Source organism: Paramormyrops kingsleyae, chromosome 9 (assembly GCF_048594095.1).
Source record: "Paramormyrops kingsleyae isolate MSU_618 chromosome 9, PKINGS_0.4, whole genome shotgun sequence".
In the NCBI taxonomy this organism is placed as follows: domain Eukaryota; kingdom Metazoa; phylum Chordata; class Actinopteri; order Osteoglossiformes; family Mormyridae; genus Paramormyrops; species Paramormyrops kingsleyae.
Genome location: NC_132805.1, coordinates 6,501,964 through 6,616,898, shown reverse-complemented (window position 1 = coordinate 6,616,898; position 114,935 = coordinate 6,501,964). Strand labels below are relative to the sequence as shown.

The 114,935-nt window shown below is 44.3% G+C and overlaps 7 protein-coding genes and 1 non-coding gene across 22 annotated transcripts in view; 5 read left to right on the top strand and 3 right to left on the bottom strand.

Annotated features, from left to right (window-relative positions):
- The first annotated feature begins 5,186 nt into the window (after positions 1 to 5,186).
- cgna (cingulin a) lies at positions 5,187 to 32,062 on the top strand. Its single transcript, XM_023843227.2, has 21 exons — positions 5,187 to 5,388; positions 12,386 to 13,436; positions 14,530 to 14,627; positions 14,987 to 15,056; positions 15,413 to 15,520; positions 17,213 to 17,337; positions 17,442 to 17,574; positions 17,730 to 17,942; positions 18,572 to 18,720; positions 21,138 to 21,258; positions 21,496 to 21,708; positions 22,954 to 23,175; positions 24,252 to 24,500; positions 24,987 to 25,157; positions 25,355 to 25,516; positions 25,616 to 25,705; positions 25,979 to 26,062; positions 26,411 to 26,529; positions 26,832 to 26,940; positions 28,684 to 28,847; positions 30,341 to 32,062. Exons 2-21 carry the CDS (start codon positions 12,387 to 12,389, stop codon positions 30,483 to 30,485), a joined length of 3,795 nt encoding a protein of 1,264 aa, XP_023698995.1. The 5' UTR covers positions 5,187 to 5,388; position 12,386; the 3' UTR covers positions 30,486 to 32,062.
- trnal-aag (transfer RNA leucine (anticodon AAG)) lies at positions 19,614 to 19,695 on the bottom strand. The gene has a single exon. It is a non-coding gene; the product is annotated as a tRNA-Leu (tRNA).
- A 5,306-nt stretch (positions 32,063 to 37,368) lies between the features above and the next one.
- On the top strand, positions 37,369 to 53,858 carry tuft1a (tuftelin 1a). Its single transcript, XM_072716193.1, has 13 exons — positions 37,369 to 37,453; positions 37,567 to 37,642; positions 47,697 to 47,789; positions 48,378 to 48,479; positions 48,812 to 48,898; positions 49,204 to 49,281; positions 49,401 to 49,490; positions 50,143 to 50,253; positions 50,567 to 50,790; positions 51,197 to 51,302; positions 51,548 to 51,631; positions 51,772 to 51,866; positions 52,328 to 53,858. The coding sequence occupies exons 2-13, from the start codon at positions 37,580 to 37,582 to the stop codon at positions 52,398 to 52,400; spliced, it is 1,206 nt and encodes a 401-aa protein (XP_072572294.1). The 5' UTR covers positions 37,369 to 37,453; positions 37,567 to 37,579; the 3' UTR covers positions 52,401 to 53,858.
- A 340-nt stretch (positions 53,859 to 54,198) lies between these two features.
- On the bottom strand, positions 54,199 to 65,399 carry c9h1orf43 (chromosome 9 C1orf43 homolog). 3 transcript variants are annotated; one of them, XM_023843226.2, is made up of 7 exons: positions 65,111 to 65,390; positions 64,633 to 64,734; positions 63,745 to 63,853; positions 62,304 to 62,357; positions 60,746 to 60,912; positions 60,506 to 60,564; positions 54,199 to 55,585 (listed from the first exon to the last, which is right to left on the bottom strand). In XM_023843226.2, the coding sequence occupies exons 1-7, from the start codon at positions 65,171 to 65,173 to the stop codon at positions 55,381 to 55,383; spliced, it is 759 nt and encodes a 252-aa protein (XP_023698994.1). In that variant the 5' UTR covers positions 65,174 to 65,390; the 3' UTR covers positions 54,199 to 55,380. The 3 variants fall into 3 exon arrangements, with proteins under 3 accessions (XP_023698994.1, XP_023698993.1, XP_072572295.1); XM_023843225.2 differs by lacking the exon at positions 54,199 to 55,585 and adding an exon at positions 59,667 to 60,312 and having other exon boundaries at positions 65,111 to 65,399; XM_072716194.1 differs by lacking the exons at positions 54,199 to 55,585; positions 64,633 to 64,734; positions 65,111 to 65,390 and adding exons at positions 59,667 to 60,312; positions 63,976 to 64,613.
- On the bottom strand, positions 55,659 to 59,515 carry LOC140592576 (uncharacterized). 3 transcript variants are annotated; one of them, XM_072716191.1, is made up of 5 exons: positions 58,571 to 59,515; positions 57,514 to 58,095; positions 57,163 to 57,306; positions 56,821 to 57,070; positions 55,659 to 56,648 (listed from the first exon to the last, which is right to left on the bottom strand). In XM_072716191.1, exons 1-5 carry the CDS (start codon positions 59,306 to 59,308, stop codon positions 55,990 to 55,992), a joined length of 2,373 nt encoding a protein of 790 aa, XP_072572292.1. In that variant the 5' UTR covers positions 59,309 to 59,515; the 3' UTR covers positions 55,659 to 55,989. The 3 variants fall into 3 exon arrangements, 2 of the variants coding, with proteins under 2 accessions (XP_072572292.1, XP_072572293.1); XM_072716192.1 differs by having other exon boundaries at positions 55,663 to 56,648; positions 57,514 to 57,784; XR_011992905.1 differs by lacking the exon at positions 56,821 to 57,070 and having other exon boundaries at positions 55,667 to 56,648.
- Positions 65,400 to 68,475: 3,076 nt separating the features above from the next.
- LOC111859985 (ubiquitin-associated protein 2-like) lies at positions 68,476 to 90,839 on the top strand. 8 transcript variants are annotated; one of them, XM_072716182.1, is made up of 31 exons: positions 68,476 to 68,626; positions 70,303 to 70,435; positions 70,809 to 70,886; positions 71,237 to 71,347; positions 71,679 to 71,853; positions 72,476 to 72,574; positions 72,862 to 72,907; positions 74,450 to 74,494; positions 75,029 to 75,135; positions 75,818 to 75,877; positions 76,077 to 76,129; positions 76,514 to 76,599; positions 76,752 to 76,929; positions 77,131 to 77,332; positions 77,411 to 77,733; positions 78,434 to 78,606; positions 79,316 to 79,517; positions 80,066 to 80,110; positions 81,250 to 81,289; positions 82,082 to 82,280; positions 82,936 to 83,005; positions 83,358 to 83,670; positions 83,756 to 83,844; positions 83,946 to 83,999; positions 84,623 to 84,704; positions 84,933 to 85,150; positions 86,302 to 86,407; positions 87,104 to 87,247; positions 88,121 to 88,188; positions 88,404 to 88,598; positions 88,942 to 90,839. In XM_072716182.1, exons 2-31 carry the CDS (start codon positions 70,346 to 70,348, stop codon positions 89,035 to 89,037), a joined length of 3,747 nt encoding a protein of 1,248 aa, XP_072572283.1. In that variant the 5' UTR covers positions 68,476 to 68,626; positions 70,303 to 70,345; the 3' UTR covers positions 89,038 to 90,839. The 8 variants fall into 8 exon arrangements, with proteins under 8 accessions (XP_072572283.1, XP_072572286.1, XP_072572285.1 ...); XM_072716183.1 differs by having other exon boundaries at positions 68,617 to 68,657; XM_072716185.1 differs by lacking the exon at positions 74,450 to 74,494 and having other exon boundaries at positions 68,477 to 68,626.
- Positions 90,840 to 91,200: 361 nt separating this feature from the next.
- On the top strand, positions 91,201 to 99,801 carry LOC111859976 (pro-interleukin-16). Of its 4 annotated transcripts, XM_023843204.2 has the most exons (8): positions 91,992 to 92,395; positions 93,665 to 94,210; positions 94,485 to 97,473; positions 97,615 to 97,822; positions 98,038 to 98,136; positions 98,330 to 98,576; positions 98,672 to 98,791; positions 98,898 to 99,801. In XM_023843204.2, the coding sequence occupies exons 3-8, from the start codon at positions 94,535 to 94,537 to the stop codon at positions 99,044 to 99,046; spliced, it is 3,762 nt and encodes a 1,253-aa protein (XP_023698972.1). In that variant the 5' UTR covers positions 91,992 to 92,395; positions 93,665 to 94,210; positions 94,485 to 94,534; the 3' UTR covers positions 99,047 to 99,801. The 4 variants fall into 4 exon arrangements, with proteins under 4 accessions (XP_023698971.1, XP_072572282.1, XP_023698972.1 ...); XM_023843203.2 differs by lacking the exon at positions 91,992 to 92,395 and adding an exon at positions 91,201 to 91,340 and having other exon boundaries at positions 93,665 to 97,473; XM_072716179.1 differs by having other exon boundaries at positions 93,665 to 97,473.
- A 10,204-nt stretch (positions 99,802 to 110,005) lies between these two features.
- aqp10a (aquaporin 10a) overlaps positions 110,006 to 114,935 on the top strand; it is a 7,074-nt gene continuing 2,144 nt past the window's right edge. Inside the window, exons 1-5 of the mRNA XM_023843215.2 lie at positions 110,006 to 110,697; positions 111,978 to 112,104; positions 112,600 to 112,737; positions 112,898 to 113,016; positions 114,917 to 114,935. The exon at positions 114,917 to 114,935 is cut by the window's right edge and continues 199 nt beyond it. Coding sequence (XP_023698983.1) covers positions 110,569 to 110,697; positions 111,978 to 112,104; positions 112,600 to 112,737; positions 112,898 to 113,016; positions 114,917 to 114,935 — 532 coding nt within the window. The 5' untranslated portion in view covers positions 110,006 to 110,568. The remainder of the gene's footprint in view (positions 110,698 to 111,977; positions 112,105 to 112,599; positions 112,738 to 112,897; positions 113,017 to 114,916) is intronic.

The following is a 114,935-nucleotide window of genomic DNA, read 5'->3' as shown; positions in this document are numbered from 1 at the left end:
ACAGTATTATTACAATTACAGTTATAGTATTCGACACGTATAATACTATACGTGTATTATCACTATACTACGGAGTGGTTACTCGTTAAATGTCCCTTTCGTAGTAATCAGAAATGCAGGCGTTTTGTAGTACGCCTGAGTTAAGAAGGCGCACACAAAAGAAACGTTTTTAATTTCACCGATAAACTTCCTCTGTCTATTGCCAGATCCTGACACACACTTCGTATTATTCTGTATGTTTTCTGTTTTCAGCCTTGACCACGAGCCATTCGGTGACACACCTCTCTTTAAAGCTTAACTCCCATCATTGTTCTTACTGGTTTACTGGATTGCTTGTCTTACGAGGCAGGAATCGCGGCTCTGTTAAAACTATTTCCTGAGGAAAAATAAAGTTTTCTTGATCTTAATTATTGTCCGAGTTAATCCTTTCTAAGTATTCACCCAATTTAATTAATTAAGCCATTACAGCTCCTTTATTCAAAGTTAATATATTAAACTGTGACATCAATTCACACAAGAAATGCATGCTGTCCAAGGCTGACCTAACCATCTGGCTTACCGTGTATATTCCCAGAAGGACCCCCCCCCCCACTGGCAAAATCCCGGGCCCATTTTTAATTGCAGTCCAACTCTGCTAATATCATCTACCAAAGGTCAACACCAAGGCAGATTCTGATGGACAGTTTTCATTACAAACATGATTTCTAAAAATGCTCACATAGTCAGTTTTTTTTTTAACCACAGACCACTTGCACACAAGTCATACCACAGACACAGTTGACAATCCCTATCATTTAGAACACTGTAATGTCTGAAAAAGAGCAACAAAAAAAATCAGGATGATCTACTGCAAACTGCTGGGAGTTGAATGGTGGAGGGAGCACATGAATGTAGGGATTCATTTAGAAACTGTGGGGGAGCGACCAAAAGTTTTGATGAACACTGTGCAGCAGGCAGTATAGTACATGGTATTTCTCCCAGATAGAAGTTCACTGCATGCCCTAAGGATAAGACACACATATGCAGGTCTTCTTATTTCGACATTCATTAGCTCACTACCTGCAACCATTATGAGTTTGAGGTCAGAACTGAATTCCTCCCCCAGGTTAAGAGGGAGCAGCCGGATGTTAAATAACAAATTACCCAGATGGTGTAACCTGGGGTGCTTGAAGAGAAGTGGAGGAGCAGCAAAGGCCACAGAAGACACCATGTCCTTCCTCCTGCAGTTGGACGGCTGGGGATTACAGTGCAACACTGACGATGCATTTGCTGCTGATGCCGTGGTTAGTTACAGACATAACAATTACAGACAGTTACAGATGTAACATCACTGGGCTATAGAAAAGGAACACAATCACTCCCCAAGTCACTCAAGTAGCTGCACTGGAGTTCTCATTATGAATAACCAGATGGTTTGCCAGTCTGCAGTTACCACTGGAGCAGCATCAGGGTGCAAATTGGTACAGACAACTGGTTGCCTTGTGTGGGGCAGTAGCTGGGTTATTTAGGTTGTTTATGATTTTGGAAATCACAGTTAGCTTATTTCTTGCAGCGTGTGCAGCTGCTTTGCTTGTTGTACCTGTTTAGACACTGCGTTATCACTGGGGACCTGTCTGCAGTGCATTGTCAGAATAAAAGTGCCACTTTGTACCTTTGAGGGTTCAATTACCTGTCTCTGGGGCTGAACCCTCAAGGGTCTGCCAATTGTACTCTAGCTTTAGGTTTAACAAACCATTTAAGGTATAGAAATAGATTCTGAGGAACATTTTTGTACCGTTGAGGGTACTTTAACGTGTTTGTACTTTGGGGAACAAAACTGTACCAGGGCTGTACCCTTTTTTGTGACAGTGGGGACATTTTCTGCACTGTACTTAGTGTTTTGTCATTGCTGATGCCTTTTGCCGGTGCTGCTGTATATGCTGCTGTGCTTCTTCGTCGGTATGTCTTTGCATGTTCTGACCAGCCATGTCCTTCGCGTTCCTGCCCACATATTCGGTGCATCGACAGTGTTCAAGATGGAGCCCAATGGCTGTGTGACATTGTGGATGCGGGTAATGAACTGTGACATCATGGCCACGGTCTACAATATACCAGCTAACACAGACTTGTTTTGAGAACTTGCGTACTGATGGACTTTAACTAAGATAGCAGGTTAGGTTTAAGCAGGGTCATTTTTGTTGTTTCCTATACTGTTATTATGCCCTGGGGGGGGGGGGGGGGGGCAGACAGTTGACCTTGGACTACCAGAGGTTTTTTTCTCCCTACTATGGAGTTACTGGTTCCACTCCCCTGTTATCTTCTGCTATTCTTTCTTTCCTAATTCCCTGTTTCAGGTACACTATTTTGAATAAATCAGTGTTTTTCAACCCAGCCCTCAGGCACCCCTAGACAATCCACAAATTTGTTGTCTCATCGCTCCCAGGCAATTAAGAAAATTAAATATCTGATGCAGGTGATTTGGGAGCTGGGAGGGAGCAAAGATGTGGACCATCTGTGGGCCCCCAAGGACTGAGTTGAGAAACACTCCTATAAATGATGTAGTAATGAACTGCCACACACTCTTGTCAAGTGCCATTGGGTGACTCTGTTGTGAAAGGCACTATATAAAATTAAATTGGATTGAATAATTCTGCTGAACTGTGGTTCCCCCTTGTGGCTCACAAAGGGAATTGCGTACATAAATCCATCCACCCTTATTCTGGTTGTCCAAAACAGAGTAGTGGGTGTGCAACAGAGAACTATAGTAACATATGATTAATAAAGAAAATTAACACAGAACTGGAGTGAACTAGGGACTATGACAAAGCAATAGCAATAAATAAAAACCAGTATGTATAGAGTATTTATGCATCCGTCTTAACTGTTATGTACTATAAAAAAAACAATGGAACCATCTCATCATTCATATTAGATTAACTATAATGTCACTGGTGAGATGGTTCCTTTAACTGGTACAATACATTATCACCTAGTGCTTGTCTTTGACAGATTTAGCTTAAAGCACAGTAGCCAATCCAAAATGGCAGACATGGACATGTGACTTAAATCAGAGCGAGTTTAAAAACACTGATAGACTCCCTGCAGGTGGGGGTGATCACTGATTGGAGTCAGATGGAGGTGGGCATGGCCATGAAGGACGGCCACACCTGCAGCAGGTAACTCATGAACTCTATTGGATGTGACACATTCTTTCTCCATGTCTGGTGTTTTCCCTCAAACCAGTCGGTTGAATGGTTTTCTCTAAATCAAGGTTTCCTCAGTTCTGGTCCTGGAAGGCCAGAATCCAACACAGCCTGCATATTTCCCTGTTTAAACGCATGTTTTACACTGGGTTAGCTGATAAGATGTGTTTGTGTTGGATTCAAATTGTGTTGGATTCTGGTTCCCCAGGACTAGAACTGGGGAACCCTGCTCTAAATTGACTATTGTCATAAATTTTTTTTAAAACATTGGATTTCCCCTTAAACCCATCCATCCGTCCATCTTCCGATCCTATTCAGGGTCAAAGCGGGTCTGGAGTCTATGGGTGCAAGGGGGGGCAACCCAGGATGGGGTGCCGACCCATCGGAGGGAACAACCCAGGATGGGGTGCCGACCCAACGGAGGGAACAACCCAGGATGGGGTGCCGACCCATCGGAGGGAACAACCCAGGATGGGGTGCCGACCCAGGATGACACTGTAGATGCCACAGCAGTCCGTCACAGAGCACACATACGCATGCGCTCACAGGGTTAACACATTAGATACTCTTCGATTGTTGCTGTTGTGGTGTTTTTTATTTTGGATATTTTAATTGATGGGATATCTGTTTTGTGGGCATATAGGTAGGATTAAGTTAAAGAAATGTCTTAATATGAGTGTTTTGTTGTATAGATTGAGGGAGTGGCAATAACTATTTTTATAAGAGCTACAGTAACAGTGTGATATTGCATAACTCAAAATATGACTCTTAATATGTGAAACTGCACAAGGTGGAATGACAATATTAGATATTATATTATAGATGTAATGTTGGCAAAAGTTGAAGAGCATAGAGGAGATGGAGAGGGGAGAGAGCCTTCAGCTTTCTTGGTGTGCACGGTGTTCCTCAGATGATGTCACCTGGACCACACACATCTCCCATCAGTTGGGGAAGGCCCAATATAGGCTTTACTTCCTGAGGAAGTTAACTCACACTCACCTCCCTCATCACCTGCCAGTCGACAAAAGATTGCCTCCTGACCTACTGCCGCATGGTACGGTTCACGGCCTGCAAGGAAGAGAACAGGAAGGACCTGCAATAAGTGGTGAGGGCGACAGAGCGTGTCTTCGGCATTACCCTACCCTCACTGAGAGACATTTACACCGGCCGACATCAAAAGAAAGCCAGCTGTAGTTTAAAGGATCCCACCCACCCTGGACATCACCTGTTCTCCACCTCTGGAAAAAGATACAGAACATTTAGGACCAAAACAGATTAAAACAACAGCTTCTTTCCACAGACAGTCATAACCCCTCCTCCCCCTCCCTCAGACTGACATGTAATGAACCCCTACCCCAAGAAATGGAAGTTTATAAACTCCCTGTCACTCTTATTTTTCCCTTGCACCTTATGTTGTTGTCATTTTGCACCAGAACATCAGTGCATACTACCTCATTGTGTTATGCTATTTATGTTTGTTCATATTTTTGTCTACATTTGTTATGTCATTTTCTATTCTATTCTATTCTATTCTATTCTATTCTATTCTATTATATTATAATGTTTTAAAACTATACACTATAACTGTACATATATTGAAAACAAAGTATAAAACTATAGAGATGTGTACATATATCGGATTAAAACGATTTATTTATATTGTTGAATTGAAAATATACCGTATTTATACTATGTGTTGCATTTCTTTTTGCTTTTAACAAATAATATCTCTCAGACAAGCCTCAAAAACGGAGACTTTCTCAAACATACAACAGTATCGGAAAACAAATAATTAGGAGCCACGAAATTCACCACGGTCTGCCGAATCCGTACTAGGTTTGATTGAAAGCCTAAAAAACTACTGGATTTTCACCCACAGCGTGAATTTTAGGAGATTGACGTCGATCCTCAACCAATATACAAACCGAATGCCTCGCTGAAAGTCCCGCCCATTAAACTGCACTCCGCCAATCGGATGATCCCAAGGGGCGGGAAACTGGGCGGGATAACTATTATCGGTACGAAAGGTAACAGGTTGTTACAAAAGCGAAGTTGTTCTTCTGTGTAGAAGTAATTTTATTTTTGAGGTGCTGGAGTTTTATTATATTTTAAGTAATACAAGGTGTTCTAAAAGTTCATTTAACCGAAGGTACCACAGAGGACCAAACACTGAGAAAGAATACGGATTCTTCTAACTTAACAGCAGGTACAGTAGATGTCTAAGTTTCTCACACTAGCAGTGATAAACTGCTGCTAGTTGTTTGTTTATCTTGTAATAGGTTTACGCCATATGTAATAAGTTGACTTTCTGCTGTAGTAACTCGTCTGTAAATCACTAGCAGTTTTGCTTATTTTATTCAAGAGTATTGTTTATTTTGTTAAATGTCACAGTTGTCAAGTTGTTGTTTAGTTCGTCAGCTTGTTTGCTTATTTGGAGAGCTAGACATCCATGGTGACACATCCTTAAAACAAATACTTGCATAACTGGTGATTATTGTGGCTGTCAGAATGTGGGATAGTCTGTGAGCTATGACTGAGAAGGGCGTAGGGATCGCGGCACCTGTCTACAGTACAGTACGTCACCCTCGCGCGACTTTAGCCAAGTAGAAGGAGGCAAGTTTAGTTTTTGTTAAATATTGGCCGCTTTATTTCGTGTCACCTTGTCAGCTTGCCCGAAGGCGGCTGCTTGCACGCTGGCATCTATCCTACACTTCGACTCGGTAAAGTAACAGATACCAGAGTTTCGCTCGAACTCTCGAGCTTCTCAGTCCCTGGTGTGACGCAAGTGAACGTGCGCGTGTGAAGGAAGGTGCGAGTTTCTGTGCGCTGAGCGGGAACTGGGATGCGCGGCTCCGGCTCGGTATTGTCATGGGGGGCTCGCTTCACATTATCAGGAGTCATGTGCACCTGGACATCGGCTATTACCTACTTAACACTTTATGCCTGGACTATGTCCCTTAAAATTCTTACACAAGGTAGTTTATTTATCATGGTAATAGTTGATGGTTTGTAATATTTGTTACAGTTGCTTTGCCTGGAGTCCAGCGTTATTTTTTCTGTGAAATCCAGCTTGTTAGAATGTTACAAATAGCACGATGTTACAACTATGAATATATCTCACTGCCGGTGATGTTCCTTCAAAAAAATGAGGAATGTCTCGAGCTGCAAGAGTGTATTATTCTTCTCTATATGGTCCACTGGAGATCTTTTTTGTTATGCCAATGAGGCACTTTTCAATCTGTGTGAAATAAATGCTTGATTGTTTTCCCGTGAAACCAAGCAGAAGGGAGAAGTGAGTGAGGGAGATAGAATGGCCTGAGAAGAGCTTTAAAGAAAAATGAATCCATCATGATGACTGTAAATCTGTAAAGATTACTGTATATTTTAGTAAGTACTGTACATTTCATTGCTGAACCTGGGGAATATTACATGTTTTTATGTCTATTAATAAAATCAGATTTAATGTAATTGGTACAGGTAATATATTTAATGATTTAATCTGATGCTTTAAAATAATCGTAAATGTGGTGGGCTTTTGGGATAGATAAATACATTTTGAATAAGTGTAACTACAAAAAGTGCTGAGGTGAATTTTAAGTGTTTAAGAATACTATGAATACCATCAGGAAAATCTGACAGTTGTAATCAATACCTTTAAATGGTAATTGATACCAAATGAATAACTTGAGTATCAATATTGAGGTATCGATGCTCACCCCTGCTACCAGGATACCTACGTTGTAATTTAGAATACTCCCTGGAAACATGATCCTTATTTTGTTTTTTTTTGTGCAATTTCCTTGAAAATGGTACATCAACTATTAGTTAAACTGGTGGAACTTCAGTGTGATAAGATAAGTGTATCATAATTAACATTTTATCTTACAGGCTGCCTGAAATACTCTTACCTTATTTTTAAATTGATTAGGCACAATCTCCATTATTAAGAATACTTGCACAGGACTTGTTTTTTTGAAAATATATACCATTTATATCAGCTAGAGTAGTTTTGTCATGGGAACCAAAACTCTGTAAAATGAGAGTGAATACCAAAGGTTCTGACAAATGAGTAATCTTATGCTGTATATAATGGTAAAAAATAATATCTTATGTGAAGTGACCTTATTATTGGTGGGTGGTGTGTAGCTCAGTGGGCTAAGCCTTTGTGGCTGTGCTGAGAAGGTTGTCGGTTCAAGTCTGGGCTCAGCACGTCATTTGGCCTAAACGCCCGCCAAGCTTGCTCTCACCTACAGGGGACAAGATGGGAGGTAAAAAGAGAATTTCCCCACACGGATCAATAAAAGTGTAATCGTTATCATTTGGTTCACAAACTTACTGAGTGAATAAGTTACAAATGCTGCACCGTGTTCCCATAAGTAGTCAGCATGTAAAATGGTGCCCTTCATGTATTACTCTTCTTCACACAACATGTGATGCAGCGGAGACATAATTATTGTGGCGGCTGTATGGTTTTGCTCCTAGAGACACTTATCTTGTTATTTTAACAACTGTTGTTTGATCTATTCTTGTTTTAAGGCTCCGTTTGTCATTTCAAATCCTGATGTTTTTATGTTTTCAGTTTCAGAGCCAGTGGCTCTTTAGGTAATTGTCTAGATCCAGTAACTACTTGAGTGTAATGGACTGTGAGAATTTTTGAGTCCTCTTCCAGGTCCCTAACCCTAACACCCCTTTGTACTCCAATAATGTAAACATACACTGCACTGGATATCAAGAAGACAGGCAGCCCTGGAAGAGAGAGCTCTTTTGTGTGTGTTACTGATAAGTTCTGGACTGGAATCTTGGAGGCCAGTCCTTTTTCGATCAAGAGTTGTAGCCTGACTGAGAGACCGGCGATTTTAAGGTTCTGTTGATCTCTTGTTTGAGAGTTCCAGGAATTTGGCTGCGTCTTGCATGTGTATGTATAGTTTTTAATAGTCCTTTATCAAATTTAACAATATATTCAATCATAATGTCATGTTTTATGCAGCACAATATTAAGTTATAGATAACAGCTACAAGGACACAGTGCAATGTTCACAGTTTATGGGTCTGACAGGAAGTTATTGGGCAGCAGGACCAGTTAGATTCATTTTTTTAAACTCCATTTATTCATCTTTGTGCTCTTTGCCCTACTCTTCCATGCCGAGTCCAAGACAAAAGCCAGTTCAGCTGCGTGAGACCAAGTGGTACACTGTGGGCGCGATTAGTGCTGAGGTGATGTGGGCTAAATCTGTCCTATACTATCAGAAGTTAAAAGTAACTATAGATTTGTCTCTTATATGGCGCGTTCTCTACTGTATTTGGAAAGTGCTGATTTGAGGTGTCATCTGCGGCGCTTCATTTCCGTCAAATGAATCCAGCTTCCCTACTCTTGATTGCTGATTCACCACACAGTGACTGATGGTCTACAGCAACGTCACTTCGGCATCCTCTTGAGAATAGCAGAATTGTGTGTAGCCGCAGTGGTGATTAGTCAGGTCCAGGTCTTGTAGAAGTACTGCTGCTTGGCTTTTGTTTACGTGTGTTTTTTTTTTTTTCTTTGTCATTCATTCATCTTCTAACTGCCAATCCAGTAGAGGGAAGGCTAGAGCACATAGCACTGAACCCCCTGAATGAGATACTGGTTCACTGCAGGACACATACTTTGAGATTCCAGCTTGTTATCGGATTGTGGCAGGAAACCAAAGTGTTCTGAGGAAATCCATGCAACATGAATGGTGAGACTGAAACTCCTGCCTCTGGAGCTGTGAGGTGACATTGCCAGCCACTGAACCACACAGGTTATATTTATAATTTCTAAAATGTATGTATTCTTAGGCCCTGCAGACTGGCTCAGCCACTGTTTTGTCATTCGGAGGTTACTGTTTACAGTTCAACTGTGTTTTAACTGTTTGATAGATAGTTCAATCTTTCTTGCATAATATTTCAGATTCGGCCTGGTTTCTGTAATGAGTTACATAAGGTTTTTTGTTGCTATATTCGTTATTTGTGATCTAAGCATGTCAGAATGTTGACATAAATCACTGGGACAGACTGGCATGAAAGACCAAGGAATTCCAACTGCATAATTAAAAGGAAACGACCATACAAAGCCCCATGAGCACAAAAGAGAGATGGGTCAGCACGCGGGACAGGTCCAAAGGGAAGAGCTCCAGGCATCACAGCTCTCATTTTCTGCTCCATGTTGTTTGGACAATATGATGGGTCTTGCACTCCCCTTCCTGCCCCGAGGCACACTGAGGGCTGCTGTGTGCCCCAGGCTCCTGCCCTCAGTGACATATTGGCACATGGACACACTGAGGAGGGAGGAGTCTATGTTACATCATGTAGAAGATGTCCGGTTTAGGCTGGGCTAAACTGGACTATTTTAAAGCATTCTTTCCTAGCCTACTCATCTCTGTATAAGTGGATCTGCATATAAAGGCTTGCCCAGGCAGCAAATATGCTTTATTTTACATTCCATAAATACAAATACATCGGAATGCTTCTTTCCACATATTTCTTCTTGCTCTTTTTATAGTTTTATAGGCTTGAATCAACAACCTTCCAATCGCAGGCACAGAGGCCTATCCCAGGCTCTGAGCCACACAGCGCCTGCTTGTCATGTTGTAGTTGTGGAACTTCTGGAGGAAAGTCTGAAGTTGAAGGAAATTTTAGCCCACAGAATTTGTCTGCACCATGTGGGAACACCTGTAATTCCTGCACTGTCCCACACGTGGCTGCAGGGCCGTATATGGGTGTCTCCACGGTGTGCCGTACATGTTTGTCGTACATGTTGCCGGTCCAGCAGAATGTGGAGGCGAGGTTCCCTTCTAATGGGGGAGGCTCCTGGAAGGTGGGGATGGGGATCCAGTGGGAGGGGGAGAACATGGGAGAGACGAAGCGGTGGGACACCAATGAATCTGGGTGGCTCACGGCTTGTAGCATGTGGACATGTTGTGAAACCGTGACAGCTGTCACGCGCTATACAGAAAATGCACCGATTTAATACTTATGTGGCTTTTAAAAGAAGGTAAAAGGGAAATAAGGGCTGATTAACAGTGAGACAGGAATGTGGATGAGTGGGGCCAGTGCAGGGCAATTGCGGCCTTTTGCATGACACAGGAGGAGGTGTGTGCATGAGCAGTCAGTAAGCAGGAACAGCAAGGACAGAGTTTGTCGATTCCTCAAGCTGGTTTCTGTGACTCATTTCCCTGTTAGTCTTGTTGCCCGCAGGTGCCAAGGGAGAATGCGCATGCATGCGTGTGTCAGGGTTAATGATTGACAAAGGTCGCAGGCAAAGTCCTCCTCAGGACTAGTTTCAAGGTAAATGGCACAGGGACTATAAGCTGCAGTCCCCTGGGGCCACTGCCAGCTTCCTCATTCCTCAATTAGTGACTCACTTGGAAGGAGTAGGAGAGGGAGTCAGGGCACGTGAGGCTTCTCTGTCATTGGTGCATCCGCCTTAGCGTGTGAGTATGACATATTCAGCCTGCAGTGCACTCCCAGGGTGACGCGCTGGGCTTAGGAATGCCAGTCTGTCCCTGGGGTTCAGTGGCTCGTGCAAGTGTTGCTTGTTTTTAGCCCGGTGGGCTGTTCAAATTGTTAAACCTGGTGTCATTTGCTAGCCTTGGCTTCCTCAGAGGTAAATACGGCAGCATCGGTGTTCTGGAACATGCTGGCATTGTAACAGGGACACCGCACTGTTGCTGCAGTAAATGGTCATTGACCAGTGCTGCGTCTGACCATGTTTGTGCTGTGTAAATACACGGTAAAGAAATTTCTAATCTGTCAAACAGAATAATAAACTGAAGAAACACAGAGCTGCACCCAAGTGTGTAATTCAGACCAACTACACTGCAGAGACTGAATCCTTTGGGTCTTCTGAATGAAAATTGTGTGTGTGCGTCTCAATGAGTTATTCCCTTCATTTCAAAACCATCACAATCACAACACAGCCCTAAAGTATAAACACTGAAGAGGTGACCCCCCCCTCACCCCGCATGCTTTGGTTAGTTTTAGCTGCATTGATGCCAAACTGTAGCTCTGCCCCATGCAGCATGAATGCTGCTTCTCTCTTCTGCACAGTTATAGAGGCCTTTGTGTGTGCATGCTTGTGCAGTTAGGCTAAATGTATCTCAAGAAATTAAAAATCAGACAGATTGAGATTCCTATGTTGGTTCCCAGAAGTAAATTCAAGGAATCGGTAGATCTCTGAACCTCTAATTTCATTCAGTACCGAGAGGTGAGCATATTTGACTGGGGAAAAGTGTAAAAACTGGCCCAAAAAGCTTCAGGTTCGACTTATCTATTGTCTGTTCAGAAATGTCATGTTTAAATATTGTTTTCACAAAAAGTAAAGGATATTTCTTACTCTTTTTGCCAAATTGTGCATTGTCCTTATTCATTTAAAAAACCACACTGAAATAAGCTATTGAAATGCAATGATTTTCTAGCATTATTCAACTAAAATATTGGCTAATTTCACCCTGTTTATTAATAGAAACCTACTCACTGCTAGACTATGTACCAGAATAAGAAAAATCATAACGAAATCCCACAAAATGAACGTGAGATCTCCTCTCATCAGGACAGGGGTACCCCGAAAGCTTTGTCACAGAAATCTGAATTTTTGTTGTCCATATGGTATTAAAATAAAACATTGTGATGTATTCAATTTAATCTTGGCCAATATTTAATTTTTGTCTGCTGGCAAGTGGTACTTAGTTTTATTCAAATGCATATTCTTATCTTGTGCCTGATATGTTTCCCTGGCTGCTGGGAATAATGCACAAGCCAGGGGGAAAAGCAGCGGAACCTCTAGTTTTTCAGTAATTTTAAGGTGGCTGAGTGAGTAGCATTAACTCACTGCTCTGCGGATATCAGCTTGTATTTAACCTAATACATCTGCTCCCATTGCGTTTGCTTCTAAAGACCTTTCGTTGTCTCTGTACCCCTACAATGCGACTTAATGTTTTCAGCTAACCTTTCCTGGTTTTCAGAAATCGGCTCCCTTCACCAGTAACTACCGCTCTTGTTGATACTGGCTGGTATTACTTGCTTTTTGTGATCATGCTTGTTCTGTCTTCGCAAGATCATAATCAAAGACAGGTATTCATTGTTGTGACAATGAACCCATAATTTTTATCCTTTAGACTTTTTTTAAATATGTGTATGTGGCTCAGGATTCCTGCATTCTAATTACGTATTCTATCCGGCTTTAGGATGAGTGCTGCCTCGTCGGACCAGAAGTCTCAGCTGGACTATGGGGTCCAAATCCGCTTCATCAATGACCTCCACAACACCGGAGGGGGCGCTCCTGTCAGGTCTCGGGGGAGCAGCAGCAAAGGCACCTCCAGCACCACCTCCTCCAAGTATGGTGTGGCGGTCAGGGTGCAGGGGATCGCGGGACAGCCCTATGTGGTCCTTAAGGGAGGCGAGAAGGGGGACTCCTTTGGGGTGCAACTGAGAAGCCAGCCCCGAGACTACAACTTCCCCCCAGCTTATAATAGTCTACCCCGGACTAACGAGGATGGAGAGGCCCCCGGACCATACCACGTGTCCGCTGAGGGGAACAACCTCCGCCGTGCACGTTCCCATGGGTCATTGTTGGAAAGGGAACCCACAGAGGACTATGAGGAACCCCTAAGGAGACCCCCAGGGGATGGGCACTCGGGAAGTTATGGAAATTTGGATGGGGCTGTTGGTGTAAGAGGTGACAGAAGGGAATCCAACCCCATGCTCTCAAATAGAATGGTCCGGGCCAACTGGACTGGATCATGCCAGGCAGGTCTCAATGGGTCTTTAGATGGAGAAGAAGGAAGACCGGTGACCCAGTACAGGTCCAGGGAGGCTTTCCCAGTGCCATCTACAGGTAGTGCTTGGGAGCAGCCCAGTAATGTCGTGGACACAAACTCCTTGGCGCCCATTAACCGACTTATCAACCAGTTTGACGGCAGCAGTTTCGGCAATCAAGCCAGGGGGCGCCCCCGAGCTCTGGAGCGGCTGAGTTCCGAGGAACGCAGGCGTGTACGCAGTCTGGACGCCTACGAGAACGTGTCAGAAAGATCAGTGTCGCCCTCCGTCTCGGCGTCCCCCCCAGACCACCACAGCTCCCCGCTGTCGTCCAGCACCTCCCCCTACAGTAGCCCGGGGCGGAGTGCTGCATCTGTGGCCAAGGTGACAGCCCTGCCGGCTTCGAGGCCAAACTACAACCAATCTGTTGGGATGCCTGTTGCCAGGGAGACCGCTCCACTCACTCAGACAGACACACAGGTTAGTGAATCTGGGTCACTAAAAATGTGTTGGTACTTCTTATGAACTAAATCTATAGGAGCTTGGCCCTAAATTGTAAAAATATAGGGAAGCAGAATGCCAAGTATACAATACAGATACTTTTAAAAAGGCTTTTGACCCAAGAAAAGATTAGAAATATTATATGGAATTCCTCCATTGTCCTCCTCCTGGTCCGCAGACTTGCAGTTTGTCTGTCTGCATTGTTGGCTGTAATGTGCCTTTCCCCTAATGAGCCTGTATGTTTCCCATATGATGGCACCCCATCCTTCAGTAGTGTGCCTTGGGCGCAGTGCATTCTGGGTTTGCACCCTGGCTTAGATTAACCCTGCAGTGGATCAGAGCTTCTGGGAAATTTAATGATTGGGGAAGAAAAAGCATTAAATGGACTGGAAGAGGTGTGATGCTGGATAATTTGAAGAATCAGAAAATATTAATACATTTAAATATTTGTTTTATTTTTGTTAAGTATACCTGAAAATGATTTACTATGGGGTTCATTTTACAAGCCCAGCTCAGACAAGCCCCAGGAACCTGATAGGATTTGTATTTTAGATCTCTGATTTAAAGAAAAGAAGCAAGTAAATAGTTTAACACCTATCCTTAAAAAATACGCAGTGTATGAAGGACACAATGAAAGGGTGGTAAAGATGGTAAGAGCTCATTATAGGATTATTTTGAACTCCAGTAAATCTAGTAGTTCCAGATCAAAGACTTCAGGAAAAAAAAGGAATTCAAAATGAGAGGATATGAACAGAGAGCAGGTTATAAAAGAATGTGAAGTGCTAAAATTTCCTCTCTACTTTGCATTGGCACCATGGCTCTTTGTAATATACCACATGTTACGTAATTGTTAGTACGAGCTTCTTCCTAAAATGGTCACATTTCCAGGTGACACAAGGGTATATGGAGTCGCATTAGAATGGGCAAATAAAGCTTAAGATGACATGAGCAGACACTTGACTGAGCGACTTAAGACGCCTCCCCAGTTTTTTAGTTTTTGTGTGTTTTTCGGATCGGTCTCAGCTGTTGGGGTCTCTGAATTACCTTGGCAATCATGTAATCTGTTTCCAAGGCAACTCCTGACCTGCTGAAGGACAAGGACCAGAGCTTGGAGCCACTGGGGGAAGCAGACAAGGCGAAGCAGATGATCTACACCATTCTGAGAGATGGGTAAGAGCGAGCAGCATGGATGTGATGTTTGGCGTGAGACATGGCTGCAGAGTTCCCTGGCGCCCCACTTTCGGTGAGGTCCGATCTGACTCTGGAATGACAGACGTAACAGAACCCACGCAGGTGGACTGTATCCCCAACTTAAGCTTAATGCAGACCTTCCTGGCCTATCCAGTAACCAGCTAGTGTTACTGGCAAATGCAGCTTCTCGCTTCTGGTCCAGGAATGGCCGTAACTGATAGTGGCGATAAAGCGATGCTGTAGTCAGGTGATGTTGTAGCTTTGGGGGCCGGTGGGGGCTGTATCAATGGTCTCCTTTATAACATCTGTTTTTTCCTGTCTCCTTCTCCATTTCTAAGGAACAATGAAAGTGTTTCAGCCACCAAACGCAAAGTCGACCTAGTCTTTGACAAGATTCAGGGATTGAGGGTACGAGCTTTATTATTGTGGATAAAGTACATAAAGTTGAGACCTTGGTTTAGTTAACCCAGTTAATAATACATGGTGGGTATTAAGCATTATTTTGGATAATTTATGTTCTGTAGGTGAACTTTTGCACAGTGACAGAAATGATATAGTTGTCTGTAGGTGAAGGTACATTTTGTGTGTGTGTGAGAGAGAGAGAGAGAGAGAGAGAGAAGATGATTTACCTGTGTGTAGTGAATATGCCTGTCTGTGGTGACATGTGACCCATGTACGCTCTGTGTTTATAAGAGAAACAACATCTCTGTGTTAGTATGTACATTCTGGTAAAAGTGACCTGTGTGCCCTTCGTATCGTATCAGTCCAGTGGAGCCGCTAGTGAAATTCCCAGCGAGGCTTGGAGGAAGGAGAAGAGGGATCTGGAGAGGAAGCTGGCAGACCTGCAGTCTGCCCTCCAAGAGGAGCGCAGGGTGAGTGCCTGTAGGGGGCGCCACAGTGTGCACCTCACCCAGTCATGTACCATGCCATAGGAGAGACAGGCTAACTCTGATTCAAAATGACATGACCTCCAAGGGATTCTGACCGGCAGGCCTGGGCTTTGACTGTCCGTCACGTATGTCCGTCTTTGGCCATCCCGGCAGCACTTTACTCCTGAGAACAAAGACGCCTTTTTCTGAGGTGGTCCCCAGCTGACTGACTGCCACTGCCTCTGGGGACGCAGTGAATAACAGCAAGCTTCAGTCGCCACCTGCAACCCCGGATGGCGCCACTAGGGGGCTTGGCTGGCGATCAGCTCCAAGCCCGGATGGTTCTTGTCCATGGTAATCGGTGTGTTTTGGTACCATGTGCTTATGGGTTACCTTGGGGTGCTGAGCACAGGTGCAGTGACATCATGGCAAATGAGGCAAACGAATAGCCACACAGAAAAGCATTTGGAGCGGAGAAATGCTCAGGAGGTGAGAGGGAAACTTTCCAGGAGTCCTGCAGATGCCTGTGACTCTACCTCAAACCCAGTCAATCTTAACCCAACCGACTCTTTTTGGTGACCTTAATTAAAACCTAATTAGAGTTCTTAATTAGAGAAATGGGCCATTGGAACCTTGCACTGAGCAGTGTTGGCTGGGCCCCTATGGAATAGGCAGTCATGATTTTTTGATCCAACATAATTGCTCTGGGCATTCGGAACATTAATTAAAAGATGCCAGTAATATCGTTTATCTGAGGTGTTCTGGAAAGACTTTGGGGGGGGAGGGGGCAGCCCATTAAAAGCATTCTAGTTCAGTGATTCCCAACCTGCTCTTTGGGAACCCACAGACGGTCCACATTTTTGCTCCCTCCCAGCTCCCTGCCAGACGGTCCACATTTTTGCTCCCTCCCAGCTCCCTGCCAGACGGTCCACATTTTTGCTCCCTCCCAGCTCCCTGCCAGACGGTCCACATTTTTGCTCCCTCCCAGCTCCCTGCCAGACGGTCCACATTTTTGCTCCCTCTTGGAAAACACTGTCCTAGTTGAAAGGGGATTATGTAGCACCTCAGTAAGTCTGAGTGACTAACAGTATGGCTGGAAGGAGAACAGACAGAGACAGACTTATGTTTAGTTCACTTACTTTGGCTCGAACATCCTGCTTGCACAGCAGGCTGTCAGTCTTTTTTTTTTTTTTTTGGTGTCCTAAAATGACAGGAAGCAAACAGAGCTCTGTTACGTAAGTGTCACACAGCGACCAGACTTTGTCATTATGCCAAGGAGTCGGTGATTTGTTGTGTGTATATATACACCAAATTTAACATCCAGGGGTCTCTCATTGAGTTTGCATGTTCTCCCCATGTCACGCGGGTTTGCTTTGGGTACTCCAGTTTCCTTCCGCAGCCCAAAGACATGCTCTTAGGCCGGTTTGGATCTTCAGATTGCTGGTGTGTGTGGCTGTGTCCTGTAATGGACAGGCATTCTTTCACTTCACGTGAGCTCTTGTGGTCATGAATATTTGCGCATACATCCATTTTCAGGCTGCTTATCCTGGCGAGGATCGCAGTTACAGTTCATGGTTTATTTTGTTTATCATTCGTTGGGTTACACATTTCCACTTCTTCGTGGATGCTGAGGTGGAGGGTTTTGTGTGAGTGCTGCAGTGATCTTCCCTCTGACGAGGCGGTTTCTCGCCGTAGAACACGCAGAAAGCCAGCACAGATCGCAACCTGAAGGCGGAGCTTGAGGACTGTCTGGATGACAACCTGCAGCTGAAGGAACACCTGGACAGGAAGAAGACGGAGCTGGACCAGGCCCAGACTGAGTAAGAGAGGAGGAGTCACCCTTCTGTTTACAGTGTTTTTTTTGTAGCACCTCAATGTGTGCAGGTACATCTCCAGCTTCATGCCCTGGGTCCCTCTCCCTTAGCCTCACACAGCTGAGGATTGAAAGGGAGTCTGCTGAGTCACGGGTTCGAGACCTGGAGGACCAGATGGCTGGCTTTCAGGAGGAGCTGAGGAGGGAGTCAGATGGCAGAGAGCAGCTGGACCTTCTGCACACGGTACCTTTATGGCCCCCTTATGTGTCTGTGCCCTGGTCTATGTATATCAGAGGCCTGATGCTCTTCAAGGCTCCATGTGTGACCCCAATATCCATCTATTCACTTTTCCTTTCTATGCCCACACCGTTTTTCTCCTGTCCTACCCATGTCTTCAGGAGCTGATGTCGGTGAGAGCGGAGCTGGCAGAGGCGGTCATGGTGCGGCAGCGCCAGGAGGAGGCGCTGCGGCAGCGTGAGCGAGAGCTCACTGCCCTGAAGGGAGTGCTGAAGGACGAGGTGTCTTCTCACGACAGCCAGATTGAGGCTCTGAGGGAGCAATACCAGCAAGACATGGAGAAGCTGAGGAGCAGCATGGAGCAGGTTTCAGTGGTGAGAACACTCATGGGGGGCTTCATATAGGTTTTCTGTCTGAGTACTTTGTATATGACAAGCATGGAGGCACATACAGTAAGTGAGTATTATTGAAGTATTCAGCATTCAGCAACCATGCATTATGTGTACTGTCTTTGCTACGTATTTGTTTTGCACTGATGTATGTTCGTCCATGCTATACATACATGCATGCATACAAGTTAATCTAATCTAGTCTAACGTAGGGTTGCAAAGGGCTGGAAAATTTCTGGAAATTTTCCTGAAACTTTCCGTTCCATGGGAAGTTAAGCTGGGGAATTTTGGAAATATTCCACATTAGAAACTTTCCATGCGAATTAACGGGAAAGTATGGGAATTAACAAGAATATTCCTAGAATTTTGCAACCCTAGTCTAACGTACAGTGTAATTGGCGGCTGGTTCTCAGTAAACTTACCTATGTAAATGAAGGCTTATCCAAAAATGGAGAAATTTATGCAGATAAGAACATCTAGATCTCTGAGACATGGTGCAGAAATCAAACTTAGAGGAATAGTTTTCCACCAACCCACTGATTGGCATAGAAATAGCTTCTGGGGCACTCGGCCAAATACCCCAGTGACTGGCTACATTCCCTTCCTTCTTTTAGTCCCAGCTCGGCATTGAGGCGGAGCGCCAGCGCGTCAACTCCACCATGCGTGCACTTCAGCAGCAGCTGGAGGACTGCAGTGAGGAGAGCAGCCACTGGAGGGGGCAGTTCCAGTCCACCCGAGATGAGCTGCGGAGCAACAAGCAGGAGTGAGTTTAGTCACTAACCGATGCTTACATCGATCACTCCTCTCATAAGCATGCACACCATGCACCCTGGTCCTTTGAAATGGTCACAGAGGGAAATAATCTATACAAAACGTCTTAGGAGGAGATTAATGCTCGGTGGTTCAGTAGGTAGCACCATTGCCTCACACTTTTACAGTGGGGTTCGAATCCCACCCTCTTTTAGGGTGGGGTTCGAATCCCATCATCACTATGTGTGGAGCCACAAAAGACACAGAGACATTTCATATGCACCACATTCTCTTTCACACCGGTCCCATACCACTCAGGACACAGAAAATAATCACATTGGACACCCACATGCTTTTTTTTGTCAAGGAAACTTCATGTAGGGCCATACATACATATAGTGGGATTTTAATCCAAGGAGACTGGAGCCTACATCCAGTGCCTTAGACCACTTGGCCACACCACCCCTCCCTTTTCCTTACTCCAGCTCATATGAGCAGCTTTTACATCCATTGGGTATCCTAAGATGCACCGCTTTGTCTTTAGTCATGGTTGAACACAGGAGTAAATCACATTTTATTTTATTTGTTTTATTAAGGATCCTTAATGCATGTAGAGACCCATGCTGGTAACGAGTTAACTGTGGCAGTGGTGGGATTTGAATCCACACCTCCGCAGAGACTGGAGCCCAAATCCAGCCCCTTAGACCGCTCAGCTACACTACCCACGAAACAGGACTTACCATCGTCATGTTGGCAGTTCTTAAACTTGGTACCTTTTCCTTGCAAATTTTATGATCTCTTTCCTAAAAGATGTTTGATGCCAAACCCTCACACTATGCATCATTGTACTTGGTCAGGCCAGACACAGACTCATGCTATTGGACGTATACGTAAAAGCAGGACCTCTGGCAGTGGTGGGATTCGAACCCACGCCTCCGAGGAGACTGGAGCCTTAATCCAGCGCCTTAGACCGCTCGGCCACACTACCCCTCTGTAGATTGAGCAGCTTGCACGTCCTGTATGCCGCTTTTTTCTTTCATGTGGGTCTCGTATCCATCTCCCAATGTTTTGTGAATTTTATATTTCAGTCAAAAGCTTTGGCACGCCACAGGTTTAAACCACTTTTCTATTTATTTCATAAACTTCAGATTTTTTGTCCTTGTTAATCATCGGCAAGTTTAGTGAACAATTATAAATAACAATACAAGTTTCCATTATAACATGGAAAGAGTATATACTGTAACAGTGCATGTCTGACATCCTATTAACTGGTTGTGTGTTGACGGCATAGTCAAATTCTAGGCTGTCCTTTAACTTAGAGACCATCTGGCTTTTATTTTCTTCCAAGTTTGTGGCAATTAAGAATATATTTATTTTGAGTTTCTGATCTGAATAAGTAACTGGAAGAAGGAAAAGTACACAGCAGAGCTGTAGGGTTAGTCACAACATGGGTGTTCCCCCACTCTACTAAAATTTAGCGTGATTATGAATTAAAACTGGAATTAAAATTACCTTCAGAAATTACTGTGCTCTACCCTGGCCAAGTGACGCAGCAGGTTTCACTGTGTACACGCTGCGGACTGAAAAGCAGTTACTGTCTGTGAGCCATGCATCCATGCCCTAACCTCTTATCAAGTACTGAGTTATGGGTGAGCGATCCCAGGGAGCACAGGACAAAAGGCAGGGGAACACCCTGGATGGGAATGCCGCAGGACAGGCACATGCTGCAGCCAATTTAGAGAGGCTGATTCACCTAATGGTGTGTCCTTTGCACTGCGGGAGGATGCAGGTGCACCTGGAAGAAGCCCACGTGATATGGGGTAAATTGGGGCGGGATTCTAACTCCCAGACCTAGATGTATAAGGCTATAGTGCTACTCCTTGAGCAACCATGCTGGGTATCTGTATACTGTAATATAAATGTCTACCACCTTTTGCTGTGTGTATGGGCATGTGTATGTAACTGAAATATACCGAAAATCATTCGTTTTTTTAACGAGGATAAACCTAAGTGCACCTCGAGGTTATGTAGTAAGTATCATCTTGTGAACAAGGACATAGATGGAGTGCTGTGACAGATGATTACAATCCCCTTTCTTAAACTTAGAGAGATGGTTTGGGATGAGTAGGATCAAGAGAAGTAAGAGCAACATAGGCAGCTTGTGTCCAGAACGCCTTTGGGATTGTATTCCAGGTGGCTGCATCCATGCCATGAGTCTGCAGTGCTGTCATCAAAGCAAAAAGGGTGCTGAAGAGTGTAATATTTGAGATTTTTTGAGATGTTGCACACTTCTCCTGGTCATTGCAGTATTTGATATCAATTATTTCATTGCTTCGAGGCCTTTTACTATAAGGTGACATAGCTAAAATGGAGACGGATGCATTAAAATTAGGAGTGTCCAGATTTTTGACTGGTATTTATGTTATGCAGGTTGCTACAGGCTCGTTTGGAGAAGGAGGAATTAGAGGAGGAGACTACGGAGCTACAGGACAGGCTGACTTCAATGAAGGAACAAATGCCTGATCCCAGCCACATCAACACCCTCACACAGGTATACACACACACACACTGCACATGTGTGTGTTCATATCTTTGTGGGGACTCTCCATTCATTTTTATCACACTGTGGGGAGACTTGGTCCCCATCATTTAATGTAAAAATGACCTACACACACACACAAACCTAACAAACATAAGTCAGCGTCCTCTTGACACAATTCAACATGACAAAGCATCGCATAATGTCGTAGTACCTTTCGCTTAGCGACTAAACGTTCTTCGTTTGCAGGACCTGGAAAAATGTCGGGCTGAACTGAAGCAGGCCAGAGTTGACCTGGAGAAGCAAAAGCTGGAGTGTGACAAAAAAAGGATGGAGTTACTTTCACTAAAGAAAACAAATCAGGAGCAAGAAGCAGACCAGAAATACGAGATTGACAGACTGAAGGACCAATCACGGAAAGACAAAGAGGATCTTGCCAAAGCACTGGATAAAGTAAAGCAGGTATAGTTTTACAAATTAAATGTTTCATTTAATATCAAAATGAACTGTATGTATAGTGAGGTGGCACATTGGCTTCAGAGGGTAGCACCATGACCTCACACCCCTACAGGTACATTATACGCACAAAAGTATTGGGACACACCTCTTAGTCATTGAATTCACTTGTTTAATTCAGACCCATTGCCATAGGTGTTTGTGAAAGAATGGGTCGTTCTGCAGAGCTCAGCGAATTCAAGTGTGGTGCTGTCATAGGATGCAACCTTTGAAATATGTTAGTTTGAAATTACTTCCTTGTAGATATTCCACAGTCAACTATAAGTGGTATTATTGCAAAGTGGAAGCATTTAGGATCAACAGAAACTCAGCCGCAATGTGGCAGGCCAATTAGAATAACGGAACAAGGTCGTCGAGTGCTGAGGCATATAGTGTATAAAAGTCAGCAACACTCTGACTCAATAACTGCAGAGTTCCAAACTTCCTAACCCCAGCTCAAACACAGTGGGTCGGGAGCGTCACGGGTTGGGCTCCGCTGGACTCTGGAGCAATGGAAATGCATTCTGAGGACTGACAAAATCACTCTTCTCTGTCAGGTAGTCTGATGGAGGAGTCTAGGTTTACCGCATGCAAGGAGAATGTTACCTGTCTGACTGCATTGTGCCAGCTGTAAAGATTGGTGGAGGCAGGATAATGGTATAGGGTTGTTTTTCAGGGGTTGGGCCAGGCCCCTTAGTTCCAGTAAAGGGAACTCCTAATGCTTCAGCATACTTTGGAATTTTCTAGAACTGTAACCGACACGAGTAAAATTACATCGATTAGAGGTTCTGAGTGTCAGTTTTGATTCATTTTCTTAATTGATTAATTGTCCAGCCCTAGCTGAAGGTTATCCCAAAAACCTGCATACACTGGCCCTCTGCGGATAAGATTGCCCACCCCTTGTGTACAATTTAGATGGCTGCTGCACCTCTGATCTCCCTGTGTATGTTGGGGTTTCCTTTGGTTACTCTGGCTTTATCCCTCAGTCCCAAGCCATACAGATCAGGTGGATGTGGGTCTGCATTGGTGTCACAGTGTGTGATTGTGTGTGTGTTCCTCTGATGGACTGGCGTACCATCCAAAGTGCACCCTGCCTCCACTCGCTTGCTTTGACTATGCATTTAATAAATGATTCTGGAAATGGAATATATGTCATATGTGTTTAATATAGCTGCACCCGTCTTTTTTCTCCTCCCCCGCTTCCTCGCACAGAGGCCGGACCCTTCCGTGGTGGAGGAGCTCCAGAAGGAGCTGCAGGAGTGGCAGTCCAGGGCAGAGAGGCTGCAGGAGAAGGTGGCCGAGGCAGAGCAGCAGCTGCAGGGGCAGTGGCAGCGACTGGCCGCTGCACAGACAGAGCTGCAGACGCTCCGAGACGCTGAGCAGGAGCTGCAGGAGGCCAATGACCGACTCAAGGAGAAGCACGGCCGCCTGGAGGTTAGACATGCCCAGTGTCTCCAGCTGTTATCGGACCAACCCAGTCCAGCTGCGATCTCTACCCTCTCATGGCCCACCTCCAGATTCCCATGTTGCTTCAAACTGCTAACGGCTCGCAGCCTGCTAACAGCCCACTACCCAGTCCCCCCCGCTATAGCAGCCTGCTAACAGCCCACCTCCCAGTCCCCCCGCTATAGCAGTCTGCTAACAGCCCACCTCCCAGTCCCCCCGCTATAGCAGTCTGCTAACAGCCCACCTCCCAGTCCCCCCGCTATAGCAGTCTGCTAACAGCCCACCTCCCAGTCCACCCGCTATCGCAGCCTGCTAACGGCCCACTACCCAGTCCACCCGCTATCGCAGCCTGCTAACGGCCCACTACCCAGTCCACCCGCTATCACAGCCTGCTAACGGCCCACCTCCCAGTCCACCCGCTATCACAGCCTGCTAACAGCCCACCTCCCAGTCCACCCGCTATCGCAGCCTGCTAACGGCCCACCTCCCAGTCCACCCGCTATCACAGCCTGCTAACGACCCACCTCCAAGTCCACCCGCTATCGCAGCCTGCCAAAAACACTAAAAGTTTCATGCTTGCTAGCTTGGTGGGAATTTGATCTGCGATCTCTCAAGGTAAAACTGACATGGACACAAAACTTCTGTTAGACTATGTAGGACTTGTGTCAGTGGAATCGACAATATGGTTGTGATTGATGGGAAGAACAAATTTAAATGTCAGAAAAATTGCTAGCTAAAAAACAACTAAATCCTTTAATTATCTCAGTGTATACTGCCCCCCTGTGGCCATCAAATGCAAAATACGACACATGCACGCAAAATGCAGTTATGAAAATACTTTTAAAAAGCAATAATAATACATTAAAACACACACAAAAAACAGTTTTACATTTTCAGTTTTTTGTGTGTGTGTTTTGCACTTCAGGGCCACCATGCTAAGTAAATGCTATATACATAATTGTTACTGTGCATATTTTGACTTCTGTAACCTTAGTGTATAAAGACTATTAGTCATGTCCGTATGAAGCCAGTGGCCTGTACTCTGTCCCCCGCCTGTCCATCAGGTACAATTGCAAACAAGCGCATCCCAAAGCTCTGAGACTGAGCAGGTTTTGGAGGAGCAGATTCGGAGTTTGCGAATGCAGCTGGAGGATTCCCGGCGTATGGGGACTCGGCTGAGCCAGGAGAAGGAGGAGCTGAGCCAATATCAGCGGGAGCGGGAGCGACAGAGGGAGGCGCAGCGCAAGGAGGCTACGGAGTTGGAGGAGCAGAAGAGAGCACTGGAGCGCGCACTGGACAAAATTAACAAGGAGGTAAATGTCGCAGCTGCTGTTCGTCTCAGTATGCGTGGAGGTGTGTGTCACTACACATGCTGTGAATGAGATGTGTGGAACAAACCCGTTAACACGAAAACATCAACATAACTACAGTAGGAAAGGTATGTCTCCTGTCCACTGCTGTTCTGAAGCAGATTTAGTTCACATCCTTTGTGTGAAAGGTTTAGAAACAGTCACCAATGCACAGCTTGACGTTGCAATCAGAACAGTAGAAGCATGTTTGTGCAAGTTTTCTTTCATTTCATCCACTAAATGGCAGCAGAACACTGGTCCAAGTGTTATATGGGCTTACAGCTGTACATAAGGTCAGATTTGACCTAAAATTCAGAGCCCCTGGGCGTTAACCAAGGAGGTTAATACACTTGTATTTAACTGTCTGTTGCTATTTGGTCTGAAACATCTCAATGTTATTATTATTATTTTTTTTTTTACTTCGCAAACAATCCGTGCTGTGGCCCCCAGATGGAGCAGCTGAGCTTGGAATCACAGCAGCAGGTGCGGTTACTGGAAGGCCAACTGGAAGAATATAAGGAGCGCTGCAGAAAGGAGGTGCAGGACACCCAGAGGCAGGGCAGGGAGCGGCAGGCGGAGCTGGAGAAGGCGCAGGGTAACCTGAGATCCCTGCAGGAGGAGGTGAGGGAGAAAAGGAAGAAAGGCCCAATAAGATGGAGCAGCAAGAGAGTGTTTGTGCTTCTCTAAGCCCATTATGTTCGCTTTTCCCCCGTGGTTTATAATCGGAGAACAGGCTCCAACTTGTCAGCTGTGAGGCCTCTACAGGTCATAGTCTGTGAGTGATTCAGAGAAAACACTCTGTGTGGCGATCGCTGCAGGTGTCCCGTCTGAAGAAGGAGCTGTCACTCTCCACGGAGGAGAGGGAGACCCTCCAGCTGGACAAGGAGCTGCTCGGCAGTCGTCTCAAAAACATGGAGGCGGAGATGGAGTCTCAGCGTGGCTCTCAGACGGACCGGAGCAGGGAAGTGCGGAGCTTGGAGGTAAGGCGTTTCAGGCTCTTCGCGTATCGCGTGAAGGGCTGAGGAGGTTCCAGTTGCCCCATGTATGTCATGGTGTCCTTTCAATCTTCTCTATGTCAGGATAAGGTGAAACACCTCCAGATGGAGGTAGATGAGGAGAGACACACCGTGGAGCTGCTCACGGATCGTGTTTCACGCAGCCGTGACCAGGTATGACTACCCAGACTTTAAAAAATGATTATGGACCTTGCCAGAGTGAGAACTGGCCATGCCCCTGGAAGCGGAATCCCTCCTTTTAGTCAAATCAGAGTCATGTCAGAAACTTCCCATCCAATAGTTATCCTAAGACCCACAGGCAGTTCATATAAACTGCTTCGTTTTCAACAATGGCTGAACACCACAGGAATGTCACAGTGGACACTCAAGTGCTTTTTGCTCTCAGTTTTTTTAAAGCAGTTGTCCTCACCCTCCCTTTTCGCTCAGAATGAGCAGCTGCGTGCTGAGCTTATGCAGGAGAGGTCATCCAAACAGGATTTGGAGCTGGACAAGAACTCCCTGGAACGACAGGTACGTAACTGCAACTGGAACTCTCCTTTGGTTGGAAACATAGTCACTTAAAGTTATAGTGGGATGCAAAAGTCAGTTCTGTCCTTACATTTACTTTAAAATATTTAGCAGATGCAAGTATTCTGTGCTTAAAACAGGGTTAGCCAGTCCCTGGAACAGCTGGGGTTTATCATCCTGCTGAAAGGCTCACAGGAACTGAACCAGAAATCTTTCGATTATGGGCCTGCTGAGCCACACACCTCCTTGTGTCCTTCCTGGGGGGTGTGGTCACTATGGTGTCCCTTTCCCTTCCTTTTTGGGGATGTGGTTATTTTTCTTTGGTATTTGTCTCACTCCCATTTTGTTCAGATTAAGGATCTGAAATCCCGCCTAACAGACATGGAGGGACAGTCCCGCTCTTCAGCTGGATACTCCCAACTGGAAAGCAAGGTTCAGGAGCTGGAGGACCGGCTGCACAGTGAGGAGAGGTAAGGAGAGTTATGGGCCACAGTGTTTGTATGATGGTGGTAAACCCTCAAAACAGGCATGCTAGCACTGCATTACTGTGTTAGTCAAGTGGGCAAGTAACTTAAGAATGCCTTTTCGACTAGAAACCAGAACTTTCACTTTGTGCCACTTTTACACTACTTTTCTGGCATTTAGTGTACACACACACTCCAGTCATAAAGGCTCTAAGATGGACAGCGGAAGAAATGTCCTCTGTCTGCATCTGGCAAGGCCAGTGGCCCCTGGAACGGTTTGTTGTTACAGTGCTGGCTTTGTGTTTCAGAGAGAAGAACACCCTGCTGGCCTCACAGCGTCGTCTGGAGAGGAAGCTGAAGGAGCTCAGTATCGCTCTGGATGAGGAGAGGCAGCAGCACACTGACCAGAGAGACCAGGTACCTGAGCCCATACACGGCACACTGACCAGCGAGACCAGGTACCTGAGCCCATACACGGCACACTGACCAGCGAGACCAGGTACCTGAGCCCATACACGGCACACTGACCAGCGAGACCAGGTACCTGAGCCCATACACGGCACACTGACCAGCGAGACCAGGTACCTGAGCCCATACACGGCACACTGACCAGCGAGACCAGGTACCTGAGCCCATACACGGCACACTGACCAGCGAGACCAGGTACCTGAGCCCATACACGGCACACTGACCAGCGAGATCAGGTACCTGAGCCCATACACGGCACACTGACCAGCGAGACCAGGTACCTGAGCCCATACACGGCACACTGACCAGCGAGACCAGGTACCTGAGCCCATACACGGCACACTGACCAGCGAGACCAGGTACCTGAGCCCATACACGGCACACTGACCAGCGAGACCAGGTACCTGAGCCCATACACGGCACACTGACCAGCGAGACCAGGTACCTGAGCCCATACACGGCACACTGACCAGCGAGACCAGGTACCTGACCCCATACACAGTACACTTACCAGAGAGACCAGGTACCTGAGCCCATACACAGTACACTTACCAGCGAGACCAGGTACCTGAGCCCATACACGGCACACTGACCAGCGAGACCAGGTACCTGAGCCCATACACGGCACACTGACCAGCGAGACCAGGTACCTGAGCCCATACACGGCACACTGACCAGCGAGACCAGGTACCTGAGCCCATACACGGCACACTGACCAGCGAGACCAGGTACCTGAGCCCTAACACGGCACACTGACCAGAGAGACCAGGTACCTGAGCCCATACACGGCACACTCAGTTTCCATGTTTTTATTTTTGCTCAGACAAAAAAAATTCTTAGTTTAGTGTCTATATCTCTCGTTGTTTGAAACGACACAAAAATTCCCTTTTTTTTTTCCCTGTTGCCATAAAGAAAGCAAATGTACATACACAGAAAAGGGGATAATGTACATACACAGAAAAGGGGATAATGTACATACACAGAAAAGGGGATAATGTACATACACAGAAAAGGGGATAATGTACATACACAGAAAAGGGGATAATGTACATACACAGAAAACGGGATATGGCGAAACGGATATAATGTCCACATTGGCCATAAACAAATTTATAAAGGTATTTTCTGCGGTTAGCTACACCGGATCGGTTCTGCATCTGTCCCAAGTTCTATTGAAAAATAAATGTATAAACATCCACTGACTGTTGAACAGAGAACAGTGTACACAAATTCTGGCACATGAAAGCAGGGCATCAGACACAAAGAACAGGAACTCACACACCCCAAAGCAATGGCCTCTCTGTTTGTGGGGGGAGGGTTGCTGTCAGAAACCGCATTTATGACCAGACTTTCATCTGCAAATGTTTTTACCTCTTTTAAAGTTGCAATGAGCCATTTAATTCAATGCAATTCAACTTTATTGTCACTATAGTACGCAGATGTACACATATAATGAGAAGTGTCTTATGACTCCTACAGCTGGTGCAACGAGTTTAAAGTAGAATTACAGAATACAGTCCTACAATAGAAGAATAACAAGTAACAAGATAAAAATTTATAGAAACTTGGGATGTTACATATGCAATAAAACAAAATAAACCAGGATGCAGATTTAGCAGTGGTGCTTAGCTAATCCTGCCCCGAGCACACTGCAGCACAGTGATGGCCCTAACCCCCCCCCCTCCCCCCCAGCTGACCCTGCGCATGAAGGCTCTGAAGAGGCAGGTAGATGAGGGCGAGGAGGAGGTGGAGCGACTGGAGGGGCTGCGCAAAAAGGCAGCCAGGGACCTGGAGGAGCAGCTGGAGATGAAGGAAGCGCTGCAGAGCCGGGTCACGGCGCTGGAGTCCGAACTCAAGTGAGCAAAGCCTTCTGAACACTTTATGGAGGAACCAAACCCCCCCCCGCATCACTCCCCAAATGTTGAATACATTGTGCTCTGTCTGAATCACAGAGGGCAGATTACAGCACATACAGAAGGAAGACAGTAGGCCTCCTTCCTGCCAGTTCAGCTCAAAGTGTTTATTGGCAAAATCTGTCAGGCTCACTGTCCAAAGCTGTGGCACAGAGCACTGCATGCACACACTGGATTTTACTGCGCGCTGAGATCGGGAGGGAGTCGTCTTGTACCCTACAGGCATCCAGTTCCCCGGTGTGTGTAGGACAAGGGCAATTCTTAGCAAACATGGAAACCAGCTGTGAGTGCTAATATACTTCAAAGTAGGAGATATAGTTATCACAGTAACAGATAATATACTGTCACCTCTTCACAGTGGTGAATTTTGATGATCCCACTTTTGACTATTTGCGAGTTGGCCGTGGACAAGGCATCTGCCAAAACTATATAAACAATACTGAAAATGCTTTGGATCACTTAAAATCTTATCTTATATAAATATTACTGTGATTTCATATTTAATAGTGTAAGTGCATACTATACCCTCAATATTAAAAGTCTTTGCTTGGGACCGACACGCATCTTTGTCTCAGCAGCCAGCCTCACTCACGTTTTAGCCGAATCTCCTGTTTCTCACAATAACTTAAACTTTTGTGGCGTTGATTTTTCATTACAATAATGGATACAAGTATTATCACATTCACAGGGATCTTCTACCTCTAACCTTCACGAATGGGAAGAGGCAACTGTAAAAAGTATTCTCTTAATGAAGATTTGATTCCTAGATGAGACTTTTATACACATTAAGACCAGCAGGGGGCACCATGTTATTGGTTTGTAGTTTTTTATATGATGATTAACTCTGAAGAGTTTGTCTTCCCAGTGTCGCAGTTGCTAATAGCATCAAATATTGTATATCCAAAACTAGTTTTCAAGTATTTTATACTTATTCTTCTTTTCTGAAAATAGTCAGTTTGGAGTGTTGAAATGCATCATTGTGTTGGAGTCGTAACTGAAGAATTGTAGTTCCAGAATTGTTTAATTTAACTAGTTTAATTTAAGTATAAAAAGCTTTCTTGCAATTACATTCAAGTTGGAACAGCAAAAGTTTTTGTTGAAAGGATCCACGACACTTTAATCATTTTATATTTATTCTCAATAACATGCAGTATACTATCATACAATATAGGGACCAGAGGTGGAGATTCCAGGTCCAGAGAGTACAAATCCAGACCAAGATTTTGTTTCAACCAACCGGTTGTGTATAAAGAGTCACAGTCACAGAGTACTCAACTGGTTGGTTGAAACAAAATCTTGGTCTGGATTTGTACTCTCTGGACCTGAAATCTTCACCTCTGATAGTTCTGTTTATTTCACATGGTACCTATGTGCTTTATATAAGATGCATGAAATGTGTGTATTCAGTCATATTATGGTGACTGATTGTTTTTCAGGCGGAAAGCACAGCAGTCACACCGGGCAGCACTGGACCACAGCACCCTAAGCTCTGATGATGATGACGACGATGATGGACTCTATGATCATTCCAGCATAACCTCCATATTAACTGAGAGCAACCTGCAGACCAGCTCTTGCTAGAGGAAAGGAGGGAACACATATATTGGACAAAGCATGTAACAATCACAATGGTCATTACACAGTCACAGTGGTGACACTGGACATATGACATTACACTAGACACTGCATCTTCAGACAAAATAGTGAACCTGGTAAGACATGAACAGGGAGGATTAGTTGCTAGTGGAAAAAACACAAACCTAGTAAACACTATAATAAACTGACATTGTACTTGGTAAAGGAATCGAGGTAAATAGAAATATAATCTACCGAATGGGTAGGAGAAGGCAAGATATTTTAGGTTAAATACAGGACACTAACAATAGGGGGAGCTGTTCCCTCTTCACATACTTTAATCGAAGGTGGAGTTGGCGTTTAAGTGGGAAATATGAGTTTACTGTTTACTGTACAGAAGATGGTTTGGCTTGGACTCCTCTCATAGATCGTTCTCCACTAGTACTGCCGTGCTAACCCTCCAAAGCAGATGACCCTGGAGATCCTTAGATTTAAGGTGCTCCACAAAGTGAGCCCTCAGACATCTTCGTGTCCTGCTGCCCGACTCTGTCTTGTGTGGGAACCCAGCTGCACCTATTGTCTGTACAGAAATAGTCTCCATTGGTCTCACATTGGTACGCTGTACAAATCTGACCGTGGTTTTGATATGGTTACTTTTTGCAAGCAATTTTTTTCCATGTTTTTGCACAGACGGTACGATATATTGTACTTTAAGTTCGGTACGAGTGAGTATTGAGTGACATAATGTATTCAGAATTTGCCAAATGAACACAAACGCAGTCTAAGTACAGACCTTTACATGGTTTACTTCTGTTGAACCCTGCAACCCTGTTTAACCAAATTTGAGTCAACCTGCACTTAGCACTGGATTCCCACTATATTACTTGTACTGGCAACATATTTTACCGAATATACATTTGGGTGTTTTTCCCCATTTCATTATCTCTGTTTTCTTTATTTTAAAATCAAGCACCTTTATGAATTTTGTGTAATCTCAGTTGACTCTTCATTAGCAGTCAAGTCTTAACAATATTGTTCATAATGCAGCCATACTTTTTCAATGTTTTGAAATTATTAAAATTATACATGATTATTGTAACTATTTATTAGCATGCTGAAAACTGAACAGCAGTTTAGATATTTAATGAGAAGTCACTACACTACAATCAGTATAATCCATTTCTGCAATGATTTTATAATGGTTGATTTTACTTGAAAGTTTGTTTACTGATAAATGTTTTTTATCTTTTAGTTCAGTGGTTGTCAACTGGTCGATCGTCAAGAGATTTAGATATTTTTAGCTGATCGCATAATCCCCCCCTCCAACTATCTGTGAAAATGTACTGAATGGATACCATTGCGATTTGGCAGCTTGCCAGAGTGTTTTCTTTATAATAATGTCTCTCACTGTAAAAAGGTTGGAGACCGTTGTTTTACTTTTTTAATGTGGTGTAACCGTCTTCTGGAATTGGCCCAAAATTATTATGCAAATCATTTTAAACTGTGAAATTGTTTACAGCATTTATCTTACCTTTTCAGTTATTATTTTTTTGAAAATAAAATAAAATGCTATAAATGAGGAATCTGTTTCCTGCTTGTGGATTGTCCATTTTTTTTAGTCCCAACAAACATATCGGGGGAAAAAAACAATGTGTTTCTCCTCCATATTTTTCCTCTTGTTTTCAAATTTCACGCATAAGCATCTGATCATGCTAACACATACAGTACAATGGGCTCTGTCTATTGATTGTCAGTTGCACAGGAAATGAAGAGACCACCAGTGTGATGTTGCTGAGCCTGTAACAGCTATCGATCAGTGCTGATGAATGCCATGGGATTGGCCCTGGCTAAGGTGCTCAAGCCATCATTCTGTTTACAGATCTGCTGAACTGAAGCACCACCTCTTTCTAGAACTCGATCCACCTCGCCCTGCTCTGTGTGTGTGAAGCTTGCGTGTTCTCGCTTCCTCCAAGGCCGTCTGACTTCCTGCTAAACTGAGCGGCACATTTCTGGTAAGTTGGGAACACTAAATTGCTGTTGTTTCATGAGCGTGCCATGCGGAACTCGGTCCAATCAAGGGTGTGGCCCAGTAGCCCCGGGCTTCCTGCGGTACTGTCGGGACCAATGTCGCCTTGTTTGGACAAGCGCTTAATCAAAATGGATGGAACACAGGTGTCACAAAACTATTTGGCAAATTAATAATTCCAGCCTCACCCATTTATTGTTTATGCTTTGTTACATTTTTCTTCTGTGGAAAAATTTTACTGCAAAAACAAAATGGCATAGAGTTACTTTTATAAATAGTAAAAGCAACATTTGATAGACATGACAGAAGTCACATAAGATTCATTTCTGCAGACCCTTTTTTTTCCCCAGAGCAACTTACATTTTGGGACAAAGACATTTTAGCTGGTACTTACAGCAATGGGTGTTTGAGGGCCTTGCTTATGGGCCCAATGGTGAAATAACTCTGCTGACCACAGAATTTGAACCAGTAACCTTCTGGTTGGGGGGCCATGCGGTGGTGCAGTGGTTAGCAGTGCTTAGCACTGTTGCCTCACACCTCTGGAACCAGGGTTTGAGTGTCTGCCATGGCTCCATGTGTGTGGAGTTTGCATGCTCTCCTCATGTCATCATGGAGTTTTCTCTTGGTACTCTGCTTCCCCCCCCCCCAAACACACATAGTCCAAAAATATGCTGAGGCTGATTAGCGTTACCATATTGCCCACGTGTGTGTGTGAGTGTGTGCGAGCAGGTTTACCTATCCTTATGGGGACACAATGTCCCCATAACGTGATAAATATCCATTTTTTTCCCTTATGGAGACCAGTTTCCTATTTTATAAAAATCGGTGACTGCTATGAAAAAACTAAAAATGCAAAAACTCTTGTATTTTGTTTGGTTACTTATGGTTATGGTAAGGGCAGGGTAGGGGTTAAGGTTGTCATAGTTAGCGTTAGCATTTTTCCCATTGAAATGAATGAGCAGACCCCATAAGGATATGTATACCCTACATGTGCGTGTGTGTGTGTGCGTGCGTGCGTGTGTGCGTGCGTGTTGTCACCCCATGCTGTGCTGTTCCCTGCCTGTAGCCTTCAAGATAGACTCCAAATCCCCCCTGACCCTGAATAGGACAACTGGGTACAGAAAATGGATGCAGACAACGCTTAAACTATTATTTATTATATACTTTTATTCTGCAATGAAGGTTGCGTGACTTATTTAATGGTTAATAATGTACCTTAAGAACTTAAATGCAAGAGCTTCAATGTGTATTGCATGTGTATTTGGAGAGGGAGTAGTTTATTTAATTGTTATATCCCTTATTTTTTATTTTTTATTTTCCTTTATGAAGTCTTGCACTTCACGCCCACTATGTCACTACTTGCTAATGGACGATCCCTTTTTCTATATTCCTCCCTCTCCCGTCATTCTTCACCTTGCAGCCGTGCATGAGGAGGGACACGGCAAGAATAATCTCCCTCCTTATCCAGATGATTCTCCTTTATATCCTACGTCAAACACCTGCACTCTGTTTTGCTACCTCTCTAAAGACCCAGCAGTATTAAGTGGCCAATAAGACTACAGTTGTAGAGCAGGCATTCATGCGGGAACTGATAATAAAGCACTGAACAAAGAATGCGTGTCAGTTGCAATGTCATTCTAAATTTCCAGTTTTATTTAAGTCTGTTGACTGATCTGTTTTAGGCAGAGTACTCTCGGTGGATATTTAGAAAATAAGGGAAGAAGTGTCTAGTGCATTCAAAAACAGGACAATAGCATTTTTTCCTTTGTCTTTTTTTCATCAGAACAGATTAGTGTGCTTTATGGTGTGTTGAAATGTGGAGCGTGGATAATACCCATGCAAATTAAGCTCTTTCCAGTACACTGTCAACACAGATGCTCTTTAAACCAGAAGGCAGTGTCTGGAGGTCATGCAAAACAGGGATTGCGTTATTGTGTTAGTCATAATAACAGTGTGCGATCAGATGCTAGAGCATTTGTATGAATTACCTGCAGTTACCTGACTAAAGTCTCTTATTAATTACTGTACATGACTGTCTACAATACTGACTCTACATGACCGCATACAATACTGAATGCGGCAGTATTATTGAAACAGCACGTCATTAAGGCGTGGCAGGTATACTTCTGGGTCTGTCAGTTTTGGTCGACTCCAAAAGCTTTTTTAAGTCAATTTTAAAGTTGTTTTACATATGAAATCAGCTTTGAAGACCCCCTAGATGTGAAATACTCAGTATTGGACACTGTTGGTTTGAAGATAGTTAGCTTATGCAAACCATATTCCACAGAATTAAACAGATTAACGCAAAATTAGGCTTTCTATGTCCTGCAGAAATATTCCGCAATCTGCTACAAAAATAAATGCTCTCATATGATATTACGAAATGTGATTGCAGCTGCATGTGTCAGTTCTTGGTTAAGTGATGCCAGAGGTATGCAATTAGATGCTGGCTTGGAACCCAACAGTTACGAAAATGGAAAATATCCTCTGTGTGGTTTTACATGTGAAGGCTTCTCTGTTTTGAACCGTCATTTATTCCTGTAGACACAAAAATGTGACTTAATGATACAAATCTTGAAAAAAAACTAAAATCTTGAACAGTGAGCTGAATGTGGACTGAATGATGGAGCTAATGGATCTTTCTGTAAGGATATTTTTCTCCATTTATCCATCCATCCATCCATCCATGTATTCAGTAAATGCATGACCTGTTGAGGCTACAGGAAATAGACAATTCCTAGTAAACAGGATGTAAGGTGTGGTTCATTTTGAATCACACTTGTTTTATATCAATGATAAGAGTGATATAGTGTATTAAACAGGAAAAACCCAAGGATTACCCCTACCTTGTCTGGGTGCCAGTGTATTAAATGCCTAACTTTTTGCACACATTTTTACTGCATGTAATTTTTGACCGCAACAGCAGTTCTCTTCATGCAGGTAATGCTAAGATGCACAATGTGAAAGTGTCAATATTTACAACATGGAATTTAAAAGGTATGCATTACATTTTATTGGGTTTACCTCACTGTAAAAGGAATGCATGACACTGTATTTGCGTTTTGCAATAGGTGAAACACACCCTGACCGAAAAGGCTCCTTAATTTTGTGAGAAGCGTCACTGCAGGATCCTAGAAGATCTAATATCATTCCGGTAGCTTCCTCATTATTTCATCTTCCTGTAATGGCCAAGAGCAAATATTAAGGTTCAGCAGTCAGCCTCAATCTTCCATAACAACAAAATTATGGTAAAATAACTTATAATCTGTGGGATATATGCCTTTTATAACTGTTTGATAAATACCCATAACATGACTTCTTCATGTGAACCATGTAGAAGAAATTCATGAGCCTTTGTAACAAAGCATTCAAATATTTTTTCATTAAGGAAATGGTTTCTAAAGAAACAAATTAAATATCTGAATCAGAATCTGAATCAGATTTATTTGGCCAAGTATGTTCACACATACAGTACCAGTCAAACGTTTGGACACACCTACCATAGAAAGGTTTATTTGTACTCTATATTGCAGAATAATTACAAAGGCGTTAAAATGATCAAATAATGTTTATAGATTATAAACTGACCAAAAAAGTATTAAACAAAAAATAATTTTTGTGGGTTGGGATCAGAAGGTTTCCAGTTTAAATGCCTGGGTCGGCAGAGTGATTCCAGGATTGGACTGTTGAACAAGGCCTTTAACCTCAACTGCTCCAGGGACTGGCTGTTCCTACCTTCTCCTCTATGTCAGTTCCATGAGGTGGCCTCCTGGGATGCTTTTCCAGCTGTCCTGCAGGAGGTCCCACATATGCTGTGCTGCTTCTCCTTCCCTTTCTCCTCACACTCCTCCAAAAACCATTTCTACTGTGTTTAGGTCAGGTGGCCAAGTCATGTGACTCTAACACTCTCCTTTGTTGGTGGCTTTGTGTGTCCAAATTTTTGACTGGTACTGTACATGAAATTTGTCTCCGTTTGTCAATGACTCACATGCATACAGTGGGTACAGACACAGTTAAGACAAGACGAAACAATGATCTCATATTTGATCTTAAAGTTTCCGTTGAAGGTTTTATATTACAGTCTATAACTAATTTTGTTATTGGTAATAAAAATCAGAGAGGTCCCAGCAAATAAGATCTAGTCTTCTCATTATTTCTTTTAAGTACCATTAAGTACCATTAAGCTTCTGTCCAATTCGCAACCACTAAACTAATTCCCTGATAAGCCTTAAGTTCCCAGGTAGGCTGTTGTTCTATTTTTGTTACTGAACTTTTCCTCGAGCTGAAAGTCAAAAGGAATCTGTGTGAGGGAGGAAGTGAAAGAAACTAAGACAAAGTGAAACAATGATATCAGTACATACTAGTATAATACCAACAAACATGACGTATTTGTAAATGTTCATAATCCCTTGTAATTAATTTCAGAATCAATAAAGTAGGTTGGAGTGGCTCAGAGGGTAACATTGTGCCCCCCCCCCCCTTTGATCCCGTACAGGATAGGTGGCTGGAAGATGGACAAATTGGGAAAATAACGCGTAGCCTATAAATTAAACTTTATGAGTAATTGTTTATCTATTCATTAAAGCTCAGAAATGAAACTTCGGCGGGGTTTGCTTAATAATAATAGCGGCTTTGAAATCATTTTGAAAAACAGGTTATTCGCTATACAGGCATCTCCGAAACTATTTTTGTGCCCGGGGCAAATTACGACCTCATCAAAGCTTCTTGTGTAATTCCGTTGGAGCTTTTTTAACACTCCTCGGGTGTGACAGCCGAAAGGTAACGAGCGCCGTGTTAGCAGTGAGGTCACGAGGAAAGTGTCCTCTGATTGGCTGGCGGCGCGCTGAGGCCAGATAGCGAACTGCGTGCAGACCGCTTATCGCTCCGCGCTCAGAGTCAGGGTCCAGCTGAGGCGAAGCGGCGTGTGATGTTCAAGAGCGGACTGCAAGTAAAAACTAATTATTAAAGCGCAGTACTTCCCTTCAGCAAGGAAAATAAAACGGTTTCTTTGTGGAATCAGCCGAAATTAACAGTACTGTATTCATTCATTGAACTTTTCAGCAGTCGCATAAAAATGAACGGGATCTCCCGGAGTCTCTGTACCTTTAGCAAAAGTATACCGGATGGCAGAGCAAAGGTGAGCCGGACCTTTCCTATATAGCAACTTACTGCGCCCTAAATATCTGCTTTGTCTTTAGCCTCCTGTCACTGCGCCGGTCTGTATCTAACCAGCTACTTGTTACAGTGTTTAATTTATAAGTATAATTCTTTTCATTAATCATAGCTAATGTAGATTCGAATGAGTTGCAAAAAGTTACCTGATATATCTTGCGAGGGCGTAGGAACCAGGTGTGACGGGGGGCACGAACCTCCCAATATTTAATTTGGCATCATTCGTCCTCCCCACAAAAACAGACCATTGCATTTACATTATTAAGTTGTGTCCCCCACCCAATATCAAACTCTCTTCTACGTCCTTGACATAGTGTGATATGATATGGCGATATGATTGCTATTTCTATTTGTATAATTATTTGTAATGTGATGGCCTTTTGATATTCGTTTTCATTTTAAGCACTATTGGCTTTCTTCTTGTGTTTACTAACTTTGATCTGCCAACACTAGAGACCCTGATTAATAATAAATCCTTTTATTTACTTTTGGTTACATGCCAGGGTTAAAACATTAAGCTTTTTGGACGTCAGCGTCTAATTTGAGCGCCCAAGTCACCATGAATTAATTAATGTCTGAATTTGACGTAATGTTACAGTGCGATGCGGTATAATGCAGGTATCTTCCAGCCGCTTGTCCTGCATGGTAAGGGTAGCAGAGATCACACACACACACACACACACACACACACATATAAATATGTATAATATGTGTGTGTGTTTAAGTCTGTTTATAGAGCTCAGTGTATAACCTACGTTATTGTGACACAAGCGAGGAATGCGCCAGTGGATTGTTTGTGAGATTCTGGGAGCTGTTTAGACTGATGGTATCCTTTTAGAAACACACCTATCAAATACATTAGTCCAAGATGAATCCTTATATGCATGTTATTTATTTCTAACTTGGACTCTGATTTAGCCCTGGTGTAAAACAAATTCCAAATGACAGTGTTTTAGTCAAAGTTTTAATATCTCATCACGCAACATTTTGTACAGTAATTTTAAGTGTGGCCTGTCTGTGTTAAGTCATTGACATTAATGTAAAGCTGTACTAATTAATACGATCTTTTCACAGTATGCTTTTTTTTAAATCAAACTTAACTGAACTAGTGTTTATCGAGGGGCTGTTTAATGTAGTACAGTTTTGTAACCATAATTCTACTTTGGAATATTCTACGAGACTATGCCGTTGTGGATGAAGCTCTAAATGACTTTCTCATGACCGTTAAGCTGGATTTGCCTTGACCATCAGTTGCATGATAATGAGGGGTAGTGTGTGGCTCAGGGTCTTAGGGCCACTACACCTGTGATTAGAGGGCCACCAGTGTGGGTGCCCCAGGGGTCCTGGATGGACCATGTACTCACAACCCAAGCTTTCTTGGAGTACAGCGTCTGTGTGTATATATGTCTTTAAAAGCATGACAGCAAGATGGGATACGCAGAAAACACATTCCGCTGTTCTTGTTCTTAGATTAGATTAGATTGATTTTATTAATCCCACAATGGGGAAATTCCTTAGAAACAGCAGCAATAATAAAAAAAGACAGTATAACAAAATTGTACAATTAGGGAATAAAAAAGCTGCAAGATTCATAATTAGGTATTGCAGGGTTTGCTGGGTTTTGCTTTAGAGCTCACAAATCTGGTGCTGCCCTTTGTGGATCATTCTTTCTCTGCACCGCACTGTCAGTAGGCTGGATCATTCACTGCTGCTGAATTATGAAGAGGTTCTCTGTCCATCTTTCGCAAACATTCATTGGTTTAAGTTTGGAAATTGCAAGCTATATTAACACATTTGTGAGCTGGGAAATGTAACTGCTGTTAAAGTGGAAGACCCATTGGCAGAATGTAACTGCAGCTTGTTTCCTTTTTTTTTTGTGTTTTCATCATTATATTAAACAGCACATGTTCTAAAACGAGTCTATATAACAATATACGGGCACGCAGTCTCAAAAAATCGTGTGAAAATAACAATCATATCAATAAATGCAATATTATTTTTATCTGTCTGTTGGGATGGTCAGTTTATGATAATGGTCTTCACATCAGGCAGAGGCGCTGCCACTTTTATCACAATACTAAGTCTATGAGCGATATGTATCATATAGATTCTATAGATTTTATCTGCAGAAGATTTGTTCTACTGGAAAAACCGCTCGCTCTCGTTGTTGAGTCGGTATTATTCGGCATGTTATTGGTGTAGATCGTTGTCATTCATGAGTTACTCGGTGCTTATTTATATAAACATTCACGCCCTTTTCGGCACTTGAAACTTCGGCGGAGGAGCTTCTGTCTGTGTGGCTTCTTGTAGCGAACGAAAACGTGTAGTTCTGTAATTATTTAATTCGACTTGTGACTTTGCGAGATTGTGTGCGTGCAGCTAACAGTAAGTTCAGTCTAACTATATAAATAATGTCCTTTAACTATTCATCGTAGTTTTCGTTAGCTGCTTTGTTAGCACCATATAATGATACCGCTGTAAATTAGCTGTAATATTACATCTGAAATACAGTAACCCAGTTATAATTCGGTTCGGTTCTGCTTCTGCTGTTACTAACACATTGTGTACAGCCCCCCTGTTCGTTTGTATCAATGTTAATCGAAGTCGTTGCTTGTTTTTTCATTAATAAATCGTAGCTAGTGTTGGGATAGCCGATGTTAAAAGTAGGTACTGTCAAGTGAAAATGGAATATTGGTCCAGATTTGATTTAACAAGTTAGAATGTTTCATTTTGATAGAAAATAAAAACGAATGAATTTCTAGTCATTAACTTTGAGACAGTGATGAGTCGGGACCTCGGTTTCGTTTTAAGGGCGTTTTTCCACCGCTGAATGTGGGGTTTTCGCAATGAATCTCGTGAAAAGGTTTTTTTTCAAGCTTTTTTTAGGGTCTAGGCTTCTGTTAGGAAACTGAGTACGAAATTGAGTAGTATTTTATCTGAAGGATGCTGAAATATCGTTGCATTTCAGTGGGTAAGTTCAGTGCGGTTTTTGAAAGAAATGGGTTGGCAAAACAGAGTATGAAATGTTCTTTATTTTCTTGAGGAACACAAATTAAACGTGAAATGTATGAACAGAGAAGTGAGGTAAATCTGAAGTGTTTGGGGCCAGTTTATATGTTTTTCAGCAGTCGGTGCTCTTACCTACTAAGAGTATTATTTGTGATTTGTGGTATGCTTTATAGTGTGTGTTTGTGTGCGTGCGTGTGTGTGTTTACACATACTCATCTTGCATTTCTGGAAGGTCATGTGTCCAAATTCCTCGGTTGCCGAATAATCGTATTGCTTGTGGGCCCTTGAGCAAGGCCCTTATGCCTATACCCATTTGCTCCAGGGATGCTGGCTGTCCTCTTCTAGAAATGTATGTTGCTTTTGGACTAACTGAGTAGAGGTGCATGAGATATCATTGTGGCCTGAGTATCTGTTAAAAATCAAAATATTGACATCCGTCCAATGTGTCAACCTTGATATAAAGATATTGCTGGCTGACATTTAACCTTTGTCAAAATTCAAAGTGAGCACCACCAGAGCTTCGTACGGCCCTTTGACATGTTTTTAAATCGTTATTAAATCGAGCCGGCGGATTGATCTTTCCTTATCCACAGAACAAAAAAAATGATGTAATGTCTAATCTGTGCTGATGGCAACCTCAGCAAGTACACCACCGGAATCCCCGCCCCCCCACCCTTACTCAGCGAATTAATCAGAAGTTAGCCAGTTATCATTTTTCAGGTATTACATGGTTATCAACAGGGGTGTGCAGTAAGGGCATGGCAGATTCAGGGGGCCCAGCACTTTACAGGAATACATAAAATATGTAAAAGTGGGTGGGGGGGGTGTGATAACATTTCATAATGGAGCCCAGAATTCCTAGCCACACCCCTGGTTATTGGTATCGGTCAAATTTTCACATCAGTGCCCCGTTTGTTTGTCTGATTATTTGTTTGTTTCGTCACTTTGAAATATGTAATTGAGGCTTTACTTAGTCAGTGTGTATCAGTAGCTTAAGCACCAAGTTCCAGAGTCGTTGGTGGAATTAAAGGTCGTCACTGCACAGCGCAGACGGAGTGGAATGTTCTCGCAGTCGAAGTGGGCTTGGCCTGCCGTCATGTTTATTGCATAAAGTGGGCGGAAACGGCGTTTCGCCAGCTGTGCATCTAAGGTGAAGGAAGGCATGTAAAGCCTTCACTATGACTCTGCTGGGAGTAATCCTAGTGGGTATGTCCATAGATGGGCAGGTGCTTGCTCAGGAATTTCCTCATCTGCACTCCTCTGTCTGCCCTCCTACTTGGGAGGTGGCATGTCATGCTATCACGCCATGCACTGCTGTTTATTTCTTCTTGCTTTTCCACTCCAAACAGAGGCAGAGAGCTTGACAGGGGGGGGGGGATGTTTGATGACAGAGGACAGAAGATGCTGCAGTGTGCCAAAGCACCCATACTAACAACAACCTGTCCTCAAGTGAACTGCTTTTTGGCTAAATAACACCTTGTGTGTGCGTGTCACGAGTGGCCCGTAGGTCTGTCAAAAGTAAACACTGCAAGCACTGCATGCATTGTCACCTGGGATCCTTGTCAACAATGGAACGTTGAACTTTTAATTTGAGAGTACAGCTTTTATTTCAGATATGGAGTGCAGTGACATTTCAGTGCGGGCTCTGACATTGTGTTGTATTTGTCTTTGGGTTCGCACGGATTAATGAATTCTTGTTTCGAGCATTTATTTTTTCCTGAATTCAAGCCTCGCTCCACAAAAGACAAAGTGTTGCGGTTTAGTTATTTTGGAGCGGCACTGAGGATGGTGGTGGTGATGATTTTAAGGGTGTGACCTGTGCCTTCATTACATTAGCATTATCCCTGTTCAGCCAGTGGGACATTTTGTCTTCCAGTTCCAAGTCACTCCCTTCATGTGTCAGGGCTTGGGAGAGGTGAGACTGTCGGCAGGCCTTGCCTCTTCAAGCCTTTCCAACCTTTGACTGCGAGAGGAGATGAAACGCAGCACGTAAAGTCTGACGGAGAAGGGGCAGCTTTCTCTGGCTACCCTACATGCTAATCCCCCCCCCCCCCCCCATCTGCGCCAATCACGCAGACGCAAAGAATCGCTTCCCTTGACTCACTTATGCAAACACTCTTTCATGTATACACTGCATACAGTGCAAACCACAGTATGCATAACTTAAGCGTTCTCACACACGCTAACCAAATCCACACTGGGTGAAGCTGCGCCGCACTCCAAGGCTTCATCGCCCTACGGGCCAAGCAGCCCTCTGTCCCCCCCCCCCCCCCCCCCATTTTCCCACAGTCCTGCTGCGCGTGTTGACACGCCTGCCTGGACAGGTAATTAATAATTAAGCTTGGTTTGCTCGCTGTCAGCATTTTACGTAAGCACTCTTACGCAACACAATATTTTTCATACTAATCCCCCTCACCCTGGATTGTTGAAGCAAGTGTCTCTGCCAGCTCCATTGTTCACCTTTCATTTTAGTACAATTGAACATGCTTTTTGTTTACTTGTAAAAACTTTGTGTTTACCTACCCATTCCTGTTCTTGTCACTGGCCAAATGTTTCAGTTCTGAGTAATATATGCCATGGTATGTTTATTATTATTATTATTTTTAATTGTGTGGTTAAATTATAAGTGTTGCCATTCAGATACAATTAAAAAGCACTTTTCAAAGCATTCATACACTATGTGGATTTCTAGAACATGCCCTTACCAAAGGATTTAACTGCAATAAAATGCAGCCACATCATGAATCCACAGTGAACTCTGTGCCCTACCCATAATGCCTTGGCATCCTGATAGTGTTTCATTTTGTTGGTATGGTGGCTCATCAGGTAGCACTGTTGCCTTGTACCTCCATGGTTAAGGGCTCAGATCCTGTCTGTGCTGGGTATGGAGTTGAATGTTCTGTGTGTGTTATGTGGGTTTCCTCCTGTAGTTGACAGTTAGGCTCTTTGGTGCTGGTGGGTAGGGACTCGGATTGGAAGGTAGCTGGTTCAAATCCCAGCACCAACAGAGTGATTTTACTGTTGAGCTCCAGGGACTGTCTGACTCTGCTTTATCAAAACAGTTTTTGTCATTTTAGATGAAAGTGTCTGCTAAATAAGTAAAATGTTATGTGCTTTTGTCTCTCTGACACAAAGATACACACAATGCACCTATCGGTGGACAAAAAAAATTGAAGTAACTGAAGCTGAAAGCCTTGTGTTGTCTGTCCAGATTTTTTTCATAGCCCTGACAGAACAACCCCCATTCCTGTCATGATGTTTGTTTTTTTTTACTTATGTAACCCAATCAACATTCTCTACATTGCATGAGAGAGACTGATTTATGTCACACTGTCACACTTGTTTTCCTGCCTGGGGCCTCAGTCTGTGTCACAGAGCCCCCAAGGGACAAGGTGTGTCCCTGCAGGTCTTTCCATCGGGGCTTTGCTTTGGTGTCACGACGTATACATGCACATGGAAAAATGTCAAGACAACAGCACTGTCCATGTCTGACTCAGATTTCAGAGCTACATAGACTGACAGCTGCCTGGCACAGGAGGTCAACTGAAATTTTTTCCAGCTCAGGAGTGGAGGAGGTCATGCTGTACAGGCAAATAGGATGACCTCACCAGCAGTAAGCAGAGTCATGCCTGTGCAAATGCTGTATGGCCCATGTACTGCCAGCAGTCGGAGTCTGTGCTCAAATTGACAGTCTATTATGTTGCGGCATAAAGCATTTTAATCATTAATTAGCAATGTCGCCACTGTGGTGCTGACATTGGAGCTAAAATGGCTTCCTGCTCTGAACAGTGTGTTGGTGCTTCATGAGAGTGTGAAACTGGGGGGAGGGGGGGGGGTGGGTCTCCTGTCCATTGTCTCCAATTATGTTTAGTTGACATGCACCTGGGTCTCAGTGTTTGCTGAAGTTATTCGGTCAAACCAGCACTTGCTACAGGAAAAAAATAATTATAATTCCACAAAGGCTTGTAATTTCCTGTCCTTCCTAATCCAGATTGAGTCTAACATATATTATTTCATATAAGGATTATGCAAGTCACACGCGTGCAGACTGAAACCGCCATTTGCCCTGTCGTCATGTGCTCTCCTGTCGTATTAAGAAGAAATGATTAGGAGAGTTTGCCTGCTCTGCTGTTTGTGTGGCCTTAAGTGTCCCGTGGTAGCGGCCCCCCATACACTGTGGGGGGGGGGGGGGGGGGCGGTAGCAGGGTGCATCCTCACACAACAAGGAAACATTGTTTTAAGGATGTGTGTATTTATAGATGATGTACATAAAAATAGACTAATTTAAAGAGTAAAAGAGGCAGGGCTGGTGGAGATTATGTAGATACCATCTAAAGTCTGTGCTATAGGAATGGGGCAATGTTTCTCAAGAATGATGCCGTTGATGTTTTTGTGCCTTTGACATTTGACAGTTATGGGGATCCCATTACAGTGGGTGTGTGGGCTATTGTGGTTTAGAATAGCATGCATTAACAGGAATTACAGTGTACGCACGTTCACCATCTTGGAACAAGCTGGCGGAGAGACAAAAAAGTCATGCTTGTCGAAACGGTGCCCTTATGTCAATATGCTGCCACAGCCGTGGGCGTAGGGCTGCCTTAGAGATCCAACTGAAGTACCCTTCAAGGGTACGTAACCGAAACTGCCCCACAGCGTATCGAGCAGCTTGTGGATAAAAGTCACTCGACCAAAACATGGTGGTTTTGTTAAACTTTCAGAAAAGAGTTCCACTTTGTACCTTTGCTGTCATTGGGGATGTACCCTGAAGGATCTGTCAATTGTACCTTTTTAAGGTACAGAAATGGACTCTGAGGAACATCCCCAAGGTGCAAACAACATTTAATGTTTTGTACAATCAATGGTACAAAAATGTTCCTCATATACAAGGTACCATTACCTACAACTAAGGGTACAATTGGCAGACCCTTGAGGGTATAGGCCCGCTGACAAGCAAAGGTACACATAGGAACATCCCCTGTGTTTTCCCACCACCCACTGCAGCTGGGTGCACAGACCTTCTCAGGGAGCTGTCTTGACGTTTGTCCCGTGTGTGTGCGTGTGTGTGTGTGTGTGTGCACGCGTCTGTGTGTTTCCATCTTCATTTGTCCTTCGTCCATGTCTCATGGCCACCTGAGGCAGATAACGAGAACAGCGACCAATCGATGCCGGTCAAAACATTAGTCAAGGACAGCTAAAATATGTCAGGAATGTCCCCCCCTTCCCTTGGTGTTTGTGCTCAGTGGGAGGGCACAGCCGTCCGTCCCTCAATCTGGTTTACGTTAATGCCTCGTATCGTATTTATTCCTGCTGGGTAAGTTGCTGAGTATCACCTGCTCAGCCAGCTATTCTAAACAAATGAGAGCTGCCCTGGTTACAGGCATGCAAATGCCGCTGCCCAATACTAAGCTGAGACGGTTTTGCTTGTTTTTTTATGAGCTTTTTTAACTAACGAAATATACCTGAGAAGCTACACAGATGCTTCCAGGAATGCTGCTATTTCAAGCTGGACTTATGGCGGCACACCTCATTTCCACACAATGGGGATGGAAACCAAGGTGGAGGAGATTTGCGTACATATGTAGGAGTAACATATCCCAGTATGAGTTATTTTGGGGTTGCGAAGTGATGCAAGTTTTGGTTATGCAGACGTTCGTTACACAATGAGGCTCGCAGCAATGAGTAAATAAACACAAACAAACTCTGCCAAATTAAGTAACCCAGGCGTTATATCGAAGCTGGTCAGTGTTGCGTAACCACAGCCGGGCTTGTCCTCTGGCACGCTTACACTCAGCCGCCGAGTGAATGATGTTGGCTACAAATAGGAGTATTCAGGAGTATAGGAATATGGGTACTTCTTTCTAGGTCCTCTGCGAGAGTCACTCCATCCCATGATTTCCCCCCTCACAGTGGTTTTCCCTTCTACACAGACATGACTCATGGAAAGTGTGTCTGTATCTGTGTCTGTGTGCGTAGGGGGAGACCGTCAGCTAGCTTTTCGTAGGGTGGAGCTGCAAGCGTAAATGGGAAATGTGCTATAGCAACCCTTTACCCAGTTCCAACACACCCCAGTCTGCTGAAACGCCGCAGGTTTGATGCGCAGCAGCTTTCAATGAGGTCATTCACCATAATTGACCATGGTGAAAGTCCACATGGTTATCTTTGCGAGTAATAAAATGAGCACGGCCAGAATGCATTCCCGGCCCTGCCTCTGCCGTTCCCGCAGTTCTGAGCAAACATCTTTTTCGAATTTAAAGTGCAAGGGTCTGTGGGAAAATTTAAGAGTATGAAACATTACGGAAAAGCAATCATCGAGCTATAGGGTTGTAGGTTACATGAGTCTGAGGCATTGATGTGACGGAAGAAATGTTTATACGGTTATCTGGAGAATATTGGAGAGCACAAGTTGTGCGAGATAAACCCAGGAACAAACGATGGAGTGATGGAGGCTTGTTGCTTTTCCCATGAAGTACATGGCCGATTCTCTGCTTGTAGTGACTTGTGATGTTGTGTCTGAGCTGACAGATGCCTGCCCATGTTTCCTGTGTTTATCTGTTCTCTTCCTGAGTGGCTCAGAGGTTAATCCCCTTACAATGAGTCATTCTCCAGCCCTTATTCCAGCTGCCGTGGAAACGGGTCCGGTTTAATTATTTTTTCCATCTCTTCTGTTTCAAAATTGAAATTTTAAGTACAAACTCGCATAGCTACAGGCCAATCTGTTTAAAAGAATACAGTTCAAAAACGGAACACTTATTTGCGTCACAAATGCCGCCTTTTCCAGCAATTTCTCTCTCTCTCTGGCCTTTTATTGCCCACTGGGACCAGCTCAGGTTTTCCTCTCTCCCAGTCCTTCTTAACTCTCCCCCTCCCTGTGGTCATCTGTCTCCTCCCTTTGGTTTTTCCCTCCTTTGGTTCTTCCCCAGCCCCCTTTTCCCCCCTCTATGTTCTTCTCTCTCTGCTCTTGTTCCAGTTGTCCCTTTTCTACTCACACTCATCTTTCTCTCGCCGCGAAGGACCAGTGCCCTCGGCTGAGACTCACTCTACAGGACCATATCCCACCGGCCCAGAAGCAGCCTGACCACGACCCGGACCTTTTCATAAGCAAGGTAAAGAGCTCGTCTAAGTGCCTATGTAACGGAATGACGGAGACCGTAGCGTGAACTGCGCTCAGGAATGATGGCTGAAATGTGGATCCTCTTTTTGTCCCAGACTCTGTAACATCTCGGGGTAAAACACTTCCGCTGGTCGTGTTGTCAGACACATTACAGATGCCCGTCAGATTAGCATAGCATTGAGGTGATCTGGTATTTGAACGTGACTGCCAGACTAGACTGCTCTACAGATCCTAATAATCCCAGACGCTAGTCTGTCAAGATAAGAGATTAGCCATGTGGGTGGTGTAGCCCTCGGATACAACCGCAAAACAGCCCGTTGTGTTCAGACTAGCCGCTTCCCGCATCTTCCGCTGTTTTTACTAGAACGTTCTGTGGCGCGGGACGGAATCCACTCCCCCACAAAGTCATATCATGGGCTGTGCTCTAGGGCTACATGGCATCCTCATCTGTCAATGCGTTATTAGATAAGAACGGGTTCCGGAGCTCTTCCGGGCTTGTTCATATGATACCACGCATTGTTTGCAAGCTTTCTTTCTGTATGGGTTTAATTAGGTTTTTTCTTTCCTCCCATTTGTCCAGCCGGCCGGACTTTCTTTTGCCCTGGTTCAGCCATCCAACGGCAAGCGAACGTTGCTGCTAGAGAAGGTCAAACCCACTCAAGAGAAAGTAGAAGTGATCAAGGTAAATCCAATGGCAAAGAAGACATGGAGGATATACTGTGTTTTGTACACTGGGGTGTCATGGTTTGTGTGGCTGTACCACTCTGTGTGCCAGCAGCTAGCCGCTGTTTTGATGTGTGGGTGTGTGACTGCCCCAGACTCATAGCCAGAAATGAATTTCACGGAGAGGGGAGGGTTGGCAAATTTCGAAGGGGGATTCAAGCTCACTATTTGTCTACCTGGCTATGTGCCTGGTTTGGAGCAAACACACGGGGGGGGGGGGTTTCAAACGAGCCTGGCGTTTCCTGCCATGGTGACCCGTCACGCGCGTGACCACGTGCCTGTGGCCTGCAGGTGTATCTGGAAGGCAGTGCAGAGAAGGAGACCGAGCAGCGCGAGAGTCTCAAGATGCTGTCAGACGAGGTGTCGCAGATCCAGGAGGTCGGTCTCACTGAGGGTGGCGTCCCTCCGCCCTGCCCTCCGCCAATTAACCCATCAATCAGTCACTTAGTTATTTGTCACATACACAGTCATGCTCAGGACAATAGTTAGTGAAATGCTTAAATGTGAGATTGACAGAAGACATAAAGAGACAAAACACTAAACAATAATGATAAATAGCCATGAATAGTGTGTAATTAGCAGTATTGTAACGGGTACTCAATAAATAAGTATTTACAGCATAGTGGGAGTACTTTTTGGGCTGGACGTATGTGTTGTGTAACTCCTGTGTTCTTTCTCCTTAGGTGAGGTTCTGTCTCAAAACCCTGAGGGAACAGATGGCAGCCAGGAACAAGGCTAACAATAACCAAGCAGATCACAAGGTTAAGAGCCTATCGGCCTCTGTGCCTTTGCACACACCTCTAACATTGTGTTCCCTTTACGTCCTGTATTGTGTATGTTTTCTGTTCGTAATCACTCACTCCTGTGGTCCGTCCTCTAGCCTCTAACCAATGGGCATGGAGTTCATCTACCCAATGGCCAATCAGCTGTCTCTAAAAACAGTGAGGGCGGGGCCATCCAAGAGATTCAGGTGAGGCTGTGCTCTCATTACACCCCCCCCCCCCCCCCATTTAATTGATGCATAATTTGCAGAATGATGGAGCAGGTTACCCCCACACAGCAAGGGGGGGAAAATCACAGTAGCACTGACCACACTTTCACACGTGTATCGCCTTTCTGTAACATTTCAGGCTGCGGCAAGTGTAACGCTTCATAATGTGATGTAAGAAGATACTTACGCTTTCAAGAAAGTGAGCTGAAAAAAAATATCTGCTGCCAGAGAATGACCTCACACTCTGAGAAAGGATTGGCATGCTCTTCAAAACCGTTAAAAATCTAACTGGATAAACCTGTGCCCCCATTAAAACCTCAGGAATCCACTTACAGAAGTCACTATTCCAGGCCGTGCCCCTTTCCTTGCCGTCGCCGTCGTCGTCGTCGTCGGTGTTTATGGTTGCCGTGTGCCGCGGCTCCTCTGTGGGATGAACGTTAATGTGTCCGGCAGAATGAGCTGAAAAGGAAGGGAAAGGCGGGAGAAATGAGCGGCTGGAAAGATCGAATTACAGCCCTTACAAAGGAAGGGTTGGCAGTCACACCCCCTGTCCCACCGGTGACTCCATCACTCTCATTTTGCCCCCTCCCCCCCCCCCCCCCATTTTTCTCTTTCTTCTCTCCTCTGTCAGGATTGGGAGGATGAGCAGGAGAGCGCTAAAATCCGGGAAGTGAGCAGACGCCTGTATGCCCGGTTGCAGGAGGCAGAGCGGAAACACCAGGAGGAGAAGGAGAATCTGCAGGTTTATACCCCCCCCTCCTTCTCCTCGCTTCTCCTTCATCCTTTTTTTTAAATGGTTTACTTTTTTCTTCCCAGAGGGTGATGATTATCAAAACAAGATTGTAGTTTTATTAATGCTTTGTGTCAGTATTAAGATGACACGTATTTACATGTCTTAAACAAAGAGATAAAATAAACAAGGGCTGGGAACTGTTAGATAACATCTCCATTCGGTCGGGGCTGAGGCCGTATGCCTGCGCATGTGCTGCTTTAGGTGTGCGTGTGCGTGTGCGTGTGCGCTGCCGCTCACGGCAATGCCGCTCCCTGCCCGCTAGGACGAGAGCCTCCGGTACCAGCAGCAGCTGGGCCAGCAGACGGAGCGCCTGTGCCGGGCCGAGCGGGGTCTCGAGGAGAGGGACCGGCAAGTCGAGGACCTGCAGCGGCTGTTGCGCGGCATGGAGGCCGAGAGCGCCGCCCTGCAGGAGAAGATGAAGGCCAGCGAGGAACAGCTGCTGCAGATGCGTTCTTACAAGGAGGGCCAGTGCGGCAAGAATAAGAGGTCAGGCCGCCCTCTACGAGTGTTAGGGTTAGGGTGGGGCATTCAGAATCTGGGGTCCAGATGTTGTACCTTTTGAAAAAAGGTGTTTCATATTGTCAGATTTTCCATTTGTATGAACTGGTTAATCTTTAGGTCCATATTCATTACAATTACAATTTTTATCATGTTACTTGTAATACTGTTTATAATACTTTATGAATGCCTTATAATGCATTATGAAGGTATCTATAATACATTATACATGACTGCTTTAAGTATTACCGCATTATCTAAGAAAATACTAATTTATAATGATAATCTATATAACGTTTGGTAATAAACCTGCCATGTAAGTGAATCTTACCCCAGTGGAGGTTAAAAGTGTCAGGAGGAGGACTGGGACTAAGAGCTTGGGTCTGTACTTCAGGTCTGAGGAGCTGGAGAAGGAGGTGGCCATTCTCAAGGAGAAGAACCACCACCTGGACGACATGCTGAAGTGCCAGCAGAGGAAAGTGCGGCACATGATCGAGCAGGTGAGGGCAGGGCGACCGGTTCCCGCCGCCGCTGTGCCAGCGCTGCCCATTCTAAAGGCTGTCATTACAGTCATTGTGTCCCACACAATGGGGTTACGATACTGAATTCCCAGACTAATGCATTCGCAGATAATATGGAGTACACGGTATATAAAAGTAGTGAAACTATTAAAGAAATGAATTCTGCGGATATGTAAACAGTGAGAAAGCAGGATCTCTGTGAGCGTGCATGTGGCTATCCGCAGCTGCAGAACTCGCGCACGGTGATCCAGGAACGGGACCGCGTGATCCGGGACCTGGAGGAGAAGGTGGCCTATCTGGAGGCGGAGGTCAGCCCCCTGCCCTTGTGTGTCTCTCTTACCTGCATTTGTTTGCTTTTTCATGCTTTTCCATTGTCAGCTTCTCGTTTATTTTTCCATTCCGTTTTGCACAATGTCAGGGAACTCTGTCGATCCTTTCTATCCTGCAGAACAAAGAAATGCGGGACCAGATGGATTACTTCCTGGGGGGCCAGGGGCCCGCCTCCTACCTACCACCGGAGCACAACTCACAGATAGTCTACAGGTGAGTTGCGGGTCCCTGATCTTGCCAAGCAAGTGCAGCGTCGGCCTTGAAAACTCCGTCAGCGGGTGTCTCTCTGTCGTTTATCCGCACGGACACATGATACCGGTACCTGCAGGTGTGTCCAACGGATGCGATTTGGGCGAGACGCACAGTCGGGTGTATGTGGGTGGCCAGGCGACATAGGAGTGGCGGAGAATGACTTTTGCTGCATTGAAAGTGTATCTCTGTGACATATGTATCGCTTTAGCTTGTTCGCTTAATAACTGCCATTAACTTACAATACAGAAGGATTACTGTTCGTAGAAAATGGCTAAAGTGACTAAATCGGGTGAGCAAAGGAGCTGTTGAAAAGGTGGCTGCGGTCCTAAGGAAGGCATTCCATGGACCCAGCCCTTACCCAAGGTGTGTGGGGCCCCCAGTTCTCCATTGTCATACTCATGCGATCCGAATTCTGTCCGCAGCAAGCAATTCCAGCCCTCGACGCAAAGCAGCAAGACCCTACCTTTCATCAAAGTCATCGAGATCAAGTCGTGAGCAGCTATCAGGAGGGACAAACACCACATTGTCACCACAAACACAAGTTACGCAAGCCAGCGGTGCTGGTGGCCAGCTGGTTTCAGAGCTACACACTCGATACAGCTACACAAGTTGCCGTGCACACCTTCTGCTACTAATTTATAAATCTTGGTAGAATGTCACATCAGATATGATCCCATTTCCTGTCAGAGTTCAGTGTTTCTAGACATGGGTCAGTTTAGACTCAGTTAAATTTTATATTTAATGTTTTGGATCCAAATTGGCGACAGGAGAAAATTAACTACGATAATTTCCTCCAGTCAATGGACATCATTTATATACTCACTGTAATAGTAGAAGAGAACAGAAAGAGATGCTTTGAAATCCATTGAACTGAAAGAATGAAGGAGATTTATCGTTTGTTTTGATCTCAGATACTGGCTGTCTTCCGGGACCAGGGGTTATTCTTGTACTTGTGGTCAAAGAGTATGGGCTAGATTTGTTTAAAATGTGGGGAAACTGACGTGAGCATTCGGGTACGTTTGAAGGAACAAGATGTTTTGCATGCTTGACACAAAGGCAGCGCTATTTGAAACTGGTTCGCATGTATCGGATTCAGTTTAATCAGGTCATCTAGTCTGTGCCGGAACCAATAGCAGATGTGTCATGTGACATTATCATTGTGTACACCCTGCTCTGTAAGCCGGGAATGCCAGCCATACGGTGCCTTGGCTTGGTAGTCACACTCGAAAAAGATATGCATTTAACAAGGTTAACACTCTCCCTTATTGGCTGAACATTTTATCCAGTAACCCACAATCCTTTGATCTGTTTAAATCACCAATGAAAACAGTTTTCTGGTTCTGCAAGGGTTTCCTCTGCACGAAGGTGATAATGGTGGCTTAGCCTCAGTTGTAAATCTGTTAATATTGACTGTGAGTCCTGGGTTTGTGTCCTTGCATTTCTATTTATTATGTAATGTTAATTGTGAGTCTTTGGGTAGAAGGAGGTATTTGTGTTTGGCACAACACCATTATATAGGGGATATCGTTCAGCGATCACACAAGCTAAACTCAAAATGAGTCCAGTTCACTGAACACTGTGAAGTCACTGACCGGACATACCACGATTATGAAGAATGACCGTTTTGAACACATATTTATACGAAGATCCTCAAGTGTGTGTGCACTCCAGTCCTGTGAGCTATATGTTGTATTTTGCTTGTACATGTTATTTTCATTCCAGGGTCTTGCCTCACTGTTTCATATATAGCTCTGTTTCTCTGGTTTACACAGAAACATGCTTTGGGTAGAAATTAGCTATCTGGCAGACTTGAGCTTACCTAAAAGCACTTCTTTGGCATATACACAGATTAATATATAATGTGAAAGTAAGTATATTAGAAACAGTTCCGTTCCGTGTGCATATAATCATGCTTTGTGTACTAATTTTTAAATAAAGTTAATGTAAAATGTTTTTCACTAATTACTTTCACTTAATGGAAACAATTAGTAATGTTTTATTTTTATATCCTGAACCAAACAGGTCATGGTAGCAGCCTTGTTTTCAGCAAGAGAAGCATTAGCAAGTATCAAATCATAATGTGTTTGGCTCTTTAATGGTAAATAGCACATCAGATGCATACAATCATTTGGAACACTGGGTGGTTTCCATCTAGTGGTCAATTCCTGCATAGCATCTAAAATTGGTTTAATGGTGTCATCTGCGTAGCCGTTAGAGCCTGAAATCGTGATTCTTTTTCAGTGAATGCGTTCCTTCGAGTCCATTAAAGTAAGTTTCATTCAAATGCATTAACTTCCAAAGTATTCTACTTTAATGTCTTTGCTCCAGCAGAAGGGATCCCCAATTGCAGTGAGGTTCCATTCATGTTTCATAAAACTATTTTATTGCTGGGTAAATTTATATATACACATTTCATCACATATTGTGCTTAGTTACATAAAATTACATTGGCCATTCAGGCTTGGGCAACCTCATTTGTGCAGGGCTCCTTGATTCACTGATTTGTGAATGAACAGAATGACATCATGAGACTTCAATCGCTTTTTGAAAACATTACATTTCTTTGAGTTTGTTAAATTAAGCCAGAAAGGAAACAAGTTTAAGATTTCTTACAGCACGCACATGGAAACTCTACCGGTTTATTACAGACGTTCACAAAGCCATTAACCAGCGTGACCCCAGGGTAACGGATCTGATCCAACAACTAATAGTTGTTCTTTTTTCCTCTGTAAAAAACAACTCTTCCAAAAAATCTGTACATCTTTAATCTGGCATTAATTTAAAAAAAAAGCATGGAACCTGGTGTTCTGCTGTATACGCACTTTTAATTTTGCCAAAGGAAAAAAAAAAGTACGTAGCACTTTTAACATCAAAACACCTTTTTTGCCCAGGTCTCTACCACACACACTCACTCACAAGCAGCTTCATAAAAAATTAAAAATACATTCTTGCATGTATGTACAGAGGTCCCAAGGTTTTTCAAGAAGTGCACTTATCCGAGATCATCCATATCTACTGGTGCCAATACGATGATCTACGGCTTACGGGTCAGTGCCGTGTTGTGCTACGTTAGACAGTCGATGCAGACCACAACACAGACACTGGCATTTAACCTCCGCTCTCCTCTATGTTTCCAATATCACACAGTGTTTGAAACATCCCATCTGAGTTGGGGGGGGGGGGGGGGATATCGAAAAGGCAGGTAGCGATGCTCCATAAAAGTGCTTAGACTCTTCACTGCTTGCCACTGGCTAGGCTCCGTACCACCTGGGACGTCGAATTCTATGGGACGTTCCTCGTTTAGCCCAGGAGACTCAACATCTACCCTAATTGACCTCACGCCACTGTGCCGTCTCCAAACACCCACCACGTGCTCAGTGAATTTCAGATCCATGCCTTCCGTGTCTCTGCTGGTCCCCGCAAGGCATTAGCAACTAGCGGCGTGGCATCTGTTGATCCTTGCGCCCTCGTCTTCTCACAGCGTGCTCTCCAGCGTGTTGTAGTTGTCCTTGAAGTTCTTGAGCTCCAGGAAGTGCTTGGGCCTCTTGCTGCGCTGGCCAGAAGGCAGGTAGGTCACCTGGATGGTGGAGGGGCCAGTCAGGCTGGGAGAGCTGGTCAGGTCCTTGGCTGCCGACTGATGCTGCTGATTCAGACTGGTTGAGCTGGAATGAGTTTTAACACTGGGGGGGGGGGGGTGAAAAGTAGGAGTAGGTGATATGGTCTTTATCAATTTTATCAATGGATAATGATAATTATCACAATACAATGCGTCATTATGTCTTTACAGGGTATCTGCAGGTTTCTACGAGTTATATTTAAGACTTTTTAAGACCTTTTTAATACCGTACAGAATGAAATTTAAGACCAATTTTGTAGTAACAAATTTGCAAACACCACACAACACAACCAATTACCTTAAACTCTTTATTGATTTACAGAAAGAGTGAAACAAAATTGCAAAACATAGTCTTTGCACTGACTAATCATTAGGAAGAATATTGACAGCCATGGGCTTATGAAGATTTCAAACAAACACTGCACAGCAGTAAGTACACTGCATGCCATTAACCTGAACATTTGTTTTTTACTGTATTGATCTCAGTTCTTTGCCCTTTGCCTCCAACTCGGTCTCAATTTGCTGTAATTCACTTGTTTTTTCTTTATATCTCTTCCTCAGTGTGTTTGATTTTGTAATGAGCTGTGCCATCAAGGTGCCAGCTTTTCCTTCAGCTTCTTCTGCAAGCTGATCTGCATCCCTCTGCAGGCTCATAGATACCTGGACCAGAATTTTCTTTTTCTTTTTCAGGTGCTCGATGTTTTCTTCTAAAGATTTCCGTTTCTGTGCCTGGACATCTGTAATTTTCTTAGCCTTCTGCTGATCAAGGTGCATTCTATATCTAGACCTGGCAGATGCAGCTGAGGCCAGTAACTCTTTAGAAATAGGCACATTGAGGAGCCCCCCACAGATGTTGACATAATCGCATACCAGTCGATGCGTGACCATTGTCTCCTCCTGCATATTGCAGGTCTCCACTTCTTTGTTAATGGAGAATCCCCTCTCCACTGTAGCCTGCCCATGGGACAGGAGAAGCAGTTTCTTGCAAAAGCCCCACAACTCATCATAGCGCTCGGCAAGTACACCATGCAAGAACGTATCTAGCCTGGTCTCTGTGGATCGGTATGAGACAAGGGTCTCATTTTCAGCAGATAACATGTCACTAAACTGCTGGATTATCACATCACCTACAGAAAACAACAGTAAGGAAAAAATACTATTAATTTTATTTTTTTAAAAAAGTATGCATATAAAGTATTAATACAATGTTTACACAAGCCATTTTTTACATTTAGAATAATGGCATATTTCACAACTTGATTTACTACACTTCGATAGAACTGAACTATTCTTTCCTACCAGCAGACACCCCTCCTGACAACTGTTGGGCTTGCAAAAACTTCTGCACCAGTTTTGTCATGTTGCTCTTGCACCAGTCAGGGTCAGACAACATCATGCTGGGATCCAAACAGGCCACCTGCCTCACTACAGGATACTTTAATGGGCTCTTTTCCTGTACTTTCTGGATGATGGTAGACATCATTTTAAGACAGTCTTTCCTAAACTCCAGAACTGTGAGTTCCCCTATCTTTTTCTGTTTCTGTAGTTCCTGATGGGAGGATGCAAAAACCTATTATAACCTATTATGACCTTTTATGAAATCAAGCTTTTAGCCGAATCAAAATAACTTGAAAACAATACCTTAAGAAGAGATTCTGCACCCAAGCCTATGTTTACTTCCTTTGGGTTGACCCAGCTCTGATTGTCACTGACATCCAATCTGACCAGCTGAAGTGGACTGATATCCTTGAGTACTTCTTTCTTGACAAAACGCCTCAGCATACTCTGCCAAAACACACAAAAAAGTTACATTTACTTGAGTTCAATTTTAGTATACTACTGTAACAACTATTGTTAGTGTTTGCTTCATCTCCTAGTTCCATAAACTATGTATGCCATTAAATGGAAAACTTCCAAACAAGATTTAAAATTAAATAAAATTATTAGATTAATTATTATCAATATGAGAGTGCTGTACTGGAAATACAATACCTTCAACAGCTCAGCCAAGTCTTTGGCAAAGAACGGAATCACAGGCACATCTGTTTGATAGAAGGTAAGGAAAGGACTGAAGGTCCTTGTGATAGCCATGTAGAAATGTAGCTTTGCCAGAATAAGAGGATCTTTTTCAGCAGCTTCAAGAGTGTCATAAGATGCCGTTCCTGGATTTGGTATCTTCTTTTTCCTGACTGCATCCATGTACATGGTCACTGATGGCCAAACCTCCAAAGCTCTCTCCACGACTGGTAGATTTTCGAGCCACCTGTGTCCACAGAACGGAAGTGGAAATTTTGTGCATTTGGTTAGAGCTGTGAAATCCTCTCTCCTAGCTGGCGCATTGTGGAAGAGTATGTGCAAGGCCCTTAGAACCTTCTCCATGTGCCAAATGGAGAAGCCACGTTTGCAGGCATTGTGGAGGGTGTGGAGGCCACAGCTCCCCACCACAATTAGCTGTGTGCCACCAAACTGCTCATGATGCTCCTGTTGCAGGAGATCTAAAAACCTCCAATTAACATTTGGTCCATCCATAGAAACAGATAGAAGGTTTTTCAAGTCCAACTGCAATGCACATTCCTAGGGAAAAGGTAAATAAATAAAAATATAAAAGTATATATATACACACACACACACACATATATATATATATATATATATATACATATACACATACATATACATGTGTGTATATATATATATATATATATATATAAAAAACTTATACATAAAACATGTTCTATTAAAACCATAATAGATTGATTGTTAATGAAACAAAATTAAACACACACACATATACATACATATCTATATATATATACATATCTATATATATATATATATATATATATATATATATATATATACACATATATATATATATATATATATATATATATATATATATAGAGAGAGAGAGAGAGAGAGAGAGAGAGAGAGAGAGAGAGAGAGAGAGAGAGAGAGAGAGAGAGAGAGAGAGACTCCATATCATATAAGAATAATTATTGCTTCCAATGATACATAAAAATTTGATTTGTGATGGGTTGGTACTTACTTTGAAATGGTGAAGCAAATCCTGAGCTGTTCCATGTCCCATGAATTGTGACCCTAGGTATCTTGACTGGACGCGATCCTGCCCCCAAAATCGAACATGCAAGTCCAACTGCTTACTTTTGGACGTTTCATTAAGGCTCTCATCAAACATTAAAACAAACATTTCCTTGTTAACATCCGCAACGAGGAGCTTGGTTATGTAAGGAGCCAGTCCAAATCTGGCAATGTATGCGGTTTTGTCTTTGCCACACTTAAATGTACGAGCGATTTCAGAGTCTGGAAACATAGTTCGGAAAACGTCACCGACAGCTTCGTTAGCAGTATAGGACTGATGCTTCGTTATCGTATGCAGACACCAGAGTACCTCGGCTCTGAGTGTTGTGGTAGAGGCAAACGTTGCTCTGATGTCTGCTGGAGCGGAAATCGCAGTGCTTGAAGTTGAAGCTGATGCAGTCGCCGATGTTTGGGATGCAGCAGCGCTCTGTGGTAGGCCGACTGTTGTGGGCTCGACGGAGCAGAACTGGTAAATGCCAGGTGTTTTCCGACAGGTTTCCGCAGCCACTTTGTGTTTTTTACACTGCATGTGCGTCTCCAAAGCTTTCACTCCCATTGTTCCGAGTTTTAAGTTTTTTTTGCATAGTATGCACCGGACCTCGAACACACTGCCACTAACTGGTCTTAACCACGGCGCAAAATTAGGGTTATGTAACCAATTTTCACTAAATTTACATTTCCCCATGGCTAAACAAGGCTAAAGCTCAAACTTTACCATGGTTCACGCAGCGTTACCGTAAAGCCTGTGTCACGCGAACTCCCCGCGAACGCGTATTTTAATTGGTTCCGCCCATTATGTGATACGTGACAAATAGACGAAAAGATTTCAAATTGAATAAATAAAATCTTATTTACAGGGTCGGTTAGATTTCATTTTTAAGACCTTTGAAACGCGAATTTAAGACATTTTAATGCTAATTAAGGCCTTATTTTTAAATTATCGAATTTAAGACTTTTTAAGACTTTTTAAGGATCCGCGGATACCCTGCTTTACTTCAATGCCCATAAACAGATGCCGAAAAAAGTTGACAATTTGAACAGACTGAAAACTGAAATTAATTTTAATAAAACATGAAAATAAACTTTGTCTTATGGTGTAACACTACAATGTGTGGACAGTACATTTTGTCGCTATGTACTTTCCTCTAAGTGCCGCATTGTTTATTTGTTTATTTCAGGGATCAAGTTTGACTAGGGCTGGATGATATTCCCTAAGACTGAAATCACAATATTTTTAAAGTGTTTCACAACTGTGATATAGTACTTATGGAGCATGTGACAGGTATAATGATGAATGACATCAACAGGCTCATATCTTGATGGAATTTGTGTAAAAATAGTGCATAAGTTCATTATGCAAGGAAACGTGTTTAGGGTATACCACAATATGCATGATATTCAGACTGATGATAATATGAATGTTTATAATCATAATACTATGTCAATAAAACATCACCCAGTAGTACTGCATAGAAAGAAATGCATTGGGTAATAGAATAATAGAATGTAGAATGGAATTGTGATACTTGATTCCCATTTTGCTCTGCATAAGACACACAGATACATGTACAAGACCAAGCTTGGGGGTCACAGCACAGGGTCAGGGTCTTGCTCAGGGGACTCAATGGTGGCATCAAAACTGCCAGCCCTGGGATTCGATCCTTTGGATCACAGGCATAGAGTCCTAACCTGCTGAGTTATACAACACCCTCAGTTGTTTTTGTTAAAAATAGTAATACTTTCAACACATATTTCTCAATTTTTATATGTAAAAGTTAGTAAGTTTCTAGAGGCACTGAGACTGGTTACCAAACTTTGTCGCCAGTCATGAGGGGCTGAGGATGCAACCCAGTGCATTACGGGCAGCAGCAGGAATACTTACACTTCAGACAGTTCGTTTAGAGACTCCTGGTATTTCAAAAACTCAGCCTCTCCAAACACCTGCAAAAGGCAGAGACAGGTCACAACACACCCGCACACACCCATACACATATGCACACACACCCATACACACGCACATACACATAGACCCACACACATGCACAAACACCCACACACAGACTCCAGCAATCTATGGGGGCTTGACGCAGAGCCATAGCCTCCCCCAAACTGGGAAACAGACCCCTGTCCCATGGCGCGCACTCTCATATCCCTCCAGCAGCCTGTCGATGAGAGCACTGCGGCCGTTCTTGAATGCTGAGTGGGAGCTGCGCAGCTCCAGCAGCCAGCTGCGGAAACTGCAGCCTGTGACTGCACTGTGGCTGCGACCCATCTCCTGGAATGGGATGTCTGCAAGAGGAGCAGAGAAGGATACTGCAGGTAGACTAAGAGTGCATCTGAAACTGCATACTTACACAGTACAAACTGAGTTTTGAGTTTTGTTAAAAGCTAACTACTTGAACATTAATGCAGTATGTACTGTAGGCATGCATGCCAGCAGTATACATGCACTCAGACATACAGCCCTGGGGGGAAGAAATTAGACCACTTCATACAAAAAAAAAAAATCTGCATTTTTAAATCATAATTTAATTGTGGTTCTGCTAGCAGAGGCTACATTGAGCAGCAGGCTACTTCCAGGCTCAAAATTTCTAAGACAGCAGTACAGAAGAACAAAGTGAAACAGGAGACCGTGGGAACAACCAGAAACCAGTCAGGTAGAGGGCAACTTTCTAATGGCAAAGATGACCATCCGATTATCCGACAGTTTCTCATGAACTGGAGGATGACATCAAGTGACCTTCAAAAGGAACGGGACACATTAAGTGCAGGTGTGAAGTGCACTGCTAGGACAGGATCGTATCAGGTTCCTAGAAGCAGGACTGAAGTCCCATAAAGCGAGGAAGAAGCCCTTCAGTAATGAGAAACAGAGAAGGACCAAGATACAGTTTATTGACAGATGCACACCCATAAATTGAGAAATGAGTGAAACAAAAAAAATTGTGCTGTGGTCTTAATTTTTTCCAGAGCTGTACTGCAGTCACCATTTTGCATACTGCCTGACCCAGACATGCACCAATAACATAGCTTGACCCACACGAAAGTTAAAAACATTCATTCATTCGAGTCAAAAAATGTATCTGTGTATTGCTATCTACTTAAATTTGTACAGAGATTTGCACTTCCTCCACCATATTAACACAAATTTCAGAGCAAGTGACTTTCCTTGTTGTTCCAGTGGTCTTATGGGATAGCGTAGCATTGGCCTTACACTTCATAATTTTACAGAATGTAGTATGTCACCTGGGTACTGTTCACCTATTATTTAATCCATACTGAGGATTCAGACATACTGCTCATGTCGCATACTATATATCACCTACCACCTAGCAAACAAGTATGTAATTTCAGGTGCACCCTAAGAATCTCTGATTACAAAAAAAAAAACACTGCAGTATTTTCCAATGGTTTCTTTAAACCATTAAAGTCTATAGGGCTTTGAGAGAATGTATTCATCGCGTGACTAAAATGCAGAAGTCTAATTATAGAGAAGTCCTCAAAAGCCAACCAATCTAAAACTAGCAGAACAGAAAAGTATACAAAAAAATGTGCCAGAAGGAAAATAGGTACAAAACTGGCTATTACTTCATTCTTGGGAACTTTCTGACAATGATGTGATTTGAAACACAAGCACTTATGTGATGAATAGGCAGACATTTAACAAAGGCAGTAAATCTTACCCGAGTCTCTGATAGCATCAAGGGTCATCATTCTGTACAGATAGTTATAACAACCTGCAGACACATAACACATAAGCATAACTGAGCAGGTATATAAAACACTTTAATGTGTAACATGATCAGTATAGTTACGCAACAGATCATGCATGGGCTATAAACCTTCACTAAAGTCATTACTGCAGCACAGATTTTGAAACATCCCTCTCAATAATCTTGAATAATCTTGCACTTTATTTACACACAGTGCAAACAAGTAAACATAGTGCAAACTAATTTAAAGAGTACACAGTATACAGTACAGTACACAAAACATTCCTGCACATTCCAATGAAGCATTACGATGTAATAAAGATGTCACTCGGGAAGCTGGTGTTGGTGACTTTGGCAGGAATTACAATCCATTCTCATAAAAACTCAAGCACAACATGTAATTATATCTCTGTGTATGCTATTCACCTCAGGACATTCTCCCTCAACCTAACAGATCTTTACACCAGAAAACGACTAGTTGTAAAATCCAAGCTGTCGGCTCACTGCAAGTTAGCAACAATGGTGAGCAAATATGTACAGAATGTATATTTATGTCCAGTACTATGTAAAAGCCTTAGGCAGTCAAAAAAAAAAATCATCTTCATGTTGGTTTAAAAATGTATTACAACTGCCAAGGTGTGTCAACTTAAACATATGAAAACCTCCCCTAAAGTCACCCCAGTATTTGCAGCGATCATCCAGTACACCCATGCATTATTTTTTAACCGTGTTTGGCTAATCAATACCTTATTGAGTTATTTAACTGATTAAGATCATTATGTGACGCGGCAGTGAAATTTAACTAATATATGGAATAGCTAGGGTAGCTCTGAGGTAAGGTTTGGAAACTAAAGAGGAGTTCTTCTAGACAACAGGATGTCAGTAATTGTTTTTAGAGTATATTAGAAATTCCTGTTTATTTGTTATTGCGTTACTGCTAATCTGCATATATTCAAATATTAGTATTGCGACAGCAGAGAGACAAGGAGACTTGCTTACCGGAGAAAACACGCTCTTTATTAGAAGTCCTGAAAAAGGACTACATCCGGCAACCAACGAGCACCGAACCAATTACCAATACGAAACACAAGGTTGCCAGACGCCGAACTGTAAGACGCATACACGGTGGGGGATTTACAGACGCTAATTACACATGTGGATCAGACCGGGTACACACAAGACACAAGTAAACACACGTGCAACAATAAGGAATTAACCATTAACAATAACAGCAACAACACAAGGACTATTTACAACTGCACGCGGGGCATGCTGGGACATGCGCCCCGCCGGTGCTACAGTATTTTTTCCTGAGCAAATGTACACATACTACCAAGACAAACAGCTTTAAACATTTTCTTTGCCTAAGACTTCATCCTGTAGGAATTTGTTTGCCACTAAGGTCACTCACCATTCTGAGCTCTGTTCCTCAGCCGGTCGTCCTGTTCGGAGAGCAGCCGAGGCTCGTAACGGATGGCATGCACTTTGGACAGGCGTGATTCAATCTCTTCTTTCATGTCCTGGGGGTGAGCACAGAGCAATCATCAGTCTGCATTCGCAACAGAGTACTGATGATATGCTTGCAAATGATTCAATCAGTTTCAATGGCTCTTTGGTACGAACAAAATGAACCGAGTCGTACTTCAGAGTCGTTCTTTTTTATCGTCGTACCCTAATTTCATTGCCTGCCCTAAATCCACTCCACTCCCCTTTAAGTGAACAACGAGCCAGTCAGCTGACGCGGGTGCAGCGGAGCCGTGTCTCCCGATTGCTTGGACATTGTCTCATTACATTCCTTAAGGACTGTTAATCAAGAGCCTGATTTCCCTGGCAAGCAAGTCTTCACTCTCTCTCCGCTCCCGCGATGCCTCGGTCCGCCCGTCGCCACATTATATTGTGTTTTTCTTTAAAGTTTTTACTATAAAAACCAGAAAATGAATGAACAAAAAATATTATTTGGTAGGCTTGTGAACGAATTGATCGAATTTCAATGCTTTTTTAGGGGGGAAATTGCCTTGGTTCGCGTACAAATTGGTTCATGACCACTTTCCTGGAACGGATTGTGTTCGTGAACCGCAGGCACCACTGTATATTGGATGGACGTCCAAGACTGAATCTTATCCAAATCTTACTCTATCATTATCCTAGTGATTATTTCGCAGACAAACCTAGTAACCCCCTAAGAAAAAAGTTATGTCTCGAAAAGTAACGGAGCCATAGGCTGGAGCTCCCTTCAAGGAGCCGCGATTCCCATCCCTGGAAGAGGGGCACTGAGGTGACATGGGCATATCAAACCCACCTTGGGGGCGTTATGTCCAAGCGGTACGTGGGGTCCTCGTCGAGATTTCATGGCGAACCTCACGATTTGTCTTTTCACAAAGATGAACAGTAACACAAATACCTGCATTCAGGGATAAAGAAGCTTGAGTCCGTGACATTAACCCTATGGTCCCAGCATTAGATGCACCAGCAAAGTCTGTCTTTACCACGAATCATCGCAGTACTTTGCCTTCCTGACTAAAACATTTATTATACGATTAGTGACCCGAGAAAAACCGGCTGCGAACTTAAATAAGACGTTAGGTTATGTAATAAATTACATTTATATTGGCTTTAAAAGCGCAATGCTGTATTCAATCCTAAGCTGCACCATTACGCGCAACTTTAAAATATTTTCACTGACGGCTTGCAATTAGCCAAATAATTACACAAACAAATTTCCAAACAAAATATGAATACTTGCTAAGCCTTTTAGATGAAACAATTTTAAAACATACCAGACTTCCGTAGGCCATTACCAGCACTACGTTCACTCCTGAGAGCGGCGGACCCGAAACCATGTTTGAAAACCTAAAGTAATATAAAACGTCTTTTGCATTCGTTCTCCCCCTTCGGCCTGCGCAATATTCACCCTAAATCACAAAGAAACGTTTACTTATTAAAAACAGCAACCGCTACTGTAAAGCGGTTGTTTTCTTCCGTAGCTAAGAGCTCTCACGTGACCTGGCCGGATTTCCAGTTCCTTCTTCTTCTGCGCTGTCGAAGGGCAGCTTGAATACCCGGAAGCGCGTTTCTGCCATCTACAGTACGGCGCAGTACATTACAGTAAGTGTGACTTCCTGCAAGCAGGGTCGCGTGGTTGATTGGTCTTCCTGAAAGGGCAGCAGACAATAGTTGTTATTGATTTTCTGTTCTAGTGAAGAACGGGTAATATAATTGTGAAGGGAAATTCAGATTGTGTATGTGGAACAATGGAGTGGAAAGCGTGTCTGTGGAGGTTAATGTTTGAAGCACATCTCTCCGTATTTCATTACTATATTGAACCAGTGACTGCAGCTATGTCTAGTGTACTTGTTCTTTTGCTATGTCGTAGATGCCTTGTGGTGACTGTGTTGGGAAATGCACTATATTAAGATAAAAGTAGTCGGCAGATAAAAGTAGAGGACAGCGAAACCTCTGGAGGGTTTATTCCAGGAAGTTGAATTATTAGATGCCCAGCGGTTGCTGAGTGAAGCAGTCTGGCTGCGGTTGATAATGCTTTGTAAATATTACAGCTCAGACTGACTTGCTTCTTAGTATTAAAAATCAACATCTTGAACTTGATTGATTGCTTGAGTAACAGGTCAGGAATTGGATGACAACAGCTAAATGCATGTTTAGTGTTCTTGGAATTGAATCCAAATTCCTTGTGTGTGCCACACACACACTTAACCAATAAACCTGATTCTGAATCTGATCAGTTGAAGCGCCAAACGTAACTGATAATATTGATAACCAGAAAACCTACTCAGAGGTCCATGGAAAAACATCACCAAAGTAACTCAAAGACTTGAATGACTTAATGGCAGTTCCATAAATGTGCAAGGTATATTTTTTTCTTATGTGGCCTATTTCAGCCATTTATAGTATAAAGGACTGATAAGATGCTACCAAGCTGTGATAATGATGCCAATAATATATGAGGAAGTTCTTCCAGAAAGATTACATTGCAAGCTACAGGCCACTAGTATCAATGTTTCAAATATACAATACACTGCATACAGAATTATTAGGCAAGTGTGTATTGTACTTGCATCTTTTCTTCAGATCAATATTTTCAGTCGAGATGAATCTCCAGTTAAGAACGGACTGTTTAAAAATAGACCATGCTTACTATTTGGTCTGAGTACTTTCTGTTATTCTGTTAATTAGGAGACCATGGATTCCATAATGTGCTGAAGTATTAGGCAAATGATTATCACTGCAAAAATGGGCTAAGACATGACCTCCATTCAATAAGACACACAAGCAAAAATTTCATGGGCATGAATGGGCATGGACACGTTTGAAGACTGATGTTACAAAGGTTTTGTGCACAGGTGAGATTAAAGTGACTCTTGATGGAGCAGATAGATGCCCCATGGATGGACGCCTGCTTCAAGCACCAGCAAAGCAGTAAAGGAGTGATGGTTTGGGCTGCAGTTAACAGTGATGAACTTGTAACAACAACAACAAATTTATTTTTGTATAGCGCATTAATCACAACATTACATTGTCCCAAAGCGCTTTACAGCATCCCCACCCAAAGCCCCCAGAGAGTAAGCCAGAGGCGACAGTGGCAAGGAAAATCTCCCGAGAAGGAAGAAACCTTGGGAGGGACCAGACTCAAAGGGGGAGCCCATCCTCCAGGGGCCGGCAAGACCTTTCCGTCTTGCGGATGGCGTAAAAATTAACTCCAAGATCTACGTCGAATTTCTAGAATGTACAAACACTGGTAAAAAAGAAGTCAGCAGCTTTGAAAAAGGTTATGATATTCATGCAGGACAATGCCTCTTTCCCATACATCAAAGAATTTCATAGATTGGCCAAGAAAAACTTGAAAAATTACTGAATTAAGACCTGGTTCCCTTCATCACCTGACTTAAATGCCATTGAGAAACATTGGGATTTACTAAAGCATGAGATTAACTAAAGTGGCAAGCAGAATACTTTTTACACCAACATCATCTGAGCTAATATAGGATATGACCAGACCAAAAATCTGATGGGTTCAATGGACAACAGGCTCATGACGGTCATTGACAAGAAATGTGGCTATACAGGACGTTAATTAAACTTGGTAAAGTGGACTGTATAGAATGGCCAATAGTTTGTTATTCCTTATATAGACTGAATAACTTGAAACTGTTATTATTATGTTGATGGTGAAGAGAGAAAAATCCAGTTTCTGATTGCCTGATAGTTTTGTAAACTTTTATTAAATTTTTGTTTGTGACAGGCTGTCTTCTCTCTAAATAAATTGACTTAGAGTAAAAGAAAACTACTGAATTCACTTTTATAACTGCCTAGGTTTTGTAGAAAATGATCTGCAAGAATAGTTCTTGCCTAATAACTCTGCACACCGTGTGGAATAGTGTACTCATCCATCTGGGGAAATTGGGCTCTCCACGAGACACACAGAAATACACATGAGAGCAAGTTTTTGAGGTCAGAGTACAGGATCAGTTAGCACCCCTGAAATAAAGTACAGGGGGTACAAGGGGTATGTAATGGAATAGAATTTTATTGTCATCGTACAGCGTACAACAACAAAATCTGGTATGCCACACCAGTGACAATGCAGAAGAAAAACAAAGAAATAAAATAATCAATAAAAAGATTAAATACAAGCAAAATATAGCTATAAATATATTTGCATTAAGTATTTTACAAGGATAAAAGGTAATATTGCAATGAGTCACAACAGGAAAGAGAATATGACAGTTGCATAAAACACGTGGCAGCATGGTACGGTAGGTACAGCAATCAAGATTGATTAGGTTTCAAGATAATGGTACCCGTGTTTTATACCTCTCCCACTCTCCAAAATTATTAAAACACATAATTGTATTGCAGACTAGATAGCAACTTCCGCCAACAGGTTTTGCTTTCATTTTTGCTGTATTCTTATATGTTTGTGGGTGTACAACTGTAATGACAAATATGACGGCAGCTCTAAATAAGTTAAATGTCCGTTAGAAAAACTAGGTCTTTGAAGTAGTTTACGGAAATCGCCTACGTTTCCGTTTGTGGCTGACTGAAAAAACATTTTACCGTTTTTACAGTCAGCGCTTTTCTGAAGAAGGAAGTGTGTTGTGTATATCACAAAAAAGCCTTCAGTAGTCAACGACCACAGAACAGGAAGACACCACAGAGACGGCGCGGTTCTACCCGGAGGTCGATCACATGACCTAGGAGACGCCACTGAAGCCGCCATGTGTTCTCATAACCACGTGACGAGGCTGTGTCGGGGTGTCAGTGTGGAAGAGAAACAGGTAAACTCCGGGCTTGTCGCTTATTGTCTGCGTGAGTCGGTATTGTCTGTTTTTAATAAGGTTTTACGTGGTTCGGTAATATTAAAACACGATTAGGATATGTATATTAAGACTACTTAACACGATTAAATGATGATTTCTTTCGTTCCACCGGTTTTTTGGTTTCTTTATCGTCTGGTATTTATTGTACTTATTCTGGGCCTGCTGGCCTACTAAGGGCCTCGGTGTAGAGTATGTCCCTCTGCGCCGGTTGAGCTTACTGGTGCCTGGGGATGCTGATCGTATTATATGGATGCTAATGCATTTATGGGAAGAGTCGATATGCTACGGAGTCATGGGAATTATTTGACAATAGAATGCGATTTTAACCGGCGGATTATACATTTTGTGTATATTTTCTTTGAAAACGGGTAAAATATTTGACTGACTAAGTTGCCGGGATGGATCTGTTTGCTTTAACCAACCGGCCATGAGGTCGCTTCCTACGTGCTTTGATGGCAGTGGCGATTTGGTGAAGCGAATAACGTGGTATACCAATGCATATGTGTATCATCTGTTGTGGTAATTTTAACAGAAGCACAGAATCGTGTAGAGAGGCGTGTTTAAGGGGAAAGGGAACTATGAGAAATCGGTCGTGTATGTCGTACCACAGAATGGTGAATAGGAGAAAGAGTTGCTAATTACTTAAGGGGATGTCTGTCTGCTGAACGTATGGTCCCAAAGGCGTGTGTAATTACATATTTAAACGAAATTAAACGTTTCCTTGTTAGCGCTTGCCCAAGTTGTTTTTTTTACGTTTATGCAATCGGGGTTTACGGAAATTGATATTAACGTGGTTAGTCAGCTAGTGACCTGAGTTCGGTTGATCACTTTTTCAGGCGATTTGCCACAGCAGCGATATTAATTCAGCCGTGCCGCCGGCGGAGTGTTTAACTTAATAACGCTGTAGGAGGGCCGCTAAAAGCTCCCCGTATTTTATTTTTAGTGTGGCGCTTAATGGCTCCAGTTAGCAAAAATAGGTTTCGAGGCGTTTACAAGGTTTTTCGCTAGCGCAGTACAAAGAGTGCCCGCGTTGAGGGTGACAAACGCGGGTGCAGCGGAGCCGTGTCTCCCCACGGCTTTAGCCGTAACCCTGAAGCGTCGCGGGGGGGGGGCGGGGGGCGGTCAGAAAAGAGCCCGCCGCCGGCGAGTAACCGGGCTGCTCTGGGTCCGGGTCACTGCCCTGTCTGCGCGGGTTTACCACACACGACTCTGTGTAAAATGTTAACTTTGCTTTGCTGCTCCTGTACTTACTAGTGACGCAGAGGAAGGTTTTCTTTTCCTCACGTACTTTAAATGTTGGTGTAATAAATCTGCAGTGTTCCAGCTTCCTGACCCTCGTTGTGTAATGGGGATACAGGTGGGGTATGGGTGAGGCAGATGTGAAAATGCGAGGGTATATTTTCAGTCTCTTCTCTCCATTGATTCCTGTAGAAATTCAGAAAGCGTATAGATTCTGATAAAGGAACCGTTAAACAACTTATAAAGATGCGTTTAACAAAGTAAATTTTTGTATTGTACCTGTGAAAGTGGTTGCCTGTCTAGCGCACTTGTATTTAGTGTCATTGAGGTGAATTGTACCTGACTGTACAGTGAGCAGTGCTGCAGTAACTGATGCCCGGTTCTGTTTGTTTCAGGTGTTTTTTCCTTTGTAAATACTTGTATTTGTATATACTGTAAATGATGACGTCAGTGGGCAGCAGCCGAGCTCGCGGCAGCTGGGAGCAGACGCAGACGCAGAACCAGACACAGCACAAGCAGAGGCCACAGGTAATCCCAGAGTGCCAGTCACATGACTCACACATGGGCATCCCCTCCGGGGCCCAGTGCACATCCATCCGGAGTAAATTGACCTTTTGTACTTTTATCTATTCCTTGAATCTGACCTGCGTTTTATAGGTCAGTTATCAACACTCTGCAAAAGTGAAAGACACAGCATCCCACTGAACACTGATACTTTTATGTTTAAGCACGGGAAGATGTTACTGTCAGTATCGCTTTCATTTCGGCTCCCTGGCCTTGCCAGCTGAATCTGCCCAGGATGGGGTTTCTGTGAAACACCTCCTGAACTAGCGGTGGCTATTTGCGCTTTGAATGCCAGGTCTGGGAATCCCGGTTTGGACTCGGCTCTCTGTCTCCGCAGGCCACGGCAGAGCAGATCCGACTCGCACAGATGATCTCAGACCACAATGATGCAGACTTTGAAGAGAAGGTCAAACAGGTGGGGGATGTCTCTTCTGGTCTTTAGTGCTCTTCTTCACGGCAGCTATCATACAATCTCTGTATGTTACAGGGCTGTTTGATGTATCGCTACATAATAGTGTAGACCTTGCATCCGTAAGTCTTGCTTCCTTGAGTTCGCATTTCCAGGGGGTGCCTGCACATGTGTTTGAGTTGGGAAGGTGTAAGTCGTGTGCCCAGACAGACACGGGGTTGTTTATCCCTGTCTCAGGGACAGTGATGCCCTCTCCATGTTCCTTCCTGCATACTGTTAACTCCCCCCCTTTAAAGTTTTGCACCTATCATCCGGTAGTGTCCTAATTCCAGTATTTCCACCTCCCATTACATCAGCTGATTGACATCACAGGCAAGGACCAGGACGAGTCCATGATTGCGCTCCATGACTGCAATGGCGACGTCAACAGAGCCATCAACGTGCTGCTGGAGGGCAGCCCGGACACGGTGAGTGTCACCGTGACCGCGGTCATCTGGATTTCAGCGAGTCGCGGTGAAAGGCGAAGCCGTTCAGCTTCTATGGGGACCGACGTCGTAGTAGCAAATGGTGGATCCAGAACGACGAGCGTACAAGATGGTTGTTGTGTTGTGTGCCTGTAGATGGCCAGTACTGTTTGGGGAAATGGGTGTTGTGTGAATGGAGCTTTACGTTAAGTAGTAAGTGGGGTTGATCTGCTGCTGTGGTGGCTGCTCTATTTGCTTGCTGCATTTCCTCTGTTATGAATTGTTTTTACGTATCGTGATTCAATCCGATCTCCGATTCCCCCTCTTGTGTCAGGACTCATGGGAGATGGTGGGAAAGAAGAAAGGCGTGTCTGGGCAGAAGGAGAATGCGCATATGGACGTGGGAGAAGAAGGGAAGGAGAATAGGGAGCGAGGAGGAGAGAGGGATGTGGCACGGCGCAGAGGAGGAGCTCCGCGCAGGGGCCGCGGTGCCAGCAGGGGGCGTGAGTGTGAGTGTTCGAACCTCCTCGGCGCATATGCTCAGCCGCAGTATCCTGGAGTGTAGTGGCCAATCAGAAGCCCCGTAGTTTGTTGGACTCTGGGAACTCATCTTGTCGTCTGTTCTGCAGACCTCATTAACGTTCAGCTGCATTTAGTTTTTGCTCTGCAATACATATTTTATTGTGTTTATGAGGAAAAGTAGATTTCCCAAGGTCCCACAAGTGTCCAAACCCACTGGTATCTTGCATGTTTAAATAATTAAATTGCCAGCAGTTTTTCCATAGTTGCCCATATTGGCTGCACACTTGTCGACTTTTCGTTGCTTCTGTGGTAGCTCTGAAGGAGGTACAGCGTGTGCCATAGCCAAATCAGAGCCGGTACCAGATGCTCTGTCAGCTTCGTTCAGGCTGTCGGGCAACACTGAGCTCTCACAATTCCATCCAGACCCATGACTGGCGTGGAGCGTTTTTCTGACTAAAGGTTTAATATAACGTTGTTTTTGCTGTGTCTCCCACGTTTCCTAATTCTGCAATTGAATTCTCTCTCCTTTTTAGTTTAATTGTATTTACCCCTCGTTTCCTCTTGATGAATCATTGCATCTTCTGCCCCCCACCCCCCCCCCCTTACTAGTTCGAGGTCAGGAGAATGGCCTAGATGGGAGTAAGGTGGGAGGAGCTTCTGGCCGGGGCACAGAGCGCGGTCGCCGAGGAAGAGGCAGAGGAGGCAGAGGTACCTTTTTAACCGGCATGACTCGTCTGAAATGTCATCCATCTTTTGATGTTCCCTTTGAAGCCTGGTGCCAGAGTTGTAAGTTCAGCTGTTGCGAGGTCCACCTTGAATTGTGTGTATACATTTCTGCACAATTAGCTTTTTTTTATAAAATTGGTCCAGTGTTCAGATGTGTGTACAGTTCTCGTGTTTTTGCAGGTAGTATTGATGCGTTCTTTGCTTGAAACAATTATGTAAAGGAGGGTGCAGTGGTGGAGGCTGCTTGGTCATGTTGTTTTCTCCTTTAGGGGGCTCTGGAAGACGAGGGGGCAGGTTTTCAGCCCAGGGCATGGGGTAAGTCTTTACCTGCTGCACTCCTGTGAGGGGCCAAGCCCACCAGTGAGACTAAGGCAGGGATGCCAGTGATAATTCTAGATACATCTGTTGTGTTACAGAGTAGCGTACTGTTTAGCTTTGTTAGAAGCTGGTGTGTGTGGGCTTGTCTGCTTTGAGGTTTTGTGTGTGTGTGTGTGTTTGCATTTGTCAGTGTGTTTATGCATGTAGCTATTGCATATCTTGAGCAGCAGTCTTTCATTGCTGCCTGATACATCTGGATTCTTGGCCGCATTCTTTGGATTTCCTTAGACCATGTGCTTGAAACGGTAGGATGGCAGGGGTCTGGCGAAAAGTGGATTTCACTGACTGCTTGGAACACAAACTCCTACTTCACGCTTGATTCTTTAATTTCTTCGAAAGCGGATTTTACAGACATTTTACAGAGTGCGGGCGAATCTAGGCAGTTAAGAGCACTCAGTTTTGTGTGGGATTCCTGAAATGCAGCCAATGATGTGGTTTGGATTTGGTAAAGTATGTTCGCTCTTTATTTACCGGGAAACAAACTTTTGTTCAGAAGGATAAATTGATTTGTTTTTTCGTTTGAGCATTGAAACTGACTGTATAATATCCTTACTTTTCTTCAAGGCAAAATACCACCAAAGATAATGGTGAATCTTCAGGTTACTTCTAGTGAAACGTGCAGCAAATTTAAACTGATGTTAATTGCAGTGGATTCTTTTGATTGGTTTACCTGACAAGCGACTCAAAATTTCTCTTAAGATGAGTGGTGTTGGTTGAGTAGGTTGGGTTTGCAGTGTTGTCCGTTATTACAAAAGGGCGTTTGGTGTGTGTTATTTTTTTTGTGGTGGTTTTGTGATGCACAAACCTCTGAGCGTGTTTTGCTGCACAGGCGGCCCCCGCTGGACGTGTGTCGTGTTTCTCAATGGGCTTTTTCGTACAGTCGTGCGTGAGCCAAACCTGCATTTGGTATCACTTCTGCATGCGTGTGCCCTGCCAGCCCCTCCGAATCTACAATGCTTTTTTTCTTCTTCTTCTTCTTCTTCTTCTTCTGTGATCAGTTTCTCCAAACAACCACATGCTATGTGAGGACCTATCGCATAAAACTTTAACTGAATTTGTCTGAACTTTTTTCATTTGGAACGGACTCCGCAGAAAATATTGCACTAATAGGAGAGGTTTCCCCTAAGCTGCCCTGCTTTAAATGTTCTATGTAGTCCCTCTTGCACTAAATTTAACCCAGTATTTATTTAAGATGGATGCAGTTTTACTAACACGCATAAAGAAGCGCCGTTGACTGGATTTACCCACCGCTTTCTAACTGAATGTAAATGAAGATGTTGTGTAGTGCAGAACCCCTGGACGAGCATCGCCTTCCGTTTGTGCTGCCTGCGTGTGCACGGTGGCGCAGGGGTCCCGGCATGTGCGTCGGTTTGATGCCCTCTTTCTCCCCCCTGCCGGTGCCGCCTCGCGCACGCTCCGCCTCCGCCCTCCTCCATTTTGGGCCGCTGTAACGTTTGCTGTTGTCTTTCTCCTCTAAAGCCAGATTGATAAGGGGGCAGGATTTGATTTTTCGGGAGATGAGAGGTGAGTGGTGCTTCGCCCCGTTTGTCAAGTTTAATAGTTTGGAAGGGGGGGGGAGGGGGCGGTGTCTGTTTTGCGTTAGCGATTAGGAGCTTGGGGGAGGGACCAGAGGAGGGAAACGGGGGTCCAACCGGCAGGATAAATGAAAGTGTAGAGTTTGTCACGCGTCCAGGTGGCTTCAGGTGACATTTTGGCTTTAGGATACCGTCGTAATGCACAGTGTTCCCAGCGATTGACGTCAGGTTTGGTGCTCGCTGAAAAGTACTCCCTTGTCTGTTAAAAGGCAGGTCAGATTGGGGGGGGGGTTATTCTCGTTGTCACTGTGAGTGAGGCGATGTATGTGCTGTAGAAGCCCAGCTGCCAGCAGTCATGGCACGAGAAAAAGGCCGCGGGTTTGGTGGTGGCTCACGTTGGCATTTTTCTTGTGAATTGAACGTTAAGTGTAACCCAATAGTGTCCTGTTACAGGCAGAGCGGCGCCCTCTGTGAGTCACCTTGAGACTAACCGGACCCATTTCATTGTCTCTCTCCCCACCAGGACCTTTAACCCCGCCGACTACGCCGAGCCGGTCCAGGCTGAGGAGAGCTATGCTGGTGGCAGCACCTGGAACAACACCGGCAGCCTGGAGCCCGACGACAGTGCCAGTCAGTGTCCTTTGACCTGTGTGTGTGTGTGTGTGTGTGTGTGTGTGTGTGTGTGTGTCTGTGTGTCTGTGTGTGGCTTTGAATCTACCATATGGTAGGGACCAAATGTTTTGCGGGGACATTTTTCAATTTTATAAATATGCAATCAAAGAAATAAAAATGCCAAAAGTCTTGTATTTTCTTTGGTTACTTATAGTTAAGGGTGGGGCTTGGTCTGAGGGTTAGGGTTGTCATATTTAGGATTTGTGTTTTGACCGCTGGAATGAATTGACTCCCCACAATAATATGAGTGTAAGAGTTGTGTGTGTGTGTGTGTGTGAGATCCATTACTTCACTTTGCCACTAGGAGGTGTTGCCATAGTCAAATGAATAGCTGTTAAAGCTTCTGAAAGCATCCATATTGTTCCCACCTGGGTGAGGGTTGCTTCTCAGAAACCCCTTTGCCTCCCTGCTGCTCTTGTGCTGCTTTGCCCCGTATGAGTGACTGACCGCGTAGGTCAGGCTGCCAGAACACACCCCTGCGCTTCAGGCGATGGGTACCGGCATCAGTTTCGGCATCTGTGTCCGTCACGGCGTGCCTGCATTGCCCTGCGGTTCACATGCGGCTGGGGAGGCCTCGCCTGTTATCCGAGCGACCCCGTGGGACAGTGTGTGTGCTGATCTCATACTCCTCTCTCTGCAGGGCTGGAGTTCTCCGGCGTCGAGGGAACAAATTATCCTGGAAAATTTGACTCTGCTCCTGGTATGATTATTCATTTTTATTTGACTCTTTCTGCAAAAGTTCTTTTTTTTAATGAATCTCGATTATCTCGTTCATTTTGGTCTGTCCAAGCCTGCCTGTGTGGAGTTTAGATGACGACAGAGGGGATGGCAGCATGCCACACAGCCAGTTTGGGGGGGTTGGGTTCTGGTTTAATGGGGTCGCTTTGTTCTGTCTCCAGGAGCATGGAGGACGGCACCTGAGGAGTGGGGGACAGAGGACTGGAATGAGGATGTAGGTACCCAGGCGTGTCACGCTGATGGGTGTCTGATAGGGTGTGATGTCGTCAAAAGTAAATAAAACTAGGGGTTTTTGGGTATTCCCCAGCGGGGAGTGCTGTGTGACTCTGGTTTAAGACTGTTGGCTCCATGAGAAGCCCCCCAATTTCTCCAGGAACAAGCTAGTCCTGCTTTTTAGTTGTACATTGCTTTGGATAAAAGCATCTGCTAACTATTGTTTTGGAAAAGTAAATATCTCCAGTGATTTTAATGTTCAAGCGCAGTTGGCAGCCTGACAGCTGGTTTAAAAAAAAAAAACATGTTAATGTCACCATGCTCTGCTTCGTTCTGTGTTTGGGATGGTACTTGTTACTCACTTTGATCTGATGTCTGCTCCAAGCTGTCAGAGACCAAGATCTTCACGGCCTCGAGTGTTGCAGCCATGTCCGTGCCCCAGGAGAACGTCACCATCACTGCTGGGCAGAGGTAGGTCATTGTTAATTTCCCGTGATGATTATAGTTAAATTCTTATGTGGTTGCTCTATCAGACTGCCTCCATGTTTGTGCAGAGATACCTTAGTGCTGTTGTTGTTGTTGTTGTTGTTTTTTTTTTAAATTTGTGGTGCTGCCCCCTACAGGATTGACCTGGCAGTGTTGCTGGGGAAGACTCCTCCCTCGACATCTGAGCCAGAACTGGCCCCCCTGGAGGCATCTCAGCCCCCTTCCCTGTCCCAGGCACTGGTCTTCAGCAACTCCAAGCAGGGTGGAACGGGGTCACAGCCCCCCACTAGCGCCCCCTATAGCCAGCACAGCATGGTTAGTATTCCCAGCCCCCCACTAGCACTCCCTCCAAATAAAGCAAATCATTAAACATGAAGCCAAGCAAAACTCACCTCGTGCCCCCGTCCCGTTCTCTCCCGCTCTTTTGGGGGCTTTTGGGGGTAGGTGTGGGCATGTTGTCTCAGACCTCGAGAGCTGGGTTTAATGATCCCCCCCCCCCTTGTTCTCGTCATGCAGGCCAACATGTTGAGCAAGAGCTTTGGCGACGTGGTGGATCCCAAGGCAGGAACCAGCAGCTCTACCAGTGGTTCGCAGTTCCTGGAGCAGTTCAAGACGGCCCAGGCGCTCGCGCAGCTGGCTGCCCAGCACAGCCAGGCGGGGCCGGCCAGTGTGCCCTCCTCCGCCTGGGACACCAGCCCCAGCTCCCTCGGACAGTACGGTGAGGTTCGCAGCAGCTTTCACTCTACTGGGTTCATTTCGGGTGGAGTGTTTGATCCCAACCGCTTCCTGTTTCCAGACATGAAGCCTCAGCCGGAAGCTTCCGTTCATGCCCCGTTCCAAAAGCGGCAGCCCTTTCAGCCGGCCCCTTCCGCCGCCTCCTCCATTATGGATGCCTTCCTCCAAGACAAAGTGCCCCCCTCTTCAGTGTCCTCCACCCTGCATCCGCCGGTGGCTTCCAGCCCCGCGGCACCCCCTCCGTCGCCCCTCTCCAAGCCCCTTGCCACAGGCACCGGCCCTCAGATGTCCCCCGGCTCCTCCGACAACCACTCGTCCAGCCCCCAGCCCCTGCAGCAGCATAAGTTGAAGCAGCAGAAGAAGAGGACCTCCATCAGCACCAAGGTACCAGGGCAGCCTCCCGCTCGGCACCGAGATGGACCTGGAACCTGGAACCATGGCTGCTCTCTCGTCAGTCACCTTTAGGACCTGTCCGATTCCCACGTCTGGGTGTTTTATCCATGCACAGCAAAAGCTCTCATAAGCTGTGTCTCCAAGTACTCGGCACAATTGTAAAATACCACCACTATTAGGGCTGCAGGAAATCCCATCGCAAGGTGTGAAGTATCCTCAAGTGATACTGCGATATTTATGAACTGAAATATAGAGATGAAATTACCCAAAATAAATTCCGTTTGGCTGTGTCTACCTGTAGGTTGTGTCAAATAAGTGTGTGGTGTAACCATGAGTTGTGAACAGACAAATAGTTTGTACGTCACATGCGCACATCGTGAAAACGTGCAGCCGTGATCAGTAAACTACAAATAAAGTAATATTGCGCAATACATGTCAGTTCCCATGCATTCGTGCACTTTGGTAGCCTTTTTGTTTATTCCACCATTGTTTATCTTAGGGCCTCTGTTGTTCTATGGAGAGTGTGTGTTTGTGTGTGTGTGTGTGTAAAAGGTTTAATGTAAGTGTACCTCCATCCCAACATTACCTCATAGAACTTTTTCCCTGTAGCTCTCCTTTCTGTCCAGGTTTAAGGTGCCCTGTAGCTACATGGTGGCAGCAGTGACAGAACTTGCTTCCCCCCCCCCCCTAGATCCCGTCTCTCGCAGTGGAGATGCCAGGCTCTGCAGACATCTCCGGGTTGAACCTGCAGTTCGGGGCATTGCAGTTTGGGTCCGAACCAGTGCTGTCCGAGTACGATTCTGCCCCAGCAACGAGCGCTTCTGTCAGTCAGGCCCCAAGCAGCCTATACACCAGTGCGAGCAGGTAGGTGATGGGGGGGTTACCTTGCCTTTGTCATCCTCCCTTTAAACCTCCTGCTTGTTTGTGAGGAGCGAGGTGGTCATCCATAACTGATGACTTGCATGGTTGTATTTCTCAAATGGAATAGATATTGTTTTGGGAGCAGTATAGGCATATAAGATCGTCCAAATGAAAATAAAATGATGGTGTAGACCTGATTTCTAGACAAATCGCACCAAAATTGAACCAGTAGCACTAGGAAAGGATGGTTACAGAAGACACTTAATCTTGTGTGCAGTAACTCTAAAAGTATCACATGGATTTTTTTTCAAACTTCCCTGGAACATTGTATATCTGGGGCTTTGGAGACAAATTGCACCAAAACAGAGGCAGGGTCACTTAGTGGTGACGCACGGAAGGACAGCCACAGACACATATCTGGTGGACCTGATTACACTGAGACAAGTCACTCTCATTTGGGGGTGTGGGGGCAGTAGGGGTTAGATGGGGGTGGGGAGTTGATGGGGCTGTCTGGGGAATACATGGTTGTTATGCTGACAGCACGTAGTTAGTTGTATTTGCTTTTATTTGAGCTCTTTCTTTAGGTCATGTGACTGTTTCTACTTTTCATGATGCCCCAAATGTCTGTCTGTTTGTGTTTGGCTGTTCTGGCCACCTTCCCTGAATGTGAGTTTCTTGCTTTCCTTCCTTTTCCCCCTCCTCACCCCCCCAGTGAGCCTGCCCCGGCCCTCCCCAGTCCAGACCAGGGGTACCAGGGCGGCTCTCTCCCCGGCAGCGCTCCCTCGTATCCCTCCCAGACGGTAACGGCAGCCGGACCAGGCCAGCCCGCGCTCTACGAGCAGAGGTCCACACAGACCCGCCGGTACCCGCCCTCCGTCTCCACATCTCCGCAGAAGGACGTCCAGCCCGGCAAGGTGGGTAGCACCACACCCCATGTGTCCGCTAGGTGCAGCCCTTCCCTGCGTGACGCCGTGCTCAGCTTCATCTCCCTTGACGACAGAGCAGCGGCCTAAAGCCCGCGTGACATACATGTCATCTGTTCTGTGACTAAAGTTCATCAGTAGACCTGCGACCTTAAGGTCTGAGGTCTCTGCTGCCCTCTAGTGGCGACTCTGTAGAATACTGTAGCGCCTCTGCTCCTTCAGCAGTGGCGGAGTGAGTCTCCAAGCTGCTTAGACTGCCGTGCCTTGCAGCTCACTGAACTGCGCTGCTCTGTCTCTTGGTGTCCATCCTGTATCCTCCTGTTCTTCCTCTTCCGGCATCCCCCCCCCCCCCCCCATCTTCCATTTCTTACCTTGCCAATCTGCTGTTGCTGTCTCCCAACCAACTCATTCATTCTGTCAGACATGTGTGACAACAGAACTAGTTGGCAACTCTGACCTATAAATATCTAGGCGTTTTATTCTTTTTGTTTTGTTTCTACCCCCAACCCCCCACCCCCCAAAATGTTATCTTAAATCAGTGGAGCAGCAGTGGTCTGAGTGGAGATGCTTTGGGAATCCATTGTGTGAGTACAGGAGGAATTTATTCTGTTTCCCGGCCTCGGAGGAGCGAACCCCAGCTACGGAGCTGCCGACTCGCCTGTGGTGACCTCATCGTAGCGATGGGGGGGGGGGGCACGAAAGCCCGTTTCTCTAGGGCCCTACCAATGCTGGTTAGCCTGGGTTAGTCTGGTTGCCATTTTACTCCCATAGTACTCATTTTTGGTTAGGTTAGGTTTCCTTAAGTAGGTCCAAGCTTAATGCCCCCCCCCCCTTTTCTCCCCATCATTCTGCCAGATTTGAAATTTGCCACCCTTTTCAGTCAGGTTTTATTTTGGGCCGCCCTTTGCCTCTGAGATCAGGGATCTCTGTCCTGATTCTGCCACCCATCTGCTTCCATAGCACTGCCAGGTGTCCCCCCCTTTCTGTCCCCCACCTTCCTGTTCCCTCTGTAGTCAATAAGGGATTTTTTTTCCCATATGATTAAATTGACTTTTTTTATGGCTCTTTTAATATAGGACAGCATACAAGTCAAGTAGTGGACTTGTCCTCCACTAGGGGGAGCTATACTAAAAGGGATGGGAATGCATGGCCGCTTAGAATCATGGCAGTCAGCCTGAACACCGATAGTGGCGTTTGCCTTAATGTATGACTTACTGAATGGCTCCTCAGTAGTGAAAGTAGCAAAAGGCCCATGAAGCGTGGTGGAAAATGAGCATTATCTGCATTAGCTTGATGTCTAGTTTTCAAAATGAATGGGGGAAAGTTTGTTTTAACTCTGATTCTTTCTCTGCTTATAATATGATGTTAAGCCTATTTTAAAAGCCTGACTTTTATTCAAGATGGCAACAAATGCTCAGTCATATCACTGACCTGCAAGACCACAAGGCATTCCTGACTGTCCTGTCTAATCTGGTTTTTGATTACCTGGTTTCAGTAATGTATTTAATCTTTGCCCCCCCCCCCCCAGCTGTTTATGACATTTTAAATCGATATGGATTTTTTATTTTTTAACTTCCGTATTAGTTGCTCTTTGCATTAAAATATCTGTTAAATTAAATTTTGTTTTGCATTTGCTGACCACAATGAAGCAATGCAGTGCAGCAGTTTTAATGTGCGTGTGTGTACTGTCCCTGCTGGACCAACTGCCTGTTGTGTTTTACAGAATGGATTCAGTTCAATACAGACGACACAGTCCATGGAAGGTGAGTGAGATACTATTTTTATGACCAGCTTTGGTAAAGCCCCTGTTTGCTAGCTTTGACTACCTATGAAGCAGTGTTTCCCTGTTTGCTAGCTTTGACTACCTACGAAGCAGTGTTTCCCTGTTGGCTAGCTTTGACTACCTACGAAGCAGTGTTTCCCTGTTTGCTAGCTTTGACTACCTACGAAGCAGTGTTTCCCTGTTTGCTAGCTTTGACTACCTACGAAGCAGTGTTTCCCTGTTGGCTAGCTTTGACTACCTACGAAGCAGTGTTTCCCTGTTGGCTAGCTTTGACTACCTACGAAGCAGTGTTTCCCTGTTTGCTAGCTTTGACTACCTACGAAGCAGTGTTTCCCTGTTTGCTAGCTTTGACTACCTACGAAGCAGTGTTTCCCTGTTTGCTAGCTTTGACTACCTACGAAGCAGTGTTTCCCTGTTTGCTAGCTTTGACTACCTACGAAGCAGTGTTTCCCTGTTTGCTAGCTTTGACTACCTACGAAGCAGTGTTTCCCTGTTGGCTAGCTTTGACTACCTACGAAGCAGTGTTTCACTGTTTGCTAGCTTTGATTACCTACGAAGCAGTGTTTCCCTGTTTGCTAGCTTTGACTACCTACGAAGCAGTGTTTCCCTGTTTGCTCATCGGGGACCTGCAGGCACTCCACGTTTTTGCTCAGGGAGCTAGGAGGGAGCAAAAATGTGGATTATCTGTGGGTTCTCAAGAATCGTACTGGGATAACAAGGGAAAACAAATTTGCAGACATGGTCGCGAAATGTCTCTCTCTGGCACCCTCAGCTGTTTCAGGTGCTGCGGTACCAACAAAGCCTGCCTCTGAAGCAGAGGGCACCGTCTCCGTATCCAGCATGGCCTCTCTGACTGACGGTACCACGGTTCCTGTCTCCTTGCTGGCGACACCCAACCAGACGTCACTGGGCAGCCTGGGACACGGCGAGGATCTGGCCCCTAGCGCCGCTTCCCAGCCCCAGCACAGCAGGTGAGGCTGCTGGTGGGGGTCTCCGTGTTTGTTTTTCAGTTGTGTAACGGGGTCAGAAAATGCGTTGTGGTCAAGTTGACGGGTTAGATTTGGGGGATGGTTTGTGGCTGAATAGGGAAGGCATTTGTGCTTGTGATCGGAAGGTGGATGGTTCGAATCCCATCCTCTGCAGACTAGTTACATCTCCATTGGGTCCTTGAGCAAGGCCCCAAACCACCTGAAAGGTTTCAGTTATGCCAGATAGATGGCTAACCCTGCGCGCAACTGTACATTTATGTGTGTGTTTTTTGAGGAGCGCATCATGGGATATGACAACCAAAGCATTTCAGTAAATTCATACTTGTGCAAATGGAAAAAAAATAAAGCATTTCATTTTCCTTTTAATTTATCATTTGAGTTACACTATTGTGACGGATTGCGTTTAGCTCCATGCAGTATGAAATTGATGAGATGGTTTACAACAGTGTTTCTCAACCCAGTCTTCGGGGACCCCCAGACAGTCCACATTTTTGCTTCCCCTCCATGCCCCCTCAGGAGCTGGGTGGGAGCAAAAATGTGGGCTTTCTGGGGTTCCAAGGACCTGGCTGACAAATGCTGGTATAGAAACTCAGCTGACTGCCACTATCCCCGCCCCCCCCCCCCCCCCCCACCCCAGCTCTCTGTCTACCCAGCAGAACAGTCTGGCTCCTTCCTCCACGGCACGTACCCCCAACTCCAGCTTATTGGTGAGTGTTACCAGGGCTTTCCCTATCTAGTCCAGTGGGAAGCAGAACCAGTGATAACCATTGGCCTTTCAGCTGTGTGACACGGTGTTAAACTCACTGCAGGGGCTGCAGAAGTGGCAGGATATTAACGCAGGATATTAACGCAAGCAGAACACAGGGATGCTCAAAGGCTGGCATACACCTGTCATATTAGCCGTCCAGCTGCGGACCAGCTAATGTGCTAGTACTGGTATTATAGAGTAGCGTTAGTGAATCACAAATTTAGAAAATGTAGAGGTTTATTTTGAAGAAGGCCTTCGCAGCCGCAAGCTTTGCTGAAATCTGACCCCTGTTCTCCCGGTCCCTCCTTCAGCACTCGAGTGTGGACGGCGCTGAGTCCAGCCTGCACTCGTCCTCCTTCCCCTCCGCGGCCACGGCGGCAGCGTCAGTCTCCTCGGCACCCCCTGCCCCTTCCTCCGCATCAGTGTCCGCCGTACTCAACGCCCCGCCGCCCTCCGTCAGCACTGTGTCAGCTCAGCCCTGCCTGGGCCCCGTCAGCGGCCTCAGCATGGGCCTGAACAGCGCCGGCACAGCGGTGCCCCCGGTGGTGGCTGCGGTGGCCTCGTCCTCTGCGACGGTGACCGTGGCCTCCACTTCGGCGTCGGCTCGCAGCTCTGTGGCTTCAGGTTAGCGCTGCCCCAGTGTATGATGTCGCCCCCTTCAGAAGGGGAGTAGCATTGCTCCATAAACAATATGCTCTTTCATCTCTAGGGAAAGCACCTCCTAATCTGCCCCCAGGAGTGCCTCCCCTGTTACCCAACCCCTACATCATGGCCCCTGGGCTGCTCCACCCCTACCCAGTGAGTACTGCCTTTGGCTGGTTTGTACCCAGTGCCGCCTGTGGTATCCAGACTGACGCTCCCCCATGTTATATGGTGATTGACACCTGTCTCTGCTGCAGCCCCAAGTGTACGGCTATGACGACCTTCAGATGCTCCAGACCAGAATCCCGCTGGTACGTTTTCGCCTTACCAGCTTCTCTTTCTGTATGGTGGGGATTTGCTGACATTTTCTCCCCATCATTGCTTTTTAAATGTGGGTAGAGACTAATTGTGTAAGGCTGTTTTGGTAATAAACTGGCTGTCTCAGCTATGCAACGCAGTGGTTAAGACACTGATTTTAATTTCATCCAGGTCGTGATTCCCAAAAAGAATCTCATCTCTGGCCTTTTTTGTGAGGTTAATCTATTTATATTTATCAGTAGGGCCTGCTTATGGAAGCATCGCTTGCACGGATGTGCGTTTTACAGTAACCTCTTTCGGCGATCCATGACACGTTCTGTGTCAGTAGATCTGCCTTATGTAAAATGTGGAAAGTTAAGGTGCTGTGAATGGTAGCCATATTGAATTTAGCTAAACGGTTAGCCATGTCGGTTTGTGGACCCTGATCACAAGGTGTTGTACAGGTACCAGTGAAGTACCTTTTGATCAGTCACGGGCTTTTCACAGCCCTGCTTCCCCTCTTCATCCTGCCACATGTCACTGCTCTGTTAATACCTGAGGATGGGGGTGGGGGGGGGTCACCACCCTTCATATTCACAATACAGGGAAGCGCTAATCGAGTTCTGCTCCTTGCCAGGATTACTACAGCATTCCCTTCGCGACCCCGACCACGGCGCTGACGGGCCGCGAGGGCAGCCTGACCAACAACCCGTACTCCGGTAAGACTGCACGCCCATTCCGCAGCCTGCCCCCTCCCACCTGGGGCTCTCGATTGGCCATCGGCCTCCAAAACGCCTGTTTACTCCGTTTCAGGATAAATATCTCCTGGGTTGTCTGGCTTAATATGCTAATGGTGTGAATTAGCCCAGCTGGGGGACAGACATCTATCCTAACATCATACTGCTCAAACGCCTTTCCTAACGCTCTCTCCCTCCTTCACCCCCCAGCGGCGGAGCTCACCAAGTTCGGGCGCGGCGAGGCCCCGTCCCCGGCGCCAGCCACCACGCTGTCACAGCCGCAGCAGAGCCAGCCACAGACGCACCACACCACTCAGCAGCCCTTCCTGAACCCGGCGCTGCCCCCGGGCTACAGCTATACCAGCCTGCCCTACTACACGGGTGTGCCCGGCATGCCCAACCCCTTCCAATACGGCCCGGTCTTCCCGGTACGGTCGCCCTGCCCTTCCCCACTCTGGGATCCATTCTAAATTTTCAGACCGACGGACAGTCAGACACTCGGAGGACGCGTTTAAGGCAATTTGTCTTGTAGGAAGCATGTGTGCACAGAAAAAAAAACAATTAAACACCACTGGAAATATATTCTTATGTTAGGGTGACCAGATAATCCATGTCAGGGAGGACACTCTGAGCTAGGACAGGAATTGTAAATTACCATTTCAATTAAACGGACCTGGATTTCACTTGAGCACTGAGTTCTTGCTGTGTGCTGATTGGTCAGTCTCCTATAATCATGCATGTGTCACTAATGTTAATGTGAAACAGCTGGATGAGTCTTTCAGTCAAGGAAATAAACCAGTCAAAGCACAAGAAGAGCTGAACTAATTAGCCGAGCACAGGAGCCTTTCAATTTGAAAGTAGTTTGTAAAACCTGAAGTAGCTCAAAGTGTTCTCCCTGACATGGATTATCTGGTCACCCTATCTTATGTTAGAGTCAGCCTTAGTTGTCTGTCTGTAAGACGGTAAAAACTAAGAATTTCTTAATTTCTCCAAAAATTTCCTAATAACCTTGTTGGTTAGGTAGGACTCCGCTTCAGATTCTCTGCAAACTTCTCCTCAGAGCCACCTCAGCCATTCCATGTATTTTCACCACCAACTCAATTAAGTAACTTGATTGATAATTAAATGAGCTGAACAAAATGTGTGCTAGTGGTCAAATGCATGGGTGTATTGGATGGTTACTACAAATACTGGGGTGATTTTAGGAGAGGATATGAAATGGTTAAGCTGACAGATTGACAGACATAATTTTACACCAAGATGTTTTAAAATTTCTTTTACTGCCTAAGACTTGCACAGCGCTGTAGATTGGGGGGGGGGGGGGGTGGTTCCGAAGCCTTCCTATGTATGATGCATTTGTATGTCCCAATGCTCTCTGAGTCCACCTTAGTTGATTCTGTCTTGAATCTGATTCAATTTGTTCAAGATTACAGACAGGGGGCAAGTCTGACTTCCTGTAGTTGTGTAGCAGTGTTAGTCCATAAATGGTTCAATTCTAGACCATGACTCTTAATTCAAATTCAGTCTGAACAATTGCTGACTTGGCGGGCATGATGAGATTACCGCCCTGTTTGTCTAGGTGGCTCCAACATCATCCAAACAGCACGGCGTCAACGTCGGCGTAAACGCCTCGGCCACCGCCTTCCAGCAGGCCAGCGGCTACGGCTCCCATGGATATAGCACTGGTGAGTGGCACTGTGATAGGCTCCCCCCCCCCGCCCTCTTAACAGCCCCCCAACCAACCCCCATGCATGTGTTGCATCTAGCGCAAGTGAGATTGAGTCGAACGCAATTCAGACAAGCGGGTGGGTTTCTGTAAAGGAAACCACCAGAGATGAAAGGAAGGCGTGTTTTTCTTTTAAGAGCTTTTTTTGGTTTTTGTTCTGTCGCTGTCTGCTGCCCCCATATCTGGTCTGTCTGTTTCGTTCATGTGCACATGGACTCTTGTGTGAAGGCAGTCCTGGTGTCTGTGTGAGTCCACCACTAACCTCTAAGGGCTCAGCATTTCTGATCATTCTCGCCCACCGTCTTGCGCTTATACTCCCCCGAATAAGCAGCTCTGTGCCGTCTCTGTCAGGGCTTCTGTTTTTCTCCTTCCGAAAATGGGCCACCATCTGCACAGGCTTAATTTCTGCGTTTGTCCCCCCCCCCTCGATTGACTTGCCCTGCTCGTTTTCACCCGCTGACCTCTCCGCCAGCCGTTGCTGTCCTCGCCGCAGAGCCCCTCTCTTTCCGTCCCTAGTGCCCCCGGGACTCTCTTTGTCTCAGCCCTCTTGGACGTCGGTGCCGTGTCCGCAGTGGAGCAGCCCATTCCTAGCCCCTGCTCCCGTCTTCCTGGCTGGTGTCTAACGCTGAGGGCTGTGGCTGTCTGACTGTTGCAGGCTATGAGGAAATGGGCCAGGCTTCGGGGAGTGGGGATTTCTGTAAGGGTGGATATAGCACTGCTGTCGCTGCCGCCGCCGCCGCCGCTGCTGCCGCTTCCGCGCAAAACAAGCCGGCCAGCTCCGTCACCGGGCCCGGAGTTGGTGAGTCTCTCACCCCCCCTTCCTCTTCCTCTTCCTCTTCCTCTCGGTCTTCTGCACCTGTCAGTGGCCCATACTCCTCTTCGTGTCCTCTCTGTGTACAGCTTTAAATTGCTCCACCCCCCCCCCCCCCACTTTCCCCTTTTTTTTGCCCCCCTCCCCCCGCCACCTGCTTCTGTTGTGCTTCTGCCTCAGTTAAACTGCGTTCTTCACTTCCTGTCTGCCTCTCATTTGCCCCTAGTTGCAGAAATTTTCCGTGCATTTCTTCTGACGCTTTTGTATGGAGACGGAGCACCAGGAAGTGTCTTGTCTACCCTCGGATGGTGTGATTTAAAAGCATGCAAAGCCAGATGGGGTGATTGTGGATGAGTGTAATCGGAGGTTTCATGTTTGACGTCAAACTGCAGAACTTTTTTTTTTTTTTTTTTTTTTTTTGCTGTTCACCGATTTTGCATCTTCTGTCTTCCTGTCGGTTCATCTGCCCTTTACAGCGTCTCTCTTCCCTCTCACGCGTGCAGATGTTACTGGCTGTCACAGGGCTTGAGCACTGTTTCCCAACCCAGTCCTTGGGGACCCCCAGACAGTCCCCATTTTTGCTGCCCCCCAGCTCCCAGCCAATAAAGAACACTGAATACCTGGTATGGGTTTGTTCGGAGCTGGGAGGAAACGATGCTATTGACTGTCCGTGCTGGGAAATACTGATCTTGACAGCTGGTTACTTCTGTGGCTGCATCTACAACTGGCCAAGTCTGCTCTGCTGGCTGTGCAGAAACTCGCTCTGCGACCCCCCCCATCCCCCCCCCCCCCCCCCATGCCTATCCCTGTGGTTCTCATTCCATACCCTGTCCTCAAGCCTCTTCTCCTGTCTCTGTTTAGGAGTTTCTGTGACGTCGAGCAACACTGGGGTTCCTGACATCTCAGGGTCTGTTTACACAAAGACACAGGTGAGGACGCTAACAGAGCATGTGGTGAATCTGCAGCATCCGGCGACACGTTAACGAACCTGTCGTCAGTCTCGTTAATTAAGGTTTCGAAACGTCAGTTGAGCCCTTGATTTGCGAGACTTCCTCTGATTCAGCTTGTATGTTAACAGTCGAGTGCTCTTTTTGACTTTGTTGAATCCCTATCCCTGGGTAACGGTCTGTCTCCGTCTCTGCAGTCATTCGACAAGCAGGGTTTCCATGCGGCGACGCCAGCGGCCTCCTTCAGCCTGCCCTCGGCCCTGGCTAGCGGGGGACCCATCAACCCCCCAGCTGCGGCCGGCTACGCCCCTGCCCCCTTCATGCACATCTTGGCTCCCCATCAACAGCCGCACTCCCAGATCCTGCATCACCACCTGCAGCAGGACGGACAGGTACAGCCTCTCATTTCGGTTGTTGGGTGCATAGTAGTAGAAGCCATACATCTACAAACCTGTATCTCAAGAAGTAGAGCATCGCACTAACTATATTTACTATAAACGATTTTGTCTCATCCTGTATCTCGTATGAAAATGTATCTTAAACTCAATATATCACCCAGCCCCCACATCAAATGTACATTTGAAGGTGATCCATTACATAGCTCTCTGGAGCTGCTTGTAGTCTGTTCTGTTGCTACTGGTTTGTCCCTTTTTTTTGTGCAGCATGAACCACAGTTAGGTGAGAAGGTGCCAGAGATTCAGTGGTACTGATTAGTCCGTTTCCCCTCCTCCACAGAGTGGCACTGGACAACGTAGCCAGAACTCCTCCATTCAACAGAAGTCCCAGGTCAACAAGTCTGCTTACAACAGCTACAACTGGGGGGCCAATTAACCGGCCTGCCCCCCCCCCCCCATCCATTTCCTGATGTCCCAAAGTCTGACAGAAGCCTGTCCACTCCTGACCCCACCCCCACCCCCCTCCCTGCCTGTGCAGTGCTCTTTTGCCAAACCCTTGCAACTCCCTCCCTACAGCACACCTGCAGTACCCACACACCACCACAGGTGTCACTGTATCGAGTGAGCAAGCACTTTGGGGTGGGGGGGGAGTTGTGAGTGTTGGGGGGGGGGTAGAAGGGACTGGAGGGTAAACTACAGACCAGAATGAAAGCCAGTAGTCAGAATAGAGCTCTGAGTTTGTATTGTATCCTGCCTCCGTTCTGTTGTATGTAACACATAGTTGTATTCTAAGATGGCTTTTTCAGGTTTTTTTTCCCCTACTGGGAGGGAATGGAGTCTGTAGAAGGAGTATTACAGGTGTTATTTCACCTCCCCTCCCTCCCCCCCCCCCCCGCCCCAATCTGCTTGATTAAAATCTCTTCCTCCCACTGAAGTTGGGTTTTATTTTCCCCGTCTTTCCCATGGGTGTTACCAGATTCATTTTAAGAACTTCTCTACATGAACTCGGCAAGGCAGGTGAAGTTTTATTGTTTTTTTTTTTTATTTTTTAACCAAATGTACACACAGGCGTGCTAGCATAGCCAGGTGCTGTGTGTTTGTGTAGGGGGGTGTGCTTTGGCGGGGGTGTGCTTTGGCGGGGGCTGACCGGGTGGACTGGCCCTCTGGTGTCACTACTGCATGGAGATGTGAAATGGACAGGTATGGGAGCCCTCCCCTCGGTCACCCGGAGGTCCTTCCTGTTGCGATGCGATACTCCTTGCCCCTCTTCCCCTGTTCCCCCCCCCTTGATATTTTGTCTCCTTGCAAGCTGTTCTTCCTGCTCGACACTGAATAGTATGAATCTGAAAAGTACCCAAATCACGTTTTACCATGGAGCTCTTTAAAAGAGAGAAGTATGTGCTGAGCTGCCCCCACCCCCCGTCCCCCCCCCCCCCCCCCCCCAAGTGGGCAGGCCACATGTCCAGAGCGGAGTGGGATGGGACTGGCCAGTGCACCCCTCAGCCTCCCTGTGTTTAGGACTGTTTGTGTGTGTTTCCATTCCTTCTCTCCCCCCCCCCCCCCCCCCAATATTATATTATAATTATTATTAGGAGACTTAAAGCCGTGATTAATGATGGACAGAATTGTACTTTTTTTGTTTTGTTTTTTGTCGGTGACTTTTTTGTACTGTGCGTTTAAAAAGAATTTAAATGGATAAACTTGTCTTGTATATATAAAAAAACAAAGTACTGTAGTCCTGGTATGTGTGATGGCTTCATATTTTTTTTATTTGTATTTTCCAAGTTCTCACCCTCAGACCTGTTAGTTTTGGTTTCCTATTTTTTATTTTGTAAACTATATATATATATAAATATTAAGGAAATAAACAGGAAGACATTTTCATCCTTTGGATGCAAATGTTTTTAATGTATTTTTGGAGCTTGCATCGCTTGTAATTACAGCAGACCTTTTTTGTTTTTTTAAATACTCAGCAGGTTTTTTTTTTTTTTGTAACTTTCATTGTTCATTTCATACAGTGAAATCGTCAGGGAGGGAGGCGTAGGGGGGTGGGTTTAAAAAGTGGTTCATCCTCAGATAAAGACTAATAAAACTCTCAACGTTACCTGTGATTTAGTTTTTTTCCCCAAAACTGGTTCTGTTACCCTTTTGTAATCATTTCAATCTTTTGTTTCCTCATGCACTGTTTCCATTGCTTGTTTTTTTCTTATTTCTTTCAAAAGAAGAGTTCTGGATCAATGGGTCGGCTCTGCTTCATTACTGATTTTGTGTACTTGTGGAGTAAAACCACAAGCTTTATTTCCTGTCTCTTGGTATCAGACAGTCTTGGTTCGTAATGGTTGAATTGAAAGCTAAACGGATCTTTTGCAACACACTTTTTACATGAAGACTATTGCTTGATATCAGAGACTTTCTTTGCAATTAATTTAAAAAGTTCCTCTAGCATTTGTCAGGTACATCAAACGTAAAAGTGCAGCCATTGCTTAGGAAGTAGAAAAGAATTGATGTCTGAACTCGTCAGAGTTTGGGTTCACTGTTGCAGAAAGGGTCCTCTTGCAGTCCACATCCGGCTGCTGAAGCGGGCCCTTAGCTCGAGCTGTTCGAGGAGGCGGTTACATCAGTTCACACGTTACCATATACTGGCAACACGGCCCTTTGCAACGGCAGGAAGTCAGATGCCTGCTTTCGCTTTTCTATGAAGGGGCACTAAAGAGAAGACCCAGGCTCTAATGCGGAGAGGTACGGAACTTTTCTCTGTTTACCATGGTGTTACTACATCATTGTAACATTCGAGGGACATGGATAAGCTGCCAGTGGTTTTATGTTAATGAGTCTAACAACCCAGTACATTGAGGAATCTCAATTTTAGCTTGTACAGTGTTTTGGAAACCTTTCTGCTGGTGCATTTTACACAGATTGGCCCCCTTAAGTAAAACTCAAGTATAGCTTGGCATGCATCATTTATATATACATAAAAATTAAATATATGCTGAGTCACATTACACAGTGTGGATGGTTAGACTGCGGCTTCATTTTTTTTTCCTTTTGCGAAATGAACTTAGAATTAATCTCTGCCATGTTTAGTATAATGATAGATGGCAGCCCTTCTGAGGGAACAACCCATTGCCTTCTAACTTTGTTTTCTCTGCGGGAGAATGCACACATTCCTCTAACACGGTGCCAAATTAAAGTGCAACACGCGTGTCGACAATGAAAATTCATTGCAAGTGTCGCTGGGTGTTCCTCTGTCCAGCACCTGCCTCTGGCATCCCCCCCCCTCCTCGCTGGCTTCTGACCATCATCGCGGCCGTCCCCATGTGGGCGCGCAGTGCACAGCCTGCCACGGCTCTCGCGTGTCATCATAAATACTTCTGTGCGTAGGAAATAGCACGTTACCCACCGCGAAGCCGAGGCACAAAGGCGCTTGTGTCAGGAATGCTGTCCCATGAGAATAAGGAGAGGGCGGGAGACAATGAGAGAGAGGGGAAGCGGAAAAACCAGCTGTGCGAGTTTGCGTTCCTCTGAAGATGCATCATGCAGCACTGACAAAAGGTCTCCGAGAAACAGTTCTGAAAACGGTCTCCAAAAAAAATATATCATTAATAATGAAGTAAGGGGGAAGGATGGAGTACAAAGTACCGTGGCTTTCTGTTTGGTTATGAGAAACTTGTCTACTGGCTGCTGTGGGATGGAAGCTATTGTCTTTTTAAGAGCAGCGCTAACAGGTGTTTCTGTAAGATGACACTTCTGCACATGGATCCTAGAAAGACTAGCCAGCTTTCTACCCTTTCAAAGTAAGCTTTTCGTAGTTATTACATTTTATATTTTAAAATAACATCTAAGCTTGTTAATAAGGTTTGTTTTTCAAGTTAATTGTGCTCCTCTGATGTTTCGGTCATGTGATCTCAGTATTTGTTTTGACCCCGTGTCGCGGTGATCTCTTCATGGTGTGCTTTATGCATTGAATGTACACATCTGCCTGGTGCAGGGCAGTCACAAATCACCCGTTACTGGCGATAAGCAAAAACTGTGTAATAGATTAAAAAAAAAGATAGAAAGACAAAAAGATGCGATCAAACACTGAAATGCTTATACCTTTTTTTGCTATGAATGTGTCATTTGGATCAAAATGTATGCTGTCACAAGCCCAATATTTATGCTCTGCGGAGATTGAATGAAATGCTTGTTAAACAGCATTAATGGTGCATTTGTTTTGCTGAGGAGAACAGTGCACGTTTGACTCATTGCAGTCGTATGTGGCGTGGCACGGGACTTCGGTTTCAGCAGAACTGCGACGCTTTTCTGGATTGCTGTTCCTCCAGTTAACCGCATACCTTGATTCATATGAAGCACCAGTGGCCTGTACTACGAAGCAGGGTTACTGGCTTATTGGGCTAACTTGTCGGATTTAAGGTACCACAGTTTAAATGGACTTCATATTCGTTCAGTTACATTTTGCCCAGACTACCTTAAATCCGACAAGTTACCCCGATAAGCCAGTAACCCCGCTTCCTAGAACAGGCCACTGGTCGCCATGTTTTTATTAATTATTATTATTGTCTTGTGTGATTGAGTGTCATGTCTCTCATTTTTGGTCTGCATTTTTAACATTGTGTGTTTTTTGCTTGCATGGATACATACAGTATGTATTCCATATTTATATGTACATTTTAATGAACTGCTTTTCATGTGGTATCTTTTATTTTCATGTGAATATACTAAATATTATATGGAGGAAAGGGATAGATAAACAAGCCCTGCACTTATGTTCCCAGATTCTAGAAAAATCACAGAGATTTGTAATGGAATATTCTCTTCAGCCCTAAAATTTCTCTCCCTCCACCCTTCACGCTTCCTCCTGCACACACTCTCTTCCCAATCTTCCTCCCTCTCATTTAGATCACTTGGACTAAGTGGCTTTTTTCCTATAAAAGTTTTGGCTGCAGAACTGCATACTAACTAGGTTTAGCAATTTCTAGCAGGGTCACTTGAATGTCCTGGCCATACTTGCTACAGCATTCCTGTGTCAAGGAAAAGTTCTAAAGAAGAGAACTGTTTTACAGGGTACAGGACAACCGGCGAGCTCATGACTAAAATGGAAACGTAACCCGAAAGAGGACCCAGGAAATGCAACGACGACAGCTGGCACCAAGAGGAACCACGGCTGTAGCGATGCAGCTTCTGCGAGGTTAGCAGAGCGGAGTGGCAACCGCCCACCCGAAAACGAAAGGAGGAAAAAGTTGAGCTGTGTGGAGAAAATCAACTTCCTCAAAAAATAAAATAAATGTAAAAACTTTCCTGTGAGGGTAAAGGTAACCTAATACAAGTGGATGCGTTTTCACTGGGCTGTGCCAGATCCCACCAAGAAGAAGAAAAACATACGTCTTGTTTCCATGGACTTCTCTCTAGAGGGTTCTGATCTCGACAGCTGTAGTTCTGACAGCCAGCTGCCTGGACACGACGTGAGTGGATGAATGGGGAGCGGCCGTCCTCACACATGGAATAAAGCGAGCCTGGTTATGATTGTACAAACGTGAATAAATGACACAGCTTTTCTATGGAAAAACACAGTCTGAATTACAGTGCTGCTCTTGTTCTCCCTTCAAACTGTACGTATCTTTTTTTTAAAAATGGAAGTCTTGTTTGTGGAAGCATGATTATGAAACGTCAATTGCTTAGCACTTTTTTTCCTTCTGCAACTGCGAGTTTCTGCCAACCTTGTGGACCATATCTTAACCTTGTGCATAAATGATGCCTGGACTTTACAAATGGAATATATTCTTTTTTTAACTCAAAACTTCATTTTGTACATATGAGCAGTAACTGAAATTACAATACTCACAAATATGTTGAATGCTTTTTCATTATTGTGTTTTTTTCCAGTGGTTGTCACTCTGAACTCATCCCTAGCCAATGCAAGATTTTAAAAAAGGATGGAACTATCTGAAGATCTATTACCCAAATGTAGCACGCCTCCCGGTGCTTTGTCTAAGCCAGGTTCCGCAGACATTACAGCTGAATGCAAAGCCCAGGGCTTGGAATCCACCACAAACACACCACTTCCAGCAGTGCCACAAGGTCACAACCGTCGTTTCATAATCCGCTCCGCTACTGAGCTCGCTCCATCCAAAGAAACAAATAGGCCTCAGAAGGACCTTGGTAGAATTCGGAGTGTCTATGAGGGGAAAGGCAACAACTTACTGCCTGAGGAATGCGGGAGCAAGGACACAGACAGACAACCAGAAAATGACATCCGCCGGCTTTCAACGACTGTCACCGGGGATGATACAGAAGACCAGATCAGAACTTCATCTGATCTAGAGTCCAATCAGCTCAAGGCCCAGAACTGGGAAAAATATACAAAAGACCTGAAAGAAAAAGTAAGACTGAATACTCAAGGGAATCGAGAGGTAGGAAAACCTGAAAGATGTCATAGTGAAGATTATATGAAACCAGACATGTTGAGAGGGAGGGCAGAACTGCAAAAGGGCAACGGGCCAAGTAGGAGCAGGAGCGTGGACCTGGGTGGGCAGTCAAGTAATGATGGAGGGAATGCTTGGGAGCAAAACTTCTGGAAAAACAACATGCAGCGGGCAGAGAGTTTAGACAGAGGAACAACATCCAACACAAAGGATCTTGGTGTGCTACCCAGGACTGATTTGTACCAGTCAGTCGTAAAAACAGAGGGAAAAAAGCCCTTGGGAGGCTCACCAGTAACAGGCAGCACTCATGGACTTTTGTATTCAAAAATGGGCAACGACTGTCAGTCACTGCCATCTCGGAGAAAGCTGAATCGGAGTGATTCTGGGGAGGGAAAAGATTTGGGGGATCCAAGTCAGGATGGTCCTTGCCTGGGTAAGCTACAATTCAGTCCTCTCTCTGGACCTGTAGACTCTGAAGCTAACAGCAGGAAAGTTGAAGAGGTATCTGCAAACCAGTCTATTCGGAATCGGATTGAGAAATTGTTTGGGTCAAATAACATGGGTATGGCTACAAAATACCACCAGGAACCTTTGGGGGATTACACGCAGCATACTAAACAGGGCCTTGAAGACCACAATAATCTTAGGCCTTCTTTGTCTGATACCCATTGGAAAGGTATTCCATACAAAGGCCCCAAGGGTGGCACATTCCCCAGGATTCATTCTGTGGAGGAGAAACTTACTGGTCATGGAAACTTGTGCACTGACAAAAAAAGCGTGTGCAATTTGAATCGAGAGATGCCTCCAGTATGCTCTGCTGCAGGTGACCAAACTTCATTAACAGAACTCACAGTTAGTGACTGCAAACACCAATTTAGGTTATTTGACAGCCCTCAGAAGAACCCTTCTGTTCTAATGCCACCCCGATTATTTAGGCCTAATCCTGGGGATATGTTACTGTCTGGAAAGAATCCTCCACTGCAGAGACAAACCAAGCTTGTAATGGACAAGGGGGAAAGATGGAGAGAGTTTGAAATAGAGAAGGATATGATGCAGGAAGAGCATGAAATAGGTAGATCAAAGAAGAAGAAAGAGGCTGATGTGATGCGAGACCAAGTACATAATGTTGACCAACAAAAAGTGGCAGAGGGAAATTCAGCAGGTAAATTGGTAAAGGAAAGTGGGGAAGACAGCAATATGCAATCAAAATCAATGAGAGTCGTGTCCGTTGTCCAGAGAAGTCCTACAGTGAAAATCTGCACGACACTGGACTGGCCCCTGCAGGCATCACAGGCAGAATCACAGTCAGCATCGCAAGAGGCAGTCTCAGCTCCAAGAAGGTTGAATAAAGAAGCAAAGAAAGACACCCTTGATAATCCATGTGGCAAAATAAAGGATCAGAAGGGGAAACCAGACCCTGTAAAATTTAGGGTTGACTTTCCAGATAGTGTACGCAATAAAATCCGCAAGTTTGAAACTCTGGCCCAAAACAGCCAGCCATCCCCACTGCCCTCATCACGATCTCAGAGAGCATACTCTGTACAGGACCCGCCCAGAGAATTATGGGGAGGATGGGAAAAGAAGGGCGTACCAAACAAAGCTTCGGCTGGGAAGGGAGATTGTGGGCTTCAAGTTTTCAATGACAACCTTTGGTCTAAGGGAGAAGGGAAAAGTAATGTAGAGGTAGATGGAAGGCCAAGTGGCTATGTAATAAGATCTATTTCAATAGATGAGGCGGGGCAGAGGAGATGTGACAGGAGAATGGTTTGCGGAAATAAATGTGATGGCTCTAAGGCTGGAGCTGGATTACACGGGGCTTCAGTTGAGCCACATTCCTCAAAGGTTCGTCACACAGACACCAAAGGGGAAGTAAAATCACAAGAAGAAATCTCTCAACACCTCGATGCAAAACAACTTAATACTCTTCAGAAAACTGATGGGAACAACAAAAACAGTATTAGTGGTCATAATGTTTACGATTCAATGAATGCATCAAGTGTAGAATACAAGGCACCCAATTTCCCAAAGAGGTCGCCTCTTATTCATGTCAGCAATATAACTTCCAGCTGCCCAAATCAGGTTTGTATTTCAAAGATGGAATCCCCAGCTTCAATGAATATGCTAAAAAACATCAAAAGCACACCTTCACCTCCTCCACCCAACCTACCTACAAGTGTCCCTACTCCACCTGCCTCAAAGCCTCAGTCATCCAATATCATCTCCTCCAATGACTCCCTACTTCACATTGGGAAGACTCCCCTGGAAAGAGACAGTGCGTGTTCTAGTGTCCACAAGGCCAGGTGGAGTTCAGACGAAGAAGAGTCTGACAAAGATGATGACAGTGGCACAGAGAAAGAAGAGAACTCCGTTTATGATTCGGACTCTGCAGAATCGTCAGTTACCATCACTAGTAATATGAGCCAGTCTGATCACAGGAGCTTTTCAATCACGTGAGTCTTATAAATTTTTGTCATCAAATTTCCTACCACTTGGGAAATTTTAAATTGACAGATAACATGCATTTAAAACATATGTGGGCAAGAGTATTTATCAACCATTCAATGCTAATTTTCTGCCCTATCCATGCTCAGTCTAGCTGATCTGTGTCATGTTGGTGGTGTGGACTACGTGTTCAATGATGAGGGCAGCCTGGACCCAGACTCCTTGGACTACACATCACATCGGACAGCTTCTCTAAGTTCGGAAGCTTCTGCCCTCTCGTGTGTGTCAATACTTAGTGCCGATGAGTTGGATCGCCTGCTCAGTGATGTCAGGAGCCTGGGCGATGAAACGTTGCAGGTGAACCCTTGAGTAACACGTGGTCAAGAATGTATATTCTCATATTTTCCTGAGCCAAATAAATATTTCCAGCTTACAGCTCAACATTCATACTCTTTTAAAAAGACTTGGGCCAAATACACTCTCCCTCTGGTTCTCCTTAGAAGTCCAGCACAATACAGATTTCATACACATCTCACTTAACTGTTTCTTCATATTCTTCTCATTGCTTTCAGAACTATGAAGATGTGCAGGTTGTCGTTCTGCACAAAGAGGTGGGGTCTGGGCTGGGCTTCACATTAGCTGGTGGTGTTGATCAGAACAAGCCCATTACGGTAAGTGTTAGAGTCCTTTGCATGTTCCAGGATCTTAATGTCTGACCTTACATAACTTTGCTTTTAGTCTACTGTCCAGCTAACAATTTAAGTTGAGTGATATCTTATATTGTAGTAATTAGTAACCCTATAATTAGCACTGTTACATCAGTATTCTTGTGTGACCTTTCAACTGTTTGTTTATCTAATCTAGGTCCACAAGGTGTTCTCTGGCAGTGTTGCCTCCCAGGAGGGCTCAGTTTGTGAGGGTGACCGGGTCTTGTCAATCAACGGCACTAAACTGCAGAACTCGACCCACTGCGAGGCACTGCGCACCCTCAGGAGGGCTCGGTCGAGAGGCATGGCAGTCGTGGTGCTTCAGAAGGACAGCCTCACAAAGCCACAAAAAGCCCAGAACAATCTGAGTCAACGGCAGCTAGACCCGGTCACCGTGAATACAAGTGAAGTATAAAGTCGAACGGCAAAAGGGCACTAAGGGTGACAGCTATCTCTGCAATAGTCAGCATATGTTGTCCCTCTGCTGTTCTTCCCTCAGGAGGCAGGACACTGACAGTGGTGTTGAATAAAAGCAGCACAGACTTAGGCTTCAGTCTAGAGGGGGGACTGGGCTCCAGCCAGGGTGACGGGCCAATTGTCATCAAGAAGGTCTTCCAGGGTAAAATGACAATGGTTTCACTCATACTGAAATGACTAGTCCCTTGTCATACTAAGAAATAAACCTTGTGACGACAAATGACCAGCCCCCTGTTGTTCTCTTCCAGGTGGCCCAGTGAATGAGGTGCTGCCAGGGGATGTGCTGTTGAAAATCAATGGACACAGCCTGCAGGGTTTACACAGACTGGAGGCCTGGAACTTGATTAAGAAGCTGCCCCCTGGGCCCGTGGAAGTGTTGCTTAATCGTCCTCTTTAATATATGCCCAATGACATTGGGACAGCACAACAACTGGTATGGATTTCACAACCCAAGCTCTACAGATGTCAGAAAGAGATAAAACGTCTTTGTGTCAGGCAGAAACAAGAACCCGGAAGAGAATGAAGACAAGAAGCATCACGTGGAATAACAAGCACTTATACGATATGTTCAAAAAAAGTGTGTGGTCTTGATATATAACAATATATATTAACTGTAAGAAAAGGATGCAGATTACAGGATTCGCTTTTTGACCTTTAAAAAAATGAACTGCATATCTACAAAACTGCATTTCAAAAACTCCTTTTTATAACAACTGTAAATTGGCTTATTCCATACAGGGCTGCGAAGTTGCTTAAAATATTGTTTGTAAATAAATGACATCTGGTATTAACTATATTTAAAGTCTGTAAAGATGTAATGTTATTATCGCACAGAGCCGCACTGCATTACTGAAGCTCTAATTGTAATCTATCCTTGACAAATTGACTCAAACCTGTAGTATATAAACTTTACATAACTTAAGTCTTTGCTATGTGCCATAGTCAGCCATTTATTTCAGACGAATTGTCTAGCCGAGAAAAAATATGTACATAGTTATGTAATATATTAGCATGAAGCATGAAGCATTCCTTTTATTCGGCAGTGTGGCTTTCTGCGACTACAATACCCAAAATGCAGTGCTTTCCTTTTACCGGTAAATACAAAGTTAAATACAAACGCTATTTTAATAAAAGCCAAGTACTTATACTTAACGTATGCTTAATTTATTATGTCAGAGTTAAGCTTCTGTCAACTTTATCTACATATCTGCGAACGGGAGAGGATATTCGGGGTTGTCCACTGTGGTCAGGTGGCTGCACACAGATACACACGCAATAACACTGACGTATGTAACAGTTTTATTACCTCGTAAATAGTCTGTAGGGTTTGCAAACTACCACAATGCTTTTGATGTATCTAATCTGAGATTTATAATGGAATAATATAGATTTGCCGTAAGAATTCTTGCCAGGTGCGTGAGAGCGGGCAGCCCTGGCGTTTTTGCCGAGTCCAAACCGGTCAGAACTGTCCAGAAACGCCGCCTGACTTCCCTCCAGGCGAAGCCTACAGACTGCGTGCTGACGCTAAAGCATTTATAGTCTAAACGGGGAAAACACTCTTCTTCATTCGTTTCGCGCAAATTATTTTTTATGTTATTAAGTAATTTGTCAGTATCTGCACCTCTTTCCGTGTGACAGCGGGACTCTCCCGCCGTTGGCTCACTGTAAATGGCCTGATACTGACCGACGGGCGGCCGACGTGCCCTTCGTGGAGAGTGTCTCACCGCGGGGATGGACGTGCTCGCTTTATTCCCAGTGCTTTTTCCGGTGGTCACCATAGCAGAGACAAGCGAGGGCGAGACACGTGAAATTCCTCACCACCCAAAGCGTGCTGCAGGCAGTTCAACACAATCGGAGTTAAATACTGTACGTCAGACGTGGGTATCGTCAATATAAGCGACAGCATTTCTGTATGTTGCGTGTTGTATGACTGTACAACTTCACTAAGATGTGCACATGAAAAACAGCATAGTACAAGATTTATTTGACATGACACGCATTATTTCTTTGTCTGGTTGTTTGCATGACCGAGAATCATAATGAACAAAACTAGAATAAACACGACCATCTATTTATACAGATTTGTAATCCACTAATGATGAAGAGTTTCGAAACTACAAAGCTTACGTTAGCTTAATTTGTTAATTTTGTGTGGTGTCTGAATTTGGGTTTACCGGGAAGCCTCTTTTGATTGTGTAACACATGATGACACTGGAGATGGTGATGATGATGATGACTGCGCGTCCTAAGACCAGAGGCCCTTTGATGATGGAGATGTGGGATCAAATTCAGGGAGCTGTAGGTGGTGCCTCTGAGGTCTGGATACAATTTCAGGGCGATGGAGGAAATCCTTTCCTCACAAAGCCATTGGAAAGTACTTCTAAAATGAAATTCTTCACTGTCATTGCTCTGTCTTGATCTTTTTGTGCTTTCCTTTCTGCTGTGATTCTGTCCTTACTACGTTCTGTGGTAATTGGTCTTCCTCCTCGGCCTTCTTCGTCTGCCCGTTACCTTTTTCCGTTGAATGCTCATCATCGTATTAACCTTACACAAACCATAGGCTTTCTGAAATAACCTTATAATCTTTTTGTGCTCTTTTCAAATTCCATTCCACATATTGATGCACCTTCTACCTTGGATGACTCAGGCCAAAGTGAAAGAGCAGTCTGATCACAGAAGCAAGCAAGAAGCCCCTGGGAAACCCAGAGAGGTGGGTGACCTTTCCCACAGGCCTTGGGCTGTTGGATACACTGTCACTCACTCCCAGAGGTGGGTAATTCAGGTCCAGAGAGGAAAAATCCAGACCAAGGTTTTGTTTCAACCAGCCAGTTCAGTACTCCGTGGCTGTGACTCTTTATACTCAATTGGCTGGTTGAAACAAAACCTTGGTCTGGATTTTTCCTCTCTGGACCTGAATATCTCACCTCTGCCCAACCTGCTGGCACCATCACTCACCTATCTTTGTTATGACTCACCTCTGTATTTTGTTTTTTCCTGCCTTCCTCTCCTGTCTGTTTACCCATATACATATTATTTAATGTGCTCTTGCCCCAGTGCCTTGTTGGGCAGCTTGATGATTTCTGGGTATGTGCACTGAGTACAAAGTAGGAGTCTATGGAAATTGTGAAGGAGGGTGCGTGTAAAACATGAGAGGTTAAGAACATGGTTAGTTCTAGTACAGCTCCTATTGGCGTACGCTTGAGCTATGTCATTATCCTGAAATGTTCCAGTCAAATGTCCAGCTGTATATATTGGAAACGGGTAGGCCTAAAAGCTAATGTGGATGAACATGTCAGCTAATCAGATAAATATGTTGTTATTATTTATATATCAGGTATTAATTAACGAAAGCCACATTGATTAACTCCTCTAATCAGCAGTAAACTAATCAGGAACAGCTTAATAAAGTTTATAAACAGTCTCTGTATGAGCTTTATTCTATCATCTGATTTTATGCACTTACATATGGTTTAAAAGTCCTTCTCAGAGAACCTGGCATGGATGAAGAAACCAGATGTTGAACCCAATAACAAGACATTTCTTTAGGTCGGTGACTGTTAGCCCAAAAGGGTGGATAACAGCCGAATTCAGAAACATTCTGACAAAGGTGAATAATAGGGTTGTTGTAAACCTTTTAAACATGTCACTCTCCATTTTAAGGTTACAGCAAATGTTCATGTGGACACCTTGGATTTCATTTAATTAAAATCAAATATGCATCTATAATTTATCTTCATGAACAGTGGCTGAAGTTTATGTAGATTAAGTAATAATTAGAAAATACAGCTGTCCCTTTAGCACTCACGTGCTGTGCATACTTGTCCTGTGCAGGGTCGCAGTGGTCCAGAGCCTATCCTGGAAGTTATGGACACAAGGCAAGGAATAACCCAGGATAGGGCGCACACACCAGTCATACCAGTCACACCAGTACCATCATGCCACCCCTATTTAACATAATTTAGCTTCATTACCAAACCAATGCAGCATTAGCGGGCACTTATTTTACATTTTTAGATTGCTTGATACATTTCTTGGTGTTTGTTGTTATAATAACAATGTGTTTGTGTTACCTTTTCAGACAGTGATGGAGAGGGACACAGTGAGAGTTGATCAAAAGTATGAGGACACCATGGACACTCGCTCCATGAGCCCTGGGGAGAATACAGAGCCCCAGGACCAGCCATGGAGATCAAAGAGCCTCGAGGAGAGCACGGAGCGTCAGGACCAGCCAGGGAGAGCATGGATCCTCAAGATATCCGGGTAGATCACGGAGCCCTGGGGAGAGCATGGAGCCCCAGGACCAGCCGGGGAGAGCATGGAGCCCCAGGACCAGCCAGGGAGAGCATGGAGCGTCAGGACCAGCCAGGAAGAGCATGGAGCGTCAGGACCAGCCAGGGAGAGCATGGAGCCCCAGGACCAGCCAGGGAGAGCATGGAGCCCCAGGACCAGCCACAGAGAGCATGGAGCCCCAGGACCAGCCAGGGAGAGCATAACCCCAGGACCATCTGGAGATAGCACTAAGCCCGAGTACCAGCCGGGGTGCGAGTACCTGCTCAGTGACCCTTGCTCATCACATTGGCAGGCCTTCACTCTCTGAATACTTTCAACTTTAATTAGGTACAAATAACAGGTTATAGTAGACCTTTTTGCTTAATTAATTTTGAAATTTCAATGTTTTTGCAGTACTATTATATTGCTAAAACACACAACTGAGTCTGTTGTTTGATTGTCTGGTTGTCTGAGAAATAAATGGTAAAGGTAGGACACATGTCCCATGATGCTAAAACAGGCACATACTCTAAGTGCATTTCATTAAGTCTCTGCGTGACTGTATTTCGAACACTCCTCTTATCCACTTAGCCAGCATTTGTGTTGAAGTTTTTGTTGCGTGATGCTGCTAAGTTATTTATAATCTAAACAGGGAAGACACTCATCTGAATTTGATTTGCACGAATAAGTAATTTTTATGTCAAAGTAATTTGTCTATATCGATTGTTCCTAACCATCCCAGCACTGATTCAGTTTAAGTGGCCTGATACAGACAGACTGGCTTATATTACACGAATACAGAAACTGAGGTTTTACCTGTCAACATGCACTATGTTCATATGATTATGCGATTGCTTAATGGTCTTTGGAATGACATTCAGAACATTATGTAGCTGCCAATTAGTAAGTTTTCACTTCTGTTTATAGCGAACATGTGTCATTTAAAGATAATAAAAAGCACTGCTGCCTTTTATACCTGTGCTATTGAAATGAATTATTGTATTCACTGTCATAAACCATGATACAGTCGGATTGTTCGGTATCGTTTTAGGAATTGACTGCAGAAAATGCAGTTTCTGTGGAAACTTGTAATCATGGAACACCTCTACCTTTCTGTTCCATTAAAACAGTCGTCCTGCTGAAGAGAAACAGCCAGAACCAAGGCCACACACTCTGTTGACATAACTGTATTTTGCTAATAATTCACTAATAATACTCCAGTGTTCTAGTGCTGAGGGAGAGCTGGGGGCTGACATTAATGTGACCTGAATTGTTCCGCAGGTGCTAACCTTATCTGTGCCACCACCCTATGACATCAAACTATTGTAACCCAAAGAATGCAATCGCTTTTTCTGTTTACACAGTGCAGCGCAGGATTCCCAGCTCGTATGGCCGAGCTTCTAGTCAAAAGAGTTATTTCAAAGTAGGGCGATGCTGCTGCTGCTGTTGTTGTTTCTGCTCAGACTGCGTGTAAAGATGACGCGCCAACAACATTTACATTCATCAGTGTCTTGTATGTTAACACGGGGCATGGTTTTGCCTGATTCAAGACACGTACATCGTTTACCTGAAGATTAACTATGGGCATTGCTTGGTATTCTATACTAAGAACAATGTGACATTTACAGCTTGGGACTGGTTGTCACGTCCTGCCCGTCATGTCTCCCTGACCCCCCTGTCTCCTCCCTAACATACCTGTAGCACTGATAAGCCACGCCTGTTGCTTGTTACCCATCATTAGCCTTTATATTTAAGTACATGTTTGTCTCCTCTGCCCCAGTTCAGTCATTGACGTCATTCCTGTCTATCTCATGTCCTTCATCATACTCGCCTTCTTGTTTTGACCCCTTGTGATCCCATTTGTTTCACTTGCTCCTGTTTTGTTCAATAATCCCCTTTTGTTCACCCAAACGCCTGCCTTCGAGTCCTTCGTCTTGTATCTTGTGACACTGATCTATTGATTTTCCATGTTATGATTGTATTGTACTTGTAATAGCTCATAAATGACTATTCCACACAGCATGCTATAGAAATTAAATTCGAATTATTTTTATACAGCTTTCACTTCCCTACATTATCATCTATGCATCACTAATGTTGAAAATAGATGTAATAATGAGATTGGCAAGGGCGATGCAAGCATGATTTATTAATTACTGCTTGTAGGTGCTTCATTTTTTTCCGATCCTCTTTTCTCCACTTAGAAAAAAGCTTCTCCGTTCTGTCTGCAAGCATAAGAAGGGATCGGTTTCACAGACAAAGATTAAGCTTACTCCTAGATTAAAATGGTCTTTCAACACAGATTAACTGGAAATCATGACATTCTCAGTCATGGTTTGAAATAGACCTATACATAGCATAGTCCTCAGTTAACTAAGCCACTTCCTGAAGGAGGATTAGAACTATTAAAGGAATAAATGAAGGCCAAGAAGGGAAATTTAACTTCAAATTAATGCAGTCTGTCATTGCAGATACATGGATTACGTGGACCATTTCATTGAAGACCAACAAGCATCACTTGCCAGATAAGTACTAATTGACAGGAGTGAGGGATTTCCCTACTTAATTTAGTTATTTTCATTTAGTTCACTCATTTATAGCTATATTTCCTCCTATTATATTTCTTTGTTCTTTCCTCACCACTTGCTTTCATCACCCATGTGTTCCTCACATCATGTTCTTTGCCTCATGCAACTCACTCTCACCAAGGTCGTCTGACCCCGTGGCTCCAGGAGTCCGTATGAAGACCAAAGATAAAGGTCCTGCTTCCCTCAGTGGGAGCAGACAGATGCAGACCAACACTGAACCGGCCGTTTGTCTTAATAAACTGCTTAAGCTTAAGGAACCTGCCTCATCATTCCTCTCTGAAAGAACCTGTGGTTCCACAAAGAAATCTATCAGGAGTAATCCACTCAATAATTTTGATCAAACCATTTAGAGTTTTTGCATGTACAGACAAAATGGTGCTCCCTGCTGGAGCCCAGTCTGGCATTGCTGTCACAAAGAGGAAAGCCGATATCTGCTTCTCTCCAAGTACCAATCACTTTAACTGTTTCACTGTGAAACTGGAGATTCAGGTGGTGTTAGTGAACCAACAGTGTGCAAAGTAGTTCATAAATTCTGCAGGGCCATTTACAAACTGAAGGCCCATTACATCAAGCCCCCAAAATCCCAGGTCAAGCAAATTATACAAATTATAAGTCTATGAATATGGGAACTTCCCAGGAGTGACAGGCTGTATGGGTAGATGCCATATTCCCATCAAGTGTCCTTCAACATCTCATGCTGAGGAGTACAGGAAACTGTCTTTTTGAATGTTCAGGGCAGTGGTGGGTGCAGCTGTCTGAAAAGTTAGCTTCCATAACTGCTATGCTACTAACTCCAAAGTTTAATTCGATAACACGAAAACCAAAAAAACACTAAAAAATGTAATGGAAACTAACGATAACCGCTAACGTGTTATACAAATTTAGCTTCCTATAGCTGAAATTCTAACCCATTTAGCTATTTAGTTCTGTAGGGCTGATGTGATTACCTGAGAACTTAACCAGCTGAGGATTATTGGATTCTATAGAGTATCTGGAATAAATTTTCTTTCAGTGATGCTCCATCTGTGAGATTCAAGCATTTTTGTTGGAGGAGCAGTGGTGGACTCAGCTAACCGAAAAGTTAGCTTCAATAACCACTAATCTGCTAACTCCAAAGTTTAATTAGATAATGCTGAACTGATAAACCACTTAATTTTGATTTTTAGAAAACGATAACAGCTAACTTTTATTATATGAATTTAGCTTTGGTTAGGTTTTTGGCTCTTGAAACCTCTAAAAACATACCTACAGACATGAGTGTTAATTACAGGGGGAATCAAAACCATCTAATACAAACTCCCTAATGATCATGTCTCCCTGTAAATGGGAGGAGACCTCAACCCCATTGTCTAGAGAGCTAAAATTTAACAGTGAAGTCCCATCTCTCGGACTAGAGTGAATACCAGGGGATATTTAGGGCTTGACCAGTAGTTGTAAGGTACCATCGAATTCTTTAGAGTATCTGGAATAAATCTCTGTTGAAAATTTCTTTGTATGGTATTCTGTTTGTGAGATATAAGTGTTTGTGTTGGAGAAGCCCTGTTTCACAACCAGCTCATGCAGATATTTTGCCCTCAGTGAAGCCACTTGGGGACTACAAACATGGCGTTGATTACCCAGAACTAGGAAGGAGGATCTCCGCTCTTTACTGGTCTATAGTTCTGTCAAGCAGAACCCGGAAAATACAACCGTTGGCCTGTATCACAAAGCAGGATTTCTTGCTTAGCTGGATAATTTGTCGGATTTAAGGTAATCTGGGCTAACTTTAACTGAACATAGAAAAAGTACATTTAAATTTGGGTACATTAAATCCAGCAATAAATCCAGCTTCATGATACAGTCTGCTTAGTTTAGGGTACCCCAGTTTAAATGGACTTTGTCTCTGTTTGAATCCCACCACTGCCATATCGGAAATCCATTTTCAATTCAATCTGGAGTATTTTCATTTTCACGTTCTTCCTTTAGGTATTTAAACTTGTGTTTTAAGTTCTAAAGCCAGCTTTTCATGCATGATGTTTTGTGGTTTTTTTTTGTTCTCCGCTGACTGCAAATAGTGACGATTTCCCCCACAGCAGAGGTGGAAGGTAGACAATCCTGTATCTCTTCAGACCTGTTCATGTTACTTCCCTATAAGTGGCATCAGCATAAATACAGTTTTTCTCAGTCGCTTTGGTACATTTCTCAAATCATCCTTATCGTTTGCAAAACACTAAGTGCATTACTCGAAACAATGCGTACAAACAGCAACACATGATGGATTTCCTGCAAAAGCTTTCTCTAAACCCTTATTTTATCTCTCAAAAGTAAATTTTTATGTCAGTGAACAAAAATACATTTTGATATGCACACATTGAGTATGCACACATAATACATACTGTATGTGTGCTACAGAATATGTATAGTTACTGTAATGTTACTGTATGAAATATATCTTCTGTACACTATAAAATGCATTGGGAATATTGTAACATGAAGCACTAGAGTAGGTATTACAGGACAGTGCACATTGTTGGATTACATGCCTGTTGTTTCTATGAAACCTTTGAATGACTGAGGACACGGTTGTTCTCCCAACATGGCAAGGCCATGACTGAGGATATGGTCCACTATTGTGGCCCTTATTCCAAGAACAGGAACGTGCCTCTGTTCTTGGCCTCTTCTACCTCTTCCTCTGTTTTGCCTCCCTACCCTTCCGCCATGCAGCCTTTCTCCTCTTCATCTTACTGGCTGGTTACCATGTTCATTTCCTTGTTGTTCATCCATTGCCAAATTATACCATTGTGTTGTGCTCTGTCACTATACACTTGCCGACTGAAGGTTCATGAGATGCACCTCTGAGCTATTTTAGAGATCTGACAGATCATTGGCTGATCTAACACTTCAAACATTCCCTTCTATTGGTGAAAATCAAGATTCAACTGAGAGAAATTCATCAATTCAGGACACATTTACAGAAAAACTGTTATAGAGGGTTATGGAAAATATGCTTGACAGATTATGACAACTGGTTCAACATTTTGCATATAATGACTTAGACAATGAACTAATGTCTAATGTTTTGGGTGGTAAGACTATTCAACAGAGTACCAGTGTAATACATTTTGAGCAGCATAACAATTGAAAATGCAGGAATCAGCAGATGATTGTAAATACTGTAATCGTTTACATGACTATGCCAAAGCATTTGCAACTAGACCAAAAGAATGAGACATTGCATTTATGATGTGTACAAATGTCTTGATGATGTAGAGGTTGTACAAGTAGCTATGAAAATTTCAGCCTTGATATGAGAAATATGCCAAAGCAACTCGGAAAACTGTAAAAGTACTTTTTAAAGAAGTTGTCAAATTATTGTGTTTAAATGAAGGGTGAGAGTTTCTCAGCACAGGAAACTGGTACAGGAAGATACTGGCAATGTGAAACATACATACCCAAAGTAGATATGCTAAATCTCTCATCTGCACTGTCCCAGTGGTCACCATCTGGTATACCCTACAAAGGTTGCTGGTTCTCTGTTATTGTCATTTAACTGGTCGGAGTCTCCTTTCTTGAGGGGCCACCATAGTTTTAACCCTCTCCCTTCGTCACTGCAGTGTTCATTTACCAGGTTATTTTCATATATTTTTCCATAGAACGAGACATCATTGTGATGTAATCTAATCATTGTCATAAAAGAATGAAGTAATGACGATAATAAGGAAACTTACCTGCTGTTTTGTCCTTTTAGTGCAATTTCCATCTGCATTGTATTCATTGTCCAGGTATTTTTTTTATATCCAGCTGTAGATGTGTGTTATTTGTCTTCTGTAATTGGATGTCTTGACCGTATTTGCTTCAATAGTGCTTTTTCATACTCACTAAAGTGTTTTGATCGTGTTTTTTTTATAGTCCTTCCGTTGATTTCTTTGTTTTCACTCCTCCGATTCCACAAAATGATGGACTTCTTGTGATCCATTCCAGCGTTTAGGAGCACCCTCAGGCCCGTGTCTGGTCTCCACCCCTCACTCATGACTATTAACAGGGGTGGTTACATTTTCATTTTTAATTTAACTTGGTCAAGGACTCCAAAGTCGAGTAACTAATCCCATATTAAGCTGTATTTCAGAAAGATGACAATGATTAGCTATTCTAGAAGAAATTATGCATTATTTGTCATTGGCGCAAGTATATTGAAATGTTTTCTTTCACATGTTCCATCTTCTATGCTTTGAGACACACACACATACACAGAGAGTGAAGCTTGGGGACTAAACACAAGATAACACCATTTTTCCAGCCATAAATGCCTTATGGGGGGGGGGTGTATATGGTTTTTCTGAAGGGCCCAACAGAGATGTAATTATCCTGCCTAAGCTCAAACCAGCAACCTACTGATCACAGGCACAGAGGTCTAACCTGCTGAGCCACACAGCACCTGCTCTTGGCCTTATTCAAACCCTGTTTGGGAAACCAGCCCAAGGTTTTCTGTTACTTGGCTGTCATAATAATCCTAATATTAATATGCATTTAACACTGGCCAGATTCAGAGATACCTGGGGTAGATAGTAGCAGGCTGTTCATTGTCTTTTACATATCAGTTTTTTACAAGCAGATGTTTATTACCGGTCAAAGTCTCAATTTCCTGAATACTACATAAATGGAAAGAATCAGATCAATGTTAGCAGGCTATGGTTTGCGCCTGAAGTCAGATGGACAAAAGAAGAACTTGATGGAGAGATTTTTCTGAAGAGTGAAGGATAGGCAAGGGATGAATGAGCTGAATCAAGGGAGTAATCAAGCTGGCCATGACTGAAGACATTCATAAAGCACAAACAGCTCATATTTAATCGTGAATTTATTGGCTGTTATTTAAGCTTTAAAAGTTGGTTGGAGTAATTATTTATTTGGCACTCCTTGACCTCTCCTACTAAAACTGACATTAAAAATGCAGCAGAACTGAAAAAGTTAGACAAAGTGAGGACTTTCAGGACACATCTAGACAACCGGGAGGTGTTGAAGACCACTCTGGAGGAAGCGGACAGTTGAATATAAAACCAAGAGCAGAGTTTTGTGTGATGAGGCAATGGAGCCTTCTGGATCATTGGCGATACACAACAAGGGGAAGATGTACAAGGTGAAGAGGGCACTCGTGGTGAGGAACACATTGGCTCGAGAATGCTTGGGTGAGATCCTGGGCACCTTCGTTCTTATGGTGAGTCCAGCAAAGACACCTGCACAAACTCACATCCTGCACTCATCCAGAACTCTTTGAAAGCAAGGGCACCTGGTCATTGTTTTATATCCATGACTATAGTTTGATCTCCTCCGTGTGCTTGTGCCTTGTGTTCATCCATCTAACTTATGATTTACTTGAGCATTACCTTTAAACTTCATCAATTGAAGATTAAGAAAATAAAATACAGCCTCCAACCTTTGACCCTGAGATCTCTTTGTCCATCTCTATTGACCATTTAGAAAAAGTAGCTCGATGTTCCAGAGACATAGTATTTCCAGTGCTGGCTTGAGAGACATTTTCCAAGCATTACATAATACTGGGTGTGACTTAAGCAGACTTTGGAAAGTAATTTAATTCCTGTAAAATGCACGTTATGCACTTACAGCACTAGTCTTACATCACTAGTCAGGAATGGCGCTGCAGTTTCAATATGAACTTACTGTTATGTGAGTGCGAGTCTTACGCTCGCACTTAGTGGGGGTTTTTATGGTCAGCCAGGGCAGAACAGTTTGTTATTCATCGTTATTTGAAGGAATGTGTTACGTGTGTACAGTGTGCGTCTTTCTGTGATGTTGGATCACAAAACTAGTGAATATCATCAAATGTTTGTGGAACCAGACAGGCTTTTAGGTTATTTGGACCAACATTGCCAGCATGTAACATTTCACCCTAGATCCTCTACAACCTGACATCTCAAACATTCACTAGTATTCTTTGAACAAGGGCAACCTTGCAAAGATAACTCTCAATTTATCCCTTCGTTTGACTTGCTGTTACATTTCTGTGGTTAGGAGACACCTTTTGGTCAAATCTGGCAAAGACATACTTTTTTAGATTTTTTTTTTTTTGCTGGTGAATATTGACTCAAGCAGGTTAAGAACTTTCACTGAGGAGTGTCTTTCTGTTTCATTTCAGTAAGTAGTGTCGGGGGGGACATTTAGGATGATTCCAAGGGCCCCCGAATAAGAGGGGACCTAGAAAGTTTGGAACATAATTGGATTGGCCTTGGTCTGATATGATATGCTTTCATGGAGCCTAAAATATTAGTGGCACCCCTGAGTAGTGTTCTGGAATTTGTGGAAGATCTGCTCCTTCATCTTCTGCACATTTTTACATAAATGCTGCTGCTAAACTTGCTCTATTCTTCAGATGCTTCTCCCATCCCCTTCTGCCTCCACTTCTCCTCTCGTTCCCGCATCATTATTCACCCGTTCACTCCCTCATTCATCTCCATCATTTCTCTCCTCCCCCTGCAGTTGTTTGGCTGCGCTGCTGCGGCTCAGGTAAAAACAAGCAGGGAGACGAAGGGCCAATATCTTTCCGCCAACATGGGCTTCTCCGTGGGCGTCATGTCTGCCATGTACCTCTGCAGAGGAGTCTCAGGTAACCACGGCGAACGACTTCACTCACCACCATCACCACCAACCCCCCCGAAGCTTATGTTTCAGTTCCATATGTCTGTCTTTCATTTTGCAGTATCAGATAATACTCTGTACTGTATATACCAAGCATTTGTTGGCATTTATTATAGGTAATATAGGGAGCCTTGTTTGGGCTGGTTTCGGAGGGGGGGGGGGGGGTTAAAATCTACACTAATTAGTTTCATTAAGCAAACAAACAAATAGATTAGACAGACAAACAGACAGGCAGAGAGATAGATAGATAGATAGATAGATAGATAGATAGATAGATAGATAGATAGATAGATTCATTGATTGATGATTTTCATTAAAATCAGAGCCCCTAGTAAAGGCTTACAAATTCAGTGCTGATGCAGATAGTAACCATCTGCAGACACAATGACACTGACCATGGTTCAGTCTGAGTCTTTCGCGAAGGTCTCTGTTTCACGAAAGCTGCCCTCTCCTCTGCCTGCAGGGGCTCACCTGAACCCTGCAGTCTCTTTCAGCTTTTGTTTCCTGGGCCGGCTGCCCTGGAGGAAGCTGCTGCCGTTCAGCCTCTCGCAGGTGCTGGGCGCTTATCTGGCTTCTGCTGTTGTTTTCATCATTTACTACGGTGAGGCTCACTGACGCGGTGCTGACCTAGCGCGCTAACGGCTACAGCGTTAGCTTTTCTTTGTCTGTTCGAGACACAGAATCACGCTTCCAGAAGAATGTATATCATCACTGCATGCTTTTCATACCTTTTCTTTATATTTTCCCTCTGTTGTGTTTAGATGCCATAATGGCGTACAGCGGGGGGGTGCTGACCGTCACTGGGCCCAATGAAACTGCATCCATCTTTGCAACCTACCCCTCAGACATTCTGTCTTTGTGGAGAAGTTTCTTTGACCAGGTACGGTTGATAAAGGTCTTCTAGATATTTGTGGTATAGACAGGGTTGATTAATGAGCACTGAGACGATTCCAGTGTGAGTCGTCTGGTATGGTCATGCACACCTGTTACTCTATCAGCAGAAAACTGTAAATTAAACCAAATGAAACCAAAAGAGAGGGAACTATCACCTTATTAAGGGGTTCCATATCACCTTCCAGCACTGATAGGCAGGACCCGGAGAACGGGATCTCTGGAAAGTGAATTATTATCAAGAGGCAGCACAGTGGGTTACATCCAGGGTTGATGATTTGAATTTACAAAAGTTCACTTCAGGTATTCTGGCTTCCTTCCAGGTTAAATGTACAGCACTATGAAAAAGTCTTAGGCAGCCGAAAAATTATGTTTAAATGATCTTCCTCTTGGTGTCAAACTATCATATTATGTCTCTCAATGTGTGTCAGCTTAGCCAAACCTCTCCTAAAGTTGCCCCAGTATTTGCAGCAACCATCCAATACACCCATGCAATTTTTTGACTGGAGCACTTGGCTAATTAACACCATAATGTGTTATATAACTAATTAAGTTAATTAAGTGAACTGGTGGTGAAATTTAACAAATACATGGAATGGCTGCCCACAGATGTATGATTCTGTGTGTGAGGGTGTGTCCTGTGATAGACTGGCATGCAATGCAGGGCTTCCTCTGCCCTAAGCTGACCTTGGATAGGCTCCTGCATCACTGTGACCCTGAGCATAATAATTGGTTATGAAAGATGGAATGATAAACAGATGGATGTCATTCAAACATTTATGTTAGTAGGTCAGCTGTAGCGCATATGAGATGCTTGTTTAGAAATCAGTTACTTTGCATAAAGGAGACCTGTCTTCTGCTCTGCACTTCAAAATGCTGCTGGCTGTTTGGACGTATATTTTAAACAAGCTGCTCACTATAATACACAACCTGATCCCCCAGAAGAAATGTAAATGAGTTACGTTATGCAGAGTTAAACATGCGTTAGTTATGTTTACTGGGCCAGAGCATAAACATCTTCAACTGATCAACTGGGGGTTGGATTAGGATGCTGTGCTGGTGCTCGGATGGTCACCAGTTCGTATCCCAGGGTCACAGTGTTTTAGCTCTCAATTGCTCCAGAGTCTATTTAACTTTGCTTCATAAACAATAAGCAAACAAACAAACAAATGCATAAATAAGCAAACAAACAAACAAATAAAAAATGACTTTGAATAAAAGCATTGGCTAAAGAACTATAAATGTCAACTGTTATAAATGAAACTATTATAAAATTACTTTCCAAGTTTATGTAATATTTGTTTGTGTAAAACATGACAGCAGAAGTGTGAATATTTAAGTTACCGAAGCAGATACATATTATTATTTCTGCATAATTCCATACCCGTTCTCTATTTATATAATGCATCCATCAGTGTTTCAGCCTCTCATTCAGATGAGGGTCACAGTGAGCCAATCCCAGGAAGCACAGGGCAAGACAAATATGTCACACACTATATCAGTGTTTCCCAATCCGGTCCTCGGTGGACACACAGACAGTCCACATTTTTGCTCCCTCCAAGGTCCTGCAAGGGTAAGGACTTGGGTGGGAGCAAAAACGTGGACTGTCTGTGGTTCCCCGAGGACCGGATTGGGAAACACCACACTATATCACCTAACTGAGTGGAGTACTCACAACACAGGGATAATGCCAGAAACCCATGATGCATAGTGAGATCATACAAACTCCACAGACACACACACACACGCACGCACACACACACACAGTGTGGGAGCGGGTTTCAAACTTCCCTTCCTGGAAATTATATTACCAACTGAGCTACCATTAAAATGATTATGTAAGTGAAGCGCCATAATGTGAGGTATAACAGAAATCGTATTGTATGAAGGTGGTTGGCACGGCGATGC

Bases quoted from the DNA above. Each gene is read 5' to 3' on its own strand.
- c9h1orf43 (XM_023843225.2), bottom strand. From the start codon at position 65,173: ATGGTTTCGGGTCCGCCGCTCTCAGGAGTGAACGTAGTGCTGGTAATG. The intron at 63,854-64,632 runs GTGGGTTTGATA...GCTCACCCCCAG, and splicing joins TTGGACATAACGCCCCCAAG to GACATGAAAGAAGAGATTGA. The intron at 62,358-63,744 runs GTGAGTGACCTT...ATGTGTCTGCAG, and splicing joins GAGGAACAGAGCTCAGAATG to GTTGTTATAACTATCTGTAC.
- LOC111859976 (XM_023843203.2), top strand. From the start codon at position 94,535: ATGGAACTATCTGAAGATCTATTACCCAAATGTAGCACGCCTCCCGGT. The intron at 97,474-97,614 runs GTGAGTCTTATA...ATCCATGCTCAG, and splicing joins CACAGGAGCTTTTCAATCAC to TCTAGCTGATCTGTGTCATG. The intron at 97,823-98,037 runs GTGAACCCTTGA...CATTGCTTTCAG, and splicing joins TGGGCGATGAAACGTTGCAG to AACTATGAAGATGTGCAGGT.
- cgna (XM_023843227.2), top strand. From the start codon at position 12,387: ATGAGTGCTGCCTCGTCGGACCAGAAGTCTCAGCTGGACTATGGGGTC. The intron at 18,721-21,137 runs GTGAGTTTAGTC...TATGTTATGCAG, and splicing joins CTGCGGAGCAACAAGCAGGA to GTTGCTACAGGCTCGTTTGG. The intron at 24,501-24,986 runs GTAAATGTCGCA...TGTGGCCCCCAG, and splicing joins TGGACAAAATTAACAAGGAG to ATGGAGCAGCTGAGCTTGGA.
- tuft1a (XM_072716193.1), top strand. From the start codon at position 37,580: ATGAACGGGATCTCCCGGAGTCTCTGTACCTTTAGCAAAAGTATACCG. The intron at 48,899-49,203 runs GTCGGTCTCACT...CTTTCTCCTTAG, and splicing joins AGGTGTCGCAGATCCAGGAG to GTGAGGTTCTGTCTCAAAAC. The intron at 51,632-51,771 runs GTCAGCCCCCTG...TCTATCCTGCAG, and splicing joins TGGCCTATCTGGAGGCGGAG to AACAAAGAAATGCGGGACCA.
- LOC111859985 (XM_072716182.1), top strand. From the start codon at position 70,346: ATGATGACGTCAGTGGGCAGCAGCCGAGCTCGCGGCAGCTGGGAGCAG. The intron at 70,887-71,236 runs GTGGGGGATGTC...CCATTACATCAG, and splicing joins TTGAAGAGAAGGTCAAACAG to CTGATTGACATCACAGGCAA. The intron at 74,495-75,028 runs GTGAGTGGTGCT...TCTCCCCACCAG, and splicing joins GATTTTTCGGGAGATGAGAG to GACCTTTAACCCCGCCGACT.
- LOC140592576 (XM_072716191.1), bottom strand. From the start codon at position 59,308: ATGGGGAAATGTAAATTTAGTGAAAATTGGTTACATAACCCTAATTTT. The intron at 57,071-57,162 runs GTATTGTTTTCA...TCCTCCCATCAG, and splicing joins GTGCAGAATCTCTTCTTAAG to GAACTACAGAAACAGAAAAA. The intron at 56,649-56,820 runs GTAGGAAAGAAT...TGTTTTCTGTAG, and splicing joins GTCAGGAGGGGTGTCTGCTG to GTGATGTGATAATCCAGCAG.